The sequence below is a fragment of the Rutilus rutilus genome (genome assembly GCF_951802725.1).
Source record: "Rutilus rutilus genome assembly, chromosome: 10".
NCBI lineage: Eukaryota > Metazoa > Chordata > Actinopteri > Cypriniformes > Leuciscidae > Rutilus > Rutilus rutilus.
In genome coordinates, this window is record NC_140215.1 from 43688860 (window position 1) to 43833038 (window position 144179).

The following is a 144179-nucleotide window of genomic DNA, read 5'->3' on the forward strand; positions in this document are numbered from 1 at the left end:
ATTAGACATTATTATAAAGTGCATTTTTGAAAGTGCACTTAAGTGTGTTTATAAATATTGTGATGAAAGTGTACTTTCTTTAAGTTAAGCTTAATTAGTCATTATTACAAAGTGCATTTTTAAAAATGCACTTAAGTGTGTTTATAAATATTGTGATGAAAGTGTACTTTCTTTAAGTTAAGCTTAATTAGTCATTATTACAAAGTGCATTTTTAAAAGTGCACTTAAGTGTGTTTATAAATCATGTTTTGAAAGTGTACTTACTATAAGTTAAAATGAATTACATATTATTACAAAGTGCATTTGTAAAAAGTACACTTAAGTGTGTTAATAAATAGTGTCATTAAAGTGCATTCCCTTTAAGTACACTTAAGTGGTCTTTAATTTTAATTATATTATATTATCTGCAAGTGCACTTTTGAAAAAGTATACTCTTATACTCTTATGTACACAAAAAGTACACTGTCAATACAATTAAGCACACTTCTTTTTCACAAGGGCACACCACACAAAAAAACCTGCCTTATATGCACTTTACAATTAAAGTGTTTTATTTGAGTGTTGATTATTATTATCTAAAAACAAATAGCAACTGAATTTAATAGTTTGGGCTCTGTTGTTAATTGTAACCTTTAATATTATAGTAATGTGCAAGTAAGGGCTCCCTATATACAGTAGTCAACATTTGAAGTGGATCAAAACCTTTCATCAAAGTTATACATGAATTTTGAGCAATTTAGAATTTTGAACAAAACGATTTTTTTTTTTATCCCTAAGAAAATGTAAATTATAATTGAATTTATTCAGTAAACCATTGTTTGATTTAAAAAAATAAGCAACCCCCAAGCCATACCAAGACTTTAAAACCAAGGTAAGTACTGAACCGTAATGTTTGCATAACGTTATATATATATATATATATATATATATATATATATATATATATATATATATATATATATATATAAACACAAAATGTGCTGTGCTAGACACATAGACTTGTTGAGAGAAAAAAGGTTGTTGTTTTCGACGCATTGGTTTCAAGAGTCAGTGGTGGCCAAAACACACCCAAATTTCTTCGTTTTGTGCAAAAACAGCCACAAAATGGTGTGTTGGCATGTGGAGAATCAACTCTAAGTGAACAGGATTGTGGCTACATTTGGGGAGGAGAATCATCTTGCAATTGACGTGAGAACTGACTGCGTTTACTGGCTGTGGAAGCTGCGATAACAGATACTGTCAAGTGTCGAAGTTATCAGAGCAGGACTAAAACATCTCCACTCCAGAAGGAATCGTAAGTCTTTTCTCTCTTAATGCAAAATGTATGTTAAAGTCCTATTTTTACACAGCCTCAAAAATCTTCATCATTTCATCATTTTTGGTTCACTTATTGTTTTAATTTCTTTCTCGCCATCTGTTTGCTGATGTTAACCTCAAACCTGAAATTCTATATTGAAATTTACTTGTGTAGTTTGTCCCTAGACTGGGACATGTTAATACTTTCACAGCCACCTCCCGTAGAGATGCTTTAATTGATATTTAAAGAACGAAATGTTTTTGATTGAAAAAGCTGTGGCGTTCACAAATACTGATGTATACAAAGTCTGAATACAAATGAAGCTGAGTGTCACTGTCACAGTCATCTGTTAGTCTCCGTCTGCACTTCATGTCCCATCATCCTCTCCGGCTCACTCCTGCACTCACTCCACCATTACCCGCACCTGTCAGCGATCATCATCGGCATCACTCACCGTGTTCAGCTGTTGTCACCTTGTCTTCCCTAATTCATCTGTGCATTTAAGTTCCCCTCTGTTCAGGGTCAGTTATTTGTTTGTGTTATGTGCACACTGTATTGTATGTTGACTAGTAACCGTATCAATTGCTTGATATTTTCATAATACAGCGAAAGCATGTCCAGCAGCGGAAGCTTGTCCAACAGCGGAAGCTTGTCCAACAGCGGAAGCGTGTCCAACAGCGAAAGCGTGTCCAACAGCGGAAGCGTGTCCAACAGCTTAAGCGTGTCCAACAGCAACTCTGCTATCATCATTGGCTCAGTCGTAGCAGGGATTGTCGTCATCCTCATCATCATCTGCTGCTGTGTCTATAAACGCTGCTGCAAAAAAAGTAAGTGTTTCCTTCATTTTATCCCACAGAAATGTATCTGTGTGTGAATTTAACGACAGACATGTTTAGCTTGTTAAAACTGCACTTATATTTAGTGATAATGGAAATGAGGGATGTTCAATTATTTAGGGCGGTTGTGAAACTGGATTATAAAATGATCTTGTTTTTCAGCTGTGGAAGAAACGCATGTAACGATCATTGAGTCGCCGCCGGTCGTGCAGCCGGTCATGCAGCCGGTCGTGCAGGCGGTCCAGTACCCATCATTCAGTCCGATGGCAGCGCAGCCGTTCACCCTCGTACAGCAGTAGACTGGGCCTTATCGGATGCAGATCTACAAGACTAGTGCAGGCTTTCTCAACTGTGGGCCACGACCCAAGCTTGTTTTTTTATTTGTTTTTCTGGTGTGAGACTTCTACTCTGAAAGATGTGCGTGAAAACTGTTAACTCTTCTGCAAAGACTTTGGTCTTCTGTCAGACAGAATGTGCTTTCCCATTCCACTGCGCTACTTTTCCATTGGTTTTATGTGCATGTGCTAGTATTTTTTTAGACTTTAAAAAAAATGTGTCTTTTTTTCTCTTCGTTCTATTGATCTGCTTAAGTTTTCCTGATTCAGTGTCTTTATTCTAATGTAACGTAGTTACATTGTCAATTATGAAATCACCAAAAAGTAGCAATAAATTACCTAGGTGCGGTACATTGTGTGTTCGCTGGGAAGGATCAGCATGCAGGTTTGATGTTCATTCTATTCACCATTTTTGAGAAATAAATTAGCTTGGGTCCAAATTCCCCAAAATGTGTGTGGGAAATATGAGAATTTGCCAAACCATTTCAGAACCACTGGACTAGAGGATGTGTTTGTCAGAGTTATTAAAGTCTTGTGTAAAACTGCTCAATTTCTGTCTTATTTTCAGTTTGCCCTTTCAATTTAGTTTTTGTTCAGTAACAGTTTGTTTATTGTGTGTTTTCTTTGTTTTGTTGAAGTTTTCCCATTATATTTGATTTTAGTGTTTTATGGCTGCCAAAGTTAACCGATTTAGTTTAAATCAGTTTAATATTTTTAATTTTCTATTGAAGACTAAAATTTCATCTTTGAATATAATTTCATTATTTAATATTATGTATCTGTATTATTATCTTATGAAGTTTAAAATGCACGAGTTAGACTATAGATTGCATGGATACATGTGTTTAAGGAACATATTTTAGACACAAGGAGGGTAGCTGGGAGGATTATCTATTCTGCTTAAAGGTATGTGTGCAATGTTCACTTAGCTGAGAGTTCCGATGATGATACTTCAAATGTGTACAGATGGCATGCTCTTTACAAGGAAATTAAGGTTTCAACTGATGCAAATTTACCATTTGTATACCACTAATATACACTGAGAAATAGTTTCTTAATGTGGAAGGTGGATTGTACCATTAGCATATACGTTCCATCTTTACACAATGTTTTTCTACCGTATAAGGAAGTCGAAAGTCGTTCAGTTGTGTATTTAAGCTCAATCTTACTGTACTACCCCTTACGAAAAAAAAGTATACTTCAAGTTCATTTTATGGAGTATACTTGAGTAATGTTCAAGTATATTTTTAAGTATACTTTATGTAGTAAGTATACTGTCAATATGTACTAGTAGTAAACTTGTAAGTGTACTATTTTAATACCGCTTGGGACTAAATTGGCCCACTTGAAGTATATAAAAGTATATGTTTAAGTGTACTATAAGTGTAACAGTAGTAAACTTTAAGTGCACAACTAGTTCATAATTATGTTTCTCATTTGTACTGCAAGTGAACTTATGGGTATACTAGTAGTTTACTATTTTAATACTTGTAGCAACTTTGAAGTATACTCTCAGTAAACTACTAGTTTAGTAGTTTTATACTACAAGTTTTCTTTAAGTGAACTTAACATCATGCTTATAGTTTACCATTTATATATTATTTTTACTCTTTTAGTGTACTCTCAGTAAACTACTAGTTTAGTAGTTTTATACTACAAGTTTACTGAGAGTACACTAAAAGAGTAAAAATAATATATAAATAGTAAACTATAAGCATGATGTTAAGTTCACTTAAAGAAAACTTGTAACTAGAAGTTTTCTTTAAGTGAACTTAACATTATACTAATAGTTTACCATTTATATATTATTTTTACTCTTTTAGTGTACTCTCAGTAAACTACTAGTTTAGTAGTTTTATTCTACAAGTTTTCTTTAAGTGAACTTAACATTATACTTATAGTTTACTATTTATATAAAAATTTTGCAGTTGCAGTAGGCCTACAGTATACTACTATGTTCGAATGTTATTTTTTATACTTGAAAAATACCTTTAACTCTACTTAAATTTTAAAAAACATTTTAAACATTCATGCATCCTTTTTTTCAACACTCGAATGTCAGTAAGTTTCATAAAGAAAGGCAACATTTTGTTAAAATGTTGAGAAAATAGTTGAGAAAATGACATTTTTGTCAAAGACTACGCCTTGATCAGATCCAGAACAATGATCAAAACACAGGTGGAGTAGATCGAGTCCAACACCCCCAAAGCTTCACAGTCGTTTTCTCTTCATGGGTTAGGCCTACGCTTCATTTCATTTGGAAACATTAAGCAGTTTTGATTTACAAGCTGTTTAATGTTTGATGATCACATTATTTTACATTTGAGTGAGCAATCTTCTATCACATGTTTCAGCTTCTTCTTCTCCTATCTTTTGATCCGGAGATTCTGTACTAAGATGTGTCATAGCGCCCCCTACTGTATACCAGTGAAAACATGGATAGCTGGAAAATTCAGTCAATGGTGGGGAAAAGTTTAATTAAAGTAAATATGTACACTTCCAGTGAACTAGCCTACACAAAAATTCAGATACGCAGAATTAGAAACATATCTGTTTTATATCAACATTTTAATCAATATTTTCAAACAAAGTTTCATAAGACTGTATATGAAAACCGATGTAAAAAAAGTATATTTATAGGCTACTCGATCAAAAGAGTTAACACAACTACAAGCCAAGTATAGTTTGAATAATTAAAATTTTAAGTATATCTCGATCAAAAGATTGAGTACAAGTATAGGCCAAATATACTTGGACTTTTCTCTCAGTATAAGTCAAGTACACTTACGTGTAATTAAGTATATTTTTGAGAAGTATATAAAATGTAGACTTGTTCTTTTTAGATGAAAAGAAGTATACTAATAGAACACTTGAATAAACTTATTTTCCATGCTTATTTTATTTACTCTATAAGCTATTCCACCCGAAAGTTTGTTACTATATAAAGCTGAACATGTTAGTTTATAAGACGGTTATGTAATATTATGTTTTTAAAAAAAGTATTTAATAAGCTACTCGATCAAAATAGTAAACACAAGTACAAGCCAAGAATACTTAGAATACTTAATTATACTTTTAAGTATATCTCAATCAAAAAGTATAGGCCAAATATACTTAGACTTTTCTGTCAGTATAAGTCAAGTACACTTAAGTACATTTCTGAGAAGTACATAAAGTATATTTCTGAGAAGTATATCAAAAGTTGACTGAAAGTATACTTTTTTTATTTTTAGTTTAAAAGAAGTATACTAATAGAACACTTGAATAAACTTCTTTTTCGTAAGGGACAGCAGAGAAACACGGACACGCATAGACCTGGCATGAATATAACATCATCTTAGAGTTTCTCTCCTGACATATAAGAATAAAGATTATCTGTGGCAAGATAACTGGTGTCCGGTCCCGTGCAGTGTTGTTTTCGTCAACGATGACGATAACGAAATGATTTCGTTGACGCACCTTTTTTTTATGACAATAACGCGACGATGACTAGCTAAAAATGGCTCTAAGGTGACTAAAACATGACGAGACGTTTTCGAGTTTTCGTTGACGAGACGAGACGGAACGAAAATTATTATAAGTCTGACGTTCACAATGCATGTCATTTCTGCCTATTTTGCGTGAAATCTGTTTTGAGCTAAAAAAAAAAGTATCAGCAATGCTTGTTTTGGGTACGCCCACCACCCGGCTGCCGCCATGCCGCACACCAGATTCCACAAAACAACAACAACACACCTGCGGCTGCGGCTAGTCACTCGCCACACATCTTAAAAGGATCATGGCGGCGACGCCAATAAACGGGCTTGGTGGTCGGAAACGGCGAGATGATTTATGGACATACTTTCAGTATAATCCATCAGAAAGAAAAATGGAATGCATCGTATTGGGAGACGACGGTAAATGTGGCCACAAACTAGGTGGGAAGAATACCACAAACCTCAAGCGGCACCTGAAGGCTCATCACGCTGATATTTTTTCGAAGGTAAGTTAACTAACAAGTCACGCTGTTAACATATCATATACATTCAATTTTACTTGACAATCGGCTTGTGACACATTTCATGGTAAGCTTAAGTTTTACATATATCTACTGGCGCAAATTTGCTGCTAACTTCAGGCTAATATTAGCTTGGTTGCGCTAACGTCAATAGCGTATGTTTGTGTCACTTTTATTTGTTGAACATGCAGGGATTTTGGCCGGGTAGGTAGTGTAGATCGTAATTATGTTAAACCATATTTGATTTTGCTTTTAGTAATTTGTCTTACATGTTTGATAGTAAAGACCTTTTTCTTTTCTAAACGTAATGTGTTGAAACATGATGATCCGCATAATATATATACTATTATTACTATAATATACAGTATACACACATACACATTTGATTGTTTTGTATTCACATGACATGACTTTTACAGATGTACTTTGTATAGAGAGTAATTGTCTTTGTTTTCTCCTCATCCAGATCCCAGTGACCAGAACTCCTATACAGAAATCTGGTTGTCCAAATAACGACAGGGCACAGACATCTATCGAAACAGCCTTGGCCGCAGGATCCAAATACAAGTCAAACTCTGTGGAACAACGTGTCAAAGAACAAGCGCTCGCTCTTTGGATTGGACGCACTGGTCTACCTGCTTGCACAGTTGAGGATGAAGATTTCATCCACATGATGGAGACCTTTGATAAAAGGATGAGCCACAGCCTCAAAAATAAACAACTTAGTTGACAAGATTTATGATGACGAAAAACTAAAGTACAAAGAGCGGCTTGCCAGAGCACGTAAAATAACAATTGGGCTGGACATATGGACCAAAAAAGGACTTACAGCTTCATTTCTGGCAATTAGTGCATGTTTTTTTTGCACTGTGGTAAACAAAGCACAGCACATTTTGTTGAGACTTGATCAGATCGCACACCCACACATGGCAGAGTGTATAAAACATTGTGTTGACCGATGCATAGAGGACTGGGGAATACCACAACACAAAATTCTAACAGTCATAACTGACAACGGAAGCAACATGATTGCAGCATTCAAGTCTAATGAACCGGATGAGCCCACTAGCTCCGACTCCGAGGATGAATCCATCGAGACGAGTGACCCTGAAGATTCTGAGGTGGCTGTTAGAGAACACCAGAGGTAAATTACTTCAGTTTGCTGTTAATTTTCAGTATGTCAGTCACTCTTGAGTTATGCTTGTAGGTTATAGTCACTTTTTTTTAGCAATTGTTCATGGCAATTTTACTGAATGTCCTTAAAACTATTTATTTTTCTCTGTATTTTTGTCTCTTCTAGGTTTGGAGCCATAGATATGAGTAGGACCCCCTGTGTTGTACACACTCTACAACTTGTGGTGAACATGATCCAGAAAGACACAAGTGTCAACCGACTGCTGAGCAAAGTTAGAGGTCTTGTTAAGCTCTTCCGCAAGTCATCGGTGGCAACTGAGCGACTGCTGCAGCTGTGTCAACTAACCCTGGTCAAAGACTGCCCTACTAGATGGTCCAGCACATATCAGATGATATCACGGCTTCTCCAAATCAAGGACTCAGTAGATCAGGTTGCGGATGGGATGAGCTGGGACTATTTACTGTCAAGTGAGTGGCATAAGCTGTCCGCTCTCAGAGATTTACTCACCCCCTTCGCTGAGCATACCCAGTTGCTCCAGAGTGACACACAGTCATTATCCCTCGTGGTGCCTGCCCTTCTGGACCTGTCTGAGTTCCCCCATGCCCAGGGATCTAGCTTTAAGGACCTCGCTTCCCTGGCAATTAAGATGAAGGCAAACATGGACAAGAGGTTCAGCTGCTTTCTTGATCACACTGACTCCAAGTTTTCACCTCTCGCTGCTGCTGCATGCTTCCTTGACCCGACAGTTGCACCTGAAGCACTCCTTGAAAATGATGACAAGCAAATAGAGGCACTTCTGAGAAGATCAGAAGATTATATTGCTCATTTGGTGCCACCAGTTGTACGGGAGGTGGAGGCTGAAGATGAGGAGCCAGAGGAGGGAGAAGAATCCAAAGAAGAGCAGCCTCATAACAAGCGGCCTAGATTCAGATTCTTGTCCAAACCAAGCCGGCCTTCCAAGTCTACCCTCTCAAAGCCGTGTGTCAAGGAGGAAATCAAGAAATTCAAGGAGCAGTTGTTGTCACAGCCTACAAACCAAGAGACTGCCCTAGAATTTTGGGCTGCACAGGGAGATTCTGTTTATCTGAGCCTGAGAGAGTCTTTAGCATTACAGGTGACCTTAGTCGTGGCCGTCGTAATAGAGCAAGGGTCATTTTAGAAAGAAGTGCTTTCCTGAAACTGAATCGAGGTCAGTAGGCTAATTTAACGAGCATTTAATATATATATATTTTTTTTACATTTATTCATTTAGCTGACGCTTTTATCCAAAGCGACTTACAATTGCTATATATGTCAGAGGTCGCACGCCTCTGGAGCAACTAGGGGTTAAGTGTCTTGCTCAGGGACACATTGGTGTCTCACAGTGGATTCGAACCCGGGTCTCTCACACCAAAGGCATGTGTCTTATCCATTGCGCCACACCACCCCACCCCCTTTACAGATATGTAACTGTGATATTCTGTTTGGGCTTGCTGTGAGACTGCACTAGAGGTAGTGCCCTCCTCTAATTCATTGTGTTAAACCAACGTTGTTTTTATTTATTTATTTAGTAAGTTGGTTTGCTTTCTTTAAGGACCAAATACAGTGTTCACAGTATTCAGGGATTGTCTTTATTCATTTTTATGTTCAACACTTCAAGTGTCATGTTTGTTTCATACTTTAAATTCAAGTATGCATTCCTAACAACCTATGATCAATGCACCTCAGTATTATTTATTTATTTTATTATTTTGTTTCAGAATGTTTGCAACTTTGCAGTTTGCACAAGTTAAAGATAGACAGGGTTGTATGATGTTTGTGTTTACAAATAATATGCATCTTGTTGTTGCACTGGCAGACAAGTTGAAGCACAAGTTGTAGAGCATAAGTATGTGTTCCTCAATAGCTTATATTTTGGGCACATTGTTCATTGCACTTGAGCAATTTCTCAAATAAAGCCACAATTGCCAAAGAAAGAATGTTTTTATTCCTGGCTTTTTTGGAGTAAAACAGTGATTCCACTGTTACCACTTTATCTGTGTGTAATGTTGTAGTAGCTCAAAGTTTTTTGCTGTTTAAACTTTAAACCATTCCTTTATTACTGTGATTACTGGTGAAAATAGCCAATTAACTTTTAGAAGAGCATCAATTCATGGAAAAAATATAACTTGAAATATGGGGATAAAAGGTTAACCTACGCCCATTTCCAATACTTTGTAACCTAAATTAATTTGTTAAAGACTACTTTTCTTTTCTTTTTTTACTAAAATTGACTAAAACCTTTTTGCGTTTTCGTCGACTAAAACTTGACTAAAACTATCAAGTTTATAAGTGACTAAAATGTGACTAAAACTGAAAAGCATTTTCGTCCGCTTTTCCATTACCAGTACCAGCTCGACTCGACTCGCCTCGCCTCGACTCGACTCAGCTCGGCTCGGCTCGCTTTTCGCTCCGTTTTCCATTGCAGATAGTACCTCCACAATAGTACCTGGTCGTCATAGCGACGCCGCAGGAAACTGCCGTGACTTAATCTTTTACGCGAGACGCGCGAGAAACACCCGCTACCCACACACACAGGACAATGGAGGAAATCGAGTGTATGCTGTTTTTGGATGTTTTTGTTTTTGTTTTTGCTGTTTTTTATTCAGGATACTGCGTCTGGCGCGTGCAATGATGACGCGGTGAATAGTGACGATTCTCTCTGACCAATCAGCAGTCTGCCGTGATTTCACGTCACATTTTAGTATCGCCTCAGCTCGCCTCAGCCCGCTTAGAACCTCGCCGGAGGTGGTACGAAAAAAAGTACCTGGAAGCAGGTACAGGTACAACTTTTACACAGTGGAAAACCAAACAGAGCCGAGTCGAGTCGAGCCGAGCCGAGGCGAGCTGGTACTGTGTAGTGGAAAAGCGCCAGACTAAAACTAAGGGCAGCCAAAAACAGCACTGGTCCCGTGAATCAAATAATTACGGGGAAAAGGCTTAAAGTCTACAATATACGGGCATGTTTAATGCAGGTGGATTGTAAATGCTCAGATTTGTACTGTTTAATATATTGTAATAAATTAACTTGTGGTCATAGTTTTTTTTTTTTTTGGTTAATGTGGTTTAGTTTCAAGTCTTCCGATTTTTAGTTTTTCATATTAGTTTTCAATACCAGCAAAACAGAAATGTAAATGTCTTGTACTTTTTTACACAAAAGTTCTTAAAGCAAATTTTGTTAAAGCATTATTCGATTACAATAGAGTACTTTAGATATTTCATTTATTTTTATTTATGTACTTAGATATTGTACTTGGATATTTCTAGAAACAGTGTATGGTATTTTGCTCTTATAGTTTTTTACAATCGCTATGACAGTTTTTTCAATACATTTAACAAGTTTCCTAAACTCTTAACGCACCAACACACCTAAAACACACAATTGGCAAAACGGTTAATTTCATGCTCAAAATCACACATTGTAAATTAAACTCCAAAACTAATTTTCAAAATACAATAATACACTAACACAATACACTGTGTCTAACAAAACACTGCAAACATGTTTCAAAATCAAATAATTATTCAAAACACGAACACATGTTCTCGTTCAACAGGAACATTTAGTCAATCATAACACAATGACAAAAAAAACACTATCATCTGCTGAAATGACAGAAACTGCATTATTTTATATGTGTCAGGTCTGCCCTTATACAACAGACAGTATACTGTATTGATCATAGATTGTGTTTTGCACTGCAGTTTTTTTTTTTTTTTTTTTTGAAGTCTCTCTACATTTTTGTTTTGTTTGTAATGTAAATGCATGCATTTTGTTGTTGTTGTTGTTTTGTTTTTTTGTTTTTTTTGCAGCAGAAATTCGATACAACAAAATAAATGCCCCTTCTTAGAGTAGCTTTATAGAATGTATGGGTTATGAAAAAAAGAAGACAGAGACAGAATTGCTGCAGTAAAGGCTTTATTTGCAACAGGGGTGGTGTGGCGCAATGGATAAGACACATGCCTTTGGTGTGAGAGACCTGGGTTTGAATCCACTGTGAGACACCAATGTGTCCCTGAGCAAGACACTTAACCCCTAGTTGCTCCAGAGGCGTGCGACCTCTGACATATGACCTCTGGCAAGATATCAAAAATATGCAATATAGCTGCCATTTACAGTATTACTGTATGTGAAAATACAAAATATACAAACAGAAAAAGCCATCTTCTAATCTGCCCGGTCTTCTGCATTTGTTCACGTGTTCTCATCCACATCACACCTGATATCTTCCCTGGCAAGGCATCTTGGGAAGAATCTTTTGGCTTGCCTTATCCACCCCTGGTAGTGTTCAGCTGTGATGTCTTGGTATGCAGCATCTTTTGCATACAGGAGGGACATTTGGTCCTGTGGATGATGGTCAAAAACCTTTCATCTCCAGGCTGAGAAAACTCCTCAATGGGGTTGAGGAAAGGGAAGTAAGGGGCAAGTGGACATCATCCTCTGATGGGCGTCAAACCAGGCTGTGACTGCACGGGAATGGTGGAATGCCACATTGTCCCATATTTGCATAACTTCAGTCAGCTGTTTCTCACTAGCAATGGAATAATGTGAAAATACAAAATATACGAACAGAAAAGGCACCAAAAAAAAAAAAAAATTATTTGCATAATTCAATCAGCTGTTTCTCAGTAAGAATAGAATAAAATACAGGGGATATATTTGTGTTTCAGTTCACAATATAAACAGCTGTTCACCTTGACTTTAGCCTGTAAGGTTAGGTTTAGAGCATGGTGTTATCTGTTCTGACATACAGGGTTAAAGCATTGGTAAATTTGGCAGTAAAAATCCATTGTTTTGGTCTTGTTTGAGCTTGTGTGTAAAAGTTCAAGCATTTTAAATTTGTGTTAATTGTATGCATTTTGTGTTAAAGCAACAAGAAATGTGTTAATAGTATAGCTTACACAGGCGGATGTAGTGCTAACTGTGTTAAAAGTATTGAAAAATCTGTCATAGCAATCGTAAAAAACTGTAATAGATTTTTAAAATTGTGAATGTTGTGAATGTGTTCTCAGTACTTTTCCTGGAAATCAATATATATATATATATATATATATATATATATATATATATATATATATATATATATATATATATATATATATATATATATATGTGTGTGTGTGTGTGTGTGTGTGTGTGTGTATACGTGTGTATATATATGTATGTGTGTGTGTGTGTGTATATATGTATGTATATATGTATAAGTAAAAATGTTTTAGGTAAACACACACACACACACACACACACACACACACACACACACACACGTATGTAAGTGAGTAAAAAAAGCTCCTCTGCTCTCATCCAAAAGCAAACTCCAGCATTCAGTTGCCAGACACTACAACAACACTACTACCCATGCACAGATTCATGTTTTTGAAGTTTACACAGAAATATACTTACACAATAACTTTATTCTAGAGCTGCTATACAGACAAAACAAACTCTGTTGCATTAATTTCCTATTATCACTGTAAAGCTGCTTTGAAACAATCTGTATTATAAAAAGTGTTTTATAAGTGAAGGTGATTTGACTTGAACACTCAGAGCTGTTGTCGTGGCAAAAGGATGTAGAAAAAAGTCTTTTATAAAAGAGTGCCAATAATTGTGGCCAATGTGTATTAGAGAGAAATATTTCATACTAAGATTTTCTCCCCCTTTTCAGTTTTTTTTTTATATATATATATTTTTATATATATTTGACAAGGGTGACAATAATTCTGACCACGAATGTATGTATCCAAGTAATACATGTGTCTGCTTAGAAACACAACTTTAATCTGAGCCTCCTGGTAGTAAGTAAGGGCTCCCTATATACAGTAGTCAACATTTGAAGTGGATCAAAACCCGTTCTTGTCTTAGAACAACTTTGATTAACTTTTTTGATCCACTTCAAATGTTGACTACTGTAATTTACATCATTAGCAGAGATAGATTATTTATATAAACACAAAATGTGCTGTGCTAGACACACAGACTTGTTGAGAGAAAACAGGTTGTTGTTTTCGACGCATTGGTTTCAAGAGTCAGTGGTGGCCAAAACACACCCAAATTTCTTCGTTTTGTGCAAAAACAGCCACAAAATGGTGTGTTGGCATGTGGAGAATCAACTCTAAGTGAACAGGATTGTGGCTACATTTGGGGAGGAGAATCATCTTGCAATTGACGTGAGAACTGACTGCGTTTACTGGCTGTGGCTCTTGCCTCTCTCACCTCGAACATCACAAACACAGCGCGTCTAGGGGCTTGAGAAGCCATCTCAGCATGTAGAACTAGACTAAAAGACACTAGATGATAAAATGTTCAACAGCTGTGTTGCTACGACTACGAGTAAGCAGTTCAGAAGGCAACACTGACTGGATATGTTTACATGACGCTGAAGTAACACAGGATCTTTGTGAGTCACCAGTGCTTATACTGTAAGCCACCTTGCCATACCCAAGTGCTAAAAAATTCATTATAAATAAAATGCATCAAGATATAAATGATTAAATTAGTTGTAAATTAAATATCTTTAAGAATAATACAAAAAGAAAAGAATAATACATTTACTTGGGTATATAGGCCTATTATTTGCTCTAACGTTCACGCAAAAACGGTCATTCTGACTGTCTGACGACCTGAGCACAACAGAGATGAATACACATACTCTTCTGAGGTTTATACTGTAGCCTTGTGTAATTAAAATGTATTAAAGGTGAAATCCTAAAATAATAAAAATAAAACATAGGCTAACTTTTCCTGGGTGCACCGGCGTAGCAACGGCGAGGCAAAGATTTTCACTTAATAATAAATTACATTTTCGGTTTGTTTCTCGTCAAACCCAGTATACCTTCAGAACAAATATACCACGATTTGCATGGGATTATTTTATGACATTTTAATCCTCTTTAAAAAAAAAAAAAAGAAAAAAACTGCATGAAAGCGCAAAAAAAGTTCTCAAAAAAAACAACTCGCTTTAAAACAACATCAAGGTGAGTAAATAAAATGTCCATTTTTGTGTGAACTATCCCAAAGACAGTCACAGAAAAATAGTTAAGGGGTAAATAAACTTTAAACAGATAAAATACACGGTTTGCTAAGCGACGTAGGCCTATGCCGTGGCTTTTAAACCAACCAAATTCACAAATTTATGAGATCTCTATTCCACCCTCTTATTTTTGTAGAATCGTAAGTGAATTGTTATTCATTCATATAGCTGTCTGTTACCAGGTTATTTCCAAATATGTGATTTATTTTTTTAATATATTTTTTAGGTTTTTAAATGGGTTGGTGCTGTTGGTTAATGTTGTAACTGTCTTGTTCATATCTGCCATTTTGACTTACTTTAATTGATATTGTCACGTAATATTGTTAGATTAAATAACGTAATTTGAACTTGCCATACCTTGACTGTTAGTGAATCGGCGCAACTGAGGGACGGTCCATAATTTTTTTTCTCCCAAATTAAGCCAGTTGAAAAACATTGGATGATGCAAATTATTCCGGCCGACACTTTTAGAGGCCCCCCCATCGTCTGCTTTCCGCCTCCGCCACTGCCGTAGTGGAATGAAGCCTTGTGAAGCTATAAGGCTTTCCTCTAACTGTGCCGACAAAAGATTCAAAGTCTCAGCATATCGATTACAGTTCCAGTGGATCATAACATGTACATCAGCCGGCACCTGGGATGAAGCTTCGTTGATGAAACAACATCTGGAGTGCAAATAAGCTTTTACCCCCCATAATATATTTTATGTGCCATAATGTGGTATTTCATGGCAATATATTTCAGTATACGTCAATATTAGTCATAATAATTCATTACACAAAGCGCTTTACATAGAAGGGGGGAATAAAATACTGTTTAGCTGTTATGTTGTGGGTGCTCACGGTAAGCAAGCAATTAAAAGATTTTTTAAACTTAAAGACTTGTATATGACATGTAATTGACATACAAATATTTGTATAGTAATAAAATTGTTTATATTATTTCTTCAACTAGTATAGCAGTATATATCATAATATAACCCCAAAGCGGGGAAACAACGATCTCCGATATTTGGAATTTGGACTACAGTACCTATTTTGATCACTAGCTGACTGCACCTTTAACTGATGAATAAATATACAAATAAATACCCGATTTGTTGTCCCTGTAAAGAAAGGTGTATCATTTCCATCAGTGGAATGACTTTTGACCTGACCCCCATTTCTCCTCAGACAGTTCTACTGTAGCCTGGAAGATTGGTCACAGAGGACTTCATGCTCCTGTGGATGAGGTGGAGTGATGTCTGTCCTGAGAGAGCTTGCCTTTCTTCATCTAGGCGTTGAAGCATCTGAAAAGTGCTGTTCCACCGTGTTTCCACCTCATTGATGAGTTTAAGTGCAGGTCTGCACATTTCATTCTGCATCTGGGTCAGCTTCTCTTTGGCCGTGGTGCTGGATCTGAAATAGGTGACAACTTTCTTTGCTTTGTTGCGGATGTTACAGAGGGCGGAAACCTGGTCGAAAGATTTTTTAACTATTAAATTAACTATTAAGTGCATGTGCAATGGAGATTGAGTGCCTCACTTGTAGAACCTTTGCACAAGCAATCATATTTGCTGCAGCATCTGTGACAAGGCATTTGACCTTTCCTTCGATTTCCCACTCCTCCATAACCTTGTTTTTTTCCAAGGGATATATTTTTAGCTGTGTGGTTATCTGGAAACTTTACCCCCAACAAGACAGTGGTCAGCTTATCATTTTCATCAATGTAGTGGCAGGTTATGGCAAGGTATGCATCCATGTTAAGCAATGTCCACATATCGTCTCGGGTTACTATTGTAACCCTCGTTCCCTGAGTAGGGAACTGCTTTGACTCGATACTTTGGGGAATGCCTTCGGCATGAAGTGTCTGAAGTCAACTATGGAACTATTTCAGTCTTGATTGGTGCAACGTCATTACGTCACCCGTGACGTCGCATGTGACGGTGATCCAGAAGCTATAAAAGGGTCACAGGAACCAGGAAATGTTAGCTTCTAATTGGTCAAAGCAAGTCGTTCTCAGGGGCGCGAAAAGTGTGGCCGAGGGATGCAGCGTCTCGTTCCCTACTCAGGGAACGAGGGTTACAATAGTAACCCGAGACGTTCCCTTTCGTAAAGGGAACTCCCGCTGCATCGATACTTTGGGGAACTCCGCCCACTGAGAGAAAAACGCCCTGGTATAAAGCATCTTGTACACTTACGGACGATAGAATGAGTAGAGGGCAGATCCAAACTAGCCTGTTCATAAGATTTGGTGTAAGAAGGGGAGGTCTGGAGCCGGAGGCTCGACTGACCTCATGGATGGGAACCCCAGACAGTAGAAAGTATTAGATGAGAGGTGAAGGCAAAAGCGCACCTTGTACTTCAGATATGAGTGGTTTTAGATAACCAACTGTCTTATTAATAAGGGGAAATATCTCCTACCCTTAATACTATAACTAGATGGATTGACTCCTCTCAGCCTGAGGCCTAACCTAGGAACCTCAGAGGCTATGACCTTGACCATCCGACACATGCGATGGAGGATGGAATACCCGAAGAATCGTGATATTGCCCTGAAGATCAATGATATTTATTAACATTGATATTGATCTAGGTACCTCAGTACCGGGCAAAAATAATGTTGAGTGGCTCCCACGCTAGCAAATAAGAGGGGGCAGCACCACCACTCTTCCAGGGAGTAAGACAAGCAGGAAGCAGACTCAATAGATTCTCCTATATATTTATATTAGTGCTGGGCAACGATTAAAAAATTTAATCGTGATTGCGATTAATCGCATTATTACGCGCAACATTTAATAATGAATTCTAAAGTAGTGTATTGCACACTTTTGATCTAAATGTACTGCTATATACACAAAAGTGCAATAACATGTGGTTTGCAAAAACTTTAAACAAATAGCCTAATGTGCTTTTTACCAGCAGTATTCCCTTTACACAGCAGCAGTAAAATATTTCTTGTAAATCTCAACTTAAACATTAATGTAATCAAATCAAATATTAAACCAAAGCTATTTGCCACTGCCAGGGCATTACCTTTTATCTAACTTGTTAAACAAGTTACCATCAGAGTCCTGTTTTCTTGGGTTTTTTTCTGAACAGGTATCAACAGGTATCTTTCATCAGGGAGCAGCAGAAACAGTCTGTGTTCAGTAGCAAGTTTCCCTGTTATTACTGTGCGTTCACACCAATCGCGAATAGCGTGTCAAATTCACGTCTACCGCGTCTAGTTGGACGCTTGAACATTTTGAATCCATTTGCGCGTCCAGAGCGGAATTGACGCGCGTAAAAACAAAAGTTTGAAGCGAACTGGACGTGCGAATGAGGCGAATTCGCATCCACCGCGCCGCACTAAACGCCTCATTCGCGCCGCAGGACCTCCAGACGCGCATAAACGTGCCTTTGCATTGACTTAACATTGAAATCACTCGCACCAGACGCTCTATTCACGTTTGGTGTGAACGCACCATAGAGTGAGGTGAAGTGGTCGAGCACAAGGTGCAGCGACAAGCGGGTGCGTTCCCGTGAAACTGTCGCAGTTGTGCGCACACGCCCGCCTGCTGCCGAAGTTGAATTGTCTTGAACTTTTTGTACACGACGCGCAGCACAAATCATTGGAAGAGAGACTGATCCTCGCTGTTTGTGAGTTTCCAGAATCGAAATAGTTATCAGGACATCAACAGGAGGGAATTCACATGGCAGAGCATCCCCGCTAAACTAAACGCAGGCCTATCAGGTAAAGTTATGTATAATTTTAATTCAAGTTAAAAAGGCTGCAGCTGCGCACTGAAGCCGTTGCCATGCGGTCACTATCCATAGAGCGCTTGCCGTTCTCTCGCAGAGCGCTGTCTCCCTTTCTGTTCACCTGAGAGAACCTGCCGAAGCCTCCCTCCACTGCTGGTTTGGGAAGGTTATTTGCTGGCTGACCAACATCCCACCCTCCTGTGTCCCATGGTTTGACTGTAGGCCTATGTGTATTCAGAGCTGGTGAGCAACGGACTTTCAAAATAATAATAATAAAAAAAAAAATGCGTTAACGTACGATAAAAAAATAGTCGGCGTTAATTAATAAATGCGTTAACGCGATAATAACGCGTTAACTTGCCCAGCCCTAATTTATATATATTCATATATAGATATATCTCATCCACAGGGCATGATGGGTGCCAGGGGTAACCCATCATCCTGATGCCAATAGCCTGGATGAAAAGGATTCATCCTCCAATCTACAGGAACATGGAGTTTTCGTGGGAATGTCCCTACGTGCACACCCTTAGAGGCTTGCGGAGGGCACTGAGGCCGCCACAGAGGCCCTAAGCATGAACGGGAGATGCCGTTAGAGAGCAGGATGGAACACAGTACTGAAGCCAGTGGGCAGTAATAAACTGGGTTCAATGCCCTCCCTAACTTAATTGTTTAGTTCCTAGTAGAGTGGGGTTCTAGGATGGATGACCTGACCACCTCGGTGGAAAGGGCAACCTGTTTTAAGGGTGGGACCCCCTCAGGGGTCAGACCCATAGTCTCCATAACTCTGGTCTTGGATGAAGTAATGTACCATCAGCCTGCGACAGAAGATCTCTCCTAATAGGAATTTGCCATGGAGGACTCTCCAGGAGACTCATAAGGTCCGAGAACCAAATTCGGGCCGGCCAGTACGGAGCTACAAGTAGTAATCTCACATCGTACCTCCTGACCTTCTCTAGAACCCCAGGGAGCAGAGCGATCGGGGGAAAAGCGTACAGACGTGACCTCAGCCACATCTGTACCATGGCATCCAAGCCCAAAGGAGCTGGATGTGAAAGAGAGTACCAGAGCGGGCAATGAGAGTTCTCATGATAAGCGAACAGGTCAACCTCCGCCCAGCCAAACTCTCTTCATATAAGCTCAACCACTTCGGGGTGGAGCCGCCATTCCCCGGGCCTCAGCCCCTGCCTCGACAGGATGTCTGCTCCCAAATTTTCAACCCCAGGAATATAAATAGATCTGACAGAGAGAAATTTATCCTGGGACCAAAGAAGAATCTGATGCGCCAGTCTACAAAGAGGGCGAGATCTTAAACCTCCTTGGCGGTTGATATAAGAGACCACCGACATATTGTCTGTCCTAACAAGAACATGATGGCCTCTGAGGTCGACAAGGAAGTGCCTCAGGGCAAAAAATACAGCCAACATCTCCAAGCGATTAATATGCCATGGGAGATGATGGTCCTTCCAAGTACCTCGGGTATAATGGCCCTCCATAACCGCACCCCAGCCCGTGAGGGATGCATCCATAGTCAAGGTTTTTCTCTGACATGGTGCTCCCAAAACCGGGCCTTGAGACAAGAAGCATGGTTTCTTCCACATGACAAGAGAACAAAGGCATCTGCGTGTAACTCTGATCATGCGAAAAGGGGTTTCCCAGAGGAGAAAACCCCTTGTTCCTGAGCCACCACTGCAAGGCCCTCATATGGAGCAGACCAAAGGGTACTACCGTGGAAGCTGCAGCCATAAGACCCAAAACTCTTTGAAAGTGTTTGACAGTGATAGCCTGGCCTAACCTAATACTCTTCATTGTGTTTAAGATAGTATTTATACGAGCAGGAGACAATTGTGCCCGCGTCGTGACTAAGTCCCACTCTACTCCCAGGAACATAGTCCTCTGAAGAGGAGTTAAGGAACTTTTCTTCACATTGAGTCTCAACCCCACACACCTCAGATGACGCAAAACAACATCTCGATGTTGAATTGCTAGTTCTTTCGACTGAGCCAAAATGAGCCAGTCAGCTATAAGATACGGACCCCCTGAAGTCTCAATGGAGCAAGGGCCGTGTCCATACATTTAGTGAAGGTGTGAGGGGATAAGGCTTGGCCGACTGGAAGAGTCCAGAACTGATGCGCTTTTCCCCCAAAAGTGGATCTCGGAAACTTCCTGTGATGGGGTTAGAAGGGAAAGAGGATTTAAGGAGCTTGTGGATCTATCACGACAGACCAGTCCTCGGAGCTGGTCTGACTGACAGTCGGTAACTTGAATCTGAACCCCCTCGGAGGTTGATCCAGTACCTTGAGATCCAAAATAAGGCCTAACTCCCCCCCCCCCCCCCTCATAGGAACTATGAAGTGCCAGCTGTAGAATCCGGGCTCCCGTAACCAAGGAAGAGCCCACTTTGAGGTTTCCTGTGTTAAGAGGGACTAGACTTCTTGTTCCAAGAACCGACCCTGCTCGGGGCTAGCTGACATGTGAACCACCCTTAGTAGATAATATTTGTATATTAGCTCCACTCTAAGCAGGACCCCCTAGACCAGGGGTGGGCAAACTTTTTGGCTCAAGGGCCACACTGGGTTTTAAAATTTGACAGAGGGCCGGCCCAGTAGCAGATTATGAAACACGACCTCATGAAAGTGCGTATCTATACCACAAATTTTATTTCTCGTGCCATTTGTACGGCAAATTTTTTTTTTTGCTTGCATATGCTACGCACTGTAAACCCCTTCGGTAGGATTAGGATTAGGGGTGCAGAGTGCGTGCCTATTACACGCCATAAAGTGCGTATCATATGCACGTGAAAACTGCGTATCATAAGCACTACAAATACAATTCGTGGTATTCGCACTTTCATGAGATTGGGCTGAGCAAACACATTTACGTTGTGGCAAAGTCTGCGCGAAATTCAACAACTGAGAGACGACATTCTGACAATACATTTTTTTATGCTTTGAGGTTAATTTTTAATTAGTCAGATGTTAGATAATTATAGCCTATACTTTTTAAATATTGTTTATCCTTATTATTATTTAATGGACCTAACAGTAAATTAGAAACAAAACACCTGCAAGTGTACACTTAGAAGAGTAAAAATGACAGAAGGTTACGTTAATTCAACTTTATTAAAACTGCATGTGGCAATCAATTTGCACTTCCAAAAGTCATACATTTGTGGGAAAAAAACGAAATAAACGAATATACAAATTTATTTTAAGAATAATAAAATAAAACATAAAAAGCAAAGGCAGATCAGAACATTTAATGAACAAAACCGGGTTCTGTACATGGCAGACAGGGGGACCGTAGTCGAAAGCCGGGTGATAAAGGTCGGTAAACGGAATCAGTCAGGATACAATACATCCACAAATCCAGCAAAGAAACTAAATAGCAGACAAATCAAAGGAAAAACTAAACAGGTGTGCAAGCGGTTACCAAACATTTTTTTCTCTGTGAGTTTCCAAAAAAGGAAAAAAAACATTAACGTGCAACAAGTCTATGCGCTTAAGTTGCTGTCTGTTTGGTTTCCATGGTGACGCGCCATATACACCGCAGCCACAACGCTATGGCATTACATATCTGATATTCCGATTGTCAAATATATGCAATATATATATAACGCAAAGTATTGCAAGAAAAAGGCAAAATGAATGCGATCTTAAGACATTTTTTTAAATACTCGACGGGCCGGATTAAACAGCCTAGCGGGCTGTAGTTTGCCCACCCCTGCCCTAGACTATATTTTGAAGACCCCTCGGGGTGTCTAAATATGCCCTTATGGGGACCAGTCCCTCGAGACTGGCCTTGGCTATAAATTTCCAAATGGCTTCGGTGACCTGAAGCTAACTGGCAGGAACTAACCGAAATATGCTCTCTAAAGACCTCCTGAGAGGCGGCGAACTCGACAGGGCCGCAACGTCTTCGGGCAGATACTGCGATTTGTGTTCGCTGGAAGCTGATGTGTCCCAAAGCGCCATCGGTGGCGGGAAGTGAACATCGATTTCCTAAGGGCTGCATAAGGGGGCGAGACTCCTGTACTCGCTCTCCTGGGGGAACGCCCATAAGGGTCTGCGTGTTACGACAAGACCTCTTAGTTGAAGCCATCTTAGCCTACTTTGATGTACGAGATTTGGAGGGAAGTGTCTGAGCTATCAGGGGTGACGCAATGTCGGTGAGAAAATATTTCGCAAAATATTCCTCAACCCGAGGCATCACCCCATAACCATTCTCATTAGATTCCCTAATGGATGAGTAAATATATACATGGGGGGGAAATAATTGAGATGAAAATTGATTTTTCCACGATCTCGAGACCTCAGTATGGAGATCAGTGAAAAAGGGAAGGCTCTGACACGAAGATTGTGACTGGGTCTGCAGGAAGCGCTCATCCATTTTATTTTTCTTAGTCGCTTCCTGCTTATTATATGGCCATTCAACATTTAATTTAACCACTGCCCTGGTTACAACCTCCAGCAACTCCTCACTAACGGGAATATGGGGTGGCGAATCCCCATATCCACGTGATTCAGTGTTGATAATATCTAACTCCTCGGAGCCAGATAAATCAAACGCTGTGTCTTTAACACGGTCGGAAGAAGCTGCAGCACGGGCTTCCGAACCGTGTGCGAGACCAGTGGAGCTGGTTAATAAACACTGAGAAAGGGTCGCAACCGTCTCAGTATCATATGCCAGCCCCACGTGCGAATCCCATGCATACAAGCGGCGCACTGCCTCAACAGACGCGGGACCTGATGCACTGGGAACGTGAGCCTGATCTAATTGATCGAACAAGCTCAAATGGGAGCGGAGCTTGTTCATAGACAACTGAAAACAGTTTGCACAGACAGCGCCCTCGAGCACCGCCCGTGCATGCTCCACTCCCAGACAAACTACACAAAGCGAATGTGTCACCCTCGCTTAAATAACGTGGTCAAGGGGACGCACACTGCCTGAATAGCTTCTCTTCCATAAATAATACTTTTTTCACGGGACAAACAACACCAAATAGAACAGACAAGATGACATAGAGCGCTTGCTGAAGACCAGAAGCTAACATTTCCTGGTTCCTGTGACCCTTTTGTAGCTTCCGGATCACCGTCACATGCGACGTCACGGGTGACGTAATGACGTTGCACCAATCAAGATTGGAATAGTTCCATAGTTGACTTCAGATGCTTCATGCCGAAGGCATTCCCCAAAGTATCAAGTATCGATGCAGCGGGAGTTCCCTTTACGAAAGGGAACTGAGGTTAAAGACACAGCCCTGGCCTTGCTCCAGGCTTCCTTGTATCTTGGGGCCACCATCTTCTTCAAGGCCTAAATGTGCAACAATAAAGGTTATATAAATATTATCCAGCGTAAATTGTTAAATTGGACTCTGTATGTTTATTGGTACACACACATGCCTGCTTGACAGTACATAGGTAGGATTCAGAGCATGGATGAGACCCCTGAACTCTTCATCCTCCACCGCTGAAAATGGTTGAGAGTCTTTGATGATCATATTCACCAGATCCTCATCAACCATCTGCTTTTGAGAACCTGAAGGGAAGAGCATTGTGTTTTACAGTTTTTTTTACAATCGCTATGACAATTTTTTCAATACTTTTAACAATTTTCCTAAACTCTTAACGCACCAACACAACTACAACACACAATTGGCAAAACAGTTAATAAACAGTTAATGGGACAGCAAAGATACTCGTTCTACGTTTGACACCATCTGTAACTCACACTTGGACAAGCTATTCACCTCATCAGTTTTCTCAGTTCGGGCTACATATGGTTTCAACATATTTACATGACACAAACGTGTCTTCCGTCGTCGTTCCGGGGTATGGACTATATAATCCGTGTCACTCTGCTTGCTCTCAGTCACATAAGGACCTGCAAATCGTGCAGCTAGAGCAGGACCAGGGGAAGGAAGCAACACTAATACTCTTTCTCCAGGCGAAAAATTACACACAACCGCACGCTTGTCAAAACAACGCTTCATTTTCTTTTGCGAGAGAGAAAGAGCTTCTCTTACGACACCACAAGCATTTTGCAATTGTTCACGAGTACGAGAAACAAAATCGAGCACATTACATTTCTCAGTCGAACCGGTAGCAAAAAATTCGTCTTTCAGTACTTTTAAAGGACCCCGTACATTATGTCCAAAAACCAATTCAGACAGACTATAAACAAGTGACTCTTGTCGCGCTTCACGCAGAGAAAATAAAACCAAAGGGACTCCATCGTCCCACTCATTCCCCGCCTACAGGCAATATTTTCGCAAACAAGATTTCAGTGTCTGATGCCATCGCTCCAGAGCCCCCTGTAATTCTGGATGATAGGCGCTGGATATGAGATGTGACACTCTCAAAACTTTCAACACATCTCTGAATATTTTAGACACGAAATTAGTACCTTGATCCGTTTGAACAGTTTTCGGCAATCCGAATGTTTGAAAAAAAAATGGTTAGAGCTTTGGTGACGGCTAGTTATCTTCCATAACGGTATTGCTTCCGGAAACCGTGTGACAGTGCACATAATTGTTCAAATATACTGAGAACCAGATTTAGTTTGTGGAAGTGGACCAACGCAATCTACCAGGACACGTTCAAAAGGTTCACCTACAGCCGGAATAGGATGAAGTGGAGCAGGTGGCACAATCTGATTGGGCTTTCCTACTAGACATGTCTGGCAAGTTTTACAATATCGAGACACATCAGCTTTCAACCCAGGCCAAAAGAAGTGTTGGAGCACCCGACTGTACGTTTTATTTATAGCAAGGTTCCCAGACCAAGGATGATCATGTGCCAAACTCAAAATATGCTGTCGAAATTTTGAGGGTACCATAATCTGATGGACCACATTCCAATCATCCGAATTTTCATCACTCAATAATCGAGCATTCCAGCTACGCATTAACACAGTGTTGTTCCAATAAAACTGATGGTTACGCGTTTGTGATATTTCACTGTCAGCAGTGAGACGACACTTTTCTGACCCTCAGTAAGAACACTGCACAAAATAGGTAAAAATACGTCAGGATCTGGACAAACAGACTTTTGGATCGGGTTAACATCCAAATTCTCCGACAATGCATTTTTCTCAAACATCTCTGCAAACATAAACTCACCTAAATTCTCTTCATTCTCCTTAGCGAGACTTTTGCCTGAGCGCGTGTCGTAACTGCACTAGAAGCAAAAACTTTTGGGAAATGTTGCGCGAGCGTATCGGGTTGTTGATCAGTAAATGGAGTATTAGTAACATGCACAAATGGCATTACTTTGCCTCCAGCGAGATCATTTCCCATGATGAAATCAACACCTTTCACAGGTAGGGAAGACCGAGCCGCTATATTAAAACATCCAGAGACTAAATCAGACGACACCCAGAGGCGATAAAGAGGTACAGTTATAAAACCCATTTCCATAGCCTGTACAATAGTGCTAGTATCACAGGCAGACTCTGCACAAAAAGGCAAAGTGTCAGACAGTACAAAGGACTGAGATCCCCCCGTATCACGCAAGATCTTCACAGCCTTCTGATCCTCAACACGACCAGTCAATGATACAAAACCATCAAACACGAAAGATTGAAAACACTTGTCAGGAACTACAGAAGTCGTGGACTGCTGAGACAACTTTTACTAAAACTGAACCGCGAGGTTGAGTTGAAAAATCCTGACGCTCTTGTTTTCGTTTTAAAATTCGACACTCAGCAATAATATGTCCCACCTTGTGACAATAACCACACTCTTTACGAGTTTTCGGGCTAGATGGATTAGGCCTGATTTTAAAGTCAGAAGAATTAACTTCATTCTCCCTTTGTGAGGTGTATAACAAGTCACTCGAACGCTTTACAAACACAGGTTTATGAATTAATGCATACTCGTCTGCCAGGACAGCTGCTTGTTGCACAGTACTAACCTTCTGTTCATTTAGGTACAAAGCAATATGCTCCGGAATTCTTGAACTCCTCAATAAGCAAAACTTCACACAAAGATTGATAGTCCGTGATTTAACACGCTTTTATACATCTGTCAAAAAGTATACCCTTCTAAAACTCGACATATGTCTGAGAAGCAGAAGCAGATTTTTCGTTGTGCGAAACCATTGTCTATAATGTTCAGACACTAACTTGCATTTTTTACAATCTCATATTGAACACTTTCTTCTAAAGCGGCCATTCCCAAACTGTGGTCCGTGAGGGTACTGCAGGTGGTCCGTGGAAAGGCAAAATAAAATATAAAATAATATTTGTTTACCTTCATTTTACCAGGAAATTGCCATTAAAAAAGTAAAAAGAATATGTAGGCCTGTACTGATATACAATTTAAATTAAACTGTCAAGTTATTGTGTGATTACTAAAATAGGCTAGTGGCGCTCGGCCGTGACGTTCAAGTTCAGTGCCGTTAGAACCACAACATGGATCGGTGAGTAGCAACAGGTTCTCTGAAGAGAAAAGTGGCAGAGGCAGATATGTTCTCATTATCACATCACACGCATAGCCTTTAGTTGGAATCCCTGTAATTCCGGGTCATTTCCAAATGACACTTGCTTGCATTGATAGATATCCTTAAAAAGAGTATTTAGACCCCCACCTCTCTTAACAGCTCTGCAGACACTCATAAAAGTAAAGTTAGGAGGGGCTGTTTCATTGAGGACTGTTGCACTGCAGCTGTCTTCCAGCCAGGTTTCATTTGGAAACTGAATAGAATAAAATCCAGGTTGTTTGTGGTTATTAAGTAATTGACTAGAAGTGATTTATTTTTAAGTGAGCGGATGTTTAAAAGTGCTAACTTAACAGTCTTACTTTCTGTCCCCACAGCAATCTTAGTTTGATGTGTAATAGGCGCCAGATTAGATGGGTTTGCTATATGGCTTGAAAAGGCCTTAAACGTTCTATCATGTAATAGAACAGCAATAGAGAAAGATACAGGCACACTGGGTTCCCACTTTTTGGTTGATATCTGGGGACTCGCAGCAATAGAGTGGGACAGTTTGGTTCCAGCTGACACCAGTTCTTCCATTTTCTGTGAGAAGCACAGAAGTGGAGATGCTGGAGAGAGGGATAAAGTGTCTGAAAGGGGCTGTTGCTCTGGTGTTATCGGAGGCTGTGATATGCTGTCCTGGCTTCCCTGGCTGTTTTCCAGGAAGTCGTCCTTGGGTGCTGAATCTTGGAGTAGTTCTAATATGTCCGTCTGTGGTGAGCTCTGTGGGCAGGGCTCAGCTGAGATTGTGTCCGTGAGCAGAGGTTGTTGTGGCTGAGTGGTGTTATCATTGTCCTTGTGTGATTTGTCAACCGCATGCTCTTCTGGCTGGACTTCCATCATGTGCAACTAAACCTCTTCAAATGATTCAGAATGCTGCAGCTCGTCTTGTCTTCAACGAGCCCAAGAGGGCCCACGTCACTCCTCTGTTCATCTCTCTGCACTGGCTACCTCTCGCTGCTCGCATCAAGTTCAAGGCATTGACGCTTGCTTACAGATCTATCACAGGCTCAGCTTCCTCCTACTTTCACTCACTCCTACGAGTCTACATCCCTACCAGAAGCCTACGATCGGTCAACGAGCGACGTCTCGTGGTTCCATCACACTTACCCCTTTTCCACCAAGGCAGAGCTGGTGCTGGTTCGGAGCCAGAGCCTAGTTTCAAATTGGTTCTTTGTTTTTCCACCGCCAAAGCACCAGCTCCGAACCAGTAAAACTGGTTCTTAAGTAGCACCAAATCATTGCAGGGTCTAGAACGGAGCCAAGAAAGAACCGCTAGCGTCAGAGGCTGGGGGCGGGGTTACCGTGGCCAACAAGACTGAAGAGAAACTTGTGACCGCCATTTTCAATTAGCAGCTAATCGAGCTAACAGCAGCTAAACACGATGGACGCGATCTAAAATATAAATCTAAGGCTAAAGTCGGCATCTTATTGTTAAAAATAAATGTTATGTACATACCGTTACTCTCGCTTGTAATCTCCGTCTGTACAAATAATGGCGAGCCGCACGAACACGTTGGATCCGCCGTGTTTGGATGCCGATGTAGGTCCGCAAAGCCATGAACATCAATAGCAAAGCAACGTCCGCCATTGTTGATTATGTGTTTGTGTTTGGCGCCACCGCACTAACGTTGCTGGGAAAGATGAGACGTAGCTGTGACGTAAGACCTGGCTCTGCGCTGGCTCTTTTAGCCTGTGGAAAAGCAAACCGGTTCTTTGGAGGCTCGTCAGTCGAACCAACTCCGAACCGGCACTAGCTCCGAACCAGCACCTGGTTCTTGTTGGTGGAAAAGGGGTAAGAGAGCCACAAAATCACTTTCCAGAACATTCTCATTCACAGTTCCCTGCTGGTGATGCTCTCCCCACCCTCATCTGGAATGCAGAATCCCTGACAACATTCAAAAGACAGCTGAAAACTCATCTCTTCCGTGAGCACTTCACCTCATAAAATAAAAAAAAATCCTCATTTAATTATTTTAATCCTCCCTTATCGGGCTTATGCTACTCTGAACATTGCCTGAACTTCGTATTTTGAGCACTTCTTATTGACTCTCTTAATTTAGTCCTAATTTGTAAGTCGCTTTGGACAAAAGGGTCTGCTAAATGACTAAATGTAAATGTAAATGCATGTCCATTCAGGTGCTGAAGTGAAGTCCTGTGGTCATTCATACTGTGTCCAGGTGTGTGTGTGTGCCATTCAGATTGAGTGGATTGGCACACACTGCTGAAGGATGATGGAGGGAGAAGTAGATATTGTCCTTTAGCACTCTTACACCAAGTTTGTTTGGGTGGTGGCCATCTTGATGAAACAGTTGTCTCTGACTCCAGAAAAGATTGAAATTGTCAATGAAGTTTACTCCTTTTATATTGCAGGTTTTTTGCAGCCATATATTAAGCCCAAGCAACCGTGAAAACCTGTTTGTTCCTCTTACTGGGAGTGGTCCAGTGATGAATGGCTGAACTTTCAATCTTCTAAGTTTTTCAAAAAGTTCATTGAAATCCTTCTTAAGGAGTTCTGACTGCTCTTTATGAATATCATTCTTCCCCACATGAATGATGAGTCGATTTGCAGTCTTATGTTTCATCAGAATGTTCTGAAGTTCCCTGTTTACATCAGAAGTTGTTGCTTGTGGAAGGCAGCACGTAGTTGTATCCCTGCTGCTAATGTTTCTGATTATGGAGTCGCCCACTATCAGAGTCCTGGGCTCGGCTGCGCTCTGAGCTGAGTGCCGCTGTCTCGTCGACCTTGAGCGCCAGTTAGCATCAGTGTTAGCTACTGGCTGATTCAGTCTGTGTTCGATCACATTCATCACGTTTGGGCATTCCTCATCTACATCCATTAATACTTCAAATCTGTTCTGAAGATGTATAGGTGGTGGTAGGAAACCAGTAATCCAAGTAGGTAATCCGATGGTTACCTACTTGGGATGAAGGTGGTCCGATGGCCATGGAGCTTGTTCCATCACAGTCTCCAGCACTTCCAACTTTGATGGCAGCAAGTCCAGTCATCATGGACACCACATCAGTGTTTCTGGGCAAATTGAATGTTGCTATCTGAAGCTGTTAAGGCGATTCCTAGGCGTTTAAGACTGGTTTCCAGTTTGGGGGACACACCGTTTACGTCGGTGCGAGCAGCTAGCATCTCTGCGGAGGTACCAAATCTGTCTGCCCTGACGTGACCACGAAGGTCATCCCTGAACTTCCTGTTGGCCTGGACATGACCACGGAGGTCACTCTTGAACTCCCTACCTGCCCTGTTATGGCCAATAAGGCAGTTTTTGAACCCCCTGTCTGTGCTCTCGTTCATCCTTGCCAGATCCACCATGGTGGTCTCCTGCCCTGTCTGCTCTGCTCTGGGGGACTCCAGCTTCACCTGCTCCCCCGTGGTGGTCTTCTGCTCCACCGTGGGCGTCTTCAGTCCTGTCTGATCTGCTGTGGTGGTCATCTGCTCTGACATGGTGGTCTCCAGCTCCGCCCTGGTCACCTATTTTGCCTGCTGCTCGATCCACCTCAGTCTCCGGTCCTAGTTCCAGATCCTGGGGGTGGAGCTGGATCTCCTCTCACTGCATTTTGATTGGAGTTTTGCCTTTCCACATTGAGTCATAACTAACAAACTTTATTTAATAACGTTTTAAATGGTTAGTTTACAAACACTGTAGTATTTGTAACCAAGTACTTTATTAGAATATTTTCATTTTGAGACATGTTTAGTTTTACTCCAAAACATTATAACAAAATAAAATCTTACGTTTCACCTCCATTGAAACTGATCATCAACCATTACAGTGGATGGACAGAATGCAGGATACCAATGCTAGGATTACTCGCTAGTACCTTTCTATGCAGCCTTATAAGTTTAACATCCAGCAAGTGCCCGGGAAAAGTAATACCACTGCTGACTTCCTCTCCCGCTTACCAGCATGAGATCTTAGGTGGGGGGATGTGTAATGGCCAGGATTTATGCCACACAATTCCTATATATTAATATTTGCATTGATCAATAAATAAAATTACATTTCTATATTGGTTTGGTTTAAGATTTGTATTTGTCGTTGTACTGAGTCAGTGCACGGGCTAGTTATTTGTCTTAAGGTTAAAACATTAAAACCAGTTAAAATTCCTCTTTCCTCTAAAAATCCCTTTAATTCCTCCAGTTAAAATTCCTAAAATTGTCAAAGTTCATTTTGTAATTAAGATGATTTGAACTGTTTAGTACCTGGGGTGTTGTGGGAATGGACTAGCCTAGTGACAAAGAGATTCAAACAGGAAGTTGATCTTTTTTTATTGGAATTGTAAAGGAAGTGAGAATGTACCAACCTTGATGTATTAGACGGGACATAGGAAAATGTGATGTCCTGAACAATGTGACTTTTGTTTAATGGAATTCTTTTTGCATTAAATAAAAATTATCCACGGCTCTAAATTTAGTGAGATTTATTGTGTTTTTTCCAGGGTTTGTGTTGTCACTGTTGTGAGAATTTGTATGGTTTTGTTTCCCATTTTTTGTTTTCATGGTGCTATAGACTAATTTTTTTGTTGTGATTTCCTAAGTCTCATGGCAGATCCATCACACATATTTTTATATATTTTTAGAAATATGAAAGCAATAGAGATATAAATATAGATAAGATAAATATAGATCCAATAGAGATATCACACTGTCAGACATATTAGGAATATTCACGCATAATTTACAGGTGAAACTCGAAAAATTCGAATATCGTGCAAAAGTTTGTGTATTTCAGTAATTCAAATTAAAAGGTGAAACTAATATATTTAGTATATATAACTTTATACATATGCATGTATAATTTCTGTATTTAAAATCCTTTTTTTTTTTTCATTGATTTCATGTAATATTTAAATTTTCTGAGATTTTGAATTTGGGGTTTTCATAAGCTGTAAGCCATAATCATCAAAATTATAACTTTAGCACGATATTCACATTTAGTTTCACCTGTATACACATAAATACATGATATCAGAGTTTTAAAATCAAACATTTTAAAAGAGGACAATACATCACGGTTGTTTAAACCAATCAGCATTAAGCTGCCGTCAGCTATTACTTTTAAAAGTAACGTTCTCAACACTGCTGTCATTTACGTGTCTATATGACTGATATAATTAACAGCATACCCGCCTACGTCACATTATGTGTTTAATGCAAAAGATCTTTTCAAACATCCATTGGAAAATATTTATATATTTACATTTTAATGGTTCTTTAAAGGAAAAAGAATGATCTAAAAGCTGTTTTTGTTTAAATTAAATAGTATCATTTAATTCCATATTGAATTATATCCCTAAAACAAGGATTTGATTTGACTTTAGGAGAACCTTCACAAGTTTTCTCTGTGATTCTCCGAAGTGGATCTGTTTTCCAGTGTAAATGAGCTTTCTCTCCGAGCAGAAGCACAAGGTTCAGAGGCCTCGAGTGCTTCCATGCCCCACATTCCCAACTTAGCTCTGTGGTTTCATCAGCTGCCGGGTTTGGAGATGAGCCGAGGGGTATTTATAGGCACATGGAGAGCAGAGGAGGAATGTGTTGCTGCGATTAACTCTCTTAGTGTGTAAGGAATAAAGTTTATTGTTCACTGTTAATGGGTCAAACTTGAATCAGTTGCTTCTATGTAGAGCATGAAACCATCTTTAAATGTAAATCTCTCTTTGTCTGATGGATAAAGTGGTATGATGAACCCAGGACACAGCAACACATGTAAACTGAGAAACTAGATCTAAACAATAGATTAACATACATTATTACAAGTAGTTATTGCTCTACTGGTTCTTAATGTTATTGTGAGAGTCTGGGTGCAGTTTCCAACACAGGGTTATCTCAACCCAAATATCTAAGATTATTAAGATCATTAGGGATAGTCATTTTTGTACAGTTAGTAAAAGCTGACAAAATGCAAACAAACTAAGCACTTGTAGGCAGTTGAAGTGTGGTTTATTGAGAGGTTTCAGGCATGAGGTCAGAAGCAGCGGGACAGACTCTCTCAGTCTATTATTGACTCAGTCTCTCACACGAGCTTCACCAGTCCTGTGGTCTCAGTGGTCTCAGTGGTCTCTCTGGTCTCAGTGGTCTCTGTGGTCTCAGTGGTCTCTGTTCTCTCTGGTCTCTGTGGTCTCAGTGGTCTCTGTTCTCTCTGGTCTCAGTGGTCTCAGTGGTCTCTCTGGTTTCTCTGGTCTCAGTGGTCTCAGTGGTCTCTCTGGTCTCTCTGGTCTCAGTGGTCTCAGTGGTCTCTCTGGTCTCTCTGTTCTCTCTGGTCTCTGTGATGGAGGACGAGAGTCCCACGGCGAGCATCAACGGCCTCCAGCAACACACAGAGATCTCTGCTGAATCTGAGCTTCCCCGCCGCAGCGATGTCAAAGTCTACAAGGAGTTCTGCGACTTCTACGTGCGATCGTGAGTCTGCCGCTTCAACAGCTTCTGCATATTCACAAAAATATACTCATACTCAACTCTATACTACTCAATTGTGGCTGACTCTTGTATGATAAATAGATAAATGCGACTACTAAGTGTAAATGTAAATATAGTGTCTTGAAAGCAGATTATTAGAACAGTTTGTTTCCATGTTTGATCACTGGCTGGCTTTTACATGAATCTTCAGCAGTAAACAACAGTAAATCTGTAAATCCTGTGATCTGATTGTGTGCGCTCAGAAAGAGTGGAAATACCAGTGATTGACTGATTCATTGCATTACCGACAGCCAAACCCATCCCCTTTACTCTTTTACTTTTGTCTGTTTCGTGAATTGTTTTATGTTTCAGTTGTTTTACAGTTTAATTAATGTTTGTTAAAAAGCTCAAAGCTCGTGTCCTGCTGTCAGTCAACATGTACACTTTTCTCTGGGTAATAACATTGTAAATGGCAGTCAGTCTGAAGTCGCTCACAGATGAGATGTTTAACCTTTTTCCTAAAAACGTTCCCTTAATTGTGTCGAGGCTTCTGCTCTCATCCGCTTCCAGATATCTTACCTGCACAAAAACAGTCTGTTATGCTGCTTTATATTGCAAGCTGGTATTATTTTATTACCATAATCATAAACAAACTAGTTTGTAGTTCAAATATTACAGTGTACTGCACTTTGTTATTCTTCTGGTTATTTCTCTATGGCGACTGATGAATCAGAAGTCTCACACCTTCACAGAAAACAGCAATAGAAAAATTAATTCTGTACTCGTGTTCTCAAGTTCTAGTAAAAAACTGGAAATCTAATCACTATAGTGTACAGGCAAAAAACCTTTTCAGAAATTAAGTTGTGTCAATGAGTCTGAAGTTTGGAAATGTAGAGAAAGGGTGAGCTGAACTGCTATATTTCTCTATTAAGCATAGATTTTATTTAGCCAACTTAAAGACATTTTTCACAAAAAAAAGGCACAATACATAATCTCTCAGCTGAGGTCTCAACATCCTGACGGAGTGAGAAACAACTGATCAGTTCAAGACAGTGTTTCCCTTTCATGTGCAGTGTGTATGAGACGCTGAGGCTAGTTAACGCTTCACAGCCATATATGCAGATCCACATGCCATAGATGTTTGTCAGTGCTGCATGTCTGACCTTCACAAAGAGCCACATATAGATAAACGGCTGTAATATTCTTCATACTCTCTGCCTAGTGTGGAGTGCTTTGGTGGATGCTTTCATCCAGTGACTCTTTACAGTGAGTCCACAGTATTTGTAACCTTTAGCTAAAAGTATTTAAGAAAACCAGAATGACTTTCAAACAATACAAATTTATTTGACAAAAAGAATCTTTATTCCACTACAAGCTTTCAGAAAAAAAAATATACCCTTGACAGTTTACCTGTTAAATACCCACAGTTAATCAGACATTATAATAGATCGAACATTAACAGAAGGGACAAAAATCACACATCAAATCAGTGCATCACAACTCTTAAAGGAACACCGGCGTGTTCCTTTAAGAGTCGTGATGCACTGATTTGATGTGTGATTTTTGTCCCTTCTGTTAATGTTCGATCTATTATAATTTTGGATCTTTAGCTTATTCACCGTATCCCCCAGAGTTAGATAAGTCCATACATACCCTTCTCATCTCCGTGCGTGCCGTAACTCTGTCTAACGCAGCCACCGCTAGCCTAGCTTAGCACAAAGACTGGAGGTAAACGGCTCCAGCTAGCATACTGCTCCCAATAAGTGACAAAATAACCCAACATTTTCCTATTTACATGTTGTGATTTGTATAGTCACAGCGTGTACAAATAACAAGGTCACATGAGACACAGCCATCTTCTAACCGTATACATACTGGGAACTATATTCTCAGAAGGCGAAGCAAAAAAAAAAAAATTAATTAGTGTGAAGGTGTGAGACTTCTGATTCATCAGTCGCCATAGGGAAATAACCAGAAGAATAACAAGAAGCAACGGTCACCTTAAGCAATGGTAAGACCCTTTCAATTCACTACACACTCTACAGAAACTTCTTCATATGGCTGTCAGAAGAGCTCAGTTCTTTTGAACACTGTCAGTGAAGGACAGGCACAATCAGTATTGTATATAAATAAAGAACATTGGAAATGGACATAGGAAACGGGTATAGGAAATGGACGTAGGAAACAGGCATAGGAAACAGGCATAGTAAAGAACACATTGGAAACAGGTGTAGGAAATGGACATAGGAAATGGACATAGGAAACAGGTGTAGGAAATGGATATAGGAAACAGGCATAGGAAACGGACATAGGAAATGGACATAGGAAACAGGTGTAGGAAATTGATATAGGAAACAGGCATAGGAAACGGACATAGGAAACAGGTGTAGAAAACAGACATAGAAAACGGATATAGACGCACATTGGAGACAGGCATAGGAAACGGGCATAGGAAACGCACATTGGAAAACGGACATAGGAAACAGGCATAGGAAACAGGCATAGGAAACGCACATTGGAAACGCACATTGGAAACAGGCATAGGAAACAGGCATAGGAAACGGACATAGGAAACGTACATTGGAAACAGGCATAGGAAACGTCTCGGGTTACGACTTTAACCCTTGTTCCCTGAGAAGGGAACGAGACACTGCGTCGTTGAAAACGACTCTTTGGGGACGCTCCCTTAGCGTGCGCCTCTGAAGTATGAATGAAACTAATCCAATCCTGATTGGTGTTGCGTCATGACGTAACATGTGACAGCATAACCGGATGCATAAAAGTGACGCCGGCACACACACACATTAGCCTCGCGATGAAGCAAGCCGCTCCCAGGCATCAAGGGGTGTGGCAAGATGACGCAGTGTCTCGTTCCCTTCTCAGGGAACAAGGGTTACAGTCGTAACCTGAGACGTCATTGAAAACGACTCTTTGGGGAACGAATGCCCACTATGCCACGCACCGAAAAAGGCCTGCCCTAGAGTGAAACTGATCTCAGGCACTCAGCTAGGACGAGAGCACTCGTGCGCCAGGCGTACTAGGGAGGTTCAAACTATAAAACCTGATAAAAGTGTGCGGGGTAGCCCAACCGGCTGCCTCACAGATCCTAGAGGACGCCATGCCTCTAGTAGAATGAGCCCTTACGGCCAAAGGTGAAGGCAAATTGCGCACCTTGTAGGCCGAGGCAATAACCTGAACAATCCAATTACTAATGGTTTGTTTGGATGCCGGGAGCCCCTTCTTAGGTGACCCAAAACACACTAATAGTTGGTCCGACTTCCTCCAAGAAGAGGACCTCTCAAGGTAAATACTCAAAGCTCTAACTGGGCAGAGCACATGGAGCCTCTCTTCTTCTGCCGACACATGAGGTGGAGGATGAAATGCCTGTAGGACAGTGGACCGTGCCATGTTAGAAGGCACTTTAGGCACATAGCCAGGTCTCTGGTGCAGGATGGCCTTAACTCCACCGGGGGCAAACTCCAAGCAGGCTGGCATTACTGCCAGGGCTTGAAGATCTCCCACCCTCTTAATAGAAGTAATAGCTAAGAGAAAAGCCATCTTGAATGTGAGGTCCTTGGCCGAAGCCGACTGGAGGGGTTCGAAGGGAGCCATGGATAGCCCTTCGAGAACCAACGCCAGGTCCCAGGAAGGAACCCTGGACCTGATTGTCGGCCTCAGTTAACTGGATCTAACTCATGTTCTCTAAACCAAGTGGAAAAGACATTCCACTTGAGGCCATATAATCTCCTAGTGGACGGAGCCCTAGAGCTAAGTATGGTTTCAACCACCCCGGCTGATAGACCAGCATTTAGGTACTGGACCCCCTCAGGGGCCAGACCCACAGTTTCCACAGCTCCGGGCGAGGGTGGAATATTGTGCCCTCCGCCTGAGACAACAGATCCCTCCTCAGAGGAATCTGCCATGGCGGAGCTATCAGGAATGAAATTATGTCGGACCCTCTCCAGGACCCCCGGGAGCAGAGCGATCGGGGGAAAAGCGTACAGGCGAAGCCTCAGCCAGGCCTGTACCATGGCATCCATAGCAGCCATATCACCCTGTAGCCCAAGACTGGTTGCCCACTGAAGCTAAGCAGGGCTGAGCCTGGTTAGTACCTGGATGGGAGACCTCCTGAGAAAACCAGATTGCTGCTGGAAGAGGTGTTAGTGAGGCCAGTAGGGGGTGCTCACCCTGTGGTCTGTGTGGGTCCTAACACCCCAGTGTAGTGATGGGGACACTATACTGTTAAAGAGCACCGTCCTTCGGATGAGACGTTAAACCGAGGTCCTGACTCTCTGTGGTCATTAAAAATCCCAGGATGTCCTTCGAAAAAGAGTAGGGGTGTAACCCCGGCATGGCCAAATTTGCCCCTTGGCCTCTGTCCATCATGGCCTCCTAATCTTCCCCATATACTGATTGGCTTCATCACTGTCTCCTCTCCACCAGTAAGCTGGTGTGTGGTGGGCGTTCTGGCGCAATAAGGCTGCCGTTGCATCATCCAGGTGGATGCTGCACATTGGTGGTGGTTGAGGAGATTCCCCCCTTCCATGTAAAGCGCTTTGAGTACCTAGAAAAGTGCTATATAAATGTAACAAAATATTATTATTATTATTACTATTATTATTATTATCCAACCCCAGTGGGGCTGGATGTCTGAGGGAGAACCAAAGTGGACAGTGGGACGTCTCTCAAGACGCAAATAGATCCACTTCCATTGGTCCAAACCTCTACCATATCAACTCCACTACCTCTGGGTGAAGTCTCCATTCCCCGGGCCTCAGCCCCTGCCTCGACAGGATGTCTGCTCCCTGATTCTGAACCCCCGGGACATATATTGCTCTGATTGATAATATTTTTCCTTGGGACCATAGAAAAATCTGATGTGCCAGTCTGGATAGAGGATGTGATCTGAGTCCCCCTTGTCGGTTCAGATACACTACCACTGATGTATTGTCTGAACGTATCAGGACGTGATAACCTTTGATGTCTGGGAGGAAGCTCCTCAGAGCCCTGAACACAGCCAACATCTCTAGGCAATTTATATGCCAAGAGTGATGATGGTCCTGCCACAGACCCCTGGCAAAGCGGCCGTCCATGACTGCGCCCCAGCCAGTGAGGGAGGCGTCTGTCGAAACGGTTTTCCGGCGACATGACGCTCCTAACACTGGCCCTTGGGACAGGAACCAAGGTTTCTTCCATATTAATAGGGAACCAAGGCATCTGTGGGTGACCCTGATTGTACAGAACGGATTTCCCCTCGGGGGAAACCCCTTGGCTTTCAGCCACCACTGAAGGGGCCTCATGTGTAGAAGGCCCAAAGGTATTATGTTGGATGCCGCTGTCATGAGGCCCAGCAGTCTTTGAAATTGCTTTACAGTGATGGCCTGGCCTAGCTTTATCTTGGACACCATTGCCAGGATTCATTCTACACGCACGGGAGACATTTGTGCCCGTAGTTTTCTGAGCCGGTTCCAACACGCTTTTCTTCGTGTTGAGTCTCAACCCCAGGTTCTGAATGTGGCCAAGGACGACATCTCGATGCCGAACTGCCATTTCCCGAGACTGGGCCAATATGAGCCAGTCGTTGATGTAATTCAGTATATGAATGCCCTGAAGCCTCAGTGGAGCCAGAGCTGCACAGTGCTAGGCCGAACGGAAGAACCCGATATTGGTACGCTTCGCCCCCGAAAGCGAACCTCAGGAACCTCCTGTGACATGGAAGGATGGAGACATGAAAATAGGCATCTTTTAGAAATATCGTGACAAACCAATCCTCAGATCTGATTTGATTCACGATGATGGGAATAGTGAGCATCTTGAACCTGAATCTCCTCAGAGAACGATTCAACTGCCTCAGATCTAAAATCGGCCTCAGCCCGCCATCCTTCTTTGGAACTATAAAGTACCCGCTGTAAAACCCGGACTCCCTGTCTGGTAGGGGAACACACTGGACTCACTGACCAGTAGAGTCTGTACCTGTTCCAAAACCCGAGCCTGTTCTGGAACCACTGCAGTCAGTACCACCCCCGCGAACTTGGGGGGTCGGTGACCGAACTGCAGTCTGTACCCATTTTTTATTATATTCAGAACCCACATAGATATATTCGGAAGGTGTTGCCATTCTTCTACAAAATCTACTAAGGGAACCAGCCTCTCGAGACTGGCCTCGGGTGTTTTTTCGAGCACTGTTCTCGACCTCCTGAAACGGAGGACTGGCAGGGAGAAGTCGAGAAAGATTTTGTGACCATAGTCGGTGCTCTTTTGCAAGCTTTTGGGGCGAACGCCACGTTGTGCGTTCGCTGGAAATCGATGCGGCCCTCAGAAGTCCTATTACTTCGGTTAGGACCTCTTTCCCGAAGCCCTCTTCGCCTGAATGAAGTCCCTCAGGTCGCCCTTCTGGTTAGAGGACTTCGAGTGAGAGCGCTTCCTCTGTTGCCAAGCTCCCGCAGGAGGGGCTCTAGAGGAAACGCTCTCTTTCTGTTCCTGGCGATAGGAGGAGGAGCTAGTTGACGGCTGGGGCTGGCCACTTGGACCAGCCCTCCTAGACCTGGATTTCGAGCGGCGAGGGAGAGACTGCTGGAACGCCGAATTACTTTTTCGCCTCCTGAAACCTGTCGACGACAGTAGTGACTGCATCGCCGAACAGGCCAGAAGGCGATAGCGGTGCGTCCAGCAGAAAAGATTTATCTCTTTCTTTTATTCCCGACAAATACAGCCACAGATGTCTCTCTGTAGCCACCATAGCTGCCATAAAGCGGCCGATAGCGCGCGCCGTCTCTTTAGTGGTCCGGAGAGACAAATCTGTGACTCTTCTCAGTTCTGCAATATCAGCAGGAGTCTGTCCCTCGCCCTCATCCAGGTCTTTAAGGAGGTCAGCCTGGTACGCTTGCAAAATCGCCATTGAGTGCAGGCACTTACCAGCCCGACCAGCCGCCATATAAGCCAGGCCAACCAGTGCAGAAGTGTCACTGCACGGTGTGCTGGGCAGCGCCGGGGCTTTAAGCGAAGATGCCGCTTCAGGAGAAAGATAGCTCGCTAAAGCTTCCTCCATCTGCGGCATCTTGCCATATCCCAACTCTCTCGCACCCACCACATTACTATAATCACAAAACGTAGGTGAAGAGATGCGAGAAGAGTGGGGGTTTTTCCCAGGATCTGGAGATCTCTTTATGTAGATCTGGGAAAAACGGCAAACCCCGGCGCTGAGGTTGTGAACGGTGCTACAGGAATCTCTCTAGTCTAGCTTGCTTTGACGAGGATCATCCTGCTTATTTTGTGGCCAGCTGATGTTGAGTCTGGCCACAGCACACGTCACAACCTCCACTAGCTCCTCATAAGCGGGAACATGAGCCGGCGAGTATGACTCATGTTCCTCGCCTTCGATGCCGAGCACATCCACTTCCTCAGAAGCAGACAGCTCGAGCATCGGGCGCTCGTCGCAGGCAGAAGAAGCCGCAGTGCGGACTTCTGCACCGTGAACGGGCGCCACAGAACCTTCAGATGATGAACGAGAAAGTGCCTCGGCAGTCTCGTTCTCATCCGCAAGGTCCTTTTGCGATCCCCACGATCTAAGCCGCTGCGCCGCCTCAACGGACACGGGACTCGAACCGCGGGGATCACGAGCCTGGCCATCATCTTTAAAAATAGCCAGGCAGGAGTGCAGCACTCTTATAGGGAGTGCTTCACAGTGTTCTCAGGCAGCCCCCTTGAGAGCTGCCTGTGCGTGCTGCGCTCCCAAACAATATACACATAACTGGTGTGTGTCCCCACCCGTAAGATATCTAGGGCAGGGGTGCACACACTTTGTATATTGCTCCCTCGCCATGCTTTATATATATATCTCTGAGATCAAACTGACAGACAACACCAAATATGACAGACAACAACAGAGAGCACTTGCTGAAGCTAATGTGTGTGTGTGCCGGTGTCACTTTTATGCATCCGGTTATGCCGTCACATGTTACGTCATTACGCAACACCAATCAGGATTGGATTAGTTTAATTCATACTTCAGAGGCGCACGCTTAGGGAGCATCCCCAAAGAGTCGTTTTCAACGACGCAGTGTTGAGTTCCATCGATAAGGGAACAGGCATAGGAAATGGACATTGGAAACGTACATAGGAAACGGACATAGGAAACAGGCATAGGAAACGGACATAGGAAACGGACATAGGAAACAGGCATAGGAAACGTACATAGGAAACGGACATAGGAAACGGACATAGGAAACAGGCATAGGAAATGGACATTGGAAACGTACATAGGAAACGGACATAGGAAACAGGCATAGGAAACGGACATTGGAAACGGACATAGTAAACGGACATAGGAAACAGGCATAGGAAACGGACATAGGAAACGGACATAGGAAACAGGCATAGGAAACGCACATTGGAAAATGGACATAGGAAACGGACATAGGAAACAGGCATAGGAAACGCACATTGGAAAATGGACATAGGAAACAGACATAGGAAACAGGCATAGGAAACGCACATTGGAAACGGACATAGGAAATGGACACAGGAAACAGGCATAGGAAACGGACATAGGAAACGGACATAGGAAACAGGCATAGGAAACGGACATAGGAAACAGGCATAGGAAACGGACATAGGAAACGGACATAGGAAACAGGCATAGGACATGGACATAGGAAACAGGCATAGGAAACGGACATAGGAAACAGGCATAGGAAACGGACATAGGAAACGGACATAGGAAACAGGCATAGGAAACGCACATTGGAAAATGGACACAGGAAACGGACATAGGAAACAGGCATAGGAAACGGACATAGGAAACAGGCATAGGAAACGCACATTGGAAACGGACATTGGAAACGGACACAGGAAACGGACATAGGAAACAGGCATAGGAAACGGACATAGGAAACAGGCATAGGAAACGCACATAGGAAATGGACATTGGAAACGGACACAGGAAACAGGCATAGGAAACGCACATAGGAAATGGACATAGGAAACGGACATAGGAAACAGGCATAGGAAACGGACATAGGAAACAGGCATAGGAAATGCACATTGGAAAATGGACATAGGAAATGGACACAGGAAACAGGCATAGGAAATGGACATTGGAAACAGACATAGGAAACAGGCATAGGAAACGCACATTGGAAAATGGACATAGGAAACGGACATAAGAAACAGGCATAGGAAACGCACATTGGAAACGGACATAGGAAATGGACATTGGAAACGGACATTGGAAACAGGCTTTAAATGCTTACTGTGCTCGCCACCTCTCATACACACATCCCTAATAACAAATACATCATTAAACCATGCATTGCATCTGTAAGAGACCAATAAACCAGGCGACTCACCAGGGAAAAGCGTCAGGAAATAAAAGCCGATAGACCTTTACAGCCCACAGAACATGAACACACTTAGACATGCTTTTTATAAAGCCTCTAGAACCTAACGTGCCTCAGTGATTGCGCCGCACAGATGTGCTCAATGTCAAGACGCAGCGCAGTCAGTGCCAGTGGGCGTTTCTTTCCATTTGAGAGGTACACAACCATTAAGATGTAAAAACTAATTCTGATGAACCAAAAGCCAGAGAAAATATAAAAAACACTGAACCTGTCACATAGACTAGTATATTTTATCAGAAGATGAACCTCTGTCTCCACAGCAACATGACGAATGCGCTGGCCCACGCGGTGTGTGAGCGCTGTAAGGCCGGCTTCACGGCGACGGAGAGGATGGTGAACAGTAACGGTGAGCTGTTCCACGAGCAGTGCTTCGTCTGCGCGCAGTGCTTTCAGCAGTTCCTGCACGGCCTCTTCTACGAGGTCAGACACCGCCGTTACATGTTTCTATGACTATCTGTGTGAGGATATAACACAATCTCCAGCCCCTTATATGAACTGATGGCAGCAAGAGATGCTACAGTACTATATCAGCTCGCACTTAGACAAAAGTTATTTATTCTAGACCTGAGATCATGTGCTTTACAGACATTTCATTTCAACCATATTCAGATTTTACTGTGAAGTCTCTAAAGAGACTCAAACGCTTTAACGCACTGAGGGCAGCAGAAACACAAATTGCTTTATAGTCCAGGTGATATGTGTCACCCTGAAGTGTCAGCAGAGATTGTGTCTACTAGACTCTCTCCTGTGAAGGCTTCATCGACACGACAGCCATCGGCACTGATCCTCAACAAACTCGTCACCATACCGGTGTGACTCCGATCTTCAACCAGAGGGAACTGGATAATATTCTGATCTAATCTGACCTCTGACCTGTAATGCTGCCTGAATCATAATCACACACTGTTCGTTCATTGGCCAGAGGAGAACTGAGACTGAGTCTGGGTTCTCCCAAGGGTTTTTCTCCATTCTGTCATTGATGGAGTTTTGGTTCCTTGCCACTGTTACCTTTGGCTTTTGTCTTGCTTAGTTGGGGACATTTAATTTAATATTCAACAATAATATTGATCTCCTGCACTGACACCATTATATGAGAACTGACGACTTTCTCCAGAGCGGCTATATATATATATAAATGAACTAAATGAATAAATTTTTTACAACAAAATAAAAAATCACTGAACTTACTTAAGCTGTGACGCTATTTTCCTCTTGAAACAAACTTTGTTGCATTTTCCTGTTATGTCTGTAAAGCTGATTTGAAACAATCTGTTTTGTAAAAAGCGCTATATAAATAAAGGTGACTTGACTTGATATGTGAAAATGATGTTCACTTTTTCATAAAAGCATGAAACTTTGCAATAGTACACTTGAACAGTTTGCAACCCTGAACATTTTCAGAAATGGAGCCATCGCAAAAACGCCTTGTGGCGGCCATTTTGCGATGGCTCCATTTCTGAAAATGTTCAGGGCCACAAACTGTTCAAGTGCATCAAGTTTCATGCTTTTATGAAAAAAAGTGAACATATCACCTCAAATTTTACACATATCACATGGACCATTAATAACACTGTCGATTATGACATTTTCCTTTGGGGAAATTAAGTATATTTAAATTGTTCTCATGAAATTTGTAGAAAGGTATATTAAATAAAAGAGAGATTTCCTTTGTGTGAGCTGTAATATGCAGGTCATTCTGAAGATCTAAGGCTGTTGTTGTAATTTCAGGAGGTATTTCTAGAAAGGTTATAACATACATATGTTTGGATTTGTTTGGTTTTAAAGGATGAATGATTTGCCCTGGCAAAAAACAACTAATACCACAAACCATCTCTGAATTCATTACTCAGTGATGTTTGTGCTATTGTTTTCCCACCAAAAATGATGTCATTTCCTAGAGGATGACTTTGCGATGTAAAGTGGTGTTGAAGACACAAACATTTAATTTGATTATCCATTCACAGAAAACACGTTTTGCTTAGATGTTAATCATTTCAATTGAAAAGAGGGGGAAGAACACCTGGAACGCTCTAAATAAATGACTCTTAAAGGGATACTCCACTTTTTTCGGAAATATGCTCATTTTACAACTCCCCCAGAGTTAAACAGATGAGTTTTACCGTTTTAGAATCCATTCAGCCGAACTCCGGGTCTGACGGTACCACTTTTAGCATAGCTTAGCACAGATCATTGATTCAGACGAGTCCAGTAGCATTTCTTTCAAAATGACCAAAGAGTTTCAATATTTTTCCTATTTAAAACTTGACTCTTCTGTAGTTAAACCGTGTACTAAGATCGACGGAAAATGAAAAGTTGCGATTTTCTAAGCCTATATGGCTAGGAACTACTCTCATTCCAGCGTAATAATCAAGGAACTGTGCGGCTGTACCATGAGTGCAGCAGGCGTAATGATATGACGCAGCGCCTGAAAATAGGTCTAATAGGTTAGACAAACTTAGTCCCGGTCACGTTGGAAGAAGTTACCGAGCTGGGGACTATTTTCAGGCGCTGTGTCATATCATTACGCCTGCTGCACTCATGTTACAGCCACACAGTTCCTTGATTATTACACTGGAATGAGAGTAGTTCCTAGTCATATAGGCTTAGAAAATCGCAACTTTTCATTTTCCGTCGATCTTAGTACACGGTTTAACTACAGAAGAGTCAAGTTTTAAATAGGAAAAATATTGAAACTCTTTGGTCATTTTGAAAGAAATGCTACTGGACTCATCAGAATCAATGATCTATGCTAAGCTATGCTAAAAGTGGTACCGTCAGACCCGGAGTTCGGCTGAATGGATTCTAAAACGGTAAAACTCATCTGTTTAACTCTGGGGGAGTTGTAAAATGAGCTTATTTCCGAAAAAAGTGGAGTATCCCTTTAATAAAATGTTTCGTAATCATTGACGCGCTCGGGAACATGGAAAAAATGGCAACGTTCACTCAAACCCGAGAAGTGAAGTTGGCTTTATTATGATATGTGCTACAGAACAATAGTCCATATCACTCCTATGTTTCCATAAGCCGTGAGTTTTAAAATCTTGTCTAGGACGGAGTCATGAATCTGCACTGAACGGTAGGAACAGCCAGGTGTTTTTCTGTGACGTCTGACGCATGTTTCCTGCTCTTGCTTTCACAGTTTGAAGGCAGAAAATACTGCGAGCATGACTTCCAGATGCTGTTTGCTCCCTGCTGTCACCAGTGTGGTGAGTAAACACACACAACTCAAACAAAGACCTGAATATCTAACCTGACTTCCCCCATATTTCAGCATTGGTGTGTGATGCATGCAGCATGTGTGTGTGTGATTGGTCCTGTTCGCAGGCGAGTTCGTCATTGGCCGTGTGATAAAGGCCATGAACCTCAGCTGGCATCCCGACTGCTTCTGCTGTGATCTCTGTCAGGCTGTTCTGGCAGACGTGGGCTTTGTGAAGAACGCAGGCAGGTGAGTCTCAGATAAGACAATAGGGCACTGAATGTAAACATGAATGTGATTTGAAATTCAAATTCAGCAAATGTAATTCTGCCCTACAGACATTTGTGCCGTCCGTGTCATAACCGTGAAAAGGCTCATGGTCTGGGGAAGTACATCTGCCAGAAATGCCAAGCCATCGTTGAAGATGTTCCACTGATTTTCAAGAACGATCCGTACCATCCTGACCACTTCAGCTGCAATAACTGCGGGTGAGGAAACGTACTGCAAACACACCAGCAACTGGACGGATGAGAGTTTCTCAGAGTTTCTCATTTTCCAGATAAACAGGAGTTCACTGGATAAACGTTTACCAGTCGTCTGTTTAAGTACAGCGCTGTCCCTTTAAAGAGGCCATATAATGTCCTTTTACGGTCTTGATGTTGTTTTATACTCTACTAGAAGTGGTTTTCCCGCTTCAATGGTGATTATTTTCCTCATATTCTCCATTGTTGCGGCTCCTCTCTTCCCAGTTCCTGTCTCTATGAAGCCCCTCCTTCTGAAAAGCACACTGTGCTCTGATTGGTCGGCTGGAGCAGTGTGTTGTGATTGGTCGAGCACTTCGAGTGTGTTTTGGAAATGTCCCGCCCCTTACCATAACTGCCAGTTTAACACACTACTAACTCACTCAACCAGGCCCCGCCCCTTTATTCTGCGTAAGAATTATTATAATGAGGAATATTGTGACGTGTTCGTTCCCGGAAGAAACTCAAGACTACAATGTTCAGGGAGTTCAGAAACACTGACACTGATATAGAGAAGAACTTCCGCTGGAGGGACGTTGGAACTTTTTCGGCAACATTACAGACTGAGGAAAGATGAACATGGAAATAATAGGACCAAATATAACATAATTTGACCTTTTTAAGGGTTCTGCCCCAGTGACGAGCTGTTGTGGACCCTATTGGATCAATTCTGAGAGTGTTATAATAAGTATAGCACCTCTCTAGAGCTCAAGGTTGTGCGTGTGTGTGTGCGTTTGTTTTTGTGATTTATGAGGACAAAATTGTGTATAATGACATGGCTATTACACTGGTGTTACAACGTGAACGTGATTTATGAGGACATTTCCTGAGTCTTTGTATTTCAAATGGCTTTTAAAACATACTAAAGAGTGTTTTAATAAACTTTAAAAAATGCAGAAAGTTTTCTGTGATGGGAAGGTTTAGGGGTCGGGTTAGTGTGTGTGTGTGTGTGTGTGTGTGCATGACGGGTCGGGTTAGTGTAGGGGAATAGAATATACAGTTTGGACAGTATAAAAACCATTACGCCTATGGAATGTCCTCAGAAGTATAGCCAAACAACCCCGTGTGTGTGTGTGTGTGTGTGTGTGTGTGTGTGTGTGTGTGTGTGCAGTAAGGAGCTGACGGCGGACGCCAGGGAGCTGAAAGGCGAGCTCTACTGTCTGCCGTGTCATGATAAGCTGGGCGTGCCGATCTGCGGCGCCTGCAGGAGACCCGTCGAGGGCCGCGTGGTCAACGCCATGGGCAAACAGTGGCATGTGGAGGTATTTCAGCACAGCGCCTCATCTAAATATATTCTGATCTTTGAACGATTAATCATCATTGATGCTTTAAACTCTAAAGTGGGATCATTACCTGTTCCCCTCTTTCTTTCATGCACACGTGTGTTTGCAGCATTTTGTGTGTGCTAAATGCGAGAAAGCGTTCCTGGGTCACCGGCACTATGAGCGCAAGGGCTTGGCGTACTGTGAGACTCACTACAACCAGGTACAGTCTGGGAATTAGCTTAGTTTTATTAATCTTAAGTACACTTTTGCAAAATAAATACAAAACATGAATGTAGTGAAATATTCAATATACCAAGATCAGGACCTGAAGATTTCAATATCAGCATTAATGAAACAGATGCTTGTTGTCTTTTCAGTTTATACAGGCATTTACTTCAAATCATTGTTGGAATACTGTAGTAACTTATAAGGATGTTCAGATTTCTCATGAAGCATTTTAAATGTGAAAGGAGTGATCAGGCCCTGATAGAGATGATAGGTACGGGACAGTAGAAAGATACTGAGACACAACGGTGTCTACAACAGCTGGACACAGTCCCAGATGTTCTACTCGTGATCTGAGTGTGTGTGTGTCACATCTGTCTTCCAGCTCTTCGGAGACGTCTGTAACCACTGCAACCGCGTCATTGAGGGAGACGGTGAGACGGCTTGCTTTAAACACTTGAACACTGTTCAACATTTGCATTATGTGTATAGTGATCTCAGGATTTATAACTGACATGTATGCTTGATTCTCTCTTTTGTCTTCTAGTTGTGTCTGCACTGAATAAGGCCTGGTGTGTCAAATGCTTCGGCTGCTCCACATGCAACTCCAAGCTGACACTCAAGTGCGTACCATTACTGAAATGTTGCTGGGAAGTAACATATCGAAATAAAACATTCACATTCTAATCATAAAAACCATGTTAAATTAATCAGGGACATTGGGGATAGTTGTCACTTCAATGGATATTTCTTATGGTAGTTTCAAATCCATTTCTGAACAAACACAATCCTTATAGTTGGCATGAAATCAGAATTGACCTTTTGTGTGTTTCTTAATGTGTGTTACTGGTTTAATTGTGAATAATTCCTGCATATATGCATATATTCATTTTGAACTCGTAATCATTAATGAAAGTGTCACAGTTTCTCTGTGTTCAATCAAGCCAATCACATATGGTCCATTTTCATAATTTAGTCAACAACAGAAGGATAAAATCAAGGCTAGGGTCATGTTGTTTATTCTTTAGCTGTTTCACTAGTACATACATCACATATTTTATATATATAAATACCTATTTTTCTGCGGAGGAAAGTCTTCCCCGGCCCCGGCCCCGCTCTGAGAGGGTGGATGTCTGAACTGAGCCAGCACTGCAGCCAACAATCGCCCTGGAGCTCCATGTCCATATTCAAAACCTAAACCTAGTCATTTCGTTATTTAAAACCATGCCCAGGATGGTGCACCCTGCCTGGGATGCTCTTTCAGAAAGTCAGCCGGTCTATTCCTGGAGAATTCCCTTGAAATTGAACTCTCTCGCCCACCAGAGTGAGCCTAAGCGATGGGCCACACGATGGGCTAATGAAGCCCTGGAGCTCTGCCATCTTAAGCCTTCAAACCCTGTTCTCCAGAACCGTGATGGCCCGTCTGCACTCCTTACTGGAATTGTCCTCCTCCAGATACTCCATATAGCACACACTCGTCCAGCTCCACTGTCGATCTCCAGCTGACTGAAACAGGCCTTTTCTAATTCCTAATTTAAGACATTTCAGTCGCATCATTACTGTGTTCTCTGCTCTTTCCTATAGTGATGGATGATACAGGAATTTGGCCAGTGTTACACAGTGAAACAGGACATCATAGTTCACCACTTCACTGTACTAAATCACTGTTAAACTTGAATGGATAATATATATTGCACAATATAGTTTAATTTATACTAATAAGAATTTCTAAAGGTCCCATAATTGACACATTTTGCAGAAAATACAATTTTTCTCTTTTCTTTTTAAGTATACTTAATTTAAAGCTTGTATTTTTGTAAATAGTTTGAATGAAAGACTACAACGAAAATCACTTTTCTTAGATTTAACAAGTTTGACAATAAACTTTTCCCGCATAATTTAAAGTCGTCATGAAACAGAAGTTACGCTAGACTTTATTACCCTGTTGTGCTGTATGTGCAAGTGAAACGGCCTGTGGAACAAGAGCAAATGTGGGCGGGGCTTGATTGGATGGTTGTGGTTTGCTATTGGCTGATCTCATGTGAGTGACAGGTTATAGCCACGCCCTCATCATCAGAGAAGAGTTGCTGCAAGAGGAACTTATTCTGATTCAAGATCACCAGGAACATGAATTTAAAACAATTATCATGTGCACCGATAAATCTTTTAGAATAAAGATTCCATAAGAAATAAGAATGGTTTGTTTTGATTTCATAGTGACATTAATAGCACAACACTTAAGAAACAAAATTAATGAAACTGCAAAAATGTAATTGTGATGTTCAAAAATGTCAAACCACTGCCAGCTAAACTCAGTTAGGGTGGGAACTGCTCATTCTCTCCTGATCTGTGCTGTTGTTCAGGGATAAGTTTGTGGAGATGGACCTGAAGCCCGTGTGTAAGCGCTGCTACGAGCGAGTGCCAGACGAGCTCAAGAGACGCTTGTCCAAGCGTGAACAAGACAAGGACAAGAAGAAGAAGATGCCCATCTGTCTGTGATGATGGCTCCTCAACGGTCAGTGCTTTTAACCTCCCTAAAGGGTTAAAGATGAAGCTTCATTCTCTGGAGATCTGAAACCAACACACGAGTCCCTATAATGCAAGTATACGGGACCTTATCAAAAACCACACAAAACGAACATGATGGGTATCATTACAAGCCCAGTGGATGAATCAGCGTCTTCTGAAGCGAAACAATGGGTGTGAAATGAACCAACTCTTCCAGCTGTCATGTGTGTTCTCTTGATGTGGCGTTCCTCTGGATTTCTCTCGCGTGAGCTTCAGAACACGTACACGTCTATGTCAACACACACATGCATAACAGCTGGCCGGAAGCAATGGTTCATATTTTAGAAAGTTACAATATTAGTATTTTTCTCTATCACACACACACACACACCAATCGTTTGGCTTCAGAAGTCATTGATTCATCCACTGGGCTCTTATGGATTACTGGCATGTTTACTGGAGGTCCCGTTTCCATTGACTCACAGAGATGGACTGTGTCAAAAATAAAGTCATGTACTCCTGGGACGGCATGAGGGCGAGTAAATCGTGAGAAGCTTCATGTTTGGGTGACACTGAACACTGACACTCACACTGAACCTTTACAGATGAAGACGGTTTTACTCTCAAGTCAAACCTTTGGTCCATTAGGAACATTTCTGACCAGTTTTATACATACATTCTTCTCTTTCATGAATACTAATAAATAAAAAAAGGACTTGTAATAAAGTGTCATTCAGAGTATTTCATTAAATTTAAACATCCAAAAGCCAAGGGGGTCCCACTTTATATTAAGTGGTTTTAACTACTATGTACTAACATTGAAATTAATAATTTGATACAATGGACTTATTGTGTACATACATGTTTTTTTACATTGTGCTTATATTTTGAAAATACCTGCATGTAATTACAGCTGTAATTAATGTAATTACATTTGTAATTACACTGTTGTAAACCTCACCTGTCCCTAACCTTACCCGTATCACACCTCAGTAGTGTTTTATAATACATCAACACAATAAGTACATTGTACTTATTTTTCGATGTAAGTACATAGTACTTAAAGCCACTTGATATAAAGTGGGAACGCCAAGGGTCTTTAAAAAAAAACTTTTTTGCTTCTTCTATTATTTGTCCTGTAGTCATGTGTCTTCCTCGTGGTTATGTTGGACTGAATGACTCATTGAGTTGTTGAACTGTGTTCACAGGAGAGTTTATCTGCGCTTGATGAAGATGAACGACTGAACCGACTCGAGCACACGCGTCTGAATACATCCACTGTCTACATGTTCATGTGCGCTGGATTTCATCTCGATTGCACAGAATCTGTACGTTATGAGCTATGACTGAGATTTCTTATTGTAGTTCAGTCACTTCAGTGGTGTGTTCATGAATATGAAGATATGCAGTCTTATGTTCTGTTTAATTCCTCACTTGAGGTCTATAGAATTGTATTTTCTGTGTGGATGTTTATATTGTTCAGCAGCAAAAACACAATAAAAAGTTTTACTGTAAGAACTTCATTTTGTCTACTATCACACTGATAACACAAGTGCTAAATGTACAGACCTGGTCGAGTGTAGAAGAGAAGATACATCTGCAGTTTACCCTTTTGATCATTCATTCCAAAAGTTCCAAAGATATATCCTTTCATTGAAGGAAAACAATTAAAAGTCCCATTGCATGAAAATTTCACTTTATGAGGTTTTTTAACCTTAATATGAGTTCCCCTAGCCTGCCTATGGTCCCCCAGTGGCTAGACGTTTTGATGGGTGTAAACCAAGCCCTGGGTATTTTTGAGAAAATGAAAGCTCAGACGGGCGAATCAAGAATCTTCCCCGTATGTCGTCATAAGGGGAAAGGTCACCTCCGCTTTCTCTGCTGGCCCGCCCATGAGAAAATGAGCTGCGCGAGCGCGATATTGTTTTTTCCTCGAGAGACATCATGGCTTGCAAACGAGCGAAGCATGGCAGTTGCTCAGTGTTTGGATGTACAAATGAACACAAAGGTATTTTTTTAGTTCCTTCATCCGAGCCTCTGAAGAACCAGTGGGTTATGTGAATGTCTGATGTGTAATTGTTCAAGTTCAGACAGATAATCTTTCTCTCAAAGTCGTTCAATACTGTTTATGCATCAGTAAATCAAGCCAGTGACTAAACGATCAACTTCACGTCGTTTCTCTTAGTAGGATGAAAATAATCTTACTTAAACTGTGATTAAAATATATACAGAAAGCGATCAAAGAACAATCCCTTTCCAGTCGCCCAAGCTGTCAATCACACAGCGTGAGTTTATCTGGACACGTGCCAAAACTCGTTATGAAATCAATAACGCTGTTACACTGCACAACGAAGCTCTTACTGTACTTACCTCATGTTTGCATTGGTGAAATCATTAGTGAGAGTGCAGAAACTGCTTTGCAATAAGATCTTCATTCACGCGATCAACAGGCTGTCATCTGCTCAGTGCTCATCACTGCAACCTTTTATGTGATGGGAATAGATCTAAATACTTTAAAAACTTCTCACGATTCGTTAATCCCGATAGCTGTAATAGTAAAAATGTATAATAGCTGTAATAGTAAAAGTTTTCGAGAGAGTTCCAAATGTAATGCTAGATATTTCATATGCAAGCATGTCAGCCAATCACAGCAGTGGGCGTTTACACTGAAGTCTCACAGCCAATCACAGCAGTGGGCGTTAACACTGAAGTCTCACAGCCAATCACAGCAGTGGGCGTTAACACTGAAGTCTCACAGCCAATCACAGCAGTGGGCGTTTACACTGAAGTCTCACACAGACACGCCCCTTCAAACAGAGCGTTCACATCAGAGGCTAAAATCAGGCTAGGAAAAATGCCTTTTATTTCTAAATTATAACAACTTTTGATCTAAAAAACATACTAACATTACAGGGGCACCCCAGGAAACATAAAATAATAAAATAATCCATGCAATGGGACCTTTAAAAGTGGAGGGAAAATCTCATGGAATTAATGTTTTATTCAACACTTTTTTCAACCTTTTGCCAAGATAACAGCTCTGAGTCTTATATAATGGCTGATGAGTTTGGAGATCAGAGACCTTTCCTTCATACAGAATCTCTCCAGATCCTTCTTTCCTTCATACAGAATCTCTCCAGATCCTTCATACAGAATCTCTTCAGATCCTTCATTCCTTCATACAGAATCTCTCCAGATCCTTCATTCCTTCATACAGAATCTCTCCAGATCCTTCATTCCTTCATACAGAATCTCTCCAGATCCTTCATTCCTTCATACAGAATCTCTCCAGATCCTTCATTCCTTCATACAGAATCTCTCCAGATCCTTCTTTCCTTCATACAGAATCTCTCCAGATCCTTCATACAGAATCTCTCCAGATCCTTAATTTCTTCATACAGAATCTCTCCAGATCCTTCGTTCCTTCATACAGAATCTCTCCAGATCCTTCATTCCTTCATACAGAATCTCTCCAGATCCTTCATACAGAATCTCTCCAGTTCCTTCATACAGAATCTCTCCAGATCCTTCATACAGAATCTCTCCAGATCCTTAATTTCTTCATACAGAATCTCTCCAGATCCTTCGTTCCTTCATACAGAATCTCTCCAGATCCTTCATTCCTTCATACAGAATCTCTCCAGATCCTTAATTTCTTCATACAGAATCTCTCCAGATCCTTCGTTCCTTCATACAGAATCTCTCCAGATCCTTCATTCCTTCATACAGAATCTCTCCAGATCCTTCATACAGAATCTCTCCAGTTCCTTCATACAGAATCTCTCCAGATCCTTCTTTCCTTCATACAGAATCTCTCCAGATCCTTCATACAGAATCTCTCCAGATCCTTCTTTCCTTCATACAGAATCTCTCCAGATCCTTCTTTCCTTCATAAAGAATCTCTCCAGATCCTTCATACAGAATCTCTCCAGATCCTTAATTTCTTCATACAGAATCTCTCCAGATCCTCCATTCCTTCATACAGAATCTCTCCAGATCCTCCATTCCTTCATACAGAATCTCTCCAGATCCTTCGTTCCTTCATACAGAATCTCTCCAGATCCTTCATTCCTTCATACAGAATCTCTCCAGATCCTCCGTTCCTTCATACAGAATCTCTCCAGATCCTTCGTTCCTTCATACAGAATCTCTCCAGATCCTTCATTCCTTCATACAGAATCTCTCCAGATCCTTCATTCCTTCATACAGAATCTCTCCAGATCCTTCATACAGAATCTCTCCAGTTCCTTCATACAGAATCTCTCCAGATCCTTCGTTCCTTCATACAGAATCTCTCCAGATCCTTCGTTCCTCCAGATCCTTCGTTCCTTCATACAGAATCTCTCCAGATACTTCGTTCCTTCATACAGAATCTCTCCAGATACTTCGTTCCTCCAGATCCTTCGTTCCTTCATACAGAATCTCTCCAGATCCTTCATTCCTCCAGATCCTTCGTTCCTTCATACAGAAACTCTCCAGATACAGTGAGGAAAATAAGTATTTGAACACCCTGCTATTTTGCAAGTTCTCCCACTTAGAAATCATGGAGGGGTCTGAAATTGTCATCGTAGGTGCATGTCCACTGTGAGAGACATAATCTAAAAAAAAATCCAGAAATCACAATGTATGTGATGTGATGTAATGATTTTTTAACTATTTATTTGTATGATACAGCTGCAAATAAGTATTTGAACACCTGAGAAAATCAATGTTAATATTTGGTACAGTAGCCTTTGTTTGCAACTACAGAGGTCAAACGTTTCCTGTAGTTTTTCACCAGGTTTGCACACACTGCAGGAGGGATTTTGGCCCACTCCTCCACACAGATCTTCTCTAGATCAGTCAGGTTTCTGGGCTGTCGCTGAGAAACACGGAGTTTGAGCTCCCTCCAAAGCTTCTCTATTGGGTTTAGGTCTGGAGACTGGCTAGGCCACGCCAGAACCTTGATATGCTTCTTACAGAGCCACTCCTTGGTTATCCTGGCTGTGTGCTTTGGGTCATTGTCATGTTGGAAGACCCAGCCTCGACCCATCTTCAATGCTCTAACTGAGGGAAGGAGGTTGTTCCCCAAAATCTCGCAATACATGGCCCCGGTCATCCTCTCCTTAATACAGTGCAGTCGCCCTGTCCCATGTGCAGAAAAACACCCCCAAAGCATGATGCTACCACCCCCATGCTTCACAGTAGGGATGGTGTTCTTGGGATGGTACTCATCATTCTTCTTCCTCCAAACACGTTTAGTGGAATTATGACCAAAAAGTTATATTTTGGTCTCATCTGACCACATGACTTTCTCCCATGACTCCTCTAGATCATCCAAATGGTCATTGGCAAACTTAAGACGGGCCTTGACATGTGCTGGTTTAAGCAGGGGAACCTTCCGTGCCATGCACGATTTCAAACCATGATGTCTTAGTGTATTACCAACAGTAACCTTGGAAACGGTGGTCCCAGCTCTTTTCAGGTCATTGACCAGCTCCTCCCGTGTAGTTCTGGGCTGATTTCTCACCTTTCTTAGGATCATTGAGACCCCACGAGGTGAGATCTTGCATGGAGCCCCAGTCCGAGGGAGATTGACAGTCATGTTTAGCTTCTTCCATTTTCTAATGATTGGACCAACAGTGGACCTTTTTTCACCAAGCTGCTTGGCAATTTCCCCGTAGCCCTTTCCAGCCTTGTGGAGGTGTACAATTTTGTCTCTAGTGTCTTTGGACAGCTCTTTGGTTTTGGCCATGTTAGTAGTTGGATTCTTACTGATTGTATGGGGTGGACAGGTGTCTTTATGCAGCTAACGACCTCAAACAGGTGCATTTAATTTAGGATAATAAATGGAGTGGAGGTGGACATTTTAAAGGCAGACTAACAGGTCTTTGAGGGTCAGAATTCTAGCTGATAGACAGGTGTTCAAATACTTATTTGCAGCTGTATCATACAAATAAATAGTTAAAAAATCATACATTGTGATTTCTGGATTTTTTTTTTTTAGATTATGTCTCTCACAGTGGACATGCACCTACGATGACAATTTCAGACCCCTCCATGATTTCCAAGTGGGAGAACTTGCAAAATAGCAGGGTGTTCAAATACTTATTTTCCTCACTGTACTTCGTTCCTCCAGATCCTTCATAGAGAATCTCTCCAGATACTTCGTTCCTCCAGATCCTTCGTTCCTTCATACAGAATCTCTCCAGATACTTTGTTCCTCCAGATCCTTCATAGAGAATCTCTCCAGATACTTCGTTCCTCCAGATCCTTCGTTCCTTCATACAGAATCTCTCCAGATACTTTGTTCCTCCAGATCCTTCATAGAGAATCTCTCCAGATACTTCGTTCCTCCAGATCCTTCATTCCTTCATACAGAAACTCTCCAGATCCTTCGTTCCTCCAGATCCTTCATAGAGAATCTCTCCAGATACTTTGTTCCTCCAGATCCTTCATACAGAAACTCTCCAGATCCTTCGTTCCTCCAGATCCTTCATAGAGAATCTCTCCAGATACTTCGTTCCTCCAGATCCTTCGTTCCTTCATACAGAATCTCTCCAGATCCTTCGTTCCTTCATACAGAATCTCTCCAGATCCTTCGTTCCTCCAGATCCTTCGTTCCTTCATACAGAATCTCTCCAGATACTTCGTTCCTCCAGATCCTTCGTTCCTCCAGATCCTTCATTCCTTCATACAGAAACTCTCCAGATCCTTCGTTCCTTCATACAGAATCTCTCCAGATCCTTCGTTCCTCCAGATCCTTCATAGAGAATCTCTCCAGATACTTCGTTCCTCCAGATCCTTCATAGAGAATCTCTCCAGATACTTCGTTCATCCAGATCCTTCGTTCCTTCATACAGAATCTCTCCAGATCCTTCATTCCTTCATACAGAATCTCTCCAGATCCTTCGTTCCTTCATACAGAATCTCTCCAGATCCTTCATAGAGAATCTCTCCAGATACTTCGTTCATCCAGATCCTTCGTTCCTTCATACAGAATCTCTCCAGATCCTTCGTTCCTTCATACAGAATCTCTCCAGATCCTTCATAGAGAATCTCTCCAGATACTTCGTTCATCCAGATCCTTCGTTCCTTCATACAGAATCTCTCCAGATACTTCGTTCCTCCAGATCCTTCGTTCCTTCATACAGAATCTCTCCAGATCCTTCGTTCCTTCATACAGAATCTCTCCAGATCCTTCATAGAGAATCTCTCCAGATACTTCATACAGAATCTCTCCAGATCCTTCATTCCTTCATACAGAATCTCTCCAGATCCTTCGTTCCTTCATACAGAATCTCTCCAGATCCTTCATAGAGAATCTCTCCAGATACTTCGTTCATCCAGATCCTTCGTTCCTTCATACAGAATCTCTCCAGATCCTTCGTTCCTTCATACAGAATCTCTCCAGATCCTTCATAGAGAATCTCTCCAGATACTTCGTTCATCCAGATCCTTCGTTCCTTCATACAGAATCTCTCCAGATACTTCGTTCCTCCAGATCCTTCGTTCCTTCATACAGAATCTCTCCAGATCCTTCGTTCCTTCATACAGAATCTCTCCAGATCCTTCATTCCTTCATACAGAATCTCTCCAGATCCTTCGTTCCTTCATACAGAATCTCTCCAGATCCTTCATAGAGAATCTCTCCAGATACTTCGTTCATCCAGATCCTTCGTTCCTTCATACAGAATCTCTCCAGATACTTCGTTCCTCCAGATCCTTCGTTCCTTCATACAGAATCTCTCCAGATCCTTCATACAGAATCTCTCCAGATACTTCGTTCCTCCAGATCCTTCGTTCCTTCATACATAATCTCTCCAGATACTTCGTTCCTCCAGATCCTTCGTTCCTTCATACAGAATCTCTCCAGATCCTTCATTCCTCCAGATCCTTCATTCCTTCATACAGAATCTCTCCAGATCCTTCGTCCCTACAGATCCTTCTTTCCTTCATACAGAATCTCTCCAGCTCCTTCTCTTTAGTGCAGCCCACTCAAACTCAGAGGCCATCAGGTTTAGATTTTTCTTCTGTTGGTGTTTGCTAGAATCCATAATGCCATGTATCAGAACAAGAAGTCCAGGACCTCCAGCAGAAAAATAAGCCCACAACATTAAAGATCCAGCAGTGTATTGAACCGTTGGCATGGGCGTGTCTGACAACTGAATATGCTGGAATTGGATTTTGGATTTTTTTTTTCTTTAAACACTCCCAAACAACATGTGATGTCAGAGCAGTTTGATTTTAGTTTTGAGGCTTTCTGACCCCAAGAAAAAACAGTCCATCCAGACAGGTTTACAATATAAACACTTTTAATAGGCTTATCTTATGGAAGATGGATTCATGATGTCCTCGCTTATTTAAATTCACAATTGTGAACAAAAAATATAGTGTACTTTGAAAATCAGTATGCTTTGATATTTAATCAGTACATTTTTGGTCAGTTTCATGTAGGTCTTACCTATGAAGTACAGAGAGAAAAAAATGAGTGGATTTACTGAACAAATAATGACTCCTGACCTCTGCTGGTTATACAGCGGTATATTAAATACTGGTTACCAGTTTTCTTGAAACAGTGAAACTCTTCTGAATAAAGTGAAGCCAAGCTGCTCTATTTCTCCTGTAGTTGTATTCAATGTTTTATCATCAGTAATGACACTGTATAACTAGTGAAACGCAAGCTGGCAGATGTTTATTTATGTTCAAAGCCAACCTTGAGAAAGTCCCTGTAAACTCAATCCACATCGAGGTAACTCTGGGGTAAACTCAATCCACATCGAGGTAACTCTGGGGTAAACTCAATCCACATCGAGGTAAATCTGGGGTGAAAAAGTGTTCATAAAAGTAACTTTTTTGCAAAGCATACATTTTATTAACTAATGCAGTCTAATACAAACAGGACAAAAATAAAAACCACTGCATGTACAAAATCTCTCAAACATTTACACAAAAGTTCTGGGAACATAATGTCTAACATGAACAGAAGTTTGCCAAACGTAGAAAAGTTTACAACTGTCCACAGTCTGAGACGGTGATGGCTTTAGTGGGTTTGCCGTCCTTAGTGCCTAGCTCTGCTATTCTCTTCACCACATCCATGCCTTCTTTGACGAAGCCGAAAGCCACGTGCTTGAAGTCCAGGTGTTCTGCTTTCTTGAGTGTGATGAAGAACTGCGAGCTGTTGGTGTCTCTGCCGCGGTTGGCCATGGACAGCAGTCCCGGGCCCGTGTGCCTCACGTCGAAGTTCTCGTCCTCAAACTTCCCTCCGTAGATGGAGCGTCCTCCCGTCCCGTCCCCGCTGGTGATGTCGCCTCCCTGAGAGACAACAGAAGATAATTCACCTTTGTGCGTTAACAGCCAGCCTATAATGGGAAAATCCACCCACTCATTTTGTTATATTCTCCATATAACATCCCACTACAGTTCCCACACCTGTACAACAATTCACAGATGATCATGACAGAACATGCTAATCCATAAGTGGAATTTAAGTTAACTCCACAACAACTACAGTACATAAATTCTCTCCATCAGTGACCCCGGTTCGAACATGTAAGGCTGAACATCGCTACTGACAAGTTTCTGACATTTTGGCTACTGTGAGATTCTCCAGTTTTGTTATTAAGTAACCGAAGCACGAACTGTACAGGCTCCGCCCTCTCCTGGAAAGGGGGCGGGGAGCAGCACCTCATTTGCATTTATTATTGCCAGCGTTTTCCCCCAAATGATCTGTGGGGTATTTAGAGCTGAAACTTCACAGACACATACTGGGGACACCCGAGTCTTATATTACATCTTGTAAAAAGGGACATAATAGGTCCCCTTTAAAATCAAATTGAAGGCTTTTTTAAAGAATCTAAGAGAATTTTTTTTCTCTTAGATTGGTCCAAAACAATATGACCGTAAAACCCACAATTTCAACCGTCACAGTTCAAATAACGCAATGAATGATAATGCAGACTCGCTCTCTGACAGTAGATGGCGCTTATGAAACAGCAGAAATACAGCGGTTACCCCGGTAAACAGAGCATCATGATTACTGTTTTTTTAGTCCCCAAAATGTAAGACCTCTTGAAACGATTTTTACACTTAGTGCGAACATATTTAAGGCCTTAAATGTTATGATTTTTTAAGGAGACATGCAGTGTTTTCAGATGGTGCGGCCTCACCTGACACATGAAGTCAGGGATGATCCTGTGGAAGACGGAGCTCTGGAAACCGAAGCCCTTCTCGCCCGTGCAGAGAGCCCGGAAGTTCTCCGCCGTTTTGGGAACGATGTGAGCGAACAGCTCCATGACGATTCTCCCAGCCGGCTCGCCATCGACAGCCATGTTGAAGAACACCACAGGGTTGGAGTCTCGTGAGTGCGCCTCGGCCACGGACACCTGAGCGCAGTCGGCCCGTGACATGAGGCTCTGGCAGTCGACGAACGCTCGTCTGAAGGACTCGGCCAGCTCTGGAGTCTTGAACTTGGCCGCGAGCTGCTCCACCTTCCCGTCTCCCTCTGTTTGTGGGAACACACACATGTGAACAACACTGCCCAGCACAGTTTACACTACGGCTGTCAAATAAAAATACATTTTTGAATATTCATCGAATTTAAAAAAATCCTGCACATTCTAATGCGAAAAACGTGCATTTGAATTTTGGTGTGTCGAGAGGCCCGCGAGACATGATGACGGCGTTACTGATGCGGTTTGTGTTTGTTAGCTTATCCAGTACACAGCGCAGTGAGAAAAGGCTTCCTGCTGACGACAACCCACTCAGTTGGAGGCAAAAACCGTGCAACGACACACTTACACATCGGTCAGAGCTGAGTGTGTGTGTGTGTGTGTGTGTGTGTGTGTGTGTGTGTGTTCATCAGCTGGAAGCATTGCCAACAGAAAGCGCTCAGCACTCGCTCAGATCAAGTAGAGCGTCTGGTGTGTGTGATGATCTATATGTAGATGTAGGGAGTACAAGTGGATTGTTTCTGAATGCCAGTTTGCTGTTGTGTGTTCATGTAGGTCATTACGCTGTGTGTTGAAGTGTTTTCTCTCAGGTTACTGATGCACGAACAGTTTTATGCACTACTGTAACCTAATTTTCCTTGCATGCACATTAAGGAAATTACATTTCATTTAAGAACAATTGTTTCAAAAGGTAATGCACTTTAAAAGTTTTCTTTTTTTTTTACAGTAATTTAATTTCCAAAAGTTGCAATGCATGATTTGGTTTATAATTGCTTATTGCGCTCGCTTGCGCCCTCTTGTGGGCATAGTAGACAATACAGTACTCTTCCCCTGTAACATTAAGAATTGCCTAATATAATTAATAAAGAATTTGAATATAATTAGAATTTTGCCAATATTTAAGAAAGAAATTTGAGTTTATCTTTTCCTCCATTTTGCCAGCTCTAGTGTCCAGCGGATGCGGTGCGAGGGCTGTACCTGAGTAGTCGGTGGCGGTCCACACCAGCGCGTTGGCCGAGGTGTTCATGGGCTTGAGCTCGATGCTCTGGCTGATGGTGTGGTTAGCACAGACCTTCAGCACCTGCTCGCGTCTCATCAGCACACGGTAACACTTCTTGACGGGGTGGAAGAGGATCTTGATGTCTCCCACGCCGCGCTCCTTCCACTGGTTGAGCTCGCGGTCCCAGCGGTAGAGTTTGGTTCTTTCTTTGAACAGGATCTCCTCATCCTCCTCGCCAGACTTCACCTCCACCTGCAGGAGTCACGTCAACACGTCAAGTCAGCTACCTGTATAATACCCATCTAAGAGGGAGGCTAGTGCCCCCTAATGGCGAGGAGAAGCATAACCTCGAAGTGTAACCGTTACTGTTGCTACAAGCTCAAACACAGGCTCTGACAAAAATAAAGTTTTATAAATGTTAAACCTTTAAGAAAAGGGATGAGACAATTCTAAATTATATTTAGATTAATTTTAAAATGTATGCTTCAGATGTTTAGATGTTTAGAAAACTCACTCTCTTAGATGGCGCTTGTGGAACAGCAGAAATACAGTGGTTAACCCGGTTAGATCTGTAAACTAAACAGCGCTGCACTTCTTAACACGATCATATATAATCATATAACTGTGAAAGTGTGGGTGGTGTGGCGCAATGGATAAGACACATGCCTTTGGTGTGAGAGACCCGGGTTCGAATCCACTGTGAGACACCAATGTGTCCCTGAGCAAGACACTTAACCCCTAGTTGCTCCAGAGGCGTGCGACCTCTGACATATATATATAGCAATTGTAAGTCGCTTTGGATAAAAGCGTCAGCTAAATGAATAAATGTAAATGTAAATGTGAAAGCCTGGGCCTGTAGAAGGAGCGACAGCATCATGTTTTTACTGTGAAACTTGCAGCGCTCACATTTAAGTAAAGCATAGCCGTATTTAATCATAGCCTCTTCTCCTTCATTGATATTTCATAAGCAATAACATTAAACAATGTGCTGCGCTTCAGCAAACACACTGCGCATATAAAACTCAGATTAATCGTGCGGCCCTGGATCCACCTCACACACACTCACCTCTGGCAAGGACACGATCGGCTCAAAGTGGATCTCCTCATTACGGGGAGATTCGTCATCACTGCCCTCCTCTTCTCCTTCATTGTGTGCTTCCCCTCCTTCATTTCGCACTGGTGCACTACCGAAGACCGTGGCACCGGCGTTTGACCATGCAAAATTAGCATCTACAGAAATAAACATGAGTGTGTGAAAACACTAAAAACATTACACTGCCAAAAGCTATACTGACAGCAGCATCTCCCCCATCTCGAAAGAAAAAACACATCATGAAATGTTTTTTCTCCAAAACACGTCGGCCACAATTATTGACACCCCTAGAATTTTTTATGAGTAAAATATCTCTGAAGTATATTCCCATTAATATTTACCTTTATTTAGCACACCAGGGGGACTAGGAACATGACATTGTCCAGCTATGACTTCTTGTTTCACAGGAGTTTAAATATGAGGAAACACAAAGGCCAGATTCCCTGAATCATCCATCACAATGAGTAAAACCACAGAATATAGTTCTGATGTGCAGCAAGAGATTGTTGAGCTTCTCAAAATAGAAAGTGGCTGTAAGAAAACAGCTAAAGAATTGAAAATCCCCATTTTGACCATCAGGTCAATAATTAAGAAGTTATAATCAACTAAAGATGTGACGAATCTGCCAGGAAGAGGACGTGTGTCTATATTGTCTTAATGCGGTGAGGAGGAGAGTTTGAGTGGCCAAAGACTCTTCAAGGGTCACAGATGGAGAATTGCAGAGATTACTGGAGTCTTGGGGTCAGAAAGCCTAAAAATAATGATCAAACAACCCCTACATCCCCACATGATGTTTAGGAGGGTTTCAGGAAAAATCCTCCTCGCTCCTCCAGAGATAAACTCCAGCATATTCAGTGGTCAGACACGACTGGATCTTCAGAAGGGACCGGATTCTATGATCAGATGAAACTTAAAAAGGGCTTTTTGGCAGCAAACCCAGCAGATGTGTTTGGAGCACACAGGGATGAAGAGTCCCCCATGCCTACGGTTAAATACACTGCTGGATCTTATATGTTGTGGCCCATTTATTTGCTGGAGGTCCTGGACATCTTGTTCAGAAACATGGCATTATGGATTCTAGCAAATACCAACAGATCAAAAATCAAAACCTGACGGCCTCTGCTAGAAATCTTATAATGGGCCGTGGTTGGATCTTCCATCAGGACAACGGTCCAAAACAAACATCAAAATCAACACACAAATGGGTCACTGAGCACAAAATGAAGCTTCTGCCGTGACCGTCCCAGTCCCCTGACCTGAACCCTTTAGGAGAGGAGTGGCTGAACTGAAGAGAAGAAGCACCAACATGAACTTGTGAATCTGCAGGATCTGGAGAGATTCTGTATGGAGGAATGGTCTCTGATCTCTGGTCAGTTATTCTCCAAACTCATCCGGCATTATAGGAGAAGACTCAGAGCTGTTATCTGGCAAAAGGAGGTTGCAGAAAGTATTTAATAACAGGGAGCCAATAATTATGGCCAGCGTGTTTTGGAGAAAAGCATTTATTTCATAATGTGATTTACCCCCCACTTTCAGTTCTTTTACTTAAAGGTTACATTTTTGCAAAACATTTTTTAATGAAAGATCAAAATGATAAACAATGCAGATTTATTTTTTACAGCCATTTTTGATCACATTTACCAGGGGTGCCATTAGTTCTGACCACCACTGTAACTAACCCTAAACCAAACCCTAACTCTATATATAAGAACATGTAGTTACTGAACATTACTCAGTACCTAGAGTAAGTACAATGTAACCGTCACCTTAAACTAAAGTGTAACCGTTTAGGGCCAGCGCTGCTGTTTATACAGGAAGGGGTGGGGCTTCCCGGGAGCTCTGCCGGGATAGGCCTGACTGTATAGGGCTTCATGGATGACCACACAAGAGTTTCCCATAGTGAGACGGAGCGAGTCGACCGAAAGAGAACCTGAAAAACACTGTTTCGTTTGTATCTTTGTTCTATTGTTTTTATTTGTACTTGCTAGTAATTCTATTATTTGTCCTCATTTTATTACTGACTGATTACGTGTCTTTTATAATGTTTTACATTTAAATTTAATTAGGCTAGTACTTTTTACCAATCTTTCATTTGAAAGTCACGTGTCTAGTATCTGTAAAACTGCATTTTTCCATCTTAAAAATATCTCTAAATTACGTCATATGCTCTCATTGACAAATGCGGAACAATTAGTTCATGCGTTCATGAGCTCAAGGCTAGATTATTGTAATGCTCTACTGGGTGGTTGCCCTGCACGCTTAATAAACAAACTACAGCTGGTCCAAAACGCAGCAGCTCGAGTTCTTACCAGAACCAGGAAGTATGACCATATTAGCCCAGTTCTGTCAAAACTGCACTGGCTCCCTATTAAACATCGCATCAATTTTAAAATATTGCTGATTACTTACAAAGCACTAAATGGTTTAGCTCCGCAGTACTTGAGCGAGCTCTTAACGCATTATACTCCTTCACGTCTATTACGATCTCAAAATTCCGGCCAGTTGATAATACCTAGAATATCAAAATCGACTGCTGGCGGTAGATCCTTTTCCTATTCAGGGCTCGAAATTAACTTTTTTACTTGGTAGCACTGGTGCTCCCAACTTCAAAAAGTTAGGAGCACCAGCAAAAATTTAGGAGCACCCACCAAAAATTAAGGAGCACCACAACTACAAATTATATATTAACAGATTTTATTTCATCCTGTGGCCAAGATTTGAAATTTGGTCTTCTGGCTCTATATCATCTCACCCCGATGATATTGGCACATGATTTGTCATTTGACATAAATTTAGTGAAGGCAAGCTCTTCTTTGGCGATGGTGTATGCGGTGTTATATTCATAGACAGTATGGTTATTTGACGTATCCTGCCGATTAAAAGCCTTAATAATCGAACCTGATGAACCTGATTTGTTTGCCACACACCTGTCCCTGCATTTTTTGCTGGGCACTTGGCACTCTATTGCTATTAATATGCTGTATTAATCTTTGTTAATCTTAGTTAATAAAAATACAGCTGTTCATTGTTCATTAATGTTACTTCACAGTGCATTAACTATGTTAAAAAAATATATAAAAAAAATCAATAATGTATAGGCTATTAGTAGCCCAAATGTTGCAATTAACATGGTTAACAAATTAACAAAGTGCAGTTTTTTTTAATAGTAGGCTACAACTGTGTTAACTAGAATTTAATAAGTGGAACATTATTGTAAAGTGGTACCGATTTGTTATACACCGATTCAGACGTCTCGTGAGTGTGTTGGACAGATCAGTTGTTTTAACCATTCATTAAAGTGAATCGGTTCAAATGAGTCATTAGTTCGCGAATCGGAGTGTCATAGTGGAAGTGTAGCATACGGCAAGCGTTGTGTGATTATCCCGGTAGTTTATTTTTTTGCACAATTCACACTCCACGGTAATTTAGGAGAAAAAAAATCTCCGAATGCTCCACGTGAAACTTCGGTCTTCCGCCCCTTTTCTATCGTGTCAAATGATTTTGATTAATATGCGCGAGGGAGAGAGAGCAAGACAGCGCTCGTGTTGTTTGAAGACGTGAGAGTGCGCGCGCGGCCGGGGCTTTCTCTCGTCAAGCGCAGCAGTCACTCACGCACCGATCAAAGGCTTTGGCGGCCGCCAAAAAAAATCAATGCAGGAAAAACCCCGGGATTGGTTATATAACGTTGGATAGAATGACGGTCCGGCCATCGCGTATCAGCGCACATAAGGTAGGCTACACACTGTGAAGTAATTTGCAAACGTTTTTAAGAGAAATGAAAACAGGTCGCACCACAACCATTATTTGCACTCGCACAAATGCTCCCAAATATATTTTTAGGTCGCACAGATTAAATTTCAGGAGCATATGCGACCAAAATGGTCGCAATTTCGAGCCTTGCTATTTAGCACCAAAACTCTGGAACAGTCTTCCTACCATTGTCCGGGAAGCAGACACACTCTGTCAGTTCAAAGCCAGATTAAAAACATCTCTTTGACCTAGCTTTCACATAATACATTATAGACTTCTATAATTCAATGTTAGGCTGCATAGATTAGGTCAGCCGGAACCGGGAACACTTCCCATAACTCCTGATGTACTCGTTACATCATGAGAAGAATGGCATCTACGCTAATTTTAGTGTCTTTGTTTATCCCGAGGTCTTCCCGCAGCCTGCCGGATCCAGGCCATATCCAGATCTGATGAAGGACCTTCGCCTGGACTGATGACAACGCAGTGCTGAAGTGCCAACTAGTCTCTCCCTATGGAGGATCCCTCTACCACTATACAGATAAGGCGTTGTCGGGAAAATTTGTTTCGCGTTCCTACCCCAAAGCAACAAAATAAAATAAAATTCTTTATCAAAATTTATAAGGAAAGACAAGTACTTTGTTTAGGCTTGGCTTGTAGGGAATTCCAAACCTGCGTATTTTCAAACGCACATAACTATAGAACCCATTCTAAATGCGCATGTGACCGCCATCAGCGTTTCTCACAGGTTCGCGTTTAAAGTCTGTGTAGAGAGAATGGTGTCGTCTTAGCGGCCCCTAATTTAATAACAAATGATCATTGCGACGGAAGCAAATCAATCAAAACTAACTTTAGATGGAAAATAACTTAACTCTGCTATAAAGCCAAAACAATCTCTGTTACCTTAAATTATACACTTATCTCTGTAAAGCTGCTTTGAAACAATCTACGTTGTTAAAAGCGCTATATAAATGAAGATGACTTGACTTGACTTTTTGCTGTAGTATCAAAATTGGTAAAATACAGGTATCAGTGAGCAAAAAAAAGAAGAAAAGAAAAGAAATGTAAGTAGGGCTGTAACGATTCCTCGATTAAAGTCGAGTCCTCAATTTAACAAAATCCTCGATTGCAATTTACCCGTGTGGAGTAACCAGCAAAATACCGGAAGAGGCGCTTTCCAGACGAGAATCCACCAACCGCATTATTACACCGTTTTCTAAGGCTCCACGATCTCTGTTAACTAATGACCCATATTGTAAAGTGTTAGCTATTTGTATTTTAAGTCATTTTATTTTAAAGGCTGTTGTTCACTTGGATCTATTTTTATTACCACAATTTTGCCATCCGATTTCTCGATGGAATAATCAGTAGACTACTCGATGACTAAAATAACCGATAGCTACAGCGCTAAACGTTAGCATCGGCATCAGTGCATCCCGAACTGAGACGTCCTGTCCATGTGTGTTGATGAGAGCAGCAGTTCACCCCTCAGACAGTACGTGTGTCCCTCTCTCTCCTGAGCTCTGGCTGGGACTACACCTTCAGGCTAGATTTCTCATTCTCAATATGGAATAGTCCCCCCCCCCCCCATCATAATTTCATCATTTTTCGCTCAGCCCTGTTAGACAACTCAACAGAAAGAATTGTGAATTTGACTGCACTTCTTTATTATGGTAAATATAATCTAATGAATCAGTCAGACACACTGGTTTAACACGGGTTAAGATGTAAACAGAACTCACCTTTTTTGCCAAAAGCAAATTCTCCTGAAGTCTTTGCCAGGTCTGCAAATGTAAACGCACTCTCAGATGCAAAAGCAAAAGTAAGACCTGCTGGAGAAGAGCAAAGACGTCAGACGAGAGCGAACACAATCATTCAGACTTTGAATGAACGTCCCTGAGCTTCACTCTCTGACCCCGGGCTGGACTCCCACATGTCAGAGAAGCAGTGGTTATTATATTAGCCCACTTCCCCAAATACAGCATATCCTGTCTGATTAGGGCTTACAGATGATGGTGTATTATAGAGAAGAAACTGGTTCAACTGATATCATGGTTTCAGTGATGTTTTATCATATCTATACTGAGGAAAGAAAAAGCAGCATCCAGTTCTAATAATAAAAATGTTCCTTATTTTTGGTTAGAAACACTTAACTTGCATTAACCTGAACCAAAGTAATAACGGTCTTATCGTCGTGTCAGTGTGTTTTCATTCAGTGAGTTCTGCTCTCTTGTTATAATCAATGACCGTCTATGCTGCAAGATGAACCTCTTATTTATATATTGTTTGCACTGTGTAATGATGAAAGCATTCGGGAGAGTTTGCAGACATGACTGTGATTGGCTATCTTTTATACAACATGAGATGATCTAAATCTAATGCTGTAATCAACACCGTTCACAATAAATCATCTCTGCAGCTGTAAGAGTAGAAGTTTAGTTTTCAGAAGAGCTCCACGTGTAGAACTTATGTCATATGCAAAGTTGTCAGCCAATCACAGGCATGTCTCCTTTCAGTTATCAAACGTGTCAGCCAATCACAGGCAGTGATTCTGGAAACTATCAGTGTTCTGGAAATGGTTTTTCATGAAATCCTTCTTTAACACGACAGATAAACGGCCCTCTGCTGCTCTGCTCTTACAGTCTCTAGCCGTTAAACTGGAGTGTGTCCAGGGCAGCGCTGCTGTAGGAGTGTAGCGCGGACCCGAGCATCGGAGGACACCTGTACCTGCAGTGGAGCTGGACTCGCTCTCGCTGCTCCTCTTCGTGGAGAGGTCAATGGGGTCAGTGCTGCCGTCCGCAGGAGGCTCTTCCGCTGCTGCATCATGGGAAGGCCTCTGTCCAGAACAAGACACACGAGTCCACATGAGTCCGACTGCTTATCACGTCTCATGTCACTGTTCAGAAAGTCCTCTGACCTGAGTGTGCTGCAGTGTGTGTAGCTCTGCGCTGAAGTCGTCGGGTCGCTCGGAGTCGGAGTCGCTGCTGACGCCGCAGAGGAAGGTGGGCGGCAGCTTCAGGCGTCTGGCTCTCTGCTCCTCGTCTGCAGTCGGCTGCTTCTCCCACACTAGTGTGACCTCAGAGTCTGCAGACACACACTCTCCATCAGAGTCTGCAAACACACACACACACACACACACACACACACACTCGCTCTCAGCGCTGATAATCCATGACAATAGCTACTTATGGCACACATTCTAAAAACACACTTTGGGATTAGAAAGTGGTTGTGTTTTAACACCCTGGAGTTGACCGTAGCGCTGGCGCAATAGCCTCGCTTTTTTTCTTATCAGTGCGAAAGACTCAAATAACTCCGTCGATTTTTGTCACATGTATATATAATTCAAAACTGTTAAATGTCTACTTTTACTTGTGCACACAAAAACAAAATGTTGTGATTTTCGCAAAAATAAAGAAAATAAACATGATGCGCGTTTACCGTCTCTCTCATATTTATTTATTTGTGTGAATTTTAACTAGAAAAATCACAATTAGATTCTTCCCCAGATCAGGCCGTGTACAGTAGTTGTTTTATACAGGGACCAGATGCCACTGATGAGTCCTGCTGACTTCAACATTCACACGAGTCTCTGTACATGAACATGGTAAAGTGAAGCAAACACCTTGGATATGACAGGTATGGCGATCAGGAACTGTTTCAGGAAAGGCACGAAGGTGTGTGACTGTTCATGTCTCGGTTTAGATCAGCCTGTTCAATAATGGGCCTTTTTGTCCTTTGTATCTTAGGACTGTGTTGTGTTGTAAATAAATCTAAACAATCAAAAAGCCATTCTTTTAATCTCTCCACATTATTTTTGCAAGTTCCCTCACATTCCCACCTGATAGGGCCATTATGGGAGGGTCTTTGTCTTTCTCAGGTGTGAAACACATCAATATTCATGATGATTCACACCTCCTCGCATACAGCTTTCTTACTCAAAACTTACAAAACATGTCTTACAAATTTTAAATCATTATGTTTTATGTGATTGAGTGGGCACGATGATTTTCAGTTTTGAAGCAAAAATTCAAGGCTACATGATACAATTTTCAAAAGTCTTGTGAACAATCAGTAGAGAAATGTGTAACATTTTACCATTTATTTGATCCCCACTAAATGTTGTTTTTCACTTAAATGCTCAGATTTGATAAAATTGTGCACTAGTGATTTTTCTAAATAACTTTTGCTACTCTATTATCCTCTAACCTAATTTATAATAGTATTTTTTAGATTATGAATAGATTTATTATTAGATTATGAATATAGCCTTCTCTTACTGTGGCAATTTAAATCTTTGCAAATAAACATCTTAAGAAATTTGTTTTTTCAATTCCCCTTAAGAGGCCTGTGTGTGAGTGCACGACTCTTGGGTGAGGTTTAACCACCGGGGGGGCGTGGTCAACGGGAAATCACCCAGAGGTGACGCCCCCCACCCCTGTGGAAATAGGCCTGCCACCACAGCTGGAAAAAACCTACCGTGATCCGACGCCCCGTCAGCTCCGTCCGGATACAGCTTTCCTTTCAGATTCCTCACTGCGGTTTCAAAATCTTCATCTGTGCGACACAGAGAGAAAACAAACGTGAAGCACGATTAACCACACGGTCGAGGCCCAGACACCTGCACACTGATCTGACAATCATTCTTTACAGCCGTTTCAGAGTTAGTCAAACTTTAACAGTATTCACAGCTTCTAATTAAACAGAAGCACAGACCCCGATAGTTCTGGACAGATCTGTTCTCAGAGCATCTGCAGCTTCAGACATGTGCTTCACTGTTACAGGGGACAGAAACCAGACTTTACTTCAATACAGTTTAGATCTTACCATCATTGTCATCGTCACTGATGTATCCTGGGACGTTTTTGTAACAGAAGAACGCAGGAGGAAGCATCAGTCGGGCGGCCAGTTCTGCCTGCTCTCTCGTTGGGTTACGTTCAAATATAATCTCAACATCATCATCATCATCTTCATCACACGCGTCCGGAGCATTCTTCTGTTCTGACCCAGACGAAACTGTGTCAAAAAGAATATGAAAAAGAATAGTTTCAGCTAATGCAACAACAGATGTTCAAGACAAAGTTTGGAACAACACGACTGAAGCTTTCAGAAGCAAGTCTTTAACAAATCTGAAACCGAAGAGCATGTAACAGACGCCACAAAACCCCTCATACGTCTCATCTAGCGTCTGCAGTGACGACATTTCACACCAAACATTAGATCAATAATAAAGACACACACATGCAAACACTCATGCTCCTGATCAGACTGTGTGGAAAAAAGAGCATCCAACCAGAAATGTAATCCACACATTTTTCCTTAACTGCTCAATTACATACAACTCTGAATCAAACTAAATCAAGGCATCAACAGCCACTGCTGCCATTTAACGTCATGATGTAACGGAAGCAGCATCACATCTTTTCTTCCATATTATGATGAATGTCAAATTCGATCAGATTATAAAAATAAAATAAAAAGTAGGGCGGTGCTTGGTTCTATTCACTGCTTGTTGATTGGATGTTGAGATGTGGGCGTGGCTCTCGAGTGTATGCAGATGAGCGGGAGCTGATTGGAGAAGACCTGTGTACATCACCAGAGCTACACGTAAACTACAGCATAAGAATGAGGTAGGAAGCAACGACAGGTTTAGTGAAATCAAATCTCACTCACCATAGCATGCAGATCCACACACGATTTGTTAGCTGGTTAGAAGACTCACAACATCCAACTAGTACTTAAAGCCGAAAGAATACTTCAGTTATCCGTTTGCCATCTGAGCATGTGATGGGAACTGAGTGTGCTAACTGATAACAAGTGTGTTCAGAAGGTACAAGTCAAGAAGCGTTTGTCCTGAACTTGATTTTGAAAGAGTACAGAAGATGACTCCTGGTCAGTGTAGGAGCCATGTCCACACTAATACGTTTTTGTTTGCCCTGTGTATCATCACCTTCAGAAACACTCTACTGTGTTCAAAGAGCCAGCTGGAAACACAAGCACAGCCCAGGCGTAACTGAAGGCCTTCTGTCCTGTTCTGCACAAACATCTCATCGCCAGACAGTTTCAATCCTATGAAATCCAGTTACTCTTCACTGACAAAATTACACAATAGGTACCTGCATTATTCCTCTGTTAAATACAGAGAGATATGGCATGAACTGGACAGTGAAAGTAAAGCAACTTGGAGAAACTTCAAATAGCATTGAGAAGAACTTCCCAAACAAGAAGGATGGGTGAAAATAAATATATATTTCTCGATTTTAATTGATCTTTTAGTCTACGCTGTTTTCAGTGGATGAACAGAACATTGTGTCGACGCTTCCCATTACAGCAGCAAAAAAATACATCAGTCAACATCAGAAAGAATGCTGAAAACTACAGAACAACTTACTGAAATCAATCTCATGTCTCATGTAAACCATCAATCAGTGTTTCAACCTCGGAAAGACATCAATAAAACAGCTGGAGAACAATGCCACGTAACGTCACATTAACCTCAGAAAATAAGATGTTTTTCAATAAATCCTTACATTTTATTTAAAACCAACATTTCAATGTTTATATTTCAAAAAACAAATTGAAGTAGAAACATAATTCTGTAATTATAAAGTTATAAAGTTTATAAAAATTATAAAGTTTATTATAAAAAAAACTCCTTGTGTGTAATGTGTTTATACAAATCAGTTCATTTTAACCTTCAATTAGTGACGTCCAGTTCGTGAACGGATCATTGTTTTGAACCGAACCAGTTCACCAAATCAGACTGAATCGAACGTACTGGTACAGCGGTTCTCGAGTCAACAGTTCTCGAATCGAACGTACTGGTACAGCGGTTCTCGAGTCAACAGTTCTCGAATCGAACGTACAGGTACAGCGGGTCTCGAATCGAACGTACAGGTACAGCGGGTCTCGAATCGAACGTACAGGTACAGCGGTTCTCGAGTCAACAGTTCTCGAATCGAACGTACAGGTACAGCGGTTCGAGTCAACAGTTCTCGAATCGAAAGTACAGGTACAGCGGTTCTCAAGTCAGCGGTTCTCGAGTCAACAGTTCTCGAATCGAACGTACAGGTACAGCGGGTCTCGAATCGAACGTACAGGTACAGCGGTTCTCGAGTCAACAGTTCTCGAATCGAACGTACAGGTACAGCGGTTCTCGAGTCAACAGTTCTCGAATCGAACGTACTGGTACAGCGGTTCTCGAGTCAACAGTTCTCGAATCGAACGTACTGGTACAGCGGTTCTCGAGTCAACAGTTCTCGAATCGAACGTACAGGTACAGTGGTTCGAGTCAACAGTTCTCGAGTCAACAGTTCTCGAATCGAACGTACTGGTACAGCGGTTCTCGAGTCAACAGTTCTCGAATCGAACGTACTGGTACAGCGGTTCTCGAGTCAACAGTTCTCGAATCGAACGTACTGGTACAGCGGTTCTCGAGTCAACAGTTCTCGAATCGAACGTACTGGTACAGCGGTTCGAGTCAACAGTTCTCGAGTCAACAGTTCTTGAATCGAACGTACTGGTACAGCGGTTCTCGAGTCAACAGTTCTCGAATCGAACGTACAGGTACAGCGGTTCGAGTCAACAGTTCTCGAGTCAACAGTTCTCGAATCGAACGTACAGGTACAGCGGTTCTCGAGTCAACAGTTCTCGAATCGAACGTACTGGTACAGCGGTTCGAGTCAACAGTTCTCGAATCGAACGTACTGGTACAGCGGTTCTCGAGTCAACAGTTCTCGAGTCAACAGTTCTCGAATCGAACGTACAGGTACAGCGGTTCTCGAGTCAACAGTTCTCGAATCGAACGTACAGGTACAGCGGTTCTCGAGTCAACAGTTCTCGAATCGAACGTACAGGTACAGCGGTTCGAGTCAACAGTTCTCGAATCGAAAGTACAGGTACAGCGGTTCTCGAGTCAACAGTTCTCGAATCGAACGTACAGGTACAGCGGGTCTCGAATCGAACGTACTGGTACAGCGGTTCTCGAGTCAACAGTTCTCGAATCGAACGTACAGGTACAGCGGGTCTCGAATCGAACGTACAGGTACAGCGGGTCTCGAATCGAACGTACAGGTACAGCGGTTCTCGAGTCAACAGTTCTCGAATCGAACGTACAGGTACAGCGGTTCTCGAGTCAACAGTTCTCGAATCGAACGTACAGGTACAGCGGTTCTCGAGTCAACAGTTCTCGAATCGAACGTACAGGTACAGCGGTTCTCGAGTAAACAGTTTTCGAATCGAACGTACAGGTACAGCGGTTCTCGAGTCAACAGTTCTCGAATCGAACGTACTGGTACAGCGGTTCTCGAGTCAACAGTTCTCGAATCGAACGTACAGGTACAGCGGTTCTCGAGTCAACAGTTCTCGAATCGAACGTACTGGTACAGCGGTTCTCGAGTCAACAGTTCTCGAATCGAACGTACAGGTACAGCGGTTCTCGAGTCAACAGTTCTCGAATCGAACGTACTGGTACAGCGGTTCTCGAGTCAACAGTTCTCGAATCGAACGTACAGGTACAGCGGTTCTCGAGTCAACAGTTCTCGAATCGAACGTACAGGTACAGCGGTTCTCGAGTAAACAGTTTTCGAGTCAACAGTGCACAAGCGGTTTCTTTCGGACAAATTCGATACGGAGAACAGCTGAGCTGCAGATACTGAGCATGCGCGATAGCACCGTCTGACCCGAATGGTTTCTTTCGTACAACAGATGCTGTGCTGATACTATAAGCACGGGTGAACCAAAGTCTTGAATGAGGGGGTGAATTTGGCGAAATGTACGTTTAATTAGTTTAAACTAGTTTTATTAAACATTTTAACATGAACATGCAACAACTTTTCAGTCAAAACATGTAAATGAATTTTGCTATTTATGATAGCTTTATGAGCTGGATCCTGGTTTCTGTAAAAAAGTTGATGACTATACTCACTTTATATCTTTAAGGCGTGTAAAACATCCGCGTTTGTACATCACTGCCTGTATTGGGTGCTTTTACAAAACGTTAAATGTAAGAAACTTGATGATGATGGCTATAATTATTATTTAACTGAAGTTATGATTACACATTACTTTATTTGAACGTGTTTGAATGTACAGGTGAATGAAACGAACTGTCTGAAAGAACCAAACCGTTTTTTTGTCTCCTCTACAGAGTCTGATCTCTGTAGTATGTCAGAAAAATGTGCCACGTCTGTTTTAATGTAAATTCTATTGATAAAAAATGTATATGATTACAATTTAGAGAGAAATAATGCAGCCCTATCATGTATCTTGACCACTGCGTTTAAGACAGTAAAGAAGAGCAACCACATCATAACTGAAATCCAAATAGGCCAAATAGCTCTTTGTTATTTACTACATCAACAGAAGCAGCCGTCCACAATGTTGGAAAGCGTCTGCTACCTGTACAATATATAGCAGAGACAAAAAACCTTGCAACACCACATCCCAGTAACCACACCTGTTGGTGTCACATTTCAAGATGGGAAAATAACTTTACAAGACACTCCCTGCTGAATACTTTAAGGACTTTGAAGCCACTGGTCCACTTTAATTGTAAATTCTGCTAAAGTTTCAAACAAACAGCTAAAGGTTAGCCAATTTCAGACCATGCAAACATTCTGATTGAGGCCAAGGAAACAATATTTAAGTTATCACATCATTCAGCCAAGGTCAGGTCTCCCGGCTCATGCCAGTCAGTGAGAACTCGGTGTGCCACAGTAAACTGTGACCTGAAATACCTGGGGCTTCAAACTGGGTGGCTGATGTGCAGCTCCAAAATGCCATTGGATTATTTTTGAAAAGCCTAAAATCCAAACCTAAAACAAAGTTACGTGTTAAAGATTTTTTGTTATTCTTGTCAGGGACTTCAATCAGTCTCTATACGACAGAAACATGGGCTTAATGACATCAGCTGTAAAGGAGACATTTCAGAGGCGACAGATTGTAAGGACTTTTTTTTTTTTTTTTCTTGGAAAAACATACACTAATGAACAGTGCCCAATAAGATCATGAACTTGTAAATAAACCAGGAAACCAAACAACTAGAATATAAACTAGGGATGCGTTTAGCTCCAACCTTGATTAAACACACCAGCTAATCATAATCTTTAGGACTACTTGAAAAATTGCAGGGAGCAGGGTTGGAACTAAAACTACAGGGGGGTTGGACATCCCTGATCTTAACTAAGAGGTCTAAACCAGTTTTATTCATAAACTATGGGCACAGAATATAGCTTACTTGTTGGGATGCTGAAAGGATTCCCAATGGATGGCTGACTGGACACAGCCTGTCCAGAGGTTTTCAGTCTTGAGGCACTCGTTTCCTCATCTTTTGGACTGGGAATCATAACAGGAGATTTCTCTTTTGATGACAAAGGGCTCCCAAAGATCTTCTGCACAGAGTCTGACCCAAAGACGAACTTGGGAGGAGAGACCAGAGAGAACATGGGAGACTTGGTGACCTGAGCACCAAGCTCTGCCCCAGGCGACCCATCTGGTTTAGGACTGCTTTCAACCTCAGGAAGTGCAGTACGTACTTTTGTGGTTTCCTCAAGTACAGCAACAGCAGCCTTACCACAAAGTGGCTCTTGGCTGAAGGCAGGTACTCTTTCAGAAGGCAGGGTGAGAAGAGTGTCTTTTTCCTGGGCAGTCTTTGCCTCTTCGAAGACTTCTTTGAAAGTACTTGCCGTTTCCTCCAGTTTAAACCGTACAGCCAACTGTTCAACCTTGCCCTGCCCTTCAGCAAAATCGCAGGCACTCCAGATCCATGCTTTCTCGGATCCTTTCATGGGCTCAAGATTCATATTTGAAGCAATCCAATGGTTTGCACACAGTTTCAGGACCTGGTCCCGCCTCATCACAAGTCTAACACGCTTTGTTTCGTAGTTTTGTAGTATTTTAAGGTCTCCTATACCTCGTTCCTTCCACTGACTAAGTTCTTTATCATAGCGGTATAGTTTGGCCCTGTGACTGAAAATGACTTGCTCGTTCTCCTCTCCTGTTGAGACCTCGACAAGATCAGGCAATGGCACAACAGGTTCAAAGTACTGACCATCTCGCTCTTCCTCTTGCGATGCTTCTTGTTCATCATCTGTGCCAACAGAAGCCTGGCTCTGGTTTAGCTTAGATGGAGACTTGGAGGGACTGAGAATAGGCTGAAAACTGAAACTAAAGCCTGTGGACGATTCACCAAAACGGAACAAACTTTTTGCTACTGGATCAGGTTGCGAAGAGGTATTGCACACAGAAGAATCAGCATAGTTCTCGAGTGCTTCTTCTTGCAAATCGTAATTATCCCATTCTAAAGCAGTTGTGGTGCTTTCAGAGTCAAGCTTGACTATGACTGAAGAGGTACTGATACCTGCAATGCTACTTTCATCATCCTTGCTTTGGTAAGTCAAGAATGATTTCAGGTCTTTAAGACCAGATTTCATTTCTTCAGCTTTCTGTATAAGTTGGGCGGTTCTGCCAGTATTCACAAGCTTGTGAGGGGTCTGTAAAGGAATATCCAATAGCAGGCGCTGACACTCCTCGAATTTTAGCTTGAACTCTTCTGCAAGCTCTGGTGTTTTGAATTTTGCCGCAAGCTGTTCTAATCTGGCATCTCCATCTGAAAAGTCATTGGCAATCCACATCCAGGCTCGGTCTGACCCAGAGAGGGGCTTCAAGTTCATTGTGGTAGTGATCCAATGATTAGCACATACCTTCAACACCTGCTCTCTCCTCATAAGAACTCGAAGTCGCCCATTCTTATTATTTTTGAGCAGTTTAAGGTTGCCAACTCCTCTTTCTTTCCATTGGCTTGTTTCTGTATCAAATCTGAAGAGTTTGACACGCTGCGAATACAAGCTTTTCTCATCTTCTTCCCCTGTAACAAGGTCAACCTTCTCAGGCATCTGAACAACTGGCTCAAACTGAATATCATCATTATCCTCTGTTTTGTACATTTCATCTTCTTGATCGACAGAGGTGTCTGTCTTGGAGCTGGAATTAATTCCTGTAAACAGCTGCTGGCCAGCCCCTGCAAAGCCTTTGAAAGTGGGATCCTCCTGGCCAAACTGAAAACTACCTTGTGAGCACGTTGCCAAGTCTGCAAAACTAAAAGAGTCAGGCTTACCGGTAAGGAGGGGATTATTATCGTGACTACCAGTGTCTAAGGGCTCATCTGAGGAACTTGGGATAGCCTCTTTTTCCTTCTCTCTGTGAAGTTCAGCAATATCCTTCTGGCCGAACTTTAAACTACCTTGTGAAGAATTTGACAATTCTGTGAAACCAAAGGAGTTAGGCTTAACGGTAAAAAGGGGATTTTTATCGTGACTACCAGTGTCTACGGGTTCATCCGAGGAACTTGGGATTGCCTCTTTTTCCTTCTCTCTGTGAAGTTCAGCAATATTTTTCAGGAGGTGAGATGCAGATCCATTTTCTGACTGTCCATCTGATGCGTTTGCCTCAGATTCTGCAATGCCAAACTTGAAACCACCAGCGGGTACTGGCATGGAAAACGAAAAATTGGAACTGCTTGACTTATCAGCCTGAGTTGTAGAGGACTCAACAAACTTGAAACCTTCTGAGGAAGCTTTTTCCTTACTTGTACCAAACTGAAAAGCAGGACCTGGATTGAAATTGGCTGTAAATCCTGTTGCAGCAGGTTGCTTGCTAGAACTACCAAAACTGAATGAAAAAGAGGAACTTGATGGTGCAGCAGAGGTCTTGCCTTTCATATTTGGGTTTGCTGACTGACATGAGACACACTGCCTAGCTGTACCTTCATTTCTTACCAGGCAAGTGTCACAATCCCACTGTCCTTTTTTACTGCAGGGGGCTTTGCAAGAAACACATTCAGTTGCTGAAGCATCATTCCTAACTAAGCAGGTGTCACAGTCCCACTGACCCTCTTTCTTAACAAATTGAGAGCCAAAACCAGAGCCAAAAGGGAGTGCTGGAGTTGCTGACACTTTCGCATGTTGTGGTGCTTTAGCCTGAATAGTTTTCTTATCAGCCTGAGCTGCAAGGTCAACAGATATTACTGCAGAATCATTTGATCCAAATTGAAAAGAAACTGGTATTTGAGACCCAAATGCTAAGCCCATTGAGCTGACATCAGTGTCTCCAGTAAGTCCAAAAGAAAAAGATTTGGCAGGAGGAGCCACAGGCACAGAGCCTTTGAGTTCCTCTACAGGTTTGTTCTTTGCTGTAGAAGGAGCTGCACTGTTGCAGGCAACACACACTGCAGATGTGGGAGCGTTTCTTACACAGCACACGTCGCAGTCCCATTCACCCTGCTTCTTGGAAAACAGCGTTTTAAGATCCATTTCTTTGGATGAAACCTGAGGCTTTGGAGTTTCACATTTCTTTTTCAACTGTTGGCCATGTGGGGACTCTACAGGTTTTTCCTTTGCTGTAGAAGGAGCTGCACTGTTGCAGGCAACACACACTGCAGATGTGGGAGCGTTTCTTACACAGCACACGTCGCAGTCCCATTCACCCTGCTTCTTGGAAAACAGTGTTTTAAGATCCATTTCTTTGGATGAAACCTGAGGCTTTGGAGTTTCACATTTCTTTTTCAACTGTTGGCCATGTGGGGACTCTACAGGTTTTTCCTTTGCTGTAGAAGGAGCTGCACTGTTGCAGGCAACACACACTGCAGATGTGGGAGCGTTTCTTACACAGCACACGTCGCAGTCCCATTCACCCTGCTTCTTAGAAAACAGTGTTTTAAGATCCATTTCTTTGGATGAAACCTGAGGCTTTGGAGTTTCACATTTCTTTTTCAACTGTTGGCCATGTGGGGACTCTACAGGTTTTTCCTTTGCTGTAGAAGGAGCTGCACTGTTGCAGGCAACACACACGGCAGATGTGGGAGCATTTCTTACACAGCACGCATCGCAGTCCCATTCACCCTGCTTCTTAGAAAACAGTGTTTTAAGATCCATTTCTTTGGATGAAACCTGAGGCTTCGGAGTTTCACATTTACTTTCCAACTGTTGGCCTTGTGGGGACTCTAGAATGAATTTTTGAGCCTCCTCAAATTTGAATTTAAACAGTGCAGCCTCATCCGCAGTTTTAAAACGAATGGCCAACTGCTCAGTCTTGGGCATTTCATCTGCATAGTCCATAGCATACCACACCCAGGACTTGTCAGATCCAGCATTTGGTTTAAGGACCATATCTGCAGTGATATAGTGATTAGCACAGATTTTGAGAACCTGTTCCCTCCTCATCAACAGACGAACTTTCCCGGATGTTCTGTGTTTTAGAATTTTGAAACTTCCAATGCCCCTCTCTTTCCATTCTTTAGTCTCAGGGTCAAACCGGAAGAGTTTTGCTCTCTTGCAGAACATCTCCTCTTCCTCCTCCTCACCAGTTTTCACATCAACCTTATCAGGAAGAGGCACAATGGGCTCAAAATGAGGTCCATCCTCTTCCTCTTCCACATGGGTGCTATCATTATCACTTTCCCCGCTTTTCTCTTCCCGAGCCTCTGGATTTCCTAATACTGGTTTGGTTCCACTTGCAAAGCTAAATCTTTGGTCAGTGTTGCCAAAAATATTCATTTTGCTCTGAGCAGCATCGGTGAATGAAAACCCTGTGGCACTTTTACTCCCAAAAGTAAAGACTCCACTCTGGCTAGGCGGATGCTCTTGGGTCTGATGTTTCGGTTCTGATGGTCCATCCGCTTTGGGAGGAATATCTGACGTCAGAAGTCCCAAGAGGCTTTCACTATTTTTCATCTGAGCAGAGGAAAAGGTGAAATCACCATCATTGGACTTGAAATTTGAGTTGAACTTGAATGCAGTTGTTGCCGATGTTGATGGGGCAACGGCAACCCCACCAAAGTTTGGAACCTTAGGAGGTTCACCTGTGAACTGCGACCCAAGACTTATTTTGGGGTCAACAGTCTTGTTTTCACTGCTCTTGGATGGCTGCGTAGGTGTATCAACACATGGCTTAGTGAAATATCCAGGCTCTGGCAATGTTGGATTGACTGTAGGTTGAGGAAAATTGTGACCATAATACTCTTCACTGTATGGAGAGAGTAAGGATGTAGCTGGAGACTCAAACCGGATGGGAGCACCAAAGACCTGCTCTTGAGGATATATGCATGCAGGAGTTGACTGAAGAGGTGGTGTGTGTGTTGATTGTTGGTAGGCATACATATGCTGCTGTGGAGGAAGACGATTCATCCCGTATACTGGGCCCTGCAGAGGTAAACAAACAATACTTTGATATTGAATCTCTGTGCTTTTTCTTGGTAACTAAAAAAGGTACAATATATTGCATTTACATGAAAAGCACTCCACTACCTTTGTTGGTGTAACATTTGCAGCAGGGCGTAGAAGATACTGTGAATTATATGCTGGAGACTGGTTGTAGTACGCAGAGGGACCTGTAGTGGCAACTGAGGAAAAAAAGGAATGGATTTTAATCATGTCTTAAATATTATATACACAAGTGGTTCTCATTTTTTTTTGGTGATGTCACCATTTAGAAGTATAACCTTTTTTTTGTGGTAAACCAGAGGGTCTACCATGCGCATAGTAAATTGATCACCAACAATGTTTTTGGGTGGAAATTAATGTAAACATAGATATCAGATACCAGTTGTGTCTAAAGGGAATATAAAAAGGTAATATGAAACAATGTAATATGAATTAACGAGAATGACCCTTCATTGGTTCTTCAGGAAGCTCAAACTGAAGCTCAAACAAGCCGAGTAACGAGAATGAACCTCATTGGTTCATGCCGAAGCTCAAACATGCTGAGTAGCACGAGAATGAACCTCATTGTTTCTCGCACGTCAAGGGAACATGCATGAGCTTCCATTTACCACAACTGATGTGAGAGTTGATGAATATTTATGTGAGAATAAAAGCCTAAATTAAATCTCTTCATCATAAAAAGTGATCAAGACTTTTCATATAATTTGGACTAAACCACACAATTCATATGGATTAGTTTTACAATCTCTTTATGAACTTTTTGAAGCATCACAGTGGTAGTTGCATAGCTGTCATTGAGGGATAGAAAGCTCTCAGATTTCATTTAAAACATCTTTAATCTTACATTATCCATGAAACCCAAAGATGAGAGGATGAGGATTGTAAACTTCAAGCTCAAATGGCACATAAAAGCACCATAAAATGATTTAATTTTAAAATTAAAAATTGAGTCTTCTGTATTCAGTTGGTTGCTTTGTGGAAAACATCGCAATTAAAATTGTGTTTTACTCAAATTCTTATCCTCTCTCTTCAAATCTGGTGTGCCAGCAAGAACATTTGTTTGGTTGAATAAGTACATTGAGAAAAAAAAACAAGAAAAAAAAAACTGCACAAACCTCATTGGTTCGCATGTCTATTGTTGTGAGATTGTTGGTATATTTGAATGTTGAAAGTGAACAAGATTTGAGATGTGTTGGGGGGGGCACACATTGAGAACCACTGGTCTACACAAATTTAAAAGACGGCAGATTTGGGGAATAAAGCAACTAATTGAACTGACCAGTAAGAGGAGCACCATGGAATGCCTGTGCTCCAGGAAATCCATCCTGAAGTCCTTCTGCAGGATAACTATCTCTGTACGTCCTATATGAGGATGCTGTCGCTTCAGGGGAATTAAGGCGCAGGTCATGAACCTCATTCTGTGAGACGGAAAACAAAACAGAATGTTACCAATTTCACAAAGAGCTGCTGACCAGTTTCACATGGCTGAATTAAAAACCACCAGAAAAATAAAAACTAATTTCTAAAACAACACTTGCTTACAGAATTTTAGGGATGGCCCGGTACCGATACTGGCATCGGGGATCGGGTCGATACTGTCCTCATATACTCGTACTCATAAAAATTCGCCGATACCATGCACCGATACCACGTACATTTCGCAAAACGAAACTGGCCGCCGCGAGTAGTTTGTGGAGGTGAACTGAGGCTTAGAAAAGTATATTGTCGGCAGTTTGGGCTCATTTCACAGGGTTCGTACAAGGTGCGTGTCTTGTGTATAGTAACATAGCTGTGGTGCGCGAGCTGATAAGAGGAAAACGCGCAGTGGATTAAGTGCGCAACGGCACAGACGCGAGCACATCCATTTAAACAGACATTAGTGGAAAGTCTGTTCAGTCGGATGTCAATGGCAAAGAAAATAAAACGAGGCATGTAGCTTATTATTAACGTTAACTGACGAGAGCGAGAGCGAGAGAGAGAGAGAGAGAGAGAGAGAGAGAGAGAGAGAGAGAGAGAGAGAGAGAGAGAGAGAGAGAGAGAGAGAACAAACGCACTTCTGTTGAATGCTCTTGATTGCTGATCGTTCACTCAGCACATGTTATTTGGATGAAAACTAAATCGTATATGTAAGTAAAGTAAAACATGAACTGTTACCTGATTTAAGTATAACGCGTGGTTTCCTACATTATTACAGGACGTGTGCAGGTCAAGAAGTTCCATGAACGCAAACATCCGAAGCGCGCACCCCGCAAACCAGACGCACGAATACTGAATTAAATTGTCTTTCACGTCTTGCGCTTGTACGGACGAATTCAGACAAAATTATGTAAAACCGTATCCTATAGTTAAAGTCGGTTATATCTCAAGTGAACGTAGCCATGTTCAGATGGGGTCGGTGCGTTCGGTCTTAAAGGGGCAGCAGTCTAATAATCCTGCTTCTGTGTTTTAATGTTAATCGAACAAAGGACAAAGAAATACTCACTGCTCTTGACTAAATAGGCTACCCTTTTCAACTTTACAAAAAATATCTATCTATATATAATTCATACAGTAATGAACATGCTTTTTTTCACATTTGATTACTTTATTCAAATTTCTGTACCTGTTAGATCTACCCGAAAAACTCTAAAAACACTGTTTATTTCATTTGTAGCCTTTCTTTGTTCTATTGTATTTATTTGTCCTATTTGTAATTCGATTGTTTGTTCTTATTTTGTTTTAAATTCACATTAATTAGGCTGGTAGTTTTTGTTGTAGTATCAAAATTGGATGAAATAATTGATATTTCACTGGTTTTGACAAACATTTGAACCGCTGACCCGATCCTCAGCCCTGAGCCCTGCTGGAGCTGCTCTATGTGCTGTGGCTATTAAATGAAAGATAAAATATGATAGAGCAATAGAATGATCAGTGACAGTAACAGAAGCTCATACAATGCATTTTAGCAGGCTTAATTAAGCATGAAAATAACTGAAAGAAATATATATTTGATGAACAAATTAAGCCAACTAATATGATGTATATTCTTTTGGTTTATCTACTAATACATTTAAAAATTACAAATGCAGTGAAAATTCAGGTATCGGTTACGGTATCGGTATCGGCGAGTACCAAAAATCAAAGTATCGGTATCGGACTCGTTCTGCAAAAAGTGGTATCAGGACATCCCTATAGAATTTATTAGACAGGACCGCATCGATGAAACAGGAAACAATGGGGAGCACAGAGAAGGGAACAGGAAAGACAAACGACCTTGAGCCGGGTCTCAAAGTTGGGTCGTCTGAGGCACAGCTGCACTATATATACCAGAGTGCCACTTACTTAAGGCGAGACACTACAGGTGAATAGGGGAAAATTGTTAACTTACAGATATCACCATCAAACTTTACCAGTTGATTACTCACATGAATAGGAGAAAAAATTAAATATGCGTTAATTTGCATATATTTTGAAGTGACAAATCTGACCATTGAAAAAAAACAAGGTTCAAAATTATTTTTGCATTTTGTTGATATATTCAATGAAAAGACATTATCAGAGGGGATAATGAATATCTCCTTTTGTTACCCTGTAAAATTTAGAAAATACTGCCAATAGCCTTAAATTGATTTCCGCCCTATTTTTAGGCATAAAATGTCATATAAATCAGGCCAAGAATGATATATCAACAAATCCCTCTGGACAAACCTTCACAATATAGTTAGGAATACAACTGTAAAGTTTGGTGTATGTAGGTGCTACAGAAGTGGAAAATCATCACTAGGAGTGTGAGAAAAAAATAATTTAGAGAAAACGGCCTTTAAAGATTTTTATGGCAAAATTCCACTAATTCCTATTTAAAGTCATGAATTACAGACAAAATATGCTTTAGGTCCAAGTAAAATCCATGTATCACACTGTTTAACATCCAAAACTCATTATTGCTTCATCCATCACTGATCATAACATCCAAAACAACACATCAACAGTCCATCACACAGGTGGAATGGGAAAACTAAATACCGGTTTATCACAGTCCCTCAGGCAGATTCAACTTTGGGAAGTTTTATTCATTTGGCTATTTGTCCAAGGTCTAAATCACTTAGTGAAGATATTTTTTCCCAGTGGAGGAGGAAGTGCATCTCTGTCTGACCCAGTTGGTGGTCACTGAGCCTTTATATTTAGTCAGGATCCATCTCTTCTTCTCTGACAGTGTGCAGATATTCTGTCAAATAACAATTTAGTCTACTTTGTTTGCTTTCTCCAATGTTCTAAATATTGATATTTTGAATGATTCATAATTAGTTTTGTTCTGTTGAGTTCTGTTTAGCGTCACCATCAGCTGACTGAGGGGACTGTTTTCAGGATTTGGCTCGTGGGTTTTAAGTGCTTTGAAATATGACGTGTCTTTTTGACTTGCATTTAGATGTGTTCAAAATGTTACAGCTTGTTCGTAACGCATCGACACACTATGACTCGGGGTTAGTCATTGCGCGGCTCGCGAGCCTCATGCGGCCCGCCAAGCTTTAATTTGTGCATTGCATGTCTGTAAAAATACGGCGATATCATGCAGCCAGTCACTACAGATATTTCATAACGTAACCCATTACAAACAAAGTGTCAGCTCTATTACAAATAATTTCGATCGGATTGAAAGAGGTGGTTTATCGAGAGAACATGTAAACACTTGATCGATTGAGAACCGAAACTGAAAGGACGACGTATGGCTCTTCTACTGACTTTGTCCTATCAGTGCGGCTCTCGTGAAAAAAAATAGTGAAGACCCATTTCATCATCTTTTGTCTTCGTTGGTAATCCCTTGTGTCTTCTAGCTTAATGACAACTGTTTTCGGCTTCTCTGAGAGAATTTTACACGCATATCTTTCGACATTTTGAACTACCGCGGAAATGTCAGAGCGCATCACGTGATGATTCTGAACGAATCACGTTGTCAGAAATTGGCATCAGCCAATGAGATTGCGCATTTCGAGTTAAATCACCTGTTTTACTTTCATGATTTGTTGCTGATAGACAGTAAATTACCATATTTGGATCTGACAGCATTGAAAAGAAGAGAGAGAGCTTTCTAACGGTGTGTGATGACGGTGCACCAGACAGCGATCGCGGAGCAGCGGGAAGATTTAGAACGCCAACTTTTGATGAATTTAGGCGAAATCTGCACACTCAAACAGACAAAGTGTAGTAAAATAAAGACCTAAATGTGTATTTTGGACTTTTTTTCAGCACAAGTCTGAAAGAATACATGTTATTGAAGATAAATAACCCAAAATCTCAAAATTGACCTGTGAAAAAAAAACAATGTTTTTGCCTGCCGTGTCTCGCCTTAATACTCAATGTTTTTATCGTCCATCAGCTCGAATGTAATTCCTCTGTGTCGTTAGCATTATACAGTGGGGAGAACAAGTATTTGATACACTGCCAATTTTGCAGGTTTTCCCACTTACAAAGCATGTAGAAGTCTGTAATTTTTATCATAGGTACTCTTCAACTGTGAGATACGGAATCTATAACAAAAATCCAGAAAAATCACATTGTATGATTTTTAAATAATTAATTTGCATTTTATTGCATGACATAAGTATTTGATCACCTACCAACCAGTAAGAATTCCAGCTCTCACAGACCTGTTAGTTTTTCTTTAAGAAGCCCTCCTGTTCTCCACTCGTTACCTGTATAAAAGACACCTGTCCACACACTCAATCAAACAGACTCCAACCTCTCCACAATGGCCAAGACCAGAGAGCTGTGTAAGGACATCAGGGATCAAATTGTAGACCTGCACAAGGCTGGGATGGGCTACAGGACAATAGGCAAGCAGCCATGGTGAGAAGGCAACAACTGTTGGTGCAATTATTAGAAAATGGAAGAAGTTCAAGATGGCGGTCAATCTCCCTCGGTCTGGGCCACCATGCAAGATCTCACCTCGTGGGGCATCAATGATCATGAGGAAGGTGGGGGATCAGCCCAGAACTACACGGCAGGACCTGGTCAATGACCTGAAGAGAGCTGGGACCACAGTCTCAAAGAAAACCATTAGTAACACACTACGCCATCATGGATTAAAATCCTGCAGCGCACGCAAGGTCCCCCAGCTCAAGCCAGCACATGTCCAGGCCCGTCTGAAGTTTGCCAATGACCATCTGGATGATCCAGAGGAGGAATGGGAGAAAGTCATGTCGTCTGATGAGACAGAAATAGAGCTTTTTGGTCTAAACTCCACTCGCCGTGTTTGGAGGAAGAAGGATGAGTACAACCCCAAGAACACCATCCCAACCGTGAAGCATGGAGGTGGAAACATCGTTCTTTGGGGATGCTTTTCTGCAAAGAGGACAGGACAACTGCACCGTATTGAGGGGAGGATGGATGGGGCCATGAATCGCAAGATCTTGGCCAACAACCTCCTTCCCTCAGTAAGAGCATTGAAGATGGGTCGTGGCTGGGTCTTCCAGCATGACAACGACCCGAAACACACAGCCAGGGCAACTAAGGAGTGGCTCCGTAAGAAGCATCTCAAGGTCCTGGAGGGGCCTAGCCAGTCTCCAGACCTGAACCCAATAGAAAATCTTTGGAGGGAGCTGAAAGTCCGTATTGCCCAGCGACAGCCCCGAAACCTGAAGGATCTGGAGAAGGTCTGTATAGAGGAGTGGGCCACAATCCCTGCTGCAGTGTGTGCAAACCTGATCAAGAACTACAGGAAACGTATGATCTCTGTAATTGCAAACAAAGGTTTCTGTACCAAATATTAAGTTCTGCTTTTCTGATGTATCAAATACTTATGTCATGCAATAAAATGCAAATTAATTACTTAAAAATCATACAATGTGATTTTCTGGATTTTTGTTTTAGATTCCGTCTCTCACAGTTGAAGAGTGCCTATGATAAAAATTACAGACTTCTACATGCTTTGTAAGTGGGAAAACCTGCAAAATCGGCAGTGTATCAAATACTTGTTCTCCCCACTGTATACCAGAGTGCCACTTACTTAATAATCAGCAATATTATTTATCTGACTGCACTGACACTATTGGATGAGAGCTGAACTCAGCTGGACGATAACATTACTGCTTTCTGCAGAGATGCTTTATAGATGAATTGAACTCAGTTCAATAACTGAAAGTGCATAAATTATGAACTGAATCAACACTGAACTGATTTCATCTCAATAATGAATGTGCACTTAATTCTTCTTAAAGCTGCTTTACAGTAGAATTTAATTCTGTTTGCATCTTTGATCATTATTTTTCTGTTTATCACTTTCAAGCAGCTTTGAAACTGTGTAAAGTGCTATAAAATAAAGGTGACTTGACTGATTCTCATTCTGACTTTGCAGAGCACAAGTAATGTTCACAGTATAGAAGATAAATTCCCATTAGTCAGTGGCAAAGCAAAAGCAAACACTGACTGATTCTGCTACAAGCGGTGGATGTGCGACTGACCTTCAAGGACTCGACCTGCTGGCACAGCATCTGCAAGAGGGATTTTTGGTCCTCGGCCCAGTGTGGAGTCGTTTTGGGCGAGAACTGGAGAAGGAAACAACAGTCAGGAACCGTAACGCCATGTAAACAGCAAGCAAAGCTTCTGCAGAAGCACCAGTGCCATGACATACCATGGATCTTTTAGAAGGAGACGTGGCACTTTTGGATGGAGACGGAGTGGAGAACTTCACATGTGGCTCAGTGGGCTGACCGGGGCTGGACGTCAGCGGATAGTCCACCTGATCTTCATCCCGCTCGTCATCTTCTGAAAGCTGCTGGTTGACCTCGTTCAGCAAATCCATCACATCCTCCATAGATATAGGCAACTTAAAACACAAAGAGACAGAATTGAAGGGGACATATGCTAAATCCACTTTTTTAGCCCTTAAATGCATTTTGTTGTATATTTGGAGTGTTTAGAAGTACAGAAAAGTTTAAATTAGTCTCTTCAGGTGCTTCGTTGATATCTTTATATTCTGTCTTGGTCATATTTTGCAACCTGTTCCGATTTTTCTATTCTCTATTACGTTTTTTTTTAACAATAACGTCACAGTATTTGCAGCGGAACTGCCAAATAAGGACATCGACTCCCGGCCCAACACTTCGAGCAATCCGCCATATTTATTTCTCGCTGCGATTTTGTAGTCCAAGCTCAAGGATGCAGAAGTTACGAGAGGGTAAGTCAAAATGTTCAGTTGTTGGATGTAGTAACCCACACGCTTCATTACACCGTCTCCCAGCATCAGAACCTCTTCGAAGTGCCTGGTTGAATTTTTCACGGAAATGTACCCAAATCTGTGGGTAAAGTCATTTTTGTGTGCGCGAAGCACTTCATTTTTTTTTGTCCCGCCAAAGTCTTATTTGATCGGTGAGTAATGTAGATGAACTGCCACGCTTGTGACAGGGCGCATGTTTAACTGAAAGAACGAGCAGAGAGAGAGACCCGGTCGCGCGCCTCGGAGCCAGGCGAAAGTGTAAACAAGACTGTCTCCAAACTAGGCGCTGTCTTGCTCTCTCTCCCTCGCACATATTCATCAAAATAAATCGACACGGTGGTAAAAGGTCGGAAGACCAAAGTTTCATGTGGAGCATTCGGAGATTTTTTTTTCCTGAATTACCGTGTGATTTGTGCTAAATAAGTTGCCTTATCTTCTCTGAAAAGCGTTCCGGGCATTCAGCTGACATAAAACAACACTTTAATAAAACGAAAAAACTATCCAATGATGAAATGTTTTCTGTGTTGACACAAATCTTGGATGTCCATGTCCTAACTGCTGGGATAATCACACAGCGCGCATGACACGTCCAATTCGTGAACTAATGACTCCTTTGAACCGATTAATTTTAATGAATGGTTAAAACAACTGATCTTTCCAACAGTGAACTCAGGAGACATCTGAATCGGTGTATAACTAATCAGTAACACTTAACGTGTGAATAAAAAGTTTCTGTGCCGCTAGATAATCGTATCTTGCTATCAAACTACAAAAATGGCTGAACGGGGTGGAGTTGAACCGAGTGTCGCCTCTGCAATCTGGAGAGGGGGCGGGGTATGAAGTGTCTCATTTGCATTTAAAGAGACCGCACCAAAACGAGCTGCTCTCAGACGCACATCAGAAAAGGGGTAGAAAAGGGGCCTGTGGAGCTATAATAATGAGGAATTCAGACCCAAGCATTGCAGTTCCGCTTTATATAGACCACAAATGTATGATTTATATGTAAAAAGGAATGATTTAAAAGCATGATATGTCTCCTTTAAAGGACTAGTTCATTCAAAACTCAAGCTTTCCAGCAATCCTGAAGACCTTGATTAACTTCTTCAGGTGTGTTTGTTTAATGCTAGAGCTGAACTCAGCAGGACAGTGGCCCTCCAGCGTCAGATTTGAGGAACCCTGGAGTAAAGTGAGCAGCACGAACATCAGAGGTGTTTAACATACCTTGTCTATGTCCTCTGGACTGGCCTGATAAATCTTTGTCAGGTATTTCCTGAACTGCAGGAGGAAGTTGATGCTCCTGTCCTGCGTCTCCTCCATCCCGTTTCCCGCCTCCTCCGACAGCCTCTGATAGATCTGACAACACACATCCACAAACTCATCAGGTCAGGGTCATTCACAGACCGATGTTAATCACTTCACTTCTGAAGCTGAGCCAGTGTGACTGTCATCCAGAGAAAGCACTGTTACCTTAGCAAGATGCCAGTTAGACGAGATGCTGTTGAGCTTCTCCAGCTCTGCGATGGCCACGTCGGTGTTGCCCTCGATGTCAAGCAGTGTGGCAGAGCTTATGGCGGCCTCTTCCTCATATACTCGCACTTGAGAAGGCTGAAGACAAAGAGACCATTAGAGACAAAACCACCATATGAAACAGAAGCAGGAAGAGAGTACATACCTGTATGTCTCTACTGTGAAAGTGCATGAACATCGGCTCCAGAGGTTCAGGAATGCTGCGTTTGTTTCGGATTTTCTCAAGCAAGGGAAGCACAACTTTCCAGTAGTGCACACTGCGGCCTGCATAGTCCTTCTGGTCATAGTAAGAGTTCACCCGTTCCCCCTGTCAAACACACATCGACGTCAGGACACACCCGCTCTGTCTGTACTAATACTCTCACACACACAAAAATAATAGCCCCTAACTGAAAATTTTTAGGAGCACAAGCAGAAAATCTGGGGGCACACCTTAAATCAACATGCAACACAGTTATTCACATTTCCCCTCATTTTGACTATTTATTACCAAGGCATTTGTCAGTAATACAGACCTAACGTACAGAAATTACAATGTGCAGTTTTATTTTAAGTTCACAGTGCTCCAGTCCAGACTAACACTTGAGGGAAGCAGCACCAGAGCCACTGAGTTCTACAGAAAGCATTTGGTAGTACTGTGGGGCTGACAAAGCACTGAGTTTAATTTGGGATAGATAAAATGAACTTGAATTATCATTCATAATGTCCTTATATTAATTCAAAAGCAAAACGAGTGAAAAAATAAATATTAGGGAGTGAAACAGCTAATAAGCCAATAAGCGCTCCTCTGCAGCCATCTACTGATTATAATGGTAATTTTATCCTTTTATTTTAAATAAGTGTGAGATTCTCAAGCTGCGTCGAGATGCTGTGGGAACGCCACTGCTTCTTGTCCTACCTACCTACCTACCTACATGTGTGTATGTATGTGTGTATGTATGTGTGTATGTATGTGTGTATGTATGTGTGTATGTATGTGTGTATGTATGTGTATATATATATATATATATATATATATATATATATATATATATATATATATATATATATATATATATATATATCTCTCAGGGTTTCCGTTGTCCAGTAATTGCCGGACATTGGCCAAAAAAAAGAAAAAGAAATGTCCGACAAAATTAAATCTCTCCGGTCAAATTGTCCGATTAAAATTGCCTAATAATCCCGCCCTCTTAACACAATCTGAATTTGAGAATAAGCCTAAAATGTATAAAGCAAAAATACACCGACCTTTGGCTATGTTATAAAAGAACAGGCTCTACCGTTTGAAAGTTATTAAACAACTATCGCATGCTGCATTTCAAATAAAGCGCACGCCTAAAACGGCTGTAATATAGACCTAAACAACGAACGAATGAGTGAAATATGGCCAGGCCCAGGCAGACTAGCCTTAAAAGCTTTTTTCAGAGGCCAGACGCGACGGACGATGGTGAATCAGGAACACCTGAAGCCTCAGATGTCCAGACAGCTCAACCATAACCGGAGAAAAAGCAGAATCGGACGAATTCGAAGCAGCGAAGTCGCCTTGCGGAGAACAAGGTTACGTGGCTTATGCGCATTGCAAGTTGTGCCGCGTTCCCACTACCCTTCAAATTACGCAAATTGAAATTGCGAATTAAAAATATGCGCACAATGGAAACACGTCAATTTCGCAAAAACTCCCATTTATCGCAAAAAAGCTTGCATGAGGTGGTTTCAGGCAATTTGAAAAAGGAATATTTCGCAAAACTGCAATGGAAACAGTTTTTGCGCATTTACAGTCACCTGACTTAGAAGACGCGGTGTGTTTGAGGTCCATGTATAGCTACGCAAATAATAATAATTTTATTATAGGCTATTATAACATTTAATAGGCTGTATTTAGAAGACGCTTTTATGCAAAAAAGGAACAAAGCTGAGTGTGGAGCGCGCACTGCATGGCACGGAGGCGCGGGCGCGAACACTTGCATTTTCCTATCAACAGTGGAAACAACTTAAAATACTCTATCATTTCTGGTCATACAGAAAATAATAATACATTATTCTCAACTACTTTTGTGTAAACTCACAATAACAAGAAAACGTTGTGCTTTTGTAAAATAAAAGAAAACAATCAGACGCACTTTCATGATCTCCGTAAACTGGAGCGCGAGAACTGAAACAAAATATAGCCTATGTAGGCTAAAGCTTGAAATGTCCACTTTAAAACGAACAAATTCGAATCGAAAGCTAATACCTTCTGATTAAGTAATCCGTATTAAAGGTGCATTTCTCTCTAAAAGCGCATCTGCTTAACAGCAGAGATGGAGATGTGATTTTAGCCGACACAAACAATAGTTTATTAATAATATTAATGGCTATTCTCATTCAGCACTGCGGGAAAAACATCAATTCCAGGTTCTAATTTGGCCTTAGAAAACCAGTAAAATTGACATGTTTTATATTAATGTGTGAATATTTTAAATGTTTAACAAAGGGGCAAAAAGTCATAAACAAAAATCAGAAAATTCGTCGATATTTACTTTTTTGCGCAGCAGTTGGTAGCCAGTTCAAATGAAAATTTTGGTGTTCAACTTTGCGTTTTAAAAAGACAACAACCGTTCATTTTTCGTTTTTCAATTAGGCCTACAGGTTAAAAAAGGAAAAACGAATGGACACAAAAGTAGCCTACATGGATCGTTTGGACAGAATACGAGACAGTTCTTTATTAAATTCACATTCTGTGATATTATATAAAGCAACGTCCGTTGCCGTGATTTTTTAAATGACTTATCTTGAGAGAAAAAAGGACGTTTTAGTCGCATAACATCGGTTAATGGAAACGCCGTCATTTCGTAATAGTTTTTTATCGATATTTAGATAATAGCGCAAAACATTTGCGCAAATCTGTAATGGAAACGCGGCTACAGGGAAGTTTTGTTTTGAAGTCGGCAGCTGCACAATTCAGCACTGCAAAACAGTGTAAATAGTAGCCTAAAATGACGCGAGAATGTTATAGGGCCTAGTTATTTGTTTGTTCCAGTTCATTTGACAAGGAGTCATTTCACGGTGGCCAATTTAAATGATACCAGCTAAATTATATTTTATGAGGGGAAGGGGGATTGGTTTGTTAAACTATGAATGTGAAACCATAGTAAAAACAATTGGCGGTGATTGACGCCAATCGGACGTTCATTTTTTTTTCCGTCTATTTGAAAGTTATAAGCATGTTGCATTCTATACTGCCTGATTATGTAATTTTTTAAGTTACATAGCCTGCCTCCAGTTTTCCTCAACTTGACTAATTAAGAGGCGATATTTGACCAGCATATCATCAAAATGTCCGGAAAACGAAGTGACGGCACCATACACACACACACACACACACACACACTGTCACTCATGCTGTAGCATAATTAGACATCAATTGGCCAGCCGAGAAACAGGAAGTTTAAAAAAAAAAGAAAAAAAAAGTGCTGGTTGACCGCTTACCATCTAGATCACAGCCTCCTTGTTAGGGACTGACGTTTTATCCCAATCTCCACACAGAGCAGTGGCGCAAAAAGTGGGTATGCGCTATATGCGGCGCAGCACCAGGGGGGCGCCAAAGCGATGGTCATTTTTATTTTATTTTTTAAATCTATACGTAGCTGCTGTTGTGCGTTTCTAAATTATTTCTGCATTTCCTCAACGTTATACAACTTTTTAGAGGACTAACAGGCTAGAGTAGGATATTCACAAGATTCCATCATAGAATTTTGACATAGAGAGGGGGGGATAATATCGCGAGCAGGCGGGGGCGTCGTGAGCGCTGAGCGAGCAGGTACGAGTCGAAAAAGATGGATAAAGCAAAAAAGCTGTCGGGACTAAAAATAGAAAAAGAAAGAGGGAAAAGGAGATGGCATGTCAATTGATGCGCCAGCAGCTAAATAAGTGCATGGTCAAAGGCAACAGGTAGGATTTAAAGTGTGACGTCCACGCATGTAGACTAGGAGATTCCCGGTGAGCCGACGTGCTTTTTGGGCCGATACATCTAATAGGCTATTTTTTTTTTGTCTTTGTCTTAACGGCCCATAAAACTCGTGCATCGGCGGCCCATTCGTTTTGTTTTGTTTTGCTTAATTGGCGGCGCTGGGTTAGTGCCGTTGTAATGCATTGGTCAAAAAAAAAGTTTTTTTTTGTTGACATTTTTCATTAAACACAAAATTGTTGCTGCATACCCCTCTGACACCGGGTAGTTGCGCCCCTGACACAGAGATGTCGACATCGTGGAAGAAATCAGTCTCATGTCGTGTTTTCACCCCTCAAACATCCAATTATAGTAACATCTCAGGGTTGAAACAACATGGTTATGTGATGATGCCTCAGGCTGAAGAGACGCTTGCGAGCGATCTCTCTCCTGAGTCTGAATCGTCACTTAAGTCCCCAACATTACCCACCAAGCCTCTTCGGCGCTGGTGGGTAAAGCGTATTCGGCAGAAGGTCAGGCTGCAGCACGCTTGCATACAATGTCTATATTGCAAGCATATTAGGCTGACCTGCTAAGGGACCTAGATAAAGTGAGGAAGTAAGCGCGAATTGCGTCGCACTTCAAATGTGTCTCTCCGGGCAACCAAGGAGAGGCCACGAAAAGACATCTGTAGTTAAATCTATCAGATATGAAAGACAAAGATAGATCTGTCCTAATGGAGACTCCGCTCTCGCCTTCTGGCCTCTTTGATGACTCTGTCAATTCTGTCGTCGAGAGGTTTCAGGAGGCGAAGAAACAAGCAGCGGCATTTCAAAAGTTTCTTCCTCGCTGATCTATGGTCCCTGAGACTGCTGGGTGGGAGCAGTCTAGGCCGTCTACGAGCTCCTCGCAGCACAGAGTGCAGCAAAAACAAAGCGTCGCCATTCGGACTCCTCCACATTCAGGGGGGTCTGGGTGGCGGTCGCAGTCGAAACTATCTAAAGATAGAGATAGTCCTCAGATATTGTCTAAGGCGGCTTCGACTAAGAAGTCCTGACAACGAGGCCGCCAGACTTCTGAGGGCAGTCCCCTCTGGGGAGAAACTGTTTCAACCTCATTATACGGTGCGGTTTCTCCTTTGTGCCCTCTAGGGGGTGACCCTCAGAGTTCACCGCTGGTTCACCGCTTCAGGGTCCCGAGGTGTCTGCATTTCCCAACAATCCTCCGAGGAGGGTCGTAGAACAGAACACGAGAGACGACCCCCTAGTAGATTTTCTGGCAGTGTGGAAGCTACTGCCAAATATGTCTCATTGGGTCCTGCTCAATATAGAAAAGGGATACAGTATTCAGTTCAGTTCTCGTCCGCCCAGATTGGACCCCGAGCAGGCTCTGGTTATGGAGCACGAAGTTCAGACTCTTCTACGAAAAAAGACTATAGTAAGGGTTCTTCCCAGCAGGGAGTGTCAGGGTTGTACAGCTGTTACTTCATTGTTACAAAGAAGGATGGAGGGTTGCGTCCTATTCTAGACCTGCGCCAACTAAACCTCAATTTAGCTCAATCCAAGCAGATGGCAGTTCAGCATCGAAATGTCGTTCTGTCTCACATAAGAAAATCCTTCCATCTCAGAGGACCAGTTTTCTAGGCGTAGTTTGGGATTCGACGACAATGCAGGCACAATTGTCCCCTGCTCGTATAGCACAGATTCTCTCAGCTCCCCTGGGGCTGGATGCCATGGTTCAGGTGTGGCCGAGGCTATACCTGCACGCCTTTCCTCCGATATCTCGGCTCCCGGGAGTTCTGGAGAGGGTTCGGCCGGGACGAGCCCGTCTTTTCTTACTAGCGCCGTACTGGCTGGCCCGAGTTTGGTTCTCGGACCTGGTGTCCCTTCTAGACGGCTCTCTGATGGAGATTCCAATCAGGAGGGACCTATTGTCCCAAGCAGGGGACACGATTAATCACCCTCGCCCGGAGTTGTGGAAACTGTGGGACTGGCCCGAGGGGGCCCAGCTCATAGAATCAGGTCTCTCGACCAAGGTCGTGGAGGCCATACTCCAGTCCAGAGCTCCCTCCACGAGAAGACTATGCACTGAAGTAGAGACTGTTCTCTTCTTGGTGTGGAGAACACCAATTGAATCCAGTTAACTGCCCTGTTGGTTCAGTACTTGATTATTTGCAAGAACGTTTCTCTGCGGGATTATCCCCTTCCACCTTAAAGGTGTATGTGGCGGCTGTATCTGCTTACCACACTGTTTTGGGTGGTGCATCATTGGGGAGAGAGATCCTCTCATTACTCGTTTTCTTCGTAGGGCTGAGGCTGAGGCCTGCACTGTGCACTAAAGCACCGGCTTGGTATTTGGCCATTGTACTTGAAAGCCTGGCTTTGGCTCCCTTCGAGCCTATTGAAGAGGTTTCAGAAAAGTACCTTACACTAAAAACTTTATTTCTCCTTGCTATTTCTTCCATCAAGAGAATCGGAGACTTGCAAGCCTTGTCGGTTGCTCCTTCGTGCCTGGAATTTGCACCTGGTATGGTGAAAGCCTTCCTTCATCCTAGGACGGGTTACGTCCCTAAGGTCCCTTGAAAGGAAACGTCTCGGGATATGCAGGGGCATTCCCACAGCGTCTCGTTCCCTCTTCAGGTAACCAGGGTTACATATGTAACCTGAGACGTTTTCCTACATCTTGAAATATCTATACATTGCCCAACATCAAATGGCAAATGTAAAGAACGCGGAACAAAACTGTGCTACTCGTTATTTTGTGCTTTACGGACCGTTTATCAGTCTGGACCAATGCAGCGTGAGCTGATCTTGATCAAGCAACACGGTTACTACACAGCGCTAAGATATCCAGTAAAGAAAGCATTTGAATTCGCCACTTAAAGCAACCCTATGTAGCTTTTCAACCTTCATAATATATTTCCAAGACCCTACTTACAATAGGTTGAATGACACGTCTGCCATAGCCTGACGGGGTCTGTATCGCTTTTACTGGCACTATGTAACTTCGGGGTTCGGGTAGTAACCCGAGCACAAAAAGAACTGCAAAATTCGACTGCTTTACGGCATACGTCACTTCCCCCACCACTTCCTCAAATTTGGACGTGAGCGTTTACGGTCTATGGACGTGAGAGGCCAACCAGCGTTTGTTTTCCGGCTTTCGTGCGTATGTTTTTGTCATGGCCAAAGCAGCAACGGACAAAAAAACAAAAAACAAACAGAAGTAAGCCTATGTCTAAACGGCGTGTACAAGTTTGGTAGGAGCTACATTCTTGCAAGTAAATAATACATGATTAGACGGACAAAATTATCTTTTAGGCTAAGTAGCCCAATGACTGCAGGCTGATAGTCATGTTTGGTTATTTATTTTTCTAGTGAAAGTGTCTTGCCTCAGGCTATAATGCAAATCGATTTTTCAACTTTGCGGATTCATCTATGGTAGCTTGATAATATTGACGATATATGGCTATTACTTACCACACAAACATTGAATTGAATTAGCATTCTGTAAAACAGTAGCCAATAGGCTACTATAATGACGCTGGCTTGTAAACGTGAGCTAAGCGATCTTTTGGCGTTTGAAAAAAATAAAACCCATGAAATTGTATTCATATGACATGCTGAAATATATGCCATTGTACCTGGGATGAAGACATTTCACACGCAGCGCAGGCAGTCTGCCCAAGACATGAGAATTCCTGCAGAGCTCGGGGGTATCGGCTTGTCAACAAATGCACATGTATCCCCTGGTGTAACCATGACAGATTTTACGACTGCAGTAGAAGACAATACTGTTTCCCAACTGTAGGGGGACCCCGAGAGCAAAAGTTGCTTGGTGTTGCTTTAAGTAATAACATTGCTGTGAGATCTAGTGAGAAACATTCACATTTCTCCGTTATTAACGGATCAAACAGCGCTGACGTGGAAACCTGGAGAAACATTGTGCCATGAATAAACTATTCAGTGTCCACAGATCAGCAACATTCACCATGGATTTACTGTAGTTACACTAACTGTAAGTTTGGCAGGAATAGTAGGCTACAATGCTTTCAAGTAACGTTATATCGGTTTTATTTCGACATTATGAATAAAATTGCTGCCCTCAAATGTTAATCTGAACTAAAATAAACCTTTGTTTATAACTACTACAATATTACATTTAATTTTTTTCAAGAAGCAAGGAGCTGTTTGTTTTATATGCTCCTAAGAAGAGTCAAATATAGCTCCATCATTGCCCAAAGTAAAAAATTATTATACTTTATGATGTTAGTTTTAATAAAATAAAATAAAAAGTAAAAAAGGAAATTTCTCTGGCATTTCTTTCTTTCTGCTGTATCGAAATCGATATACCCCTAGTTCATTATAATGCATTAAATCCATGGTGAATGTTGCTGATTTGTGGACTTAAAGCGTTATATCACTTTTTCAATCATGGCACAGTGTTTCTCCTGGTTTCCACATCAGCGCTGTTTGATCTGATATCTATGGTTTATAACAGAACTCTGCGCCGAATCTGAATGTTTCTCACTGCAGTGATGTTATTAATTCTGTGGTGAATTCAATGGATTTCTTCACGGGATCTCCCAGCGCTGTAGTAACGGTGTCGCAGGATCGAGATCAGTCCGAACTAATAAAAGGTCTGAACCACAAATGAGTAGCAAGGTTTCGTTCCGCTTTCATTTTGTTTGCCTTTTGACGCTGGGCAACGTTGTGGTCGCGCCAGCGCAACCTATATCAAACTTTGGTCGCACCGTCAGCAAAAATGGTCACCATTTGGTCGCAGTCTGGAGCCCTTTGTTTGGTTACTGACATTCTTCAAAATATTTTTTGTGTTTAGCAGAAGAAAGAAATTAATTCAGGTTTGAAATAACTTAACGGAGAGTAAATGATGACAGAATTTAAATTAAGTGAACTATTCCTTTAAATCCTAAAAGAAAACAACTGTTATTCTCCTAAAAACACTCATCAGAGCGGAGCATCCCATAATTCCTGGCTCAGAACGAGCATCATGAGGACGGCTGTGAGCAGACTTACCACGTCAGTGAGATGCTGAGCCCAGTGGATGAGCAGCGCCGGCTGAAGGCCGTGTTTCTCTCCGGCGCGCAGCGTGCTGAGACCGTGCTGAACCAGCATCCGCAGTTTAGCTGACGTCCCCGACCTGTCACACACACACCAGAAAACACTCAGTCAGACACAGAGCCATGCGTCAGGCCTTCACTCAGAGCAGAGCGATCACTCACAGCGCTCTCTTGTGGATCAGGCGGTAGACGGCGTCCCACCACTCGCGCTGCTTGGCGGAGGACAGGAGCCTGATGATGTGCAGAGGCAAACACCGGGGCTGATGCGGCGAGGAGCACAAGGCCATCCGGGCCGTCTCCTGCAGCTGTGTCTGACTGCTGAACACAACGCCGCACAAGAACACCTGCAACACATCATATATACACAGAGTTACAGCTGAGGTGCTTCATCAGGTCCGCTGAGATCCTTCCACTTCCAGTCCTTTACGACAGTATGACAGCCAGGACTTCAGTCCCAAACGTGCTGTGCTTATGGACACCAGCCCTAACAAATACATCTGATTTCTTAAATTTCATCAATACGTCAATCTTGTAAAAAATGCCATCAGCCAAACATGTATGTTAGGTAGAGCTTTACAGCATTATACAATCACAGGTGTTAAATGACTGAAACTAAAACACAGCATTTTAGAGAGGCTACATCACCTATAATAGCACCTAAAACAATCATCAGACATGAATGCATGTGCAAATGTGGGTGAATGTTTCCCCCGTGCCTCATTGAGGATGAGGAGGGGTGGACGCACCTCCAGGTCGAGCAGGCAGATGGACTCGGGTGAGTTGGTGTCTAGTTTGGAGGTCTCGAGCGTGAGGCGAGGGAAGAGCTGCTTGAGCCAGCGCTGCAGGCTAACACTCTGCTCCATCAGCGCCCACTGCAGGCCGAGCCACGCCAGGTGCTGAAGATCGCCCGCGTGCAGCAGCACCGCACCTGTGTGAACACACACACACACACACACCCCGCCATCAGCACTAGTGCTGTAACAGATCGCAGCTCCGTACGCATCACGCCCCACAGTTTGACACGCACATGACCCGTGGATTATTGCAAAGTTTAACCATCATAGAGCAAAAGTTAATCAGTTAAATCTTGTTAATTTAAACATTCATGTGCAAGGAGACGCGAAAGAGAACTTATTCGGCACTCGCGCTGTAATCTGTGCACACACCCGAGAGAGGTGCGTTTCAGACCTCGGCTATCCTCAAACACCATCGGTCTTAACTGAATGTTAAAAGTAGAGAAAGAAATTCAGATGTGTATCATTGTATTGGATCCGTGCATACTGTCTTAAAGGTTTAGTTCACCCAAAAATTCCTTAAATTCTGTGATCATTTACTCACCCTCATGTCGTTTCAAACCAATAAAACTTTTGTTCATCCTTGATACACAAATTAAGATGTTTTAAATAAAATGATACATTTCAGTCCCTCCATTGACAGTCCACGCAACAACTTTATCCAAACTATGACAATTATGTCTTTAAATGAGTGTAAAAAATCCATATGAATCAAGCAGTTTAGTCCAAAATTTCCTGAAGAGACTCAATCCCTTTATATGTTGTAAGGCTAAATTAACATTTAATTTAGGCTTTTATTCACATATAAACATTTTTCAGCAAAAATAAACAGTAGCTCAACAGTACATGTTTGACACACAAGAATGAAACCCATTGGTTCTTGCCGAAGCTCAAATGTGCCGGGTAATGAGAATTAACCTCACATGGAACGAGGGTGAGTAAATGACAATTTTAAATTTTCAAAATGACAACCGTTTTCCTGGCAATCACCAAACCCAGACTCGTCCATCGGATTGGCAAACAGAGAAGTTGATTCGTCACTCCAGAGAACGTCTCCACTGCTCTAGAGTCCAGTGGCGGTGTGCTTAACACCACTGTACCCCACGCTTTACGCCACTGCACCCCAAGCTTTACCACGCTTTACGCCACTGCACCCCACGCTTTACGCCACTGCACCCCACGCTTTACGCCACTGCACCCCACGCTTTACGCCACTGCACCCCACGCTTTACGCCACTGCACCCCACGCAATACGCCACTGCACCCCACGCTTTACGCCACTGCATCCCACGCTTTACCACGCTTTACGCCACTGCATCCCACGCTTTACGCCACTGCACCCCACGCTTTACGCCACTGCACCCCACGCTTTACGCTACTGCACCCCACGCTTTACGCCACTGCACCCCATGCTTTACGCCACTGCATCCCATGCTTTACGCCACTGCATCCCATGCTTTACGCCACTGCATCCCACGCTTTACGCCACTGCACCCCATGCTTTACGCCACTGCACCCCATGCTTTACGCCACTGCACCCCACGCTTTACGCCACTGCATCCCACGCTTTACGCCACTGCACCCCACGCTTTACGCCACTGCACCCCACGCTTTACGCTACTGCACCCCACGCTTTACGCCACTGCACCCCATGCTTTACGCCACTGCACCCCATGCTTTACGCCACTGCACCCCACGCTTTACGCCACTGCATCCCACGCTTTACGCCACTGCACCCCATGCTTTACGCCACTGCACCCCACGCTTTACGCCACTGCATCCCACGCTTTACCACGCTTTACGCCACTGCATCCCACGCTTTACACCACTGCACCCCACGCTTTACGCCACTGCACCCCACGCTTTACGCTACTGCACCCCACGCTTTACGCCACTGCACCCCACGCTTTACGCCACTGCATCCCACGCTTTACGCCACTGCACCCCATGCTTTACGCCACTGCATCCCATGCTTTACGCCACTGCATCCCATGCTTTACGCCACTGCATCCCATGCTTTACGCCACTGCATCCCACGCTTTACGCCACTGCACGCCACTGCATCCCATGCTTTACGCCACTGCATCCCATGCTTTACGCCACTGCATCCCACGCTTTACGCCACTGCACCCCACGCTTTACGCCACTGCACCCCACGCTTTACGCCACTGCATCCCACGCTTTACGCCACTGCACCCCACGCTTTACGCCACTGCACCCCACGCAATACCACGCTTTACGCCACTGCACCCCACGCTTTACGCCACTGCACCCCACGCAATACCACGCTTTACGCCACTGCATCCCACGCTTTACGCCACTGCACCCCACGCTTTACGCCACTGCACCCCACGCTTTACGCCACTGCACCCCACGCTTTACGCCACTGCACCCCGCGCTTTACGCCACTGCACCCCACGCTTTACCACACTTTACGTCACTGCATCCCACGCTTTACGCCACTGCATCCCACGCTTTAACACACTTTACGTCACTGCATCCCACGCTTTACCACACTTTACGTCACTGCATCCCACGCTTTACGTCACTGCATCCCACGCTTTACGCCACTGCATCCCACGCTTTACGCCACTGCATCCCACGCTTTACGCCACTGCATCCCACGCTTTACCACACTTTACGTCACTGCATCCCACGCTTTACGCCACTGCATCCCACGCTTTACGCCACTGCATCCCACGCTTTACGCCACTGCACCCCACGCTTTACGCCACTGCATTCCACGCTTTACGCCACTGCATCCCACGCTTTACCACACTTTACGTCACTGCATCCCACGCTTTACGCCACTGCATCCCACGCTTTACGCCACTGCATCCCACGCTTTACGCCACTGCATCCCACGCTTTACGCCACTGCACCCAACGCTTTACGCCACTGCACCCCACGCTTTACGCCACTGCACCCCACGCTTTACGCCACTGCACCCCACGCTTTACGCCACTGCATCCCACGCTTTACGCCACTGCATCCCACGCTTTACGCCACTGCATCCCACGCTTTACGCCACTGCATCCCACGCTTTACGCCACTGCATCCCACGCTTTACGCCACTGCACCCAACGCTTTACGCCACTGCACCCCACGCTTTACGCCACTGCACCCCACGCTTTACGCCACTGCATCCCACGCTTTACGCCACTGCATCCCACGCTTTACGCCACTGCATCCCACGCTTTACGCCACTGCATCCCACGCTTTACGCCACTGCATCCCACGCTTTACGCCACTGCACCCAACGCTTTACGCCACTGCACCCCACGCTTTACGCCACTGCATCCCACGCTTTACTCCACTGCACCCCACGCTTTACGCCACTGCATCCCACGCTTTACGCCACTGCACCCCACGCAATGTGCCGGGTAATGAGAATTAACCTCACATGGAATGAGGGTGAGTAAATGACAATTTTCAGTTTTGGGTGAATAACCCTTTAAAGTGACAGCAGCCTATAAATACCTGCTGCTGTCTGTTTATCTCCCCCTTTTTTGCTTCTCTGAAAAACTCTGATCTGTGTCTCAAAACCATAAAATGATGTGAACGGTGAGTTCTGTGATCGGTTGCAGCTCTAGACCGGACTGGATCTAGAGTGTGTGACACTCACCGCTGTCCCACTTGGCCAGATCGTCGGTGCTGGGCACGTGTGTGCTGACCATGTGCATCTCGTCGTTGCAGATGAAGGAGAGCTGGTCGTGCGCCTGTGAGTCGAAGAGCATGTCGAACAGAAGACTCGGCCCGTTCCGGTTCCCGAACGCCTCTACCACGTCCTTCAGCAGCTGCTCCACGTCCCGGCTCAGATTCAACAGCATGTGACCCGCCTGGCTCTGGCGGTCCGAAGCCAGCAGCTCCAAAGGCTCACGGGACGCATGCTCACTTTTCAAGCTCTTGACTTTGGGTCTCGGAGCCTGAGGAGAGCATGAACATTACACTGTACAGTGGCTGATCACACGAGCTGCATGAAGCAGAGGAAACACATCATACCTGATAGGCCACTAGATAACAGAGCGCGGCTAAATCCTGCACGGCCCTCCACGTCTGCAGCCCGTCCTGCGCCGTCTTCAGCAGCTGCGTCCCGGCGTACAGGTACAGCTGAGCCCTCGTCTCCGTGAACACCTCCGACAGCTCGTCCAGAGTGTTCGTGGCCGTGTTCTTCAGAGACTGCATCGCACGGTCCAAGCTGCAGCAGAAACATGGCGTGAACATTTCATGAACGCGTGAGTCTGCTGACCGAAGCACTGACGTTATCTAGCAGGCTAACACTGAAGAAAAGACATCTATGAGTCTGGGGTGAAAACTGCCACTATCATTTACCATCATTTACCAGCCAAAGTGGCTTTATGAACTTATTACTGTCAATTAAAAACCTGATTAATATGTTGTAACTAAGAAAAGAAAGATTTTCTTTCTGACATATCGAACCTGTCGAGCAAAAACAAAAAGACTAGTAGTGATACTGTTACTGCTACAAACTAGTGATGCCCCAAAGTCAATTTACCGAAACCAAAATTAAAGTTTATTTAAATTATAGATGAATCAAATTTATTTAAATAATCAACACTCAAAGTTCACTACAAACATTTAAATTACCCATATGGCAGTTTTTATATAAACTTTAACTGATATGTCGAAATAAACATTTAAACGTGGCTGTCATAACTTTTCATGATGGATTTATTCAAGCATACATTAAGTAAAAATATAATGAATGTGTTATATAGTGCATATATAAACTATATTGCAAAAAGTTGAGACACCTGCCTTTACATGCACACGAACTTAAATGACCATTCCTGATCCATGGGGTTTAATATGGAGTTGGCCACCCTATTCAACAATAACAGCTTCAACTCTTCTGGGAAGGCTTTCCACTAGGTTTAGGAGTGTGTTTATGGGAATCTTTGACCATTCTTCTAGAAGTGCATTAGTGAGGTCAGGCACTGATGTTAGAGGAGAAGCTCTCACTCTACGCTCTAACTCATCCCAAAGCTGTTCTCTCGGGTTGAGTTCAGGACTCTGTGCAGGCCAGTCCAGTTCCTCCACACCAGACTCCTCATCCATGTGTTTATGGACCTGCTTTGTGCACTGGAGTATTGAGAGTGCTGGAACAGAAACATCCCCAAACTCTTCCCACAAAGTTGGGAGCATGAAACTGTCCACAATGTCTTGGTATGCTGAAGCATTAAGAGTTCCTTTCACTGGAACTAAGAGGCCGAGCCCTGAAGAACAACCCCACACCATAATCCCCCCTCCACCAAACTTTACACTGGGCGCAATGCAGTCAGGCAAGTACCGTTCTCCTGGCAATCGCCAAACCCAGACTCGTCCGTCGGATTGGCAAACAGAGAAGTTGATTCGTCACTCCAGAGAACGTCTCCACTGCTCTAGAGTCCAGTGGCGGTGTGCTTAACACCACTGCACCCCACGCTTTACGCCACTGCACCCCACGCTTTACGCCACGGCACCCCACGCTTTACATTGCACTTGGTGATGTAAGGCTTGAATGCAGCTGCTCGGCCATGGAAACCCATTCCATGAAGCTCTACACACTGTTCTTGAGCTAATCTGAAGGTCACAGAAGTTTGGAGGTCTGTAGCTGTAGCATGCGCTGACCCCGCTCTGTGATTTCACGTGGCCTACCACTTCATGGCTGAGTTGCTGTTGTTCCCAATTGCTTCCACTTTGTTATAATTCCACTAACAGTTGACCGTGGAATATTTAGTGAGGAAATTTTACGAATGGACTTATTGCACAGGTGGCAACCGATCACGGTACCACGCTTGAGTTCACTGAGTTTCTGAGAGCGATCTAATCTTTTACAAATGTTTGTAAAAGCGTCTGCATGCCTAGTGCTTGATTTTATACAACTGTGGCCATGGAAGTGATTGGAGCACCTGAATTCAAGGATTTGGAGGGGTGTCCCAATACTTTTGGCAATAGTGTATATTCTAGCTGACTATCGAGTTTATGATCACTGAATGGCTTTTCTGAGGTAAATGTGGCATTATGTGACATTGTTCTCAAGCTGTTTTATTGGCGTCTTTCTGTGGTTGAAACACTGATTGATTGATTACATGAGGCATGATTGATTTCAGTAAGTTGTTCCTTCTGATGTTCACTGATGTTTGTTTGCTGCTGTAAATAGTATAGAGGAAGAGATGATCGGTTCAACAGCGATCTGTCTCCACACATTAAATGGATAATACGATTTGTGCAAATACGATGAGCTGGTGAAATCTTGGCGCATGTGTGCTGTGTTGTGGTAGTGTCCAGACAGGCTGGTGTTGCCGTACCTCCAGAGAGCATCAGCGCTCTCCTCGCAGCTCTTCTCCTTCAGCGTCAGTCGGACGCGGCTGCAGAGCGCTAACAGCAACTCTTTGTGAAACTTGCGCGACGCCTGCTCGTTCGGCGCCACGCTCGGCTGGCAGAGATGCTCCTGAAACACAGAAGACTGATCACTCTCTCGATATCACCAACTTCCCCTGATCTGCTCAAACCTTTCATGGTCACATCAAAACAGACAGAACGCAAAACATCCTTCTCTATCCCAGAAGAGCATGTACTGACACTAGAGCTGCACGATTACATCGTCAAAAGATGGTATTTACAATAGAATCCAACACCTATTGAAAGTAACTTGATGCTTCAAAAAAAGATTGTACCAAAGGAGATGAGACGATCACTGACCTGAAGGGTGCTGACCAGAAGCTCGTACCACTCCAGACGGTCCCTCAGAAGGCCCGTCTTCTCCACCTCCAGACAGTGCTTCACCGCCTCCTCGTGCCGGCCGTCTGCGCTGTACAGACGCACCAGCCGCTCATTGATGTAGGAGTCGTCGGGTCGCAGCTTGAGCTCAGACTGAAGCAGCTCGTACAGCTGGATGGAGCCGTTCTGTCCTCGTGTGCTCAGAAGCTTCTCCTGCATCAGAGAGAGGGTGAACTCAGAGGACAGCTGGTGTGTTCAGAGCAGGTGATGTGATGTGATGTGATGTGAATGTGATGGGATGGGAATGAGATGTAATGGGATGTGATGTGTGCACTGACCCTCAGGTTGAAGACGTTGGGATGTCCCGGCAGTTGCTTGGCAGCTTTCTCCACCCAGTACTCGGCCCGGTTGTCAGGCTCCGGTTTCCCGCACAGCAGCTCCGCCAGCTTCAGAACCAGGTCTGGCTGAGCCGGATTCAGATCCACTGAACGCTGGAGTTCAGAAACAAGCATGTTTAAACTTTAAAAGTGCATTAGAAGTTCAAATACAACGACCCTGGAAACAAAGGGCAGAATAATCTTGATGTGCTTCACCTGGACTAACTGTTACAACTGAATGTGAGAAACTGATACCCTCGAGATAAACCAACACGGGTCATGATCAACAAACTTCCATTTCTGTAAAACAGGTTGCATCGCTTCTGGTTCAGGTGTTTGTAAGCGCTTGAAGGGCACCCATTATGCTTATTTTTAAAGGAGTCATAATGTAGAAATTTCACTTTTCCACGAGAATCAATGTATGTTATGATTGCATAATGATTGTACACTGGCCGGGAAGCCGATATTTAAAAGTGAAGCGTTTGTTTACCTCAGGGTTTGTAAAATAGGCCACGTGCACGCGCACGAAAAAACGAGATTTTGATTTCTTCCCCCTCTTGACGTCAAGACGGGGGAGGATATACCAAATATGGACACCGCAAACCTATGCCGCGGGAAGCCCGCCCCTCTCCCCCTCAGATTCAGTTTAGTTGACTCGAGAAAGATGGAGAAATCGAGTGCACACTTGAGATGCTCTGTGGGTGACTGCCACAAACAACATGCAAATGTGTTTTATCTACCAAAAACGGACGAAACTATCAGGGAACAGTGGAGGAAATTCATTTTTAATGACGCTGTCCCAACAACTCTTTCAAGTGGCGTATCGTTAGGTGTGTGTGCTAAACATTTTACACCGGAATCATTTACAAATTTGGGGCAATATCAGGCGAACTTGGCCTCGAAGCTCCGTTTGGGAAAAGGTGCCATCCCAACCATCAGGGACTTGCCAGAAATTGAAAAGGTAAGACTGTGTTTTTATTGCTCTACTGTGGTTAACAAATAGCAGCTAACTGCTAATGCGGCTATTGTATGTAACGTTACCTTCGAGGTAAACACGGGGAATGGACTCTACGAATGCTAGCCACATCTTTCCACTTTGTTTTACACTAGCAGCTACAGTAGTGACGGTACAGGAGTCCATGCTCAGTGGCTAAAACTGTTTAAATGCAAGTATAACATCACGTTGCATGTCTAATGAAGAAACATATTGAATGTCTAAATAACCACAACGTGAAACAAGGCAAAAACACCACATGATAGTAAAAATCTCAAAATCACTGTAAGCTGATAAAAAAAAAAAAAACTACATCTCCGTTAATGTAATCTACATTAAATAAAAGGTAAATTTATGTGGGAGAAAATAGCAACACACGTTTTTGCTCGAACTGATGTTAATGTATGTCTCAGTCAAAATGATTGTCTTTAACATTCAGAGACATCTTGATGTAGACGTGCATCCAACAACTCTACATCTTCCCTTTCCAGCTCTGGTTCAGAGTCCGGCTCAAACATGTACGGTTGAATCCCATATGTCGCGGCCGGGTCGGGTTCTGACAACTTGCGCCATGTCAGTTTGTAATGATGCTGAAGTTACCTGCGGTGTCAACCCCCCTCCTTCCTGCAACCAATCAACGCGCCCCTCATTTGCATTATTATAATGACCGTCCACGACAGCCAAAACATCGCATCAGATCTCGCGAGACAATAATGCCTTTAGAAATAAGGGTCTGAGGGGCTCTGTGTTGATTTTTTTTCCACTTTTCTTTTTTAGAAGTGCCTGAAAGACTATAATAGAGCATTGGTTACCAAAGTTAAAACAACATTATGACTCCTTTAAGAGACGTAAAATAAGTCTCTGAAGTCCCCAGAGTGTGTATGTTAAGTTTTAGCTCAAAATACCCCACAGATAATTTACAACATGTTAAAATCGACACCTTTTGGGGGTGAGCAAAAATGCACCTTTTTGTGTGTCCCTTTAAATGCAAATGAGCTGCTGCCGCCGGCCCACTTTCTTGAAGAGGGCGGAGCTTCAAGAGCTTGTGCTCCGGAGGCAACAAAACAGGACAATCTCAGTGTTCAGCTCGACCCGGAGTCGGACAACAATGCCCACAGAGCCGGAGAATATATGCAGCATGGAGATAGAACAGGCATAGTCTAGTTTAATTACGATTATAACTCATGTTGTCGTCATGCTTTAATCCACTGTTAATACAAGCCTGCTGTAGCGGACCCCGTCCGAATGATGACCAAAACTTTACTGATGAGTTTTATGAAGTTTATTGTACATGATGAAGCAAGATGACAAGATGAAGTGTCCATTTTCACTCCAGAAAATCACTGTAAGAGCTGAATAAACACAGTATAAGAAGTGCGCATTAAAGTCTTATCAATAAACTCTCTCTCTCCCTTTCATTATCATCTACATACACAGCGAAGTATTGTACCTCACACACACATGCTGAAGCACGCACTATATATACAGTGAGGAAAATAAGTATTTGAACACCCTGCTATTTTGCAAGTTCTCCCACTTAGAAATCATGGAGGGGTCTGAAATTGTCATCGTAGGTGCATGTCCACTGTGAGAGACATAATCAAAAAAAAAATATCCAGAAATCACAATGTATGATTTTTTAACTATTTATTTGTATGATACAGCTGCAAATAAGTATTTGAACACCTGAGAAAATCAATGTTAATATTTGGTACAGTAGCCTTTGTTTGCAATTAGAGGTCAAACGTTTCCTGTAGTTTTTCACCAGGTTTGCACACACTGCAGGAGGGATTTTGGCCCACTCCTCCACACAGATCTTCTCTAGATCAGTCAGGTTTCTGGGCTGTCGCTGAGAAACACGGAGTTTGAGCTCCCTCCAAAGCTTCTCTATTGGGTTTAGGTCTGGAGACTGGCTAGGCCACGCCAGAACCTTGATATGCTTCTTACAGAGCCACTCCTTGGTTATCCTGGCTGTGTGCTTCGGGTCATTGTCATGTTGGAAGACCCAGCCTCGACCCATCTTCAATGCTCTAACTGAGGGAAGGAGGTTGTTCCCCAAAATCTCGCAATACATGGCCCCGGTCATCCTCTCCTTAATACAGTGCAGTCGCCCTGTCCCATGTGCAGAAAAACACCCCCAAAGCATGATGCTACCACCCCCATGCTTCACAGTAGGGATGGTGTTCTTGGGATGGTACTCATCATTCTTCTTCCTCCAAACACGTTTAGTGGAATTATGACCAAAAAGTTCTATTTTGGTCTCATCTGACCACATGACTTTCTCCCATGACTCCTCTGGATCATCCAAATGGTCATTGGCAAACTTAAGACGGGCCTTGACATGTGCTGGTTTAAGCAGGGGAACCTTCCGTGCCATGCATGATTTCAAACCATGACGTCTTATAGGGGTGTAACGATATTCGAAACGAACTGAAAAACCGCGATACACCACCCACGATACGAATCGCGATACTCTCATGGCGTACCGAACGCGCCCGCCCCGCCCCCTGATGTCCCGGCACATTGGACCTCAATTCTTATGTGTACACAACGAATACAGCGTTGCCTAACCACCATTAACCACATTTAATCGCAATAAGCTCAGTGTTTTGTTACATTCGATAATAAGCAAGGTGTAATCTTTCAAATTCTGTCTATTTGATCACGAAATTCAAACATTAAATGTCGTGTTGGCGCTCTTTGATGTGGCGTGACAGATCACCGTACTAGCTCCTCATTTACAGCGGCAGCGCGGAGCGCGAGTAAACGCGATTCTCTTCCTCAGTTACAGAATAAACATGAATGGACACCTGAAGGTATGATGAAAGATACAGTATACTTACTGAAAGGCATCATAACTCGTGTAATCGCTCAGTCAGTGTTTCAACAGCGGAAATACGTCAATAAAACACTTAGTTTTTCACATAGCTTTATTTACCTCAGGCAAGTCATTCAGTGCCCACAGCTTGTTGGTTTGCTAAGGAAATTAACTCTTTCACTAAATAAATGCACTATATTAGCCTATATATTATATTTTACTTAACCTGTTAATGATATCTTGATTATTTAATGTATGTTATATCTATCATGAAAATGACAGCAAGTGTAAATGATTATATTCAATAATAAATTAGAGTAAAACTGTTAATGTAAAAACTGCCTTATGTGCAGTTTACATGTTTTCATACAATGTTACTTGAGTGTTGATTATTATTATTATTATTATTATTATTATTATTATTATTATTATATCTAAAAATAAATAGCAACTGAATTTAGGCTAAAAGTCTAGGCTCTGTTGTTAAGCTTTAATGTTATAGTAATGTGCAAGTAAGGGCTCCTATATAGTTTACAGCATTAGCAGATAACTTTTTTTTATCCTTGCGAAACGTTTACTTGTAATTGAATTAATTCAAAGACAAGGACACAATTTGTTAAAGCACTGTAAAAAAGAAAGAAAAAAAAAGCAATTTTAGCTTTCTAAACCCCCCACTCCACCTAAATGAACCAAACCGAACCGAGACGTCAAAACCGTGGGACGTACCGAACCGTCAGTTTTGTGTATCGTTACACCCCTAATGTCTTAGTGTATTACCAACAGTAACCTTGGAAACGGTGGTCCCAGCTCTTTTCAGGTCATTGACCAGGTCCTCCCGTGTAGTTCTGGGCTGATTTCTCACCTTTCTTAGGATCATTGAGACCCCACGAGGTGAGATCTTGCATGGAGCCCCAGTCCGAGGGAGATTGACAGTCATGTTTAGCTTCTTCCATTTTCTAATGATTGGACCAACAGTGGACCTTTTTTCACCAAGCTGCTTGGCAATTTCCCCGTAGCCCTTTCCAGCCTTGTGGAGGTGTACAATTTTGTCTCTAGTGTCTTTGGACAGCTCTTTGGTCTTGGCCATGTTAGTAGTTGGATTCTTACTGATTGTATGGGGTGGACAGGTGTCTTTATGCAGCTAACGACCTCAAACAGGTGCATCTAATTTAGGATAATAAATGGAGTGGAGGTGGACATTTTAAAGGCAGACTAACAGGTCTTTGAGGGTCAGAATTCTAGCTGATAGACAGGTGTTCAAATACTTATTTGCAGCTGTATCATACAAATAAATAGTTTAAATCATATTGTGATTTCTGGATTTTCTTTTTTTAGATTATGTCTCACAGTGGACATGCACCTACGATGACAATTTCAGACCCCTCCATGATTTCCAAGTGGGAGAACTTGCAAAATAGCAGGGTGTTCAAATACTTATTTTCCTCACTGTATATATATAATTTTATATTTTTTTGCCTATATGAGGACACGAATGTATGAACTTCATCTCCAGGCTCTAGATCCGCTCTGAAAGCCACTCTGTGAGCATTTAACCGCTTCATTTGAGAAATACTATCGTCATGTCACAGAAACTCAAAGGTCTTCACGGCAACCCGTCAAACAAAGAGTTCGGTTTAACCTGTCAGAAATATATTACTGTTGTACAGTAGAATTTAGATACATCTCAGTGTAATAATAATACTAACACTAATACAAATAAATCATCATCAAAACTTTATTTTTTAAGGGATAATCACGATGTTTCTTCCATGTTTTAATCAGAACAGTAAAGCTCATTGTGCAGCACGCTGTTTGACAAAACGTTTGTTTAATTTCATATGACTAAAAGAAATTAAATTAATGTTTTATGTCTTCTTTTGCTTTCCAGAGAAAACACAACACCGAATTTGTGTGAGAAACAAAAACATTTCATAGTATAAAAAAAAATAAAAAAATTATAGTATAAGTTTTATAATAGTTTATAATAAGTTTTTTTGACTAAGTTAACTTTTTGACTACTAAAAATGTTCCAGCACGTATCCGTAACACGCCCGCTCCGCGACACTAGTAGTTTCGGGGGGTCAGATGGGCTATAACATAACCCATTAAAAAACTCAGTGCGTGTCATTTATTAAAAATAAATTATATATTTTTCAAAATACCCAAAACAGCGCATTTCAAGCTGGAAATATAGACTAGAGAAGATATTTAAAGTTGCTCTGCCCTTACAGTCATGATACCTGCTACGTTTACATGCAAACAAATAACCCGTTAGTAAACGTATTGGCGGCTCAATCGCACTTAAAGCCTTCATGTAAAACACCTTAATCGATCTGACAGAGCTCGAGCCAAATGACATCTCGACTGTATTGTAAGAGGTGTTTATCCTTTACTAATCCGATCGAGAGAACATGCAAACACTTGATCGGACTGAAAACTGAAAGGACTTGCGCATGTGCGATGACGCAATGACGTGCGGAGCGAGCTGTTCTTCTGCTGAATAAAGTGTCGTATAAATGAGTTTCCCGTCACTGTAACCTCCTTTCCCTGAGTGTGTGTAGTGGAGCAGGACAGCGGCGCACCAGTGCTGGCCTCAGACTCTCATCCACACACACCCGGATCAGTATGAGCAGCGGATAGGGCTGTGGCAGTTCCTCACCACCGCAGTGGTAATGGACCAACTACCGGCAGTGGTTGGGGGTTGTTTTGAAATAAAAATAAATTATGTGTTTATTTGAGCAAAAAAGTGTTTATTTGAGCAATTCCGTCAAAAACACACTGCCTGTAAAGTAACTTAAATAACATAATTAAGTTGAATCTATTTTTAAATGATAAAGAATGTTTGTTTTTTTCCTCCTTTAGTATTTATTGCATATTATATGTTCAGGGATGACCGACTGATAAGAGACATTTAACGTTTGATCCTTCACAGTAAAAGTGTCTCTCCTATTGGCTTTGTCTGATCAGTGCGCTCTCGTGACGGAGACAGCGAAGGCTATGCCGGAGGGAAACATGTCAGAGTAAATGAAGGATCCCAACCTTGTAACATCCCACAGCTTTGTCCGTTTCCCCGTCCCGTTCGAACAGCTGCCCGAGGAACTTGTGCGCTTTAGGATCCTTCGGCTGAACAGTCAGATACTCCGAAACATGCCTATGACCCAATGGTGTGAGAGAAACACATCACTTCACAGAGAAACCAGGCATTAGACAGAAGACAGAGCAAAGGAGTTAGCCTACCTTTTAGCAAGCTCATATTCTTTAGCCTCAAAGTATAGTTTGGCAAACAGAAACCCCTTCGCTGACTTCTGCAAGACACAAGACAGGTTAGTGTCACAATTAAACAATATCTGTGTGATAATGTATGTAATCCTAGTGTTCAGAGACGAGGACATTACAATAACACAATCAATCAGTTCATCAACATTCATCATTTCTCCATTTATATGAGACGCGCCCCAAAACTGTGTGAGTTATGATCTTATAATCGCTGGTGTAGAACACAGTCAAAATATGAAGAGCTACTAACATCCACTTATCATGAAGTTTATTAAACTGACAAATTTTGTCATTTATAACCTCAAATGTTGAGTTCTGCTGAATTATAAGCGTTTAGAGTGAACAAGTAGACATCTACAGTACATTTATTAACTTAGCAGACACTTTTATCCAGAGCTGAGGGGGAGATAATATGAAATAGTAAACACGTGCTAGTAATAAGTTGTACACACGGTCCAGAACACGGCGAGCTAGAACAGGTAACGTTAACGTTAAGGATTTAATAGTTGTGTTGTAGTTAAAGATGACCTTCAGCTAAAGCAGTAAAACTAAAGAGAGTTTAACTGAACATGTCAACATTAGCGCTGCACTTCCGTCGGTCAGTTTGAGTGACAGCGCGCGCGCTCGGCTAATCTCCGACATCTTCAGGCCTGGGCTCGCTCTTCTTACCGCTTTCTGAGAGGGAGAGGCGCTTTGAACTGCAGAAACGTATCGCTCCACCTCCGCTTTATTCCTCTTCATGTCTGCTGTCACAAACTCTCCTTCTCCGTCGCTGTTTTAGCTGAGTATCATTTAAACACAGAGCAGCGTCTGTAACGATCAACGGCTGCGCAACACACGATCACGTGATGATGACGCACTTCCTTCCTTTCCCTCTCCTCTTCTTCTGGTGTTTATGGCTCACCTTCCCGCCGCCTACTGGACTGGAGGGTGTAGCGCACAACGGTTGGAAAGTTTAGAAACAACACGGAATAAGTATGAGCAAAATTTAATAAGACTCTATCATTCTCTGTTGATCAAATTTGCGTCTTTTAATTAAATAATTCACAGTAAATTCCTGATTGCTTTGGGCCATTACCAGGGCCTGGAGTGACATTAATTATTCCCAAATCTTGGAATTATTCCATATAGTTCAACTTCAGCACATTCGTCACATTCACCAGTCTCATATTCCCTGTTCTGCACAAACACTGATGTAATGAACAATGTCCAATTCACACTCTGAATTGAATCCAAAACATCCTCTTTGTTGACATATTTTCTTCTTTCTGGACCAACTTTTCCTTGGATGTGTTGAAACTCCTTCTGCCATTTCTTTATTTAATTCGCTATTACCCTTTTACTATTAATCTCTGTTTTTTTATATACTGACTGTTAATTGTATACTCAGAGGTGTAAAATACTTGAGTAATTTTACTTGATTACTGTACTTAAGTATTATTTTTGGGGATTTTTACTTTACTTGAGTACAATTAAAAATCAGTACTTTTACTTTTACTTAATTACATTTTTTAAGAAAAAAAAGTACTTTTTACTCCTTACAATTCTATTTATAGTCAAAAAGTACTTATTTTTTGGAGATCACTTCATTCTATTTTCCCTTGCTATTACCAAACCAATTGAATTGTGCTGATGCTGTTTAATTTAAATGTCATTTATTCTGCCAATGAGATTCGGTTTCACATTTCACCAAATTGGTCAGACATGTTCATTGGTCATTTAGAAGTGACATCATGTCGCATCTATTACCACAACGCACAGCACCTTGACCTGGAAATGAGAGAAATTATAACAGTCAATCACAGGGGGTCAATCCAGGGGGGCACTGTTTCATATTTTATTGAAGCCTCCCCGGACGCCACCATTGATTAGCGGACCATCACCTGCTGTTAGCATCCCATTGACTCCCATTCATTTTGGCGTCACTTTGACAGCGAATAACTTTACATCTGAGGCGTTTAAAGACTCCATTTGTCCACTATTTATTTCTAAAGAAACAAGAAAATGTATAAAAGGCTCCATTACCTTGTATCTTATGTTATGGCCCCGTAGAAGCAGTTTTTGTAAAAATAGGCTAACGATTGCGTCATAACCACGCGACTCTCTGTCACACAGTAGAGAGATTACCGTATGGACAGGAGGAGAAGCTCGCGGGCAATCGGGGGGACGTGGAGGCAAAATGGCAAAGTAATTAATCAGAATACTTAGCAAAAGTTTCTCCTGCTCCAGCTCATGGACACCTCCTACTCACACTCTCCGTCTCTGCGAGTTTCGGAAGGGAGTGATTCAGATTTCTCTCGGCACAGCTACTAGAAGACAGACGGGTTGCTCACGTCACATCTACGTCGTCAAGCTCAGTTTGAGTCTGCGCAGTACGCTCGACCCCCAGGAAGTGAGTGCTTCTAATTGACTTTACTTGTCTCCGTTGAATCCAATGGGGTTGCTGTGTCCAGTTTATATACTGTCTATGGGTCAATCCAGCAGCCTAAAAGCGTACCACCCCCGGGGGCCGCCATTGGCTAACGAGCCATCACCTGCTGTTAGCATTCCATTGACTCCCATTCATTTTGGCATCACTTTGACAGCGAATAACTTTACATCTGAGACGTTTAAAGACTCCATTTGTCCATTATTTATTTCTAAAGAAACACGAAAATGTATAAAAGGCTCCATTACCTTGTATCTTACATTATGGCCCCTTAGAAGCAGTTTTTGTAAAAATAGGCTAACAATTGCATCATAACCACGCGACTCTCTGGAAATTACCGTATAGACAGGAGGAGAAGCTCACAGTCAATTGGGGGGACGTGGAGGCATAAAGTCAAGGGAGAAGCCCATAGAGAGTCATAAAGTTGCTCCTGCTCCTAGCTCATGGACAGCTCCTACTCACACTCTCTGTTTTCTGCAAGTTAGATTTCTCTTGGCACAGCTACTAGAAGACTTACAACGGTCAGACAGGTTGCTCACGTCACATCTACGCCATCAAGCTCAGTTTGAGTCTGCGCAGTACGCTCAGCCATCAGGAAGTGAGTGCTTCTAATTTGCTTCACTTTTCTCTGTTGAAATCTATGGGGTCGCTGTGTCCATTTCTTATACTGTCTATGGTCAATCAGTGGAAGAAAATGGAGGAAGAACGTGATTCAGCTGCGAACACAGTCCAAAATCAGCCACAGGATCAAGAGCACCCGTGGCCGTACCTTAGCGAATTCTTTTCTTTTAGTGGTAAAAGCATGTTTAGTGGATTGTTTAAAAAATGTTGCATACTGGCATTAGATAGTAGTCTTATAGTTTGATAAATAAATACAATTAAATACAAACAGTTCTAAAGCAGGATAAAACCTTGTATGTGGTTCATTCACTTCATGATTTTAGAGATTAAAAGCTTAAACAAGAATCTCTAGTTTACATTATTGCTGTTACTTTTACTTCTTTAATACTCAAGTACAATTTTAATGTGGTACTTTTTTACTTTTACTCGAGTACGATTCTGGCCAGATACTTTTACTTTTAATTGAGTAAAATTTTCCCTCAGTACTTGTACTTTCACTTGAGTAACATTTTTGAGTACTTTTTACACCTCTGTGTATACTGAGTTTAGCTCTTGTCACTAAGAAGACTGAACGCAGATATGTTGATTTTCCCTGCCTGATTTGTGGACGTGTTCACAGCAGAGCGGTTGGTTAGTCCTCTACACAGAAATGTGGAAAACAGCCGTTCTTCACGTTTAACATCAATTTATAATGTTATAATAACACATATTTTACTGGTAAAATAGTACTTTATTACAACCTAGTTCTATTGTTCAAAGTAGTTTGGGTGTTTAGACATTTTTCTGATAAATCTTGTTCCATACCTGTTAAACTATAGCCTGTTAGCCTATATAGTTTTATAAAGTCACAAATGTATATATAGTTATTGTATCTGATTGGTTGACGAACGTCCTAAGGTGTGCAGTTATGTTCAGGGAAACGGCACAGTAGATCCAGCAGGTCTCGACCGCATGACAGCTCCACATCACTGCGCGTATAGTAAAACTGTAATAACGGAAAATAGGATACAGTTCATAACAAGAAAAAAAATGACAAGACACTTTTGATTTTCCGGAAGTAAATTTTAATATTTATAGTGAACATGAAAATTGTAACAACTGGGCGACGGCAGGATAACCCAGATGAAAACCAGATAACCGGAAGAGCATCAACAGCAGCAGGAAACAACAAAAGACATCAATCAGCGAAGAACAGCTAGACAGACTCGAGGGCAAAAAACATGAAGAAAACACACACAAAAAACAACAGTGTAATATTTTGAATAAAGACTTGTAATTCCACATATGTAGGGAGTTCCTGAATATATGCTCTAGGGGGCAGTGGGTGAACGGAGTGGGATGTGAAGCTGTGGGTTTGGGGGGTAGAGAAAAATAAAAGTAGAGACCCGCATGTGTTAAACTGATCTGAGACTCTGGTCCTTTTTTCTAAAATAATACAAACAGCTTGGGCTGTCAGTGTGTGTAACGACTGGCTGAAGGCCAAAAAGAGCCTACGTCTAGAGAGACGGGGCAGACGCTTCAGCCTGTATTATACTTCTGCGTCGAACTCACGCCGTAGCTACGTCGTAGGCTGTGTGTAGCGCGCGTACCCTTCGGCGTACCCTGACGTGCACCTCTCCAAAAATGTAACAACGCGTCAACTCTACGCGGACACAAGCGCTGTGATTGGTCTGCTAGAACCCCTCAACTGTCAGTAATTACTCGCCCTCATGTTGTTCAACCCTGTAAGACCTTCGTTCATCTTCGGAACACAAATTAAGATATTTTTGATGAAATCTGAGAGCTGGATCACTCCTCCATAGGCTTCTAGGTGTCATATAGACCTAGGATGACTTGAGGGTGAGTAAATCATGGGCTAATTTTCATTTTTGGGTGAACTATCCCTTTAATTAAGTGCTAACTGTTACCTGTTTGTTGTTAAGTGTTAAAAGTGCATTTTATGTTTAAAAAAAAAATCAGCCAACATGTTCACAGAAGGCAATTTGCTGATCTTTGCTTTTAACCAAAATAAATGTTTTAAAACCGAGAAAATTTTGTTTTCTTTTTCCTAGTGTGACTACTCTTATGAAACCTTAAAGTATAATATTTGAATTATGTAATAATAAAAGCAGTATTCCCTGTAAAATACAATTTATTGCTGTAGACAACAGTTTGATATTGTAAAAGTATGTGGTACTGTATTTGGTAATTACAGTGGAGTACTGTAAATGCTGTTTACTGTATAGTGCTGCAAAAACACAGTATGTGGATGGCAACCCTGCTGCCAGTATTTTACTGTAAGTTTACAGTGAAAAGTTTTACAGTGTTACTGTCAATAATTAGAAAAATAAAATTAACGAATGAATTAAAACGAATGAATGAATAAATAAATTAAATAATATTGCTTTTCACATGCTTTTCTGTCTCATTGCAACCTCTCTCTGTCTCTCTCTCTCTCTAATAACTGCATTAGTCTGCTATCAGCGGCTCAAACCTCCGTTTCTAACTCTTAAATTACGTTTTGGAATTAGCAACGAAGGCATATTGATGTGTAAGAAATTAGTCCTAGTCCTACACACAAGAGCGTTTTAATGACAAACACTTGACAAACGTCTTGAAATACATCACCTGAACAATGTTTCGAGGTGTGGTAACTGTAGTATAAGCGGAATAATTTACTCCAGGGCGTTGAATTATTAGAAAAATAATAACATTACCACCGGGTGTGCATTATTTTTCTAATAATTCAACGGCCTGTCGTCAATTATTCCTTGCACACACACACACACACACACACACACACACACACACACATATATATATATATATATATATATTATGAAAACAGAATAGCAAAAAAAGTCTATCTATCTATCAAAAACAGATTATAGATTAGGTTGTATATTGATATATTTAATAATAATAATAACCTTTATTTTCTATATCGTCTTTAACTGTACATCTCAAAGCGCATCTCCAAACAACAAAAAAACACCTTATAAAATGTAGTTCGGAAAGGTTGAGAACCCCTGCGCTAAAGCACTGCTCTGAGACTCTGAGAAGGTGATGTTAAACCAGGTATAAATGAAAGTTAAAGAGGACACGCCATTCCGAAGCTTTCGGTAATCTTGTGGTAAGTTCAAATGTTCTTCATGTAATATATAAAAATGAGCTGCTTTTTGGTGTTCCTTGAATGTGATTCAAACCCGGATCATTATATTTCGACAGCTTGATGGAGAGCAGCAGTCGGTCAGAGAGCCTCTTTATTACCAATGAAAAGATGTTGATACTATTAGAATGCAGAACACATCAAACACAAACAGGGAAATGATGATAATATTACTAAATATGATTTACTTTACCAAACAAAACAGAGAATCAAGTAGGTAATTATGAGGAATTCATGTTTAGGTATGTTGATGTTATAAATTGTATGTATGTATTCATTAAAGTGTTCAGCTATCATGAAATCAGTAACACTTTACAATAAGGTTTCATTAGTTAAGTTTGTTAACATGAACTAATAATGAACTGCACTTCTACACCATTTCAGCATTTACTAAAACATCATTACAGGGCGTGCAGAATTATTACACTGTAAAAAAAAAAATTCTAAAAACACAATTTTCTAGTGACTGGTCACATCAAACATGTTCAATTGGCCCAAGTGAAATTCTGTACATTATACAATTAAATTTCACTTGGGTCAATTGAAAAATTTAGATGTGAGCAGTCACTAGAAAATGTTGAGTTGGGGAGGTTAGACATGTTTTACAGTGTAGGCACGATGATTTTCTGATCATATTTTATTCCCAGGAACATTTAGCCAATTCCAAACCATATTAATCTTAATAACTACTATTAATTTTGTATTTAAGCATTTATAAGTGATATATAATTGTTCATGAAGGCTGGAAATGAAAAATGTCTTATTTTCAGGTGTGCAGAATTATTAGGCAAGTTTTCTATTACAGATAAAATAAGCCAAAAAAAGAGATTTAACAAAGACTGAAAAGTCAAAAATTATTAAATCCCCATGAGAAGAATGCAGTACTAATGCAATACTAGAGATTGCAGTTAAGGCATGACCATTGGACAGTGAAATGCTCATTGGGTCAGCAGGGTCAGACAAATACAGGTGGAGAAGAAAAGACACATGTTAACTGCAAAAGAATGAAGAATTATGGTGAAGAATTTATTGTGAAACCATCAGGAACCCTTTAGTCTCCAGCGCCACCATTTTCCAGACCTGCAGCCTACCTGGAGTCTCCAGAAGAGCAAGCTGTCAGGGTCTCAGAGACTCGGGTTAGGTAAAGGATCCTAAAAAATGCCCCCCTCTTAATAAGAATCTTAAGCTGAAGTGTGAAATACATGAAGACTGTTTTTTATAGGCTTTATAGACAGACAGATTGAGAGTGACTCTTGAAGGACCAGCACCACATCCTCTTCTACCACTGTTTGAAGAATTCATCTTCTAGAATACGTTTTAATAGGTTTTGGGAGATCATTTTTAGTCCATCTCTGCAAAACGGACTTCAGGGTAGGAGATGGACTAAAAATAAACTCCCAAAACTTATTAAAACGTATTCTGGAAGATGAATTCTTCAAATAGTGGTAGAAGAGGATGTGGTGAAAATAAGACATTTTTCATTTCCAGCCTTCATGAACAATTATATATCACTTATAAATAGGGTTGCAAAGTTTCCAGAATTTTTTGGAAACTTTTCAGGATTATTTGGAAAGTTTCTGGAACTTTTAGAAAGTTTCTGGAAATTTAGCAGAAATATTCAGCCCCTTTGCAACCCTACTTATAAATGATTAAATACAAAATTAATAGTAGGCTAGTTATTAAGATTAATATGGTTTGGAATTGGCAAAATATTCCTGGAAATAAAATATCAGAAAATCAGCGTGCCTACTAATTCTGCACACACTGTAAAATCAAAAGTTGTATTTGTTAACATTAGTTAATGCACTGACTGTGACATAACATGAACAAACAATTAAAAGTTGTATTATTATTAACTTAAGATTAACAATAGGCCTACAGTAGCCTAACAAATGTTTTGCTCATGATTAGTTAATGTTAGTTAATATGAATAATAAACAAATGAACCTTATTGTAAAGTGTACTTTGAAATCAAAGATATAAATTCCTTACAATTTAGAGCTGGACTTAAAGGTGCATTGCGCAACATTTCATGTTAAAAATACCCGTTTTTTTAACCCATACATGCTTAAACAATTGCCTGATGGGCTGAATGAGCCCTTCTATGATCACTGCGATTGCCTCTATAATCCTGTACAGTAAAAAAAATAAGAGGGATTCGGGACGGAATCGACTGGGCGTGACGTCATGCGCGTTCACGCTCACCTGGCTATGTCTGGCAGGTTTGTGTATTCGCCGCCATTATCCGCATCAGCGAAGACAACTCGAGCGACTTTTGCAAAAGTAGAAGATGGATTCAAAGAGACCGGCTTCTAGTTCATCCCAAACCCCAACGCAAACTCCACATAACCGCGTGCACAACTCTGGTTGCAGTTTCGCGTGTCGCCAGAAGGGGGCATAGTTCTGCAAAAACTCAGAGACTTGCGCAATGCACCTTTAACATTCCCTTTCACTAGATGTATTTCCCCGAGCTAATAACACTTGCTGTGGCCTTGGACAAAAACGAATGACATTGTCAGACTCAGAATGCGGCTGAAATTGAGTTATACTTTTATGATTGTTGAGCATAACTCACATGCTGCCGCAACTTTTACAGTAGCATGGTAGGATACACTGCCCGTGCAGTGTGAAGACTCGCGGCGAGCTGCTGTGTACAGAGCGCTGCAGAGGAAACTCCGCCCACTTCACCTCCGCCAAATGCTTCCGCCAAAAAAAAACATTTTTATTTAATATTTTTTTGTATTATTATTGTTAGTGGCAATGGTGTATAAGTGTATTGTTATTTATTATAATATTTATTTTAATAATAATAATTATTTACATTTATCAGAGAGGGGCACAATACATTTTGAGACCAAAGGGGCAGGGTCTTGATCTCCCCACCCTCCCCTGTGCACGCCACTGTGTGTACGTGAGTGTTCCACACAGGTATAGCGACTACAGCGAAAGCTAAACTAACTCTGACCTGTGTCCGGTCTGCAGTGCTGCTGTTGTTCTGCTCAACCAAAGGGATAGCTCAACAAAACATGAAAATTCTGTCAACATTTACTCACCCTCAAGTTGTTCCAAACCTGTTCACATCTCTTTATTCTGCTGAACGCAAAGGAAGATATCTGGAAGAAGCATAGACTGTAAAAAATATGGACAAAGCGTCTGTGACGTCACCCATAGACTTTCTGAAGAACGGGTTTGAAGCCGTTTATGGGGGGAATGGGCGGCGCCATCTTGGAAAATCTTGGGAAATCCTAACCCCGCCCACCTTCTGACGCAGCACGCGTCACTCAACTCGCTCTGCTACTCCGGTTATCTCTGTGTATATTTTAGGCAACGAAATATGTTATAAAACACCAACACCATCTATGTAAAACACCAAACTAACTCTTTTCGTTTTCATTTAAAGAAATCTTAAACATTATAGCTACACAAATGTTATTCACTGCACATAACGTTTGCCTTTTTATAACAAAACGAAATATAAAACACAAACCTGCCTCTTTTCGTTTTAAATATAATATAAAAAATTTTAATATGGTCCAGGCAATATGTGCATTTGTACTAAACAACAGATGTTGCAGTAAACAACATTAGATCATATTCGTTGTATTAAAATGACAAAACTCAACCCAGTCTCTTTTTGATATATTTCAGTTTTATCAATATAAAAGTAAAAGGTAAAGTTACAAGAAGCTATACAAACAAAGCAAACAATTCAGTCAAACATAAAAAGTCAGCGCTCGATCTAGTCTAACCATACAACGGTACAGTTAAATAGCTTATAAACAATATAAAGTTATGAAACTTACTCAGCCAAAACGATTGCCCAGGGAACAAATTATAGATTTACGTTACGAGACCAAAGATCGCCCGTTAGATATACACAAGACTAATCATGTTTAACCACTACAGAGACGCCAGAGACCGCGGCACCTCAGAACGTCTAGCCGAGCAAAGGCTGTTCCAGGCGGGGTACATGAGCGCCGAGCGCCCGGTCATCGCTGGATCTCACAACTGGATACAATTTTCATAAATCTTTATAAATAAACCACAGATTTGAGCTTTAAACAACTACATTCTCGCCTGAAAAACTCTTAAAACTACATTTCATGATACAGAAACAGTAGTATTATATGTCAACTGTATTAAAAAATGGCGCTTCTTATGTTGTCATTCTCCGTGGCGCTGCCTTGTTAGCTGTCAATCAAGCTGTCAATCAAAGTTAACGCCCTTATTGTCATACATTTTATATCTAAATACGATCTAAACTAATGACTTAAAAAAAAATTCACCCCCCTCACAGTTGTCAGGCACTCGGAAGCTATCGAAAAATCCATTAAAAGTCCATGGGACCAACCTGTAAAAACATGAATTTATGCTGTGAAAACGGACATTTTAACATGGGGTCTATGGACATGGGGTCTATTGGGACCTCCCTCTAGCGGATTTTCGATGTATTGCAGTTTTTCGCACTTCCGGGTAGGCTTCATTTTTCAGATGAGAATGTTGCCCCTTGGGAAGAAGCAGATCTAGCCACCCATTGACCATAGGGGGAATACTATGGTAGTCAATGATCAAAGCAGGATCTGCTTGGTTAATATACTTTTCTTTTGTGAACTATCCCTTTAACAGCATTTATGCTAAATTGAGTTTAACTTGTATTGCACTGGACCTTAGTTGTATAATACGGTTAGAAGATGGCTGTGTCTCATGTGACCTTGTTATTTGTACACGCTGTGACTATACACATCACCCCACATTGTCATGTCTTGTCATGTTATGTCTTGTTCCTGTTCTTTCTCTCTACTCTGTCTCCCTCTGCTGGTTTTCTTTGGTTACTTTCTCTTTCCCTTTTCTCTTCCTCCAGCTGTTCCTCATCTTCTCTGACTACCTCGTTTACTCTCTTCCCACCTGTTCCCTCTCCCCTCTGATTAGGTCTCTATTTCTCTCTCTGTTCCTGCTTCTTTCTTTGTCGGATTCTCACTTGAGTTTCTCATGCTAGAAGCAAACTACAGTCCTGTTTGTCTCTGTCCTAGTCCTGTCCTGTCCTGTCCTAGTCCTGTCCTGTCCTGTCCTGTCGGCGTCCGCCTGGTGAACGCGATCTATTCTCTGCTAATCTTCTGGTTCTTGTATTCTGTCCAGTTCATCTGACGCTGCCCGAGATCTGGTAACCGCAGTCTTTTTTCGAGCCTTGTCTACTCCGAGAGACCTGCAGCCTGTCGCCGCAAACACAGCCGTCTCTGTCTGCTGCCTAAAGACTTTTTTGAAGTTATCTGAAGTATTTTCTGCTTAAGTATTTTTGTTTCATGTTTTATCGCCCTCTCTGCGGGTTTCCTGTTTTGCCATTATCTCTCAAGAAGAAGAATTGTGTTCTACTTTTGCCACCTGTGTTCTCATTAAAAGAACTCTATTTTGTTAATTCGCTTTTGGGTCCTCTCTTACCTGCATAACACACATAGCACATGTTTTCTGGCCCAGCTCCGGGCCACACAATCACTTTTCCCTCGGCCCAAGTACCGCAAAGAATGACGGCCCTGAAGTGGCCCAGAACTGGATTAAAGACAAGGGTCACACATGGGCCATAACCGGCCCGAATCTCAGCCAGTTAGTCACCCTTAACTGGCCCTGAACTGGGCCAAAACAGGTTTTATTATTGGTACCGATTCTCAGCCATATGTTAACCATATCGACACCACCCTTTAACCAGATACCCCAAACCTGAGCCATAACCCAGCCCAATCTTACCCAAACCATGTGAACAAATAAGGCACAAGAAAATTAAATTCTCAAAAATAGTTTATTTAACAATAGGCACAAGCCAATAATAATAAATTATTATTATTTTCTATTTTTTTAGTACATTCAAAGCTTAACATCTTATTACCACCTCAAAGTGCATTTCATTTCAAAATGTTCTGGTCTGTCTTAAACAGTAGTTTACTATACTGTAGTAATGCACAAGCCAGAAAAAACAACAACAAAAAACAGCTAGAATTTGTGAACACTACTTTAGTTTCCTGAACAGCCAGCCATGTACAACATTTTTCAATTCTATCTAAATGAATCTAGCACTGAAATTTAAACATATTATAATGTAATTTTACTCTCAACAAACATAGAGCAAATAAAAAAAAAAAAATTACTTAAAACAAATTTGCACACAAGAATGTTTGTATGTGTGAGGGAGAAAGTGATGCTATTTAGGACTGTCCTCAGGAAGTGAAGTACAGCTCTGCAGCCCCTCTCTCCTCCTCAAGTGTCTCCCAGACAGCAACATATTGTCGGCCCAGATCCGGCCCAAATCTAACATAGTGTCGGCTCAGATCCGGCCCAAATCTGGACCGTGTGAAATCCACATGAACCAGATGTGGGCCGGATCTGTGCCGACACTATGTTGCTGTCTTCCTCCATCTCTATCAGGAGCAAGCTGAATCCATCTTTGTATTGTTGCTTCTATCTCCTGATCAGTGGCATGTGTCAAGACGATTTTTTCCTCACAGCAGCTAAAAGACAAAATACTAAATTAATAAATACATATACAAATATTCATCCACCTACTGTAAATAAATGTAGGTAACAAATTAAAATAAGGTTGCTTCGGTTGAATTTTATACAGGAAATGATTGCTTATAATGTGGCACTATTGACTGACCCGCAGGCCGGTCTATCGCACCCCGGTCGCGTCAGTCTGTAGTTCTCAAGGTCAGGGCAGTGAAGCAGCCGTATAGGTGAAAGGTCACTTCAATAAAGTGACATCCGAGTTTGAATTCAGGCATTTAAAAAAGCTCCAAAAAAGAGATGTTCTTCTATTTTTTAAAGATTGCCATTACATAACCTGCCAAAATAACCTTCGTACCGCCACGGTAGATTTTTAATCGAGGTTAAGGTTAAATAAAAATACAAAAAAAATTAGAGAGCTGTAAACACGTCGCAGGCTTGATCTGTTTCGGCATGAGTGCAAAAGAGAACCCATGTGGTTGCATATCTGCTGTATGTATTACATCTAATGTAGGTCGTACACTGTAAAAAATAAATAAAAATAAATAGGGTCGTGCAGAAAATAGCTTCACTCACCTGAACAGCGGGTCGGTTGTCTGACGTCTTCTTCACCCTTCAGCGGGAGACATTTCAAACGACGCATCACGTGAACCTCATCCACCAACCAGAAAGCTGCTGTTACCGTGGAGACCGCACCAAAATAAACAATAGTTCACTGCACAGTTAACTGTACATATTTTTAAATAAACTGTTATTTAGAATATATATATATAGTAAGTTTTAACATGATTTTGTGGTGCTTAAACTAAAGAGTATGGAAAACTTAGACTATTTTGTATGTGAATTAAGTTTTTTTTATTAGAAATTCATAAAAACAAATTAAAATTAAAAAATTAAAAAAAGTAACTCAATTGTCATGTTAGGAAAATGTATATTTTGTTCAGGTCAAATGGATTTTGGAATTTTTAAATGATTATTGAATTTTGTGAACACTGCTGAAAACTAAATGCTATATTTATTAATTATTTATAATTTTTTCTGGACATAGCTTTTTTTCACTGACTCATAAGTCAATTCATATTATTATTGTTATTAATTATTAAAATCATTACATCTCTCTCGTAGTTTTGATAACTGCACCATCCATGGACAACGCTTTAAACTGTTTTATTTCTCCCGTGAAAAATTGTGGTGGTGGGGGGGACAATCCTTGAATATACAGTAGCGGCCTAAATACTTATAATTGTCCAGTACACAAAGTATGGCCCATTATGGCTACACTGATCTGGGCCACACTCCTCCCATGCACAATCGGCCCAAATGTTGTCTGCCGTCATGCAGTGCCATCATTGCCACACATGGCCCACAGTTGGCTGACATGATGCAACACGCCAGCAGTGCCATGATGAGGCCACATTTGGGCCAAGTCTGTTTGCTATGTGGGACAACATGTAAATAGGAAAATGTTGGGTTATTTTGTCACTTATTGGGAGCAGTATGCTAGCTGGAGCCGTTTACCTCCAGTCTTTGTGCTAAGCTAGGCTAGCGGTGGGTGCGTCATACAGAGTTACGGCACGCACGGAGATGAGAAGGGTGTGTGTGGACTTATCTAACTCTGAATAAGCTAAAGTCCCAAAAAGTCGGCGTGTTCCTTTAAGATATCTGGCTGTGATTACACGAATATTCACTGAGACAGCATTTTGACATAGCTTTGTGTGTATTTAAGTGTGTAAAAGCACAATAAGACACGAAAGAGAATTTAATTCGGTATTCGCACGCTGACTGAGGTGCTTTCAGTGAGCATGAGTGTGTGTGCACAGAAACTCGTCTTAGACAGCTTTGCAAGTATCAAACTGATTGTATAAACAGGCAAGACTTAAAAACACATGCGAATGATTGACTTTCGTGACAATGCAGTTCTGACCCGATCTCGCCAGTTCTGTCAACTGTCCGGAGCATATTTCACCGAATCCCTGGACTAGGGAACATTTTTCGAGTCCCAAACACTCAAGTCTGGGTCAAGTCAGAGTAAAAATCCAAAAATCCAAGTCCGCAAAAAGTTGTTCTCAAATCCGAGTCCAAGTTCAAGTACCCATATTATAGCATTAAAGTTATACTGTTTAAGAGATTAAGAGATTAACCCCTTTACCATCACCGCATCGACGACGGCCTCAGATCATAGTCATACATTGCACATTAAAACTCAATAAAAAAAACTGTTGCAGTGACAGTAATTTCTTAATTTATGTTAGGAATGGAAAATAATAAATCGGTAACTTATGATATTTTGAATGGAATAAAAACGCACATAATTATAGTCACGTCTGCTGTGGTTTATTTGTGTTCGCACTCGCACAGCTCCGCTGAACAGCTTCCGTTAGGGCTTTTAGTCCAAAAGTGTGCATATTTGGAGAAATGTGGATTCATTCTCACGTTTGCAAAATATTTCATCATACAGTATACCATTTCTATTAGTTTCCCACTGAATTTTGCGAACTGACCTAAAACAGGGTACAGAGCGATGTCTGTTCTTTTCCGGGTTTTGCGTGGGTTTATGACACGCTGATTCCATCTGGAGCTGTCAATCATCTTACATGCATAATTCCTGCCTTCTGCATAACCACGTCCTGTGTAAACTTTCTCCATGGCAGCTCAGTGAAAAACAGAGCCAAAGAAACATTTCTACTCATCAACAATGAAGAGAATAAACACACGATTATGATAGTATGTTTATTTGTGATTTTCATGCCATTTGGGGTATTTTTAAATCAATTAGAAATGCTTAGCAGGTGTAGCGATTAGCTGCGTAAAAAATGCTAAATTTAACATACTTCAACAACATTATATGACCAAAATCCATATTAGATTAGAAGTTAATACAAACACTCGACACACATAATGGCTGAATACAAAGAAAGAATAATGATAGAAGAAAAAAGAAGATTAAGTCTCATACCAGCAGAGGTGCTAACATTCGTGGAGAGAGAACAATTTAATCGCGCGCCAGACATTAGTGTGCAGGGGAGTTATAGGGGCCATGAATAACTGCATTAGCATTTTATTAGCCTTCTCACATTACATGGTCTTAGAAAATGTTCCATAAACTGCATAGATTAAGACATATCATCCTCAGATTTAAGGTGAAGCATGAGCACACTTGTGGCTTCACCGTAATTGTGGTTATAAGTTTTTATACATATATTATAAAAAATACTGTATAATATTTTTATAGGCTACATTTAAAAATTATATTCTCAATATTTTTATTTTAGTTTTTTATGTTTGAGCATATATATCTCCATATTAAAAACAGTCTAAGTAATTCTTCCCAAGTTTCAGCTTTTGAAATATATGTTGATTATGTGTCTATCCAGAATGACTTATGAGCAGCAACCTGTGGGGTAGTAAGGGGTTAAAAGACAAACAACAAATAGGTTTAACATTTAATTTTTTTTATTTTTTATCTTTTGGTAGTATCAGCTTTAGGCAGAGACAGAGATCAAAATCTCCCGAACCCAGCGGTGTGTCTGTGAAGAGTAACAGATCCATGATGCAACCCCATATATTCAGTGATGCTACAGTGACCTCTGACCCCAGGTAAGAACTAGCTATTTTAGCATTTGGCAGACACTTTTATATAAATAACAGAGGTTTAGATGTTGATGTTTAATTGAAAATGTTTGGTTTGATGTCACCATTATGGAGATCAGTGTTCGCTTTAGTTGGGCTCTTGACCCTTGACTTTTTAACATCAGTTTTTTGTTTCTCTGGCTGCTTTAACTGTTTTTGCAAATCACATATGTTATACTGATAACGATAACAATAAAACTATGACTATAATGGGGATCAGTGTTTGCTTTAGTTGGGCTCTTGACCCTTGACTTTTGAACATTAGTTTTTCTCCTGCTGCTGTGACAATGAGTTTATAAAACACATTTGTTATGGCAAGAAAAAGCCAAGATGAAGTTGATCAGGTGTTTTTGGCTGTTGTGACGATGACGATTTTGGACTTTTCTGATTCACTGATCTCTTCCTGTGTCTAATCTTTGATTTAATGGGTATTTTAATTTTATATTTATAAATAATGTGTGAATCTACAGCATGAGATCCAGCAATGCTTCAGTAATGAGTTGTTTTGAAGGATATTACAATCATATAGGGCATAAAACATTTTGAGCTCCTGCATGACTTAGACACACACAGACATCTACAATCAGCATATGAATCTCAACAATCGTGACAATCAAGAGTTTCATGTTGCAATGCACACTGGATGCCAGCATAGTGCAAACCTCCCAGCATGCACCTCAGCATGAATAAATTATGCAGCCGAATGGTCTTTTTTTATTGCCACCATTGTTGAGATTCATGCACTGATTTTTGACATCTTTGTGTCTAAATGACTCTATAGCTTTTTTTTTTTTTTTTTTTTTGTATGATGTGTTTTTAAAAATCCTTCATTATAACTGATTGCTGTTGGAACTCTTGCTGAAGCTTCACAGTGGTGGTAATGTGAAACTTTTGATAAGGAATTAAACACTGGATAAGATCAGTGAATCAATAGACTAAATGATGGTTATGATCTCAATACATAACACCATAACGGCGGCGTTGACGGAGGGAGGAGCCATGGAGGAATACTGATGAGGGCCGCCATGGGGCCGACCGGAGACGACGACGGCGAGGATGGAGCCCACCGCGCAGCCGATGAGCCGAGGTGGTGGAGAGATGGTGAAGATCTTAGTGGCTGCGACGGAGCCGCAGCGATGACCTCCCGAGAGCGAGGTGGGGGTCTGGAGGTCTGAGGGCGAGTTGGGGCGACCGAGGGCGGAGGTGGAGCCTGAGGTAGGGCGGAGCAAGCCGCAGCAGAAGGGGTGGAGGACCAGAGAGCAGCGGACGGTCCCCAAGTCCACACCAGAAGTGAAGCGATGTCTGACCTCGGTGGAGCCGACGTGCCGGCGAGACTGAATGGCTGATGGTACACGAAGAGGTCGAGGGTGGAAGGAGCGCAGGTGCGGGAGCCAGGGCAACAGGTCGATGCAGAGCGTAGCGCAGAGGCTGCAGGTGGAGCCTCAGGCTCCTCGTGCCCAGGAGAAGATGGCTCCCGACAGGTCCGAGGTTGAAGAAGAGACGGTTGAAGAAGAGACGGGTGAAGAAGAGACGGTTGAAGAAGAGACGGTTGAAGAAGAGACGGGTGAAGAAGAGACGGTTGAAGAAGAGACGGGTGAAGAAGAGACGGTTGAAGAAGAGACGGGTGAAGAAGAGACGGTTGAAGAAGAGACGGTTGAAGAAGTGACGGGTGAAGAAGAGACGGGTGAAGAAGAGACGGGTGAAGAAGAGACGGTTGAAGAAGAGACGGGTGAAGAAGTGACGGGTGAAGAAGAGACGGGTGAAGAAGAGACGGTTGAAGAAGAGACGGGTGAAGAAGTGACGGGTGAAGAAGAGACGGGTGAAGAAGTGACGGTTGAAGAAGAGACGGGTGAAGAAGAGACGGGTGAAGAAGAGACGGGTGAAGAAGAGACGGGTGAAGAAGTGACGGGTGAAGAAGAGACGGGTGAAGAAGTGACGGGTGAAGAAGAGACGGGTGAAGAAGTGACGGGTGAAGAAGAGACGGGTGAAGAAGAGACGGTTGAAGAAGAGACGGGTGAAGAAGTGACGGGTGAAGAAGAGACGGTTGAAGAAGTGACGGGTGAAGAAGAGACGGGTGAAGAAGAGACGGGTGAAGAAGAGACGGAGAAAAATACGCACACACATACACATGTAACTGGTCTGTTGTCTGCGTTGTGTTTTGGTTGATATGAGAAGGACAAGACAGCATTCGCAGTTTCACCGATCTTTTATTCCTGATATACAAACACATGTAATCAGCCTCTTAGTGAAATTCGCTCTCTTTAGCTCTCTTCAGTGCGTCACCAATGCAAAGAGGAATAAATCACAGAACAATAAACATACCTGATATACAAACACATGTAATCAGCCTCTTAGTGAAATTCGCTCTCTTTAGCTCTATAAAACAAATGTGATGTACAGTTGTCACATGTGCTCTCGTTTCACATTTAGGCACAGATGCAAAAATATAGCTCAATCGGAGTGAAATGACAAAAATAACCACTCAGATAGGTAAAATAATATTATATACAGTGAGGAAAATAAGTATTTGAACACCCTGCTATTTTGCAAGTTCTCCCACTTGGAAATCATGGAGGGGTCTGAAATTGTCATCGTAGGTGCATGTCCACTGTGAGAGACATAATCTAAAAAAAAAAATCCATAAATCACAATATATGATTTTTTAACTATTTATTTGTATGATACAGCTGCAAATAAGTATTTGAACACCTGTCTATCAGCTAGAATTCTGACCCTCAAAGACCTGTTAGTCTGCCTTTAAAATGTCCACCTCCACTCCATTTATTATCCTAAATTAGATGCACCTGTTTGAGGTCGTTAGCTGCATAAAGACACCTGTCCACCCCATACAATCAGTAAGAATCCAACTACTAACATGGCCAAGACCAAAGAGCTGTCCAAAGACACTAGAGACAAAATTGTCTCACCTCCACAAGGCTGGAAAGGGCTACGGGGAAATTGCCAAGCAGCTTGGTGAAAAAAGGTCCACTGTTGGAGCAATCATTAGAAAATGGAAGAAGCTAAACATGACTGTCAATCTCCCTCGGACTGGGGCTCCATGCAAGATCTCACCTCGTGGGGTCTCAATGATCCTAAGAAAGGTGAGAAATCAGCCCAGAACTACACGGGAGGAGCTGGTCAATGACCTGAAAAGAGCTGGGACCACCGTTTCCAAGGTTACTGTTGGTAATACACTAAGACGTCATGGTTTGAAATCATGCATGGCACGGAAGGTTCCCCTGCTTAAACCAGCACATGTCAAGGCCCGTCTTAAGTTTGCCAATGACCATTTGGATGATCCAGAGGAGTCATGGGAGAAAGTCATGTGGTCAGATGAGACCAAAATAGAACTTTTTGGTCATAATTCCACTAAACGTGTTTGGAGGAAGAAGAATGATGAGTACCATCCCAAGAACACCATCCCTACTGTGAAGCATGGGGGTGGTAGCATCATGCTTTGGGGGTGTTTTTCTGCACATGGGACAGGGCGACTGCACTGTATTAAGGAGAGGATGACCGGGGCCATGTATTGCGAGATTTTGGGGAACAACCTCCTTCCCTCAGTTAGAGCATTGAAGATGGGTCGAGGCTGGGTCTTCCAACATGACAATGACCCGAAGCACACAGCCAGGATAACCAAGGAGTGGCTCTGTAAGAAGCATATCAAGGTTCTGGCGTGGCCTAGCCAGTCTCCAGACCTAAACCCAATAGAGAATCTTTGGAGGGAGCTCAAACTCCGTGTTTCTCAGCGACAGCCCAGAAACCTGACTGATCTAGAGAAGATCTGTGTGGAGGAGTGGGCCAAAATCCCTCCTGCAGTGTGTGCAAACCTGGTGAAAAACTACAGGAAACGTTTGACCTCTGTAATTGCAAACAAAGGCTACTGTACCAAATATTAACATTGATTTTCTCAGGTATTCAAATACTTATTTGCAGCTGTATCATACAAATAAATAGTTAAAAAATCATATATTGTGATTTCTGGATTTATTTTTTTAGATTATGTCTCTCACAGTGGACATGCACCTACGATGACAATTTCAGACCCCTCCATGATTTCTAAGTGGGAGAACTTGCAAAATAGCAGGGTGTTCAAATACTTATTTTCCTCACTGTACATAAATTAGAGTGAAAATATAGACATAAAAGCAATGATTAAAATAAAGATTAATTTAGATTAACAGGAGCCCAAAATAACCTCACCTCTTCAGTGCGTCACCAATGCAAAGAGGAAGAGGAGGGGACAGAACAGGAAGATATACTGACTCATGATGTCATCACAATTAATTAAAGGGAAAGGTACTCATTTCACTTAGGCAGACATATCAGGTACATGTAAACGAACAATTTTGTGAGAATTCTAATAAACTATACATACATTTAACAGTACACTTTCTGTACCTGTTACACTCACCCCTCAGAATTTACACAAAATTTCCAGAGTATGACAAAAAAACACTGGTCACCAGAATTACATGGTCCACACTTAAACAGTGAAGACACAGCGTAAAAAGCTACCCAAATGAAAGGGATACAAATATGAAGAAAGTTGGCCAAACTTCTACACATTTTGTAGGCATACACAAAGTGCCCATTACACTTTGAAAAATCTCAGACCAAGTACTTAAACAGAACCAATCGGCATTAGAAAATACAAGACTTGACTCTTAGCATTACCAGAGACAGCGGCAAGAAGAAGAAAGAAGAAGAAAAAAAAAAAAACAGATCTAAACATGAATAACAGGAGATACAGACTCCATACCAAGTAAGGTTTCGAGTTGAACCATTGACTCAATCAGCCTACGAACAGGCCTAATTACTCTACCAAGCCTGGTAGTGTAACGATCACCAGTATTAAAATCAGCTACAGGATCTTGCCTAAAGGATTCACTGGCAGAGACAGGAGTTTGGGGAGAGTGGATAGAACCAGCCACAGCCACAGTATTATCATCAGTCACTGACACATCAACTTGTGCATTTGGCTCCTCTTGATTTGACAACTGAGAATGCACCCATGAAGAAGTGCGGACATCACCACAAGTAGCAACAATGGAGATGTTCGACATAGAGTCTGCATGTGAGAGTTCCTCAGCCTCATTCTGCCCATCATCTGCGTGCCCAGCAGACTCAATCTCGGCAACATATAAGGACTCACCACTGCGTGGCTGCTCGGTTTGACCGCCACAGCGTGCTGCATCAGATGTCTGTGAAGGTACACTACCGGCAAGTACTTCAGCAACCTCACGATCAGTACCAACCCTTTCTGGTTCAAGCAGAGGGAGGAAGTTCACTTGAAGAAGAAGATTCCGATGCACTATTCTCTCATTACCAGCTCTGTCACGGATCTTATAGACATGTATGGAAGGTTTTGAGGCAACAACAGTGTACATGACTGGCTCCCATTTGTCAGCGAGTTTTCGTTTTCCTCTACAGCCTTTGTTAGCCACAAGCACTTGATCACCAACGGCTAGAGGTAGGCCTTTTGCTCTTTTGTTGTACTGGCTCGACTGGTGTTTTTGTTCCACAACAGCATTCTTCTGTGCTAACGCCATGGCAGACTGGAGGTCACGGATAAGAGATTGGACATACTTGTCATAATCGCAGATTGACTTATCCTGCAGGACACTTTGGAACATGAGGTCAACTGGCAACCTTGGTACTCTACCAAACATTAGATAAAAAGGGGCTAAACCCGTTGTTTCGTGTGCTGTGCAGTTGTACACAAATGTCATGGTCTGTACCAACTGCGGCCACTTCTGCTTAGGCCTAGGTGGAAGAGACCTCAGCATATTACCTAATGTCCTGTTAAAACGTTCAGTACCCCCATTCCCCATTGGGTGGTATGGAGTGGTTCTCGACTTGTCAACTCCAGCCAGTTCAAGTAGCTCAGCAATCAACTCACTCTCAAAGGTAGCTCCCTGATCAGAATGGATGCGTTGGGGAAATCCATAGACGCAGAAGAAGCTGTCCCAGAGTTTCTTCGCAACTCTTTTTGCTGTCTGGTCTTGACACGGGAATGCATGTGCCAGCTTTGTGAAGTGATCCGTGACCACTAAAACATCCACAGATTTGTTGTTCCGATCTTCAGCAGACCAGAAGTCGATGCAAACGAGCTCCAGTGGGGCTGTGGTCTTAATACTCTCCAAAGTGGCTCTCGCTGCAGGCTCTGGAGTTTTGCTGAGGACACACCTGGGACATTTTTTCACATAATCTCGCACATCACGCTCCATGTCAAGCCAGAAAAACCTCTGACGGGTCAAAGACAGAGTGCGGGGCTGCCCTTGATGACCAGCCAGGTCGTGTACACCCGAAAGTGCCTCAGACTTCAAGGAGTCAGGTAAAACGAGTTGGAACTTTTTGTGCTTGGTGAGCGGGTCTTTAATAGCTCTGTACAGGATTCCATTAAGCAAACAAAGTTTGTCCCACTGCTTCAGAATTCTCAGCACACACTGGTTATCATTGGCACGTTCACGTCTTGATGGTCTGCGTTTCCTGCCGACGTAATAAGACACTCTAGCAATGACAGGGTCTTTGTGCTGGTGATCTTGTATGTCTATCAGTGAAAGAGAATGAAACACTTCCTCGTCTCCACTTATCAAAGAGTTCAGATGTTCAGCAAATGATGTTGCTCTACATTCAGTTCCTGTTTCCCATTCATCACAGGAGAACAAAATGGAAGACACGTCATCAGCGGACATTGATGTATCCAGACCAGCATCAAGTGATCCTGTCCCTAATGTTTGCGGTTGGCAGGTAAGACGGAACACCTCTTGCACATTTCCATCCTCTACACAGTGTACTCGTCGCAACAGTTCAGAATAAGGCTCGGACAAAAGCCGCTGACTCACTGGCCTGACAAATGGATTCCTACTGAGCGCATCCGCCACAACGTTGAGTTTTCCAGGAACGTATTTGATCTCAAAAGAATATGGAGCAAGTTTCGAGACCCAGCGCTGCTCACATGCATCCAACTTCGGCTTGGTCATAATGTATGTCAGCGGATTATTATCCGTCCACACAGTAAACTCATGGCCCTTAAGCCAGTGACTGAACTTGTCGCACACCGCCCACTTCAGAGCTAAGAATTCCAGTCTATGTGCAGGATATTTTGTTTGACTGCGGCTCAAAGCCTTGCTAGCAAACGCTATTGGTCTTGCCTTGTCCTCACCAGCAGGGATCTGAGAGAGTACTGCACCTATGCCATCCAGTGAGGCGTCAGTACAGAGAAGAAAAGGAAGCTCAAAATCAGGATGAGCCAGCACCACACTGTCAACAAGAGCCCTTTTTAGCTCTTCAAATGCCACATCACAGTCAGGGGTCCAGTCCTGAGGTGTCAACTCCCGAAAAGTTCCTGCTTTCTTGTGACTACCAGCAGCTTTCCCTGAGCATTTCTGGCCAGCTGTTAAGTTGAATAACGGTCTGGCAATGCGTGAGCAACTTGGAATGAAGGATTGGTAGTACAGGACCATGCCGAGAAACGATCTGATCTTTTTTTGTGAAGGTGTGATTTTGTTTTCCTTCATTAAGTCCTCCTTCTGAAAAGCAGAGATGACTTTAACTTTCTCCTCATCAACTGAAACACCAGTACCATCTATCACATGGCCCAGGAACTTTACGGATTTTCTCAGAAAGTGACACTTTTTAGGTGCTAGCTTCAGGTTGCTGGTTCTCAATCGAGAAAACACGATCTCCAGCCGCTTCAATGCCTCCTCTTCAGAAGGAGCAAAGACCAACAAGTCATCCAGATAACAGAGCAGACTGGAAAAGTTAAGGTCTCCAAAAATGCTGAGCATCATGCGCATGAAGGAAGCTGGGCTATTGCAAAGACCTTGAGGGAGACGATTATACTCATACAAGCCCATTGGTGTTGTGAAGGCAGTGTATCTTCGATCAGATTCATGGAGTGGTATGTTGTAAAATCCTGAAGTTAAGTCCATGGTGCTGAAAAGGGCATTACCACCCAAGGCTGCGAGACAGTCAGCTTGATGGGGCAGAGGATGGGCGTCCTTGAAGGTTTTAGCATTCAGCCAACGAAAATCAGTGCAGACCCTCAGATTACCGTCTTTTTTCCAGACCATCACCAAGGGTGACGCATATTCACTGACAGACTTGCTGATTATGTTTTTCTCCTCCATCTCTGACAACACTTCTCTCAATTTTTGATAGTGGGCAGGTGGGATGCGGCGATAGGGCAGACGGAATGGGCGCTCATCATAAAGATGGATCCTGTGCACAAAATCCTTTGTTTCTCCACAATCCAGCTTATCCTTCGAGAAAACATCCTGGTATGCCACAAGAAGATCCGTCAATTTCCTCTTCCAGACCTCAGAAACCTCACATCCATCAATGTCAATATCTTTCAGACCACAGTCTCCCAGCAATCGTGCAAGATCAGAGGATGAAGCAGTTTTAACAGGTAATGACTCAGAAATGTGACAATGGGTTCTACTTAAGCCCTGAATGACTGTGAGATCCTCCACAGCTAGACAAGAGGAAACATCGGCCAGTTTAGTGTTGCGGCGAAGCGTCACTGATGTTGGATTAGGGTTAAGGATCTTCATTGGCACCCATCGATCGCCCCACATCGGTGTTATTACTCGTCCGACAAGAATGTTTTTAGGAGCTGAACGTGCAGTGGTCGGCTCAACAATTACAGCACTTCCTGGGGAAACAGGCACATTAGCTGGCAATTTGCCCCAAACAAGATACTCGCATTTGGGAAGCAGAGTGATTGCCTGACAGAGTTTCACAGTTCCAAGTTTATCAGGCTGTTGAGGTCCAGACCATCGGGAAATACAACTCAGAAGCTCAAGGAATTGCTCACACTCAGGATTATTGTTATTGCAAGAAAGAAGCTCCCAGTACTTGTCATGCGATTTCATCTTCTGCACAACACATTTGATCACATTACTTCCAATTATGAACTCATCTCTTTGTCCTGGCACCACAAGAGTAGGAACAACAAACTTGAATCCATAGACTTCAATCTCCAAGTCGTATGTACACTTTGGCTGAATCGTTAGGCCGCCACAGCCGACCAGGACCACATTACTTGCAATCACTTGAGGTGGTGGAAGAAGACCATCAACTTGCAGCTTGGACTCACCCTCTTCACTAAGCGTGCAGGCCATACTACCAGAATCCAGTAACCCCTTTAATGTGTAACGTCCACTAACCGTCACAGGAGCATAAAACAACTCACTTGCCCCATCAACTCTTTGAGACCCCACATATAACACGGTTTTGTCTTCTGGCAATAGTTTGCAGCTGTTAACAAAAACATTTTGCACATCTTCTGTGAGGGAGGTTTTATGAAAACTGCCCATGCAACCCCTCTCGTCGCATGGGCTCTTTAGTTTAACTGAGCAGTATCTGAGGGAGCCGCAGGGCATGCAGCCTTAGGACAGTCATTCTTAAAGTGGCCGGGCCTGAGACAGTGGCGACATAGCCTTTGACGTCTACAATGCTCATACGTCGTGTGTTCCTTGGATCTACAAACCCTACATGCAGCACTTAAGTTGGCTTTGAAATCTGGAGTTTTAATTGGGTGAGCCTGACTGGAAGTTAAAGAGGCAGTGCACAATGACAGGACTCTATCCATCATGCCAACGATGTGCTGAAGGCTGGTATCTGGAGAGAACGGAACAGCATATGGATTAAGATGGCTTACAGGGGTAAGTGACTGGGCTGGCATGGAAACAGGCTGCTGAGGAGAACTGGGCATGGAAACTGGCTGCTGAGGAGAACTCAACATGGAAACTGGCTGCTGAGGAGAACTGGGCATGGAAACTGGCTGCTGAGGAAAACTGGGCATGGAAACTGGCTGCTGAGGAGAACTGGGCATGGAAACTGGCTGCTGAGGAGAACTGGGCATGGAAACTGGCTGCTGAGGAAAACTGGGCATGGAAACTGGCTGCTGAGGAGAACTGGGCATGGAAGTGGGGCCTGCCATAACAGTGCACTGGTTGCTTGCTGACAAGGACATTGTGTGCTGCATCCTTGAAGAGACTCTCTTTAGTTCCCTCTGATGACTATCCAAGCGCTCCTGGACCTCAGCGGCGCTCCATTTCTCAGCTGGCTTAAACTGAAAAGACATAGCAAGACTTGGGTCTGGGCAATGTGAAATAAACATCATGACTGCTTCAACAGCGGGATCCTCGACACTCTTATTACGTCTACGCAAGCACTCATTAGCAACATCTATGGACTTGTTAAGCCGTATCCAGTAATCCATGGGGCTTTCATCCGCTCTAGGGACAGTGTTATAGAAGTCAGCCATAGGCATGTTAGAGTAAGACAACTCACTGAAGTTTCGTTTGAGTATGTCAAACACTGCATTTGGTAGCTCACTGGCACTCAGTTCAGGTCGGCTTCGCAGGGACACTTTAACTATATCTCTCGCTTTGCCAGCCAATCTGCTCAGGATGAGATCAGAGACATCAGTTTGCGTTCTGCATTTTGTTCTGTTCAAATAGCTGTACATCATATCTTCCCACTCGTGCACAGTAAATGAATCACTCTTATCTCCCCTAAAGAATGGCGGAGGTGGTGCATCTTGCTGTACTATCACCTTGAGGCTAGATTTATCAATATCCTCATTGGAGTGCTGAGACTGGCACGGTGGATTTGGCTGTACTGGGCTGGGCTGGTGCACAAGGTTAAGGCTGGCTGAAATACTCTCTCCTATTTTCTGAGCCAGATCTGAAATGATGCCCCCTAATGACTCAGGAGTAACGACAGGTTCAATATCAGGGCGTATGATTGGGGTGGAGCTAGCTGCTGGACCTACAGAAACACCAATCGCTGAATCAGCTGTGCGCACATGGTCAAGTCCCAAATTAGCTAATGCTCTCCCTCTCCCATAACAACGTGTAAATTCAGAAACCCCCTCATTTCGATACATTTCAGGTCCACTGCCTCTGCCCAAAGGAAAAGTGACATTAGATTGTTTCACAGGACTGAAATCGTCTTTGCTACTATCCTCAAACATGCTTCAATTTGTAAAGTGAAACAGATAAAACATGTAAAAATGAAAGCAAATTATGTTACAAACAGTGTAACCTTAAATGATGAAAAGTTCAAGCATACTTCAAATAATTCAAGGAAATATATGAAATCAAACAACTCAAAATAAAACACTTCAATATCAAAATTCTGATTGAAAACAAAATTTCTCTTCTCAAAAACAATTATTTAATTTTCCTTGTTCAAAATGCATCAAGTGTCATTGATTATATACTGTACAGATAAAGGATACGATGCTTGAAGGACAATGAAGCGTCCCGCGGTGCTTATCAGTCTCTGTTGTTCAGTTCAGAATGCACCAACGACCAACGAAAGTGCTCCGGAGAGAGAGAAAAAAAAAGTTCATCATAAAGTCAATAACTCTTTACCGTCCCTTTAAGACACAACAGTCCGGACCGCGATATCACACGCAGTTCATCACACGCGCGCCCTCCTTGTGCGCGAGCGATGGCGATGGGGAAGATCGTCGAGGAAGAAGAGCGGCGAAGCGTGCGAGCCGTCACGCAACCACGGCGATCGGCGAAGCGCTGATCTGATGATCCGAAATGATCACGGCACCAAGTGTAACTGGTCTGTTGTCTGCGTTGTGTTTTGGTTGATATGAGAAGGACAAGACAGCATTCGCAGTTTCACCGATCTTTTATTCCTGATATACAAACACATGTAATCAGCCTCTTAGTGAAATTCGCTCTCTTTAGCTCTCTTCAGTGCGTCACCAATGCAAAGAGGAATAAATCACAGAACAATAAACATACCTGATATACAAACACATGTAATCAGCCTCTTAGTGAAATTCGCTCTCTTTAGCTCTATAAAACAAATGTGATGTACAGTTGTCACATGTGCTCTCGTTTCACATTTAGGCACAGATGCAAAAATATAGCTCAATCGGAGTGAAATGACAAAAATAACCACTCAGATAGGTAAAATAATATTATATACATAAATTAGAGTGAAAATATAGACATAAAAGCAATGATTAAAATAAAGATTAATTTAGATTAACAGGAGCCCAAAATAACCTCACCTCTTCAGTGCGTCACCAATGCAAAGAGGAAGAGGAGGGGACAGAACAGGAAGATATACTGACTCATGATGTCATCACAATTAATTAAAGGGAAAGGTACTCATTTCACTTAGGCAGACATATCAGGTACATGTAAACGAACAATTTTGTGAGAATTCTAATAAACTATACATACATTTAACAGTACACTTTCTGTACCTGTTACACTCACACATATATATATATATATATAAAACACAAGTACTCCA

The 144179-nt window shown here is 42.1% G+C and overlaps 4 protein-coding genes across 9 annotated transcripts; 3 read left to right on the forward strand and 1 right to left on the reverse strand.

Annotated features, from left to right (window-relative positions):
- The first annotated feature begins 1909 nt into the window (after positions 1-1909).
- Positions 1910-3014, forward strand: LOC311298550 (uncharacterized protein). The gene is made up of 2 exons (XM_084421571.1): positions 1910-2124; positions 2296-3014. Exons 1-2 carry the CDS (start codon positions 1911-1913, stop codon positions 2430-2432), a joined length of 351 nt encoding a protein of 116 aa, XP_084277697.1. The 5' UTR covers position 1910; the 3' UTR covers positions 2433-3014.
- A 3840-nt stretch (positions 3015-6854) lies between these two features.
- Positions 6855-9030, forward strand: LOC311298103 (uncharacterized protein). Its single transcript, XM_084420782.1, has 2 exons — positions 6855-7609; positions 7766-9030. Exons 1-2 carry the CDS (start codon positions 7392-7394, stop codon positions 8757-8759), a joined length of 1212 nt encoding a protein of 403 aa, XP_084276908.1. The 5' UTR covers positions 6855-7391; the 3' UTR covers positions 8760-9030.
- Positions 9031-32780: 23750 nt separating this feature from the next.
- Positions 32781-51889, forward strand: LOC311298608 (LIM and senescent cell antigen-like-containing domain protein 1). Of its 3 annotated transcripts, XM_084421686.1 has the most exons (13): positions 40162-41203; positions 42170-42333; positions 42373-42787; positions 42913-43072; positions 45792-45858; positions 45977-46097; positions 46187-46336; positions 47481-47631; positions 47762-47854; positions 48245-48293; positions 48407-48482; positions 50223-50374; positions 51576-51889. In XM_084421686.1, exons 3-12 carry the CDS (start codon positions 42726-42728, stop codon positions 50356-50358), a joined length of 1065 nt encoding a protein of 354 aa, XP_084277812.1. In that variant the 5' UTR covers positions 40162-41203; positions 42170-42333; positions 42373-42725; the 3' UTR covers positions 50359-50374; positions 51576-51889. The 3 variants fall into 3 exon arrangements, 2 of the variants coding, with proteins under 2 accessions (XP_084277811.1, XP_084277812.1); XM_084421685.1 differs by lacking the exons at positions 40162-41203; positions 42170-42333; positions 42373-42787 and adding an exon at positions 32781-33257; XR_014628973.1 differs by lacking the exons at positions 40162-41203; positions 42170-42333; positions 42373-42787 and adding an exon at positions 32804-33257 and having other exon boundaries at positions 48407-49284; positions 49459-50374.
- A 6754-nt stretch (positions 51890-58643) lies between these two features.
- ranbp2 (RAN binding protein 2) lies at positions 58644-116424 on the reverse strand. 4 transcript variants are annotated; one of them, XM_084422210.1, is made up of 28 exons: positions 116230-116424; positions 115522-115589; positions 115324-115435; positions 108434-108586; positions 108078-108308; positions 107684-107826; positions 105375-105570; positions 104998-105298; positions 101325-101506; positions 100741-100922; positions 100535-100658; positions 91722-91883; positions 91517-91654; positions 91271-91402; positions 89465-89659; positions 89295-89378; positions 83138-83276; positions 81943-82037; positions 76878-81837; positions 71468-71656; positions 71120-71197; positions 69558-69724; positions 69368-69476; positions 68383-68469; positions 62864-63027; positions 61776-62049; positions 60516-60850; positions 58644-59661 (listed from the first exon to the last, which is right to left on the reverse strand). In XM_084422210.1, exons 1-28 carry the CDS (start codon positions 116299-116301, stop codon positions 59356-59358), a joined length of 9378 nt encoding a protein of 3125 aa, XP_084278336.1. In that variant the 5' UTR covers positions 116302-116424; the 3' UTR covers positions 58644-59355. The 4 variants fall into 4 exon arrangements, with proteins under 4 accessions (XP_084278336.1, XP_084278335.1, XP_084278334.1 ...); XM_084422209.1 differs by having other exon boundaries at positions 68383-68472; XM_084422208.1 differs by having other exon boundaries at positions 69558-69751.
- Positions 116425-144179: the final 27755 nt, after the last annotated feature.

What these genes read in the sequence shown, in the direction of transcription:
- LOC311298550 (XM_084421571.1), top strand. Translation starts at nt 1,911, where the DNA reads ATGTCCAGCAGCGGAAGCTTGTCCAACAGCGGAAGCTTGTCCAACAGC. An exon ending in TAAACGCTGCTGCAAAAAAA is followed by an intron (nt 2,125 to 2,295) that starts GTAAGTGTTTCC and finishes CTTGTTTTTCAG; the next exon opens with CTGTGGAAGAAACGCATGTA.
- LOC311298103 (XM_084420782.1), top strand. Translation starts at nt 7,392, where the DNA reads ATGGCAGAGTGTATAAAACATTGTGTTGACCGATGCATAGAGGACTGG. An exon ending in GCTGTTAGAGAACACCAGAG is followed by an intron (nt 7,610 to 7,765) that starts GTAAATTACTTC and finishes TGTCTCTTCTAG; the next exon opens with GTTTGGAGCCATAGATATGA.
- LOC311298608 (XM_084421685.1), top strand. Translation starts at nt 33,127, where the DNA reads ATGGAGGACGAGAGTCCCACGGCGAGCATCAACGGCCTCCAGCAACAC. An exon ending in TGCGACTTCTACGTGCGATC is followed by an intron (nt 33,258 to 42,912) that starts GTGAGTCTGCCG and finishes CTGTCTCCACAG; the next exon opens with CAACATGACGAATGCGCTGG. An exon ending in TGCACGGCCTCTTCTACGAG is followed by an intron (nt 43,073 to 45,791) that starts GTCAGACACCGC and finishes TTGCTTTCACAG; the next exon opens with TTTGAAGGCAGAAAATACTG.
- ranbp2 (XM_084422207.1), bottom strand. Translation starts at nt 116,301, where the DNA reads ATGAAGAGGAATAAAGCGGAGGTGGAGCGATACGTTTCTGCAGTTCAA. An exon ending in CTAACTGGCATCTTGCTAAG is followed by an intron (nt 91,403 to 91,516) that starts GTAACAGTGCTT and finishes GTGTGTTGTCAG; the next exon opens with ATCTATCAGAGGCTGTCGGA. An exon ending in GTCCAGAGGACATAGACAAG is followed by an intron (nt 89,660 to 91,270) that starts GTATGTTAAACA and finishes TTGTGTTTTAAG; the next exon opens with TTGCCTATATCTATGGAGGA.